Source organism: Rousettus aegyptiacus, unplaced genomic scaffold (assembly GCF_014176215.1).
Source record: "Rousettus aegyptiacus isolate mRouAeg1 unplaced genomic scaffold, mRouAeg1.p scaffold_m13_p_12, whole genome shotgun sequence".
Taxonomy (NCBI): domain Eukaryota; kingdom Metazoa; phylum Chordata; class Mammalia; order Chiroptera; family Pteropodidae; genus Rousettus; species Rousettus aegyptiacus.
In genome coordinates, this window is record NW_023416287.1 from 75,418,067 (window position 1) to 75,562,245 (window position 144,179).

General features: G+C 44.5%; 1 long non-coding RNA gene and 1 pseudogene across 2 annotated transcripts; both read right to left on the bottom strand.

Moving 5' to 3' along the window:
* Positions 1–25,357: 25,357 nt before the first annotated feature.
* Positions 25,358–116,853, bottom strand: LOC118610041. 2 transcript variants are annotated; one of them, XR_004953722.1, is made up of 5 exons: positions 116,685–116,853; positions 116,121–116,508; positions 107,889–108,000; positions 26,849–27,000; positions 25,358–26,176 (listed from the first exon to the last, which is right to left on the bottom strand). It is a non-coding gene; the product is annotated as an uncharacterized LOC118610041 (long non-coding RNA). The 2 variants fall into 2 exon arrangements; XR_004953721.1 differs by having other exon boundaries at positions 116,121–116,853.
* LOC118610536 lies at positions 63,381–63,499 on the bottom strand (annotated as a pseudogene).
* Positions 116,854–144,179: the final 27,326 nt, after the last annotated feature.

The following is a 144,179-nucleotide window of genomic DNA, read 5'->3' on the forward strand; positions in this document are numbered from 1 at the left end:
CCCTCTCACAATTTACTTAGACCAGACCTAATACCAACCATCTATTTAATGAATTAAAATCCTTTCTTCAGTCAATCAGTAAATGTTTATTGAGTACCTACTATGTGCCAAGCCCTGTGCTTGTCTGAAAAGAGGTGTAGATTAAGGGAACATAGCCTGTCCTCAGGATGAGCATTATCTTTGGAGGACACAGACTGGAAAATTAACTATTAAGACATAATGCGATGTTTTAAATTCCCAAGATGATGGGGGGAGGAGTCGAAAGAGGAGAGTCAGGAGGGAAAAAATGGCTCCCAGGAAAATATATCTCGTTATTACTATCCCTTGTTATGAATGTATATTTTTTTGAAAAAGGCATGGTATGATTTTATATGATGAGGCGAATATAAATTAAGACTAAAGTGAGCACAGGTGACAAGAAAGGACATAAATTTAAATTCTTTTGACTTACCTGCCTTGTGGCAGACACCATGCTGAGAACTTCACATTTATAATCTCACTTAAATGGTACAGAATTCTAGGAAGCTGATCCTGAAAGGGACTTTAAATGATACTGAGTGATGATTATAGGACAGGATAGGACAGGGCACCCTCTTAATCAAGATTCTGAGCTCTGGTGCCAGATTACGTGGATTCCAGTTCCATTTCACCCCTGGTTGGCTGTGTGATCACTGCGAAGTGACTTAACCTCTCCGTGTTCCCATTCCCTCATCTGTTAAATGGGGATAGCAATTGTACCTAACTCTTCGGGTTGTTGTGAGGTTCACACAAGTTATTTTAAGTTTAGCACACGGAAGAGTGCAGGACACAAAGCTAGCGCTAGCTATTATTACTGTTCTAAGTGCCTTAGATGTCTGAATTCATTTGCTCCTCACAGTAACCTTTTTAGGTAGTTATATTATATACCCGTTTCACAATGGTGAAACTGAGGGGCAGAGAGGTTAATTAGTCTTTCTAAGTTTATATAATTGATAAAAGGAGAAACTACATTGAACCCAGGAAGTCTAACTTCAAATGCCACTATTAAGTTCTCATCTGGGCAGGGGACATCTGTCAAGGTACCAGAGGTGCTGCCTGGGACGTGGGCACCACTAAGCTAGGAAGAAGACTCCTGGCTTAATCTTTGTCATATAATGGCTTTCTAAAAAAAAAAAAAAAATTAAAATTAAATTAAAAAATAGAGGTATTATTGAAATAATTTTGGAAGTGCGGCTAAAAAAGATTTGGAAATGATCAATCTCAGTCTATCTCACATTTCAGCAATGAAGAAATAGCGGTTGAGTGATAGGGAGTAGTCCACTCCAGGTGGCAGACTTAGTGCATGACCACAGTCCAGGTCTCCTGCAGTCACCTCTGGTCTTTCCTCTGGGCTCTCTCCACCCCTGATGGCTTCAAGAGCCTTCAGACAGATTAAAAATTCCCTAATGTCCAGGATGACCACACACAGATGCTGACAATTGGGAACCAGCCTCTCCCAGAGGAGTGAAGAAGGCGGCCAATGGATCTTAGGCTTGGAGGGAGGCTGCAAAGGCTGCCAAGGTGACGGGGCCTCCATTGGCTTGTCTGTGAAAATCCAGGGGAGCAATCTGCATAGGGAAAATGTAATTACCCAAGTCGGAACAGAGATAGAACCTCAAGGCCTGGGTTGGGGAAGTGCTAAAGGATTTTTCAGAATATAAGAGCAGCCTCCTTTCTCTTTCTCCACCCCCAACCATCCCTGGGCCAGGTCAGAACAACCTCTGAAATGAGAACATTCCTACTGAGACCCCGGCCAAAAGTGGTCCTGGACACCCCCTTCTTATATCCTCAGGGCTGGGAGGGAAGAAGCCCAGGAGTCTTTACTGTAGAGTGTGGGGAGCTCGATTTCTATGTCCTCACATTTCTGCCTGGGTTATTTGATAGTGACAATACTTGAGTTCTCAAGTTAAGTGCTTTGTTTTGTTTTATAAGTTGTCGGTAAACTGATAATTGTCTGCTGCCCTCACTAGCAAGAGCTGCAAAGCAACCAAAGTTTGACCAAAAGAGACAGTGCAGAGGTTGTACATCAATAAACCCCAATCCTGGTGATGCCAGATGGGACAAGTCTTCGCCCTCCCCAACCCCCACCCCACCCCCACCCCAGGACTTGAGCTCTACACCAAGAGAGGGTCTTTGGCTTCGCTCAGGAAAGAATTCAAAAGCAAGCTAGAGTTGAAGACAAAGGAAAGTTTATTGAAGAAGAAATAACGCCCCACAAATGGAGGTGTGGTCTCCTCTCAAAGTCAAAGAATAAGACCCCCAACATCTACAGAGCTGGGTTTGTATGTTTTCTAGTTCCTATGAAAAGTTACTGATTATAGGGAGTAAAGAACAGAATGAATGGTAGGGTTTATTTTTAACTTGTACAAGGTACAACTTAAAGTCTTTGTTTTCCTTTCATGGTGTGAGCAAACTGTTAGTGATATGGGTAAATCCTCAGTGACCTCTGGAGGAATCTTTTTTTGTTCTCAGGTTTCTTGTGGTCTGGTTGTATGGCTAGTCAGCAAGGTTCCATGTCTAACAGCATATAGCAAGCTCTGAATTCCACTTGGTTTAATGTTTAGTCAATTCGCGTAGTTCTCATGACTCTTTCCTAGATCACTGGAAGGCAAGCAGCCACCACCAATGAGAGAAATCTCTGGGAGAGGAACCACAGGCAACCTTGGATACAACCTTTCACCTTGATATTCCCATTCACAAACTAAAGGATTTGGACGAGCCTCAAGTTTCAAACCAGCTCTAATACTCCATCCTTCCATGACCTCCTAAATATCACCATGGGACTCATAAACAGATGACCTATGCAATCGTCTATATGGCGTGTAATGAAGACTTTCTCAGCCACACCAGAAGATGACCTAGACATTCTGAGAAGATGATCTAGACATTCTGAGAAGCCTGGAATACTCCAGTAATACAGTGGCAACACGGAAAGGCATTAATTCATCTCTCTGTCCATTTGTCCACTCAGTTGTCCTTTTATTCCATCCTTCAAGTAAGAGAGTCAATGAGTGAGCACACATTAGACTTAGTGGGAACTTGGTGAGGAGGTACTGGGCAGGAAGCTACAAATACAAAGGTAATTAATTAAGACCCATCTCTCCTTGGGTGCTCCCCTGGAGTGAGGCCAAGGTGATTTCCTACAGCTGCCATTAGCATAACATTCCTCTAAGTGTTGTCCCAAGGTAACCTAGCCCATAGTTATTCCTTTGCTGGTGAGGGATTGTTTTGTTTAAGGGCTCCTGTTTGATTTCCAAAGCCAGCACAGGCTCTTATGGGAAACAGTGGGGAACTCCTGAACACATGATGTGCTTTTGCTCAGGGCAAAATCTGCTGTTTGGTGAACTGCTCTGACTTCCTTTTGTGTCAGTATGATGTGAGGAAACCATTAAGCTTTAACAATGCAGAAAATAAATCCCCATTAAAATATATGCACTTTAAAAGAGCCAAGTTCCAACCATACCTGCCCTGTTTGACCCCATGTGTCATCAGCTTGACTATCCTTCAAGCCCAAATCAGGAGACTTCTTATTCCATGCTTCCCAGGTGGGAGTGATCTCTCAGTCATGCATAGACATTCATCTAACACCTCCACTAGAATTTGATTTGGATCATAACCAGGTTGGATGACAATGTGAGCTCCACAGGAATGGCTTTCCAATGGCCTTCAGCTTTGTATTCCCGTTTCATATTCTCCTTCCCCATTGGAGACATAGTGGGGAATCCTTAAATGTTCATTGAATGAATGACTGAATGAATGCACTTGGCTGTAGAGCCAGACACCTGCTTTCCCAGCCCCACTAACCGAAACCGGAAGCATTCAAGATCTCTAGCAAAGGCAGCCCCCACTGAGCTCCCAGGAAAACTTGGTTGTGCCCAGCTCCAGTCTGTCCTATTCCTTGAGGGTTCCAGCCCTCACAAATCCCTCTCTAGATTCCGATCACTTCCTTTTAACCCCCAACATCGTCTTGTTGACCTCTAATGTCATTTACTTCCAAATCTGCGACACACTCTTCACCTGGTTATAATCTGTCTCTCTAGCTGGGATATAAAGCTATTAAAGGCCAAGACTTCTTCTCACTCTCTCCTCTAGAGATTGGAATTATGCTTAGCATGGATGGGTGCTCAATATGCTAGTGGGTCAGCCATCTTGGGGCTCACATTTTGGTCTAAACATTTAAATAACACAGAGGCAAAAACTAAGTTTTGAAGCTGAGGCATTTCTTCAGTTGCCCAAAGAAAAGGGGGAATAGGACCAGGATTTGAGGAGAAATGCAAGGGAGACTTGGCCATGAAGCTGTTTGCTCTACCAAGATCTATTTTCCCCTAGATCACCTATAGTGGCAAGGCCAAATCATGGCTCCGGTCCCAGCAACCTCTAACCAGCCCTGGCTCTGTGGGAAAATTATTACCTCGCTTGCCCTATTTTCTCATTGGTCATCCCTTCTTTTTACAGTAAGTGCCAGGTCCTTTTGTTTCCTGGGGAAAGGAAAATAAATCAGAGACAAGCCCAACTCTAGTGAACAAATTACTAGTTAGTTAGTGGGAGAGATATAAAACCTGATAAATTATAATACGGTCTGGTGTTGTAAAGAGATATGCAAAAAAATGATATGATATGGGAATCCCTGGAGACTATGGACTCCCTCTGCCTATGAGAATTTAAGAAATTTTCCAGAAGAGGGGACATTAAATTGCACAAAGCAATTGAGAAAAGGTCCTCCCAGGCAGAGAGTAGGTGAGCATGTTAGTTTTTTATTACTGTTGTAACAAATTAGTATACATTAGGTGACTTACAATGACAGTGAATTCATTACCTTTTAGCTTTATAGGTCACGAGTCTGACAGGGGTCTCATTGGGCTAAAATCAAGGTGTTGGTATGGCCGTATTCTTTTCTGGAAGCTCTAGGAGAGAAGTTCTAGAAGCTACTGAAATTCCTTGGCTTATGGTCTCTCCATCTTCAAAGCCAGCAATAGCTGACTGAGTCCTTCTAACACTGCATCACTCTGACCTCCTCTTCTGCCTCCCTCTTCAAATTTTAAGGACCCTCGATAACATTGGGCCCACTCAGATAATCCAAAATGATTTCCCTATTGTGCAGCCAACTAATTAGTGACCTTAATTCCCCTTTGCCAAGTAAAATAACATATTCACAGATTCCAGGGATTAGAACATGAGCACCACTGGGGACCATTATTCTGCCCCCCACAGCAATGGGGAAGGTGCAGAGACACGGAATAACCTGTTCGATCTGGGAACAGAGAATAGTTTAGAGCTCAGTGAGTAGTGGCTGACCAGGAAAGAACCAGATTGTAAAGGCGCTGATATACCGAGCACAGCGTTTATTTATTCTTTTATCCACTATGGCTTTTAAGCAGGGAGTAACCTTGTCTCTCTCCTGCTTTCTGAACAATCATTCTAGCAACGGGATGGAAAGGAACTAGAAAGAAGAAAGGCACAGAGACTGGTTAGAAAACTACTGGAGCAGTCCATACGGGAGGAGACTGAACTAAGGCAGTGGAATGAGGATGAATAGAAGGCTATGGGTTTGAAGCTACTCTGGAGGAATGATTGCCAGGATTTGAAACTTGCTAGAATGTGGAATGTAGGGAAGGGGTTAGGAATTGCTGAAGTTTCTAGCTTAGGGGCCTGTGCGAGTGGTGGTTCAGTGAACTGAAATGAAGATTATAAAAAAGGACACACTGGGCATGGGGGATAATGTCGAATTTTATATGTCAATGGCATACCTGAGTGAAGAGATCCCATAGGCAAGTCATGAGCTTAGGGAATGGGGAACTTCCTGCCCACTTCACAAGGGCATTGTAAAGACTAAGAAACCATTCCTACTAGTTCAAGAACACAGGTAAATACATTGTCATTCACCAGTTCATCATAGGCAAGAAAACAGATAGTCTCTTTCGCTGAAGATACTGTTTGCAATTTATTAACAAATGTTTTGCTGGCCCCTTCTCTGTCTGTGTACCAGCCTAGGTTCTACAGGGAACCAAAGGAATCTTGAGTTTTCCCGCATTTGAGAGGTACCAGATATTACTGGGAAGCCAGGACACATAGTCAAGAGAAATGCAATAACTTAAGTGCCAGCAAGTGACCAATTGAGCCCAAGTCAGAAACCTGGGTGTGTTATAGATGTGTCCTTACCTCTTACCCCTCATGTCCAAAGATCATCAAGCTCTTTTGATTTTATCTTGTAAATATTTCTACAGTTGGCTTCCTCTCTTGCTTTAAGATAAAGCCTTTTATATTTCTCATTTGAATTAGTATAAAAAAACCCTCTGAACCGGGCCCCTTGTCTTTAGTCTTGCTACCCTCCCATTTGCTCTTTAATGACAGCCAGAGATGACATTTTCTAATTTTAATTCAATCTTAACACTACTCAACTTGATGTAATTTAATAAAATATAGAGTAAGAAATTTAAATATAAGAGTAGGAAAAGCCTTTCTAAACAAGACATAAAACAAGCAATTCATAAAATAAAAAATAATAAATTTGAATATGCAAAATTAAAATTTCCTGCTTGCAAAAAATGCAATAAGGAAAGTTAAAATGCAAAGAAAAAATATTTGCAGTAGAAATGACAAGGCACTGATCACCTAACTATGTAAATGGTGTCTGCAATCAATAAGAGGAAAACCTAACAATATAATACAAAAACTAGCAAGAGAACATGAATAGAAAATGAAATAGAGATGGCCTTTAAACATATGAAAAAAAGCTTAAAATCTCAGTAAGTAAAATGCCAATTTCTCTAAAATTAGACACCATCAGTTTGGCCACATTAAAAAGTTTGACAATGCACTGCATTGATCAGTTTGAGGAAATAGCTACTCTCAAATGCTATTGGTGGGAAAGTACTACCATTTGGAATCCTGTAAATATCTATCAGTTCTTCAAATGTATATATTCTTTGAAATTATGTCTCTATATAATTATTCTATAAGCTCAGATATAGTTATATATGTACATAAACACAAGACAATGTATAAGGATATTCACTAAGAATAGCCTAAATGTCTTCAACAAGAGATTGTTTAAATCATTGTGTGCACATAATACAGAATGCTACACAGCTGTTAAAAAGACTGAAGGAGGAGAATAAAGCAGTGCTACAGTTAGTATAGAATAATATCTAAGATATAATAATAGCAATAAAAGAAAACTTACATAACATCTATTATATGTCAGGCACTATTCTAGAAGCTTTATATCTTTATATGTAATTGTCTATTTATATATTTAACATTTAATCCTTACAACAACCCTATAACATAGTTATTATTATCATTATCATTATTATTATTACTTTCCTTTTACAACTGAGGAAACTGAGGCACATCAGAATCAAATAATTTGTCCATTATGAAGCTATAGATTTCTTTCTGTGATCTTTTTTCTCTGTGATTCAGTGCAGACATTTACATCTAATACATCTAAACTATTTTCCAGCTTACTATTTTTTCTCCTCAGTATGTATAATTCATTAAATTCTTAATTTCATTTAATGCGGGATGGGTTTTTTTTTTTTTCTTACAGTTTTTAGATTTCCATTTAGTTCTTTAGTTATCTACTAACAGTATAATCTTTTCTTTTAATTCTTCGAACATATTAGTCATAGAGATTTTAAAGTCCACGTCTGTACCCTCTGGATCTATTTCTACTATCTGTTGCTTATCTTGGTTTTTCAGTCATGTCTTGTCATCTTACATACCTGGTTATATTTGATGAGTGTCAGACTTGCATATGAGAAATAATGGAGATAATTTGGTCCTCTAAATCAGAGGTCCCCAATCCCTGCACAGCAGAAGGTGAGCGGCAGGCCAGAGAGCAAAGCTTCATCTGAATTTGCAGCCGCTCCCCAGTGCTACACACCCGATTCTGTCTGATCTCGGAAGCTAAACAGGGTCAGGCCTGGTTAGTACTTGGATGGGAAACCACCTAGGAAAACCAGGTGCTGTAGGCATAGAAAAATATATGAATGAATGAATGAATGAATGAATGAATGAATGTCTCCTTAAAAAAAAAAAGCGCTAGCTGTTCCAAAAAGTGAGACGATTCAATGTTGGCCTTCAGTCTCTGTGAAAATTGGTCTATTTGTGATTCATTTTTATGCCTGAGGTTTAGCCTTTTGGGGTTCCAACCCTGAGCCTGGGTGTAAACCAAACTCTCCCCTCCTTGATGGACTCTGAACTTTCATTTTTACTTCATAGCTCTATCGGTCTGTTGAAAGCTCTCTTCAGCTTCTTGGCCTCTTAGTCATCACTTTTGAAAGCATCATTAGCGTGAAGGGAGAAACTGGCTTTACTTGCTGGCCTTAGCCCTCTGGTTTTCCCTCCTCTCCTAAATCTTGGCCTTGGAATTCCTCAGAACCTTGAAAACACTCTAATATCTTCCAAGAGATTTCTTCTTTTTTTGCCTTTTTAAAACATTTAAAAAATATATTGTATGTGACTTTTCTAGTTATTCTCAGAGAAAGGGTCGGTTGAAAATAACTCAGTGTTTATCTACCAGATATATATATATATATTTTTTAAGTGCGGGAAAAAAAAAATGCACAGGCAGAATCTGGTCAGGAAAACTTTCCAGACCAAGCAGTTTAACAGAGGAAATTTAATATAGAAAGGTTATTTTTGAATGTATTGGATGAGCTGAAACAATGAGGTGATCCGAAGATTAAGAACATAAGAGCTGAAGGAACCGAAGGTGATGAAATTTTCAGAACTCAGGAGCCAGGACCACCTGTCCAGAGCTGGGACAGTGGCTTGCCCAGAGAAGCTGGTACCATAGAGTCACAGAGTGCCAGGGATGATGCTCGAAGGTGAGGGAAGGAATAAAAAAGCAGATTCCTGGATTATTTGCTCTTTCTGCCCTCTGATTGCTTTCCAGTGCCTCCTATTGGCCGAACGTCACAAAAGGCAGTGGCCAAAGCAGCCAGAAAAAGCAGAGAAGGCAGGGAATGATTCTGAGACCAAGTAGGCAAAGGACTGGATACCATGCACACTTGGAAAGACACCTAAGAGATTAGTAACGATGGCTGCTTCTAGAACGGGAGGAGGATGGAGGATTGGTGGGCAGGAAGACTGGGGTCGAAAGAGACCATGCGCATGTATTATATATTAACAATAAACACGTACCGATGAAAAGTCAAATTATACCCTTCAGTGGCTCTCATCTGTCACAGCAGCATTTCTCCAACTTCAGGGTGCATTAAAATTACCCATTAAACTGGAGAAAATGCAGGCCCTGCGCATCAGGGCTTCTGGGGTGTATCTCGGGAATCTGCATCTTAACAACTGTCTCATATGATTCTGATGTGGCTGGTCCATGTAGAGCACATTTGAATAATGGTCCCTAGGGGCAGAGGGGATGGTGGGGGGCAAAATTCAAGCTCCTACAGAATGACCACAAGTCCTTTCTTGACATGCACAACCAATTCCTCTTTGAATCCTTCCTTCCTTATCAACAAGGGCAGAGGTTGGTCCTCCCTCCTCCCCTGCCTCTGATCCTTTTACACAATGTCATCCAAATTCTCACCACATTTGGTTCTAATACTTTGTGTGTCAGCTTTCATCATTAGTACCTGAGGCAGAGGACTTTTTTTGTTTGTATTAAATCCTAGGAATGCCTATCATTGTACTTGGCACATAGGAGGTTCCAATAAATGTTGGTTAAATTGACTGACTGGTGGTTTTCAGAGAAAGGAGGAATCAGAGTCAGTTGAGGTGCCCAGGAAGGGCTTCCCAGAGGAGAGGTTGCCTCAGACAAACAGAGGGGAAGGGAAATGCATTCCAGACTGGGCAAAGGGAATACATCAAGGTACCAAAGGCAGGCAGGCTCATTTCTATTAGTGAGCAACTCTGGCAATGAATATAAAGTGCTTCTGGTGTTTTAAGACAAATTCCCTAAAATCACACTCGGTGGGTTGCGTATCCCCCCTATCTGGGGCCATAACTTCTCCGGATGTTAATGAGTATTTCCAGCATTGATCAAGAGGAGGGAGACCCCTACGGGTTTATAAAACATGCAGATGACTGGTTTTTAACGAATGCAAAATGTCAAACAAAAGCAGCATCTCAGGCCAGTTACTCATGCAGAGTAAAGTTCCCAGGGAAAAAGGAGCAAATAAATAGGAAAAAAAAATACCTTGGCTGGAACCGTTCCTAATAGGCAATGGACAATTGGGAACAGCAGGGGTATGTGGGGACACAGGAGCAAATAGCAAATACATTTGGAAGATGTCAGTGAGAGTGAGATAGTGTCAGATGGCCCTCTGGCTTTTGTTTCTGTGCGGATGCGGGGCCTGCGTAAAGCCTTCCCTGATATAAACGCACAGGGCACAACATTTGCTTGTTGGTTAGGTGGGTGGGTGGGGGAACTGATGAAAGAGTTGGGCATACTTACAGTGAGAAGAGAGCAATTCTAGAAACAGGAGTACTTAAATGAAACTTTCATGTGCCCCACTGTCACCTGGAAACCACGGACTTGGCCTTTGCTTTTATTGTATATGGGCAGGATTTGTCTTGACCCCGACCTTATATTTTCACACTAACTAAATTTGGGCTTTTCACAATATTTCCAAATGCGGTCATATATATACAAAGTCACATATTCGTGTAAGTAGGTGAGTGTATTAAAGAGAATAATCTGTTGCATGTTAACAGTTTTGCAACCTTTTTAATATACCCAGAGCTTTGAACCCTGAATGTAGCCTGGGCCTTGTCTGCTAGGCCAGCTTTCTGCTTGGGTGGTGCAGATGGTGCAATCTCAGAAGCACTGGGAGGGCACTCAGCCCCTTCATGCCCCTGCGATCCTCACACACCTGCTTAATGATGCTTAGAATCCCTTGTCGGGGAGCACTGTCTTTCCTTCCATACTGGGAAATGAGCCTTAAGTTGCAAACTCTCCAGGGAGAGGAGCCTCAAGGCCTCACATTTGCTTGGCAGTGTCAGTGGGTGTCTCCGAGTCCTTCTGGGGAGCGGGTTCCTTAGGGCAGAGCTCCTCCCGTGTTTCGGCACAGTGCCCCTCAGGTCGGCTGTGGGGAAGGCTGTTCAGCAGCGTCTGCAGGCTTCCACAGGGAGAATGCGATAGGTGGGAAATGTCTGTGAGGTCCCGTGTTTCATCTTAAGATTTCCCACAAATGTTGGACTCTACCTCGACACACACCCATGTTCATTTTAATACGAAATGGTGTTGCTAGTGGACACTTTGATACTGCTCCCAGATCCTCTTAACGAGACCGACATAGTCATTGTCCAGCTGTCAGGAAGATTAGTCGCCGACAGGTCGCAGTTGCGTCACTTACTGGGAGACACTACCGTTGTACGGTTGCCTGTCCTTCACACTTACTGTCTCAGCAGAGCATTCCCTGTGACCAGCTGATAGGGGATGAAAAAAGGCAAACTCAGTTCATAACAGCTACTGCCCTGCAGGAGGCCCTGAGATACAGCAGGGAGGGGAAATCCTCCCAAGAGGCAGAGCTCCAGGCAGTACACGCGGTCACAACTACGTGTGGGAAAAGAGGTGAACTGAGGTTATATATATATAATGGGCAGTGGTGAGCAGCCTGTCGGAAGCCTGGAAGGAGGTGAGGGATGGGGAGGTCTGGGGAAGAAGAATATAAATAGACTTATGAGAGTAGGCATAAGGGATGAAGATTTTCATATCACACGTTAATGCCCATCAGAGAGCATTCACCATGAAAGAGGCTTTAAACAGCCAACTATACAAAATTATTCTGCCCGTCGACAACAGCCAGTCTCTGTCCTCAGCTTCCCTAGTGCTCGCACCAGTGCATAATGGACTCATGATCGGAGTAACTATGGTGGCAAGGAGGAAGGCTAGGCATGGGCCCAACAGTGTGGGTCCCTCTCGACAAGGCTGATATAACTGCTGCTGCTGTTGAATGTTCTACAGGCTAATGATGGAGTGCAAAGCCACGTTCCTGATACTGAATCATCTATTGAGACCAATCGGTCCCTTGGTGGAAAGTTACTACCTTGGGCCTCTTTCTCTGGAAAGGACAGGATTCATCGTGACTGGGATTGACATATTTCCTGCCCACAAAGCCTTGGCCAGTATCACTATTAAAAAACTTGATCCACAGATCTAAAATCCCATATCACAGTGCCTCTGACCAAAAGACCCATTTCACAGCAAAGGAAGTGCATCCATGGGCACATGCCTGTGAGATCCATTGACACCATCAGTTACAGCATCACCCAAAGACTCTGTTCTGATAGAATGATGAAATGGCCTCTTAGAGATGACCTTCTGGTACCACCTTGGAGATCCTGCGAGAATGAGGTGCCATCCCCAGGAGAAGTATATATTCTAAATCAAAATCCATTATATGGTTCTATGTCCCCAGGAGATAGAATACCTGATTCCAGGAATTAAGAGGTGGAAACAGGAGTGACTCTACTTACCATCACTACCAGAGACCCACTTGGGGAGTTTGTGCTTCTTGTTCCCTTTAGGCTCTGTGAGCATAAAGGTGCTGGTTCCTAGAAGAGGCTACTTCCACCAGAGAAATTAATTGAATTGAATTTTAAGTTATAGCTAATAGCTGGTCACTTTGGGTTCCACATGTCAATGGACCAGAAGGGAAGGAAAAGATTCTGGAATGAGTAATTTAGTTGAAGCATCCAGAGGAGGCAAGGCTGCTGTTGCACACTAGAGGCAGGGAAGAATACATATGGTACCCAGATGGTCCACTGGAGCATCTCTTAATATTCTTCTGTCCAACTTTGAAAGTAAATGGACAAGCGCATCAAGCCATGGCCTGAGAAGCAGAACCAATGGTACTCAGCTCTGCTTAGGACTCAGATACCTCAGTGTTAATGGTCTGTGTCAATTTACCAGGTAAGGCTCCTGGATCAGCAGAGGTGCTAGATGAGGGTGAGGAGAAACTAGAATAGATAGATGATGAACATCAGTTGGAACTCTGAGACCAGATTCCGTTTGCCCCAGTTTGTCCTGTAAATCTTCTAAGTTTCTCCAGGAAACAAGACCAGGTGGAACAAACTTCCTGTAAGAAGCAAGTGCACCGGTGTGGCACAGGTGGTAGACTATAATAGATTTTGGGTGCTTATCCAGATCTCTTCTTCACGACCGTCACACCTAACCCCCAGCTGCTGGGTATATCAACTGCTGAGGGTTCACAGCTGTGCCCCTCATTGCGTATTGCTCTTGGTCAGTGCAAGAAATTACATTGTTCAAGGTTATAGCCTCTCCCAGGGCTCAGCAGGTGTTGCAAATACCCAATTCCCTTGTCTTAATGTGAAAGAAAGTTATAGGATCATCCCATGGAGAAGTCTACAACTTCTCCATGTCATCAGCTGAGAGTTCATTTGCAACCACATAGCTGGTCAACTTATCCCTCTCCCCAATCCTGCCTTCCTTATTTCCTTACCAGGATACTTCCTGAGAACATGCTCCCCTCCAAAACCTCTCTTTTTCAGAGTTTATTCTCAGGGAATCAATCGAAGACAGTGTTTGAAACACTTATTTGAATTCTTTACATCCCTCCTACCTCCTTTTATCTTGTCACTGTCTCAGAAGTCAGGATCCTGCAGTAAGCAGAAGAATCATCCAGCTGGGATTCTGAGGATAATTTAATGAAGAGACTATTTACATATGGCAAGGGTTAAAGCAATCACCAAGGAATGTTAAAGTAACAAGAGACTAGCAATATCAAGAAACAATTATCACATTCGGGTCAGGTGGGACAAGGGGTAGAAGTGGTTTAACTGGAGCCCAGTGAGGAGGTGGAGGTTGTTGTGAAAGGGCCACTTCCACAGGGCCAGAGCTGTAGAGGCCTGAAGCCACTGCTGAAATATGACCTTGAGGTGCATAAGGAGCAGGGGTGGGGAACTGCTTTAATCTCTCTCTCCTTCAACTCTCAATCTGCTCCTGACGCCTCCCATGGTCCAAACCCAACCGGAAACTGGGCAATGCCCTTTGATAAGGACAGCCCACCAGGACGCAGAAGAGCAGAAAATGGGTGGGGACTTTGAGGGAAGAAGGCAAAAGGAAAATGATAATAGGAACTCCAAGGAGACACGCATTTATCAATGACGTCACATACCCTCTGGCCTGCCGCTCTGTACCTCTAAAGAGCACTCCACTGTGGTTACAAGGGGAAGGACCTTGGGCATCTTCTGGCCATGTGTATGAGTTGGGGGGCAGCCATGTGGCTTAGGCATCGCTTACCAAGGCAAGGGGTTTGGAGGAAGGCCTTAGATGCCAAAAAACCCTCGTTGCCAAAGTAACGTCCTCCTGAGAGGAAATGCTGCTGCACACATGCTTCCATCCTTTTTCTCCCTTCTTTTGTTAGGCCAAGAGGGAAACAGACCAGAGGGGTGAGGCGGAAAAGCTACCTGGGAAGAAGGCAGTGTCCCTCCAGCATGAGGATGTTTGTTTTGGAGGCGCTAAATTAACAGGAAGAGGCAAAGTAAGGGTTGTGCTCAGGTAATTAGAGAAAGTGCAGCGTTAAAGGTTTTTAAAGCCCAAATGGGAGGGAGGTGAGCTCACCAAAGTAGCATTTTTCAATCAGAATTGTTACAACCTGGTCCAGGCTTATATAGAGGTTTCTGGTCTGGGCCTCATCATTTAGCTGTTATAAGCTCTGTGTGCCTGACGTTGATTTTTATCAAGCACTGTGCACTAAGCACTTGGTTGCCCTTATGTAGGTCTCTGCTTTCCAGAGGGCTCTGCTTTGTTTCACAAGGGCAGCCATTCCTCCTGTGGACATTCCTTCCACATCGGGAACTGAAGATAGAAGGGAGCTAGGCCAAGCATCGAGCACCTGCAGCTTATCTGGTCTTGCTGGAGGCTGGGGGTCTGCCCCGGGTCTGCTACCCAGGTCACATGTCACTCTGTTGCCTCAAGGCTGTCTGTGCCCAGTCTCTGTCAATCAACCACATTCCTTTCTTAGAGGTAGACAAGCTCCAGACACAACTGGCAGACAGCAGCTGAGAAGTCTGCGTAAGAACAGCAGGAAGTGGGGCAAGGCCCTGGCCCTCGCCGGTGTCCATATTCTCCTGGCCATCCTGGGCCTAGATCATGTTTTCTAGTCCCCAGTACAGTTGGGGGTGGCCACGCAGCTGTGACCAATGGAATGTGGAGGAAGGATGAGTTGCCACTTTCAGGACTGGCCCAGTGGAACTTCCACAGGATTCATAAACTATTTCTTCTGCAGGGAGCTGAAGAGAGGTCACAGATGGTCTGGAGTAGTCAGGAACCCCAAGATGGAGGGAGCAGAGTCCCGGGGGACTGTGCAGGGCAGAGAAATGGCCCCTCCCCAACATGCTGGCCCCTTGTGACCAGAACAACGAATGAACTTTTACTGTCTTAAGCCACCAAATTTTGTGCTTAAAAGAGCAGTGAGTTTATCCTAATAAGGTATAAAGCTAGAAAAGGAAGATGAGGCCAACGTGTTCAGAAAGATGAAATAGATGATTAAAAAACTTGATATTTTCCTGTAAAGAAAAAATGGGCTGTGAAGGTTTTCTAGCAAGAGAGGGGCCTATGTCCTATCAAAAGTATGTCCTAGTCTGTAGGAAGAGATCAGGAGCAAAGCTAGAGATAAGAGGTGCTGGAATGTCAGAAGCTGATATAGTCATGGGGAGGGAGGAGTGAACGCTGTATTGGGGATGTGGCAGGAAAAGCATGGAGGGGATCTTGGACGGGAAGCCAGTTTGGGAGAATAAGGATTACTTCATGTTTGAACATAAGAGTTTGAGCTGGTCAGAGCTATGGGGAGATGTCCAGCTACAGCTGGGAATGTCACCATGGAGCTTTGGAGAAGGTCGGCATCAAAAATGATACTGTCTGGAACAGAGGCATCTCCAAGACCACCTAGAAGGAGATACGTCCAGAACATTCTGATCCCAGGCCTCCGCTCGCACTCCAGTGAAAATCCAGCTACGTCTTTGTTCAGCAAACATCCTCAGAGATAGAAATGGAAGAAAAGTCAGAGTTGGTTTTACTAAGAAGGTATTCGATGGGGATGGAAGAGGTGGCTCTCATCCAGTAGTGAACCATATACCTGGTCTCTGTGTTCACACTTTAGACAAGAAGAAAGGGCTGGAGAAGAAACACATTCCAGCATATGGTTAGTACAGGGTGAAGAAGGGCAATTCAGCAACAAATTGAGGAGTGAGATCCTGGCCCTGGAGAGAAGAATGGTGGATATTCCTCAACTCTGGGTGAAGGAAGAAATGAAACAGAAACCATGTATAAATGGCATTATCATTTCACAGCGATTAAAAAAAAAACTTTTAAAATAAATGAGGTGCTACTAAATAAACGAATTACTTGAAAATGTTCATGTGGGATAGCCGAGATAAATTAAAAAACAGACTAAAGTAACATCTGTATATTAACAGCATCATAAAATGGAATGGTAATGGGGGGAGCGTGCAAGGTATTATAAAACAATAATCAGAAACATTATGTCAATTATTGAAAACCACATCACCGATTGAGATGTTTCTGCAGCATATTTTTTCCCCACCTGGTTCTATAAGAAAGAACTATTCAGTTCCTGATAAACACCCTTAAACTATATCACAATGTAACCCAACCTCAGGTATACCATGTGCTTAATTGATTCTTATTGTCACCAATAATAACAGATCACATGACCCGACAGCTAAATGCTTTCTCTCTGCCATAGAATGATTAAATACTGATGTTCAACATGGCCAAAACCATTAAGAGATAACATCCAATTTCTTACAGTATTAATAACAAAAATAGCAGTAATCAACTTTGCATCTGTAGACCATTTAAAAAAACTTTTAACCCATTTTCCTTCCTCATGGGAGACCTGTAAGGCTGTATCCCCATTTGAAGGGCGAGGAGACACAGCCCAGAGGGTTATGTGACTTGCCACATAGCAAGGTGTTGGTAGGTTCTTCACCCTAACCCAAGTCTCCTCCCTTACTGCCCCACCTCCTGGCACTTCTTTCCCTTTGCCCCTCCCGGCCCCTCCCTCCCCTCTGCCTCATTGATTGCCCCTATCAGTCCAGGCCCAAACAGTCAACTTCACCCTCATCACAGATTCCTTCTGCTGGCCTCAGCTCTTCCCTGAGGGCCAGTCAGCACTTTCTTTTTAATTGTCTTATTAGATGCCCACCCCAGAGCCAGTTTTTTTCTGGGTGCCAATTCAGCCACTGCTCCCCATCCTCACCAGAAAATGCCCTGCACGGAGTAAGGGAATACATCAGCTGTCAGAGAGGAGTCTCAGATCTTGACCTCAGATTTTCTCAGGGTCGTTTTCCCATCCACCCCATCTTCCCTCCAGTCTCAGACCAGCCCCTCCCCTCCTGCCCTCCCACAAGACTTCCTCTCAGTGCCCTTGCTGTTCCCCAGATCCAGACTGACACCGTCAGTGTCTTCTTCTCACCTCATTTCTCTCTGCTCCTTGATGGCTTTTTCCAATCCCAGAAGTCTCACTTATCCTGCAAAACCATTACTTTCAGCCCTATTTGTGCCCTTTCTTGAGCCGTTGTTCTCTTTCTACCACTGTTCATGGGCAAACTTCCATAAAGAGAAGGCAGTGCTAGTGGTCACATCTGAATCATTGGAAGAACTCGTCGAGAATACAGATTCCTAGCTCCCAGGTAAGATTTGGAACTCTCTTTTCTGAAAGGGAGCACTTTAAATAAAAAAGCATAAATAAGTTAAAGATAAGAGTATGTGGAAATCTATATCATGTAAATAATAATCAAAAGAAAGATGGAACAGCTATATCATTATCACATAAAGAAGACTTCAGAATAAGTAAAATTACTAGGGATAAAGAGGAACATTACATAATTACAAAAGGGCCATGTAAACATTACAAAAGGAGACATCACAGTCCTAAATGTGTAGGCACCAACCAGCAGAGCTTCAAAATACATGCAGCAAAGATCGACAGAACTGAAAAACAAGTAGACAAATTCACGACTATGCTTGAAGACATTAATATTCCTTTCACAGAAATCCATAGAACAAGTCCATAGAAAACCACCAAGGATATAGAAGAACTAAACAAATCTGTCAACCAACTTGACCTAATTGATATAAATGGAACAATTCATCAATTAAAAAAAAAAAAAAGAATGCACATTCTTTTGAAATGCTCTTGGAACATTCACCAAGATTGTTCGTTCCCTTTATAATGAAAGAAGCTTTAACACATGTAAAAGAATTGAAATCATACAGAGCATGTTCTTTGACCATAATGGAATTAAACTAGAAAGGAGTCATAGAAAGATATCTGGAAAATAACCATATATCTAAAAATTAAACAGCACACTCTGCAATAACTCATGGGTCAAATAGGAAGAGTCAAGCGAAATTAGAAAATGCAACATTTCAAAATTTGTGCAATGCAGTTAAGTAGTGCTTAGAGGATAATTTATAGCATTAAATGCTTAGAAAAAAACAAGGATCTCAAATCAATATTCTGAGCCAGAGTTGGGCCAATATTCTAAGTCATTATAGCCTGTAGACCCCATCCAATCTTCCATCTCTTTTTATAAATAAAGTTTTATTGGAATACAGCCATTCCATGTGTCTACTTATTGTCTATGGCTACTTTCCTCCTAAGAGGCCAGAATTATCCTAATACCCAAATCAACAAAGACATTGTAAGATAAAACTACAGGCCAATATCTCTCATAAACATATATGCCAAAATTCTGAACAAAACTTTTGCAAATCAAATCCAGCAATATATTAAAAGGATAATATGTCATGAATAAGTGGGGTTTATTCCTGGCATTAAAAGCTGAGTCAACATTTGAAAATCAACTAACTTAATTCATCATATTAACAGATGAAAGAAGAAAAATCATGTGATTGTCTTAACAGGTATAGGTGAAGCATTTGGCAAAATTCAACTACCACTCATGGTAAAACAAAAACAAAAACACAAAAACAAACAAAAAATCTTTCTACAAACTAGAAACAGAAGGAAACTTCCTTAACCTATTAAAGGGCTTCTACACAAGGTGATGCCACTACATATCAATTAGTGTGGCTAAAATCAAAGAAATGTACAATACTAGGCATTTGTGATGATGTGGAAAACCTGGAACTTGCAAACATTACTGATGGGAAGGCAAAATGATACATTCAGTTCAATGAACAGTTCGTTTTTTTTTTTTTTAATAAGTTAACCACACACTTACTATATGACCCAACGATCTCATTTTACTTATCCAAGAGAAATGAGAACTTTGGTTCACAAGAAGATCTATATGTGAATGTTGATAGTGGCTTTTTCATAATACACAAACCTAGAAATAAACCAGATATTCTTTAGAGAATGGATAAACAAATTGTAATACAGTTATATAATAAAATACTACTCAATAATAAAAAGAAATAATAATTGATATAAGAATCAACATGGATGTATCTAAAATGAATTATGCCAAGTGAGGGAAGAAAGATCCAAAAATATACATATTTTATGATTCCATTTATATGACATTCTGGAGAAAACAAACCTATAGAGACAGAACTCAGTGGTTGCCAATAGGGTGAATAAGGAGCAGTGGATTCCAAAGGGAATTTTGAGAGCTGAAACAGATGTGTTCTGTAACTTAATTGTGGTTACCTAACTCGAGGCATTTATAAAAACTCATAGAACTATACACCAAAGAAAGTAAATTTTACTTTATGTAAAGTAAAAATAAATAAAAGTTAAAATAACATGCAAACAGAATATCATCTAACATTATGGAACTGTACAAAATTAAAAACAAAAATCAAACAAAAAATTTGACTGTGGAAGGTCAATGTTTAAATGTAAATGGTACTTGAAAGAGCTATTTTTAACTTGTTTATAGCTATTATTTCATGAGTAGTTCATTATATTATTAGACAGAAGGGCAAGTAGTTAAGGAAAGGGGTCATTGTACAGATGAGGTTTGATGGGTGCAGAGTAAAGGCGAGGCAGTCTGCAATATAGTGTACTTCTAGTCAGGGAAGACCCGGAATATTTTCAAGGCTCCTGAGGATCTTGTATTTCATCTATTATTCTCCCCTAAACCCTAGGTTCACTCTTTTTTTAAAAGGAATTTGTCAAAAACAAAGAACCCCAATTCACATTTGTTGCTGATTCGAATAACATTCCCACAATTTACTGTTATTATTCCCACTTTACAGATGGGGAAACAGGCCAGAAAGACTAAGTGACGTATTTAAGGCCTCAATGCAAATAAGGGCTAACCTTCGATAAGAACCCAGTTTTCTAATGTTAAAGTCTATGCGGTTGGAACAGTCCATTGTTGGAGCATTTCCAACAGTCAAGGAGAGTTCTTCCATTTGTTTGTTTGCTTGTTGGTCAGGAAAGCTGCACGAAGCTGAACTTCTGGATTCAGCAAGGAGATGGATATAGATCGTAAGAGGAGATACCGGAGACAGAGAAACCATTTTGGCTTTCCCAGAGTTTCTGTAGAGAATCATTCAGCCTTGGGCAGGCAGGGATGAGAAATGAAGGATTAGATAAGATACAAGGGACAATTCACTCTTACCATTATATTGTCCCTATTCTCCCCTTTCCCAGTGCCCTTCCTTCCTTTGAAGGTTGAGGTGAGGGTTAATAAAAATGGCAAAACTTCAGTCTTTGGGATCGATGAGTGGCAATGTCATATGGCATCTCTAAAATAAACCATAGCAGTTAGAAGCAACTAGAACACAGGTATTCAGTCTCTGAAGACCCCGAGTAGACTGCATCTGACAAGGCTCTCAAAGCCCTCATTCACTCACTCATTTATTTACTCAGTCAGTATTCTAGTTGATCCATTAGCAAATTTATTAAGTGCCTACTATGTGCCAGACTCAGCCTAGAGGACCACAGAAACCAGACTTCACAATTATTATTGGAGAGAATCCACCAGCAGTGACTCTGGGCAGAAAAAGCCAAAAACTCAATAGTTTATTACCTACCTCCTTGGTTATTAATAAACTGGGTATTTCTTGAGAAGAAATTCTAATTCTTACCTACCTCACAGAAATGCCAGAAGGATCAATTAGCTGATGTTCATCTGAGACAGAATGAAGGCAAAATTAGAAAATGTGAAGCTCTATAAATGAGCCTCTTCTCTGTTATTATCATTGCTATCATCATCATCATCATCATCATCATCATCATCATCATTTCTGCTGAGTTACTGCTTTGTCAGACTATTTCTACATTTCAATCAGGGGAGAATAAACCTGAATGTAGTCTGAAAATTAAGGATTTAGGAGAGATACACATCTAAGTGCAAGAGAGAGCTTTTCTTGGTTAACCATCAAATCACCCCTTAAATTTTATTGCCGCTGAGTTATCTGACACTGAGGAAGGCCTAACACGAAAGTAGAATTTGAAATAAAAGTCCCCCTTTTCTTGTAGTTCAGTCCTTTCTCTACTCTAAGATTGCCAAGCACCTACATTGATGTTTTTTCTCCTTCTATTTCCACTTTAAACTTCCACTATCCTAGTCATTCATGGAATATTCCACCAAAGGACCATCTGCAGAGGCTGCAGCTGAAATGGTTAAGGATTAGGTGAGAGTATGTGTGTCACTCTACCCTGTTGCTACAACAGGTGTCAGAAGGCACCAAAGGCCTGGGCTAGGAAGATGCTGAGGGAAAGAAATGACCCAGGGTGAAGCAATGGCAATGGGGGTCCCTGAGAGTTGGGGGGGGGGCTGTCCAAGATAGCAGGACAGTGGTCCAGCTGGGAAAGTGCACTGGGTGGTGAAGTCTGGGAAGGCAGAAGAAAGATAGCCCTCAGGAGGAGGACTCAGCACATAAAGTTTGCCTCATTCCCCTTTTTGCCTGGGACATGGCACCCTATGACAGTCACAGTCACGATGTGTCAAGATAAGACCTTTAGTGAGCACAGAGTCCAATCCTAGAGTCTGAAGGTTAAATGCAGAGGCTGAGTGATTGCCCAAGGACATACAGGTCGGGACTCTGACAGTGTTTCCAGGCCCCTTCTCTCCCAAAAAGCTCTTCATGACCTGATTTCTTCTTAACACCTGTAATTACTCATTCAGGGACTATCTTCCCCTCAAGTCAGTAAGCTGCATAAGGATAGGTATGGTGTCTATTGGTTTAGTATTTATCCCTAGTGCCTAAGGTAGGGGGTGACTCCGCATGTATACATACATGAGTGTGTGCACATCTGTATAAGCTCATGTGTGTGAATAGGTGTGAATATGGAGCATGTACCATCAACTTCCATGTGTCCGTGGCTTGTGTCACCTCCTAGAAAACACAGAGCCTTTCTTCTACCTCTTTTCCTCCTTATTGTCCTCAGCAGAATATTTTGTTCAGAGTGAGCGTTTGCTCTACGTTCGATGACAATTTATTGATTTTAAAAGAATTTGCAACAAAGCAGTGATAATCCTACCTACACTGGTCTAGTTCTATTTAATTTTAAACGCCTTAGCATGAGTGAAAATTAATTGTTCATTTTTAGCATATTACACATTTCAAAGCTTTTAAAAATGCACAATAGTTAGCACATAAATTTAGTTGGTAGGCATTTTTGCCTCTTGTAAGGAAATGGGACATGATGCACTTAATAAAGAGGGGATTTTTCTGTCAGGTTTAATTTGAAGAAGTTCATGACTCCTCCTTCTAATAGGGCATAAGAGAAAGACGAGTAAAGATGAAATTGAAGCACGGTCACCTACTGAGTGTCTCCCGAACAACTTTTATAAATCCTCTGTCTCAGATTCCTCATCTGTAAAAGCAACATAATAATGCCTCATTCCTAGGGCTGGTTGTGAGAATCAGGGAGATAATCCGGACTGTGCCTAGCACATAGAAAGCATTTAATAATTGCCAGTTCGTGTCTCCTCTTTTCTCATTTAGGAAAGGTTTCCTGGAAAAGCCAAGATTTAAAACTCTTCTCAGTGATGGGAGAAGATCAGACATTGGCCTAGTGCTCATACCCCCTGATTTCCAGAATCGCTGTCCCCTACCTTCTACCCGCAGGAAAGTTGAAAAACACCAAAGCCGCCTTCCTGAAGTCTTTCTCTAGCACATGGTCTTATTTCCCCTCTGCCTCGCCCCATTTCTCCCATTTGAAACCCTTGAAAGAGAATCGCTCCATCTGTCTCTATTTATGTTTGTTTTTCTAAAACACCTCTTGTGAAAAGCAAGTTTTAATAACAGGGAAATGATCATTTGGTGGATTACAGAGCAGTAAAAAGCTAGGTGGGAAACGGCACAGACAGCAACGTACCAGGCCTGGTTGATGCTTAAAGTGAGGAAATGAAATATTTAATAAGCCAAAAAATGCAGGAAATGTGAATCAGGTTTCCTCTTCTCTTCTTTCTCCAGCAGAAATTAAACAACTTTTACACACCACATAGTCTTCAGTAGAGGATGCTAATGACATCTCGATGCCGTCTCCATCTGATCCAACTTCATTGTCTGTGTCAGGATGCCAATTAAGACAAGGCTCTCCTATCACACAAACTTCCCAAGCCACCATAAAGGTTAATTGAATCATGTACAGGTGACGCTCTGGTGGACAGGAGGTTTTAGAATTCCTTTTAGACAGTGGATTGGTTGGAAGAACAAGTTTAAAAATAGCATGATTGTTGTGCAGCCAAAGTGGCGGCTCCAGGAAGAGGAGAAATGACCCAACCATCTTCTCACTTCAGCCCTTCTGCCCCTTGTATTCAGCTTTTTCATGCCACTTTCAAGTTCGTGGGAGCCTCCTCCATTTCTGCTCTTCTCTATGCAATGCCATTTGCTAAGAAAGACAGAGTTGTCTGAGGCAGGCCCTGGATGGAGTCTGGGACTGACCCAGATGGCCAGCCGGAGCCTGGCTCCCAAAATAAGCCTTTGACCAAAGACCTGCGGCTTCCAATGCACTTTCTTAGAATGAGAATCATACTGATCAGAGGGTCCTCTCTAAGAGAATATATTTATGTGATTACGGGTCTCCTTCAGGCTAGAAACTATGACCCAGACACAGAATAAACTGCAGGTTTTAGGATTTGTTGAATGAGTAAGTAGGTCATAGAATCAGGGATTGTTCAACTGGGAAGGTTCTGAGAGATCCTTTTACTGGGTCCTCTTAGACTATCGATGAGGACCCTGGAGTTGGAGAGGAAGCATGACTTTCCCAATGGCACAGGCACATGGAGCAGAAGAAACTGGTAGAATTCTGATTTCCTGAGTTAGGAAAATCCCACAGGCAGAATTGGAGTTGTCTAAGCCTGTTAGAATATGCTCTATGCTCAACCACCTCAGGGACATCTATCTATATGCAAACACTAAAGGCGCAACAAAGGACTTTGTGAATTCATTAAGTGGAGGCCTCCACTTCATGGCATCCTTAGACCTCAGTATATCTTTGAAATCTATTTGCTTTTCTAAGCTTTGTTTAGATTGTTGTTTCCCACGACTCATCCAAGTGGATTAAGCACAATGGTTAACAGAACTGACTTCTTTTAATTTAGATGGGCCTTAGATTGTGACTTCTTTCAAGAAGACAACCCACAGTAGACTTTTCTGGGGGGTATGCTGAGAATATTGCAATAGGGAATCCTGATGTGGAGCCTATATTATAGGCTCAGAGTCAGAGCCTAATAGAATCTCGGGGATGGGTGGTCCTAAAATGCCACCTTACCCGATTAACACTTAGCACAGTTCCTGGGCTTCAATAATAATTGATAAATGCATGCAAACAAAAATGGGTGGATGGAAGGTTGGATGGATGGTTGAATTTCTCAACCCTCAACCTTCAGGGGTAAAAATGTGATCCTTTACTCTTCAAGGTGGTGAGAATACCACCTGGTAAGCAGGCCTGGACCACTTCAGTCAGCTCTGTTAAGATGCAAATGGTTAAACCCCAATTCCCCACCTGCCCTGAATTGTCTTATCAACAGAAGCCAGATTCTAAGAGAGATCATCATTGATACCAGTCTGATCTATTTTAATAAGCAGATATGTATAACTTGGGTGAGCTTAGCTGGAGGGCAGGCTGGGATGCTAGCAATTGGTGGTGGGCTTCATCGAAGTAACATTGCCGCACCCTTCATCTGATGGTAGAGACTCTTAAAGCCAATTCTGTTTCTGTTACAATTGGTTCATATGCCTTGAGGGTGGCTGAGGAAGGGGAACAGGAAGCATGGGTTTGTGGCAGGAAGAAGCCTTCAGAATAGCATGGTGACTAAGAAGATGGCCTTCAATGCCAGGCTGCTAAAGTTGAATTCTGGCTCTTAAACTTACTACCTATGTGAGTTGGACTTAACTTTTCTGTGCCTTAGTTTCTTCATCTATCAAATGAGAATTAAAATGGTGTGGGTGAAAATGAAATAAAATCATCTGAAGGCTTCCATGTCTGGCTTCTTTCACTCAGCAGAATATTTTTGAGACATATCCATGTTGTTGCTCACATCAGTCATTCATGCCTTTTTATTGTTGAGTAGTACTCCAGTGTATGAATATATCACAAATTGCTTATCTTACCATCTCTTGATAGACATATGGGTTATTTCTAATTTGGGGCTATTATCAACAAAGCTGCTATAAACCTTCACGTGCAAACTTTTATATGGAGATAAATTTTTCTTTATTTTGTGTCATATGGTAAGTGTATATTTAACTATGTAAGAAACTGCGAAAATGTTTTCCAAGGAAGCTGGACCCTTGTTTTCACTTCAACCAGCAGTGTATGAGAGTTCCGGTTGCTCCATATTTTCACCAACACTCAGTGTTATCAGTCTTTTGAATTTAGCCATGTATTGGGCTTATTATGGTATCCTATTATGGTTTTCATTTTCATTTCTAAATGAGCTCTATCTCTTTTGGAAAAATCACATCCACCTTAAAAGACAAGAAAACTGAAGATATTTGATGACTTGTGCCCAGATTCTGATGAGAATTCCCAAAGAAGATTCCAGTTATGCTAAGTAACACCCACATAGCGGGAACATGCATATAGCCCTCCAACAAGCCACATTGAAGAACAATGTCCATTTAAACAGTTATATTTTGGATTTATAATTTTTAAAACTCAGTTCTCTTACTTCATAACAGACTCTTTGGCAATTGAGCATGGTGATTAATAGCAGACTCCAGGATCAGTCAGCTTGGGTTCATGACACTCTTGGACCTCAGTTTCCTCACCTGTGAAGATTAGAGGAGTTAATACATGTAAAGGATGTAGAAAATGCCTGGCACATAGTACATGCTCAATAAAAATTAGTTTTCATTTTATCCCTTTGGCTTTTTTTTTTTTTTTTTTACTCTTTGCCATTAATACTCTTTGTGCCATTTTGCTCTTAACAATTCTAAACTTTCTAGCTGATTCTGATTCTAACGCTTAATAGAATTTGAGCAGTAATCCTGCAGCAATTTAACCAGGTTAGGTACTCTGGTCCTACCATAGAATAGAGGAGTGTCTAAACCTCCCACTGACCAGAGATACAGTAAAAGGATATTTGGAAATATGAGAGAATCAACTGGTTGCTGGTTCTAACAGCTTGAAACCAAAAAGGGGACTAACATGAATAGGGTACGCTGAGTATTTACAATGTATAGGATGACAATATAATTTATCCTCCAAATCAGGACACTTTTGAAATTCGAAGGGGGCCTTTTAAGACAGCAGGTGTAAATCAAGATTGTCCCAGATAAACCAGAATGTGTAATCTCCCTAAAAATGTGCCAGGCACTGTGCTAGGTTCTTAAAATATTTTATGTAATTACTGAACTAGCCACATTCGCATAAGAATAAATATCATCAATTCTTATTTTGCACCTGGGAAAATTCGGTTCATGAAAGGTTAATTAACTTACCCCTCAAATCGCACCACAGGTGGTGAGCGGGGAGCTGGGATCCCAATGCAGATCTCTGATTCTGAGGTTCCTGCCTTCAGCACTGACCTGTCTGCTGCCAGGCCCTCAGGATTTCTCCCTATATGAATCTCCTTTGCTTCTGCTTCTCTTTCCTTTAAAAACGATTAATAAAAACTTTCAGGAATACAAAATGTTATAGAGATCACGATGTTTTATATATCACCACCTTGAGAAATAAACATTATAAATCAACTTGCAGTTCCTTGTGGATCACTTTCTAATCCCATTTGCCTCCTTTCCTCAAAGAAGCAAGAACTATCCAAAACTTGGCTGTATGACTTCCATGTATATCTTTATACTATTAATACATGTGGATGTGCCTGCAAAGGACACACAGTCCAGTTTCGTAGATTTTAAAACTCACATAAATGGTGATATGTTGTGTCTAGTATCCTGAAAATCTCTTCTCATTCAAGAGTGGTAAAATATTGGCTTGTTCATGTTTAGCGCTGTGGAGTATTCCACTGTGTGAATACACAACAGTTTACTGATTTGTTCCCATCCATTACAACTATTAAAATAGTTCTGATTGTTCACTATTAAAAACAGTGCTTCTAGGAAGCTTCTTGTGCCTTTTTGCTCATGCACAAACCTGCAATAGATTTTGTAGAGTGTAGACCTAGGAGCAGGGTTGCTGGGTATAAGTGTTTGCATATCTTCAGTTTTACTAGATATTGCCAGATTGTTCTCCGAGGTGGTTTTGGCCATTTAACCTCTCAGTAGCAGTATATGTGAGTTAGGATAGTTTCATATCCTCGCCAAACATTGGTGTGATCAGACTTCTATCTTTTTGTAATAATATCTTGAATACATGTTGAAATAGTGTTATATTATGGTTTTAATTTTCATTTCCAGCATTTCTCTGATTACTCTGATTACTAGAGGAATTGACCTTTTCATAGGTTTACTGGCTCTTTGGGTTTCCTTCTCTAAGTAGTAGCAGTTCTCTCTTTCTTCTCACTCCTGCTCTGTCCCCTCGCTGGTCCTCTCTTAAGAAGGCTGCCTTTGCAAGAGGAGGTCATTATACTTTCTCACCACCCTGCTTCAAGAGCCAAGTCTCCTTGTGGCTTAAGGATTATGCCGCCAATTACTCTGGAGAAAGTGGCAAGAGATAATATAAATAACAAACAGAGGGATGTTATGAATGTCCCACAATCTTAGAGAATTTTTACTTTCAAAATCTGCACCTTCGGAGAAGTGTCTCCTCCTGGGGTCTTTGGGCCAAGACCATGGATATAGTCTTGTGAAGTTTTAAAGTTCTCAGGAGAAAATTTTTAATTCATGTTTTCATTTGGGTCAGGTTAAAGGAGAAGATGCAGGGGCAGGGGCTGAGGGGGCTGTGAGAGTGCTCGCCAGAAGGAAAAGAAGACGATTTTCCCTTAGACCCTTCTTTACACTCAAACGGGTCGCAAGGCCACTCCTCACTGCCAGGAAAGCCAGAAAAGCAAATATCTGGCATCTTTAACCTCTGTGGTTAGAAGACAAGCTCTACCAGCTTGAAAGAAAAAGAGGAGAATGTCTTCTGGGTACATAAATTATGCATTTCTGCCAAGTTAAAACTATGTGATGTCAATACATACTGTAAAACTGATAGTTTTGCAGTATAATAAGTAGAGAAAACTGAAAGAAATTCAGTCATCATCCGGGACATGTCGCCATAGGCAAGTCCAACTCAAAACGCTGGGCCTACATTTGGTAAAGCAGCATCTCCTCTTTTTTCCCTGACCCCTCCTCCCCAAAGCACCCACAGATACACCCTCTGTAGCATACGAGACCCTACTGCTCTTATGCAAGTTTGTGGCTCAACTACTGTAAGGAAACACACTGTTCCTGCTTCCTTCCTCCTGCCCTTCCTGAGGCTCCTCAGCTTAATTCTTTGGCCTCTTCATCCTGGTTCATTTTTTAACACACACATGAACTTCTTTCTAGCAAACCTGGCTCTTGTCTGGCTTTCAATTGCTGTTTAGGTATTTCTTCCTCAGGACTTCACATATGACAGATCGCTTTTCATTGTGAAATAGGATTGCATAAGAGAAAGAGCATAAACTTTGGAGTCAGGCAGAAATGTGTTAAAATCCTGGCTCCAATATTTTAGACATCAACAGAATAATAAAATATTAAGAGTAACTTAATGCCAATAAATTCAACAACTTAGATGAAATGGACAAATTGTTTGAAAGACAATTTGAAATGACAAAAACTGACTGAGAAGAGTAGAAAACCTAAAGAGTCCTATATCTATTGAAGAGATTGAAATGATAATAATAATAAAAACAATAATGACTTTCTCATACATACAAAAAAATCAGGAAGAAATACCAAGCTTCCATAAACATACACTTAAAATGTGTGCATTTTATTTTTTTCAAATTATACCTCGGTAAAGACCATTTTTGAAAATATTCTGTCCTCATCATTTACGGAGTGGCTTAGGCCAGCCAATTTCTCTCTTGGAGCCTGAGTTTCATAAAATGGTAATGATATTCACTTTACAGATTTGCTGTGATAATCTACACATTACAGTGATCTAAGTATAGTACTCGGAACAGAGTGAGATTTAATAAAAACTAACTTATTATTAATGTTATACCTGAGGACTGAAAGAGATGAATCTGCAATGATAAAATTTAAGCTATGACAAAAAGTGTGAAAGATTCTTTAAGGCAAGAACTCTTGGTCAATGCTCCTCAAAATGGCCTTTTCCCCTAATTCCTCCAAGCTAACCCTAGGTCTAGAATTTAAATTAACATATAAATTTTAATTTATATTTTAAAGTGACTTTATTTCATTTGGCTCTCAAAGCCATCTTTGGGAGTAGATAGATCATGAACCATATGACTCTTCAGAGTTTAGATAAGTAAACAGTCTTGCTCAAGATCACACAGCTCAACCAAGGCTAAAACCCCATGACTGAGAGTAGCCTAATATATTACTCAGAGAAGGTCAGGAAGAGAATGGGGAGAGGACGCCTGTTTTTGCAGAACAATCATGCTATTTGAAACACTTTACTTTAGAGATGAAAATGTCGTGCCCAAGGTCACAGAGACAATTAGTGGCAGAATGCGGCATCTCCTGAATCTCAGCCTGGGATGTTTTACTGCCCCTGTGGCCTCCCCCTTTCCCTTGAAAATGGTGATGGACCTTGTATTTGCTCTTGACCTCCAACAGGGCTTAGCAGCACACGACGTCCTCCTCCCATGTATTATTTCCTTGCCTTTTCTGGCAATGTGGTCCTCTGTTTCTCCTTCATACTCCTGCCAGGACAAACAGCTAGGGGGATGAAAGTCAGTGGTCTGTCAGCTGAGCTGTTTTGGCCGGGGAGGATGCCCCGCTCCTGGCTGCCAGGGAACAGGAAGGGTGGAGTAATTAATTTCTATGCATATCATTGCCAGGATCACTTACCCATCTGAAAAGGGAGATTAGAGATGTCACCCTGTAAATTGAGTCAGAGCTTTCACCTCAGTGCTCGGCTGGCAATTTTACACAGTGCCTGACACAGTAACAAACGTAGGGTACAAAAAGGCAGCAACTCCCCTGGGTGATGGACAGGGGGAATTGGCCCAATAAATTGTTCCCTGTAAAAAGCCATGTTTCCCTCATTAAAAGGCAGTGAATTCTCTATTGCTTTTCATTAGCTCTGGCCTTGCTAGACATGAGGTGTAATTGACAGTGTGGTTACAGGAGGTGGGGCCTGAGGTGAGGAAGACAAAGAAGCTGAAAAGAGATTCTTATTTATTAAGGTGGAGGTGACAGGCGGATGCTTAATAAGTTTTTGGCACGGGGGCTGGGAGGTGGGAGAGTCGTGGGATCCTCTGGGGGTTGCTCCAAGGGCGTTACAGCCAGAAGAGCAGAGAGCTGGACAGACTCGGGGGAAAAGATGGAGCAGTGGGTGGGTGGAGGCCACTCATGGGTGTCGCTTCCACCCAGCCTGGGGCAGTCATGAGTGCCGGACTGAGGTCAAAAGACCTGGGGTCTGGTCCTAGGTTCATCACTGACTAGACCACTGAGCAACCTTGGAAAAATCACTACATCTTTTTGGGTTTCAGTTTCTCCATCTGAAAAGTGAAAAGGATGGGATCAAGTGAGAGTTCCTCTCTGGGAAAGCGCTTAGGAGAAAAGTTTACAATATTACAGGTGCCCTTCCAATTCTTGTAACAGTTTCCTTTTCTTAGGATAAGCATGGACCCAAGAATTCTTTTTTTTTTTTTTTCTTTCATGGGTTATATTTCATTCCTTTCACTATTCACTGAGATGTTCACATGGTCCCAAGTTTGGCCTCTAGGTAGCCTTTGGGCTGGCTCCTGTGTCTTCTCGCCTGTCTTCTTTATTCTTGGAGTCTTTCCTTACCTTCTAGAACAACCATAAGCTCCAGGCCACCCATCTTACATATCTTACTCTCTCCAATCCCCAGCCCAGGTTCCCTACAGTGAGCTGAAAAGCAAAACAAATAAAATAGGAGCTATTCCGCCACATTGAAAAGTGAGGTGCAGACCACCTATGCAGTACTTGGCCTCACACACTTCAAGGGCATAATAAGGCTGAAGTCAAAGTGAGGAAAGATTTTTTTTTTTTTTTTTTTTTTTTTGCAGAGAGTGAGCTTTGGGTCCTATGAATCTTATATCTCATGGGAGAAGCAGCAGGTGTCTTCCTATTCACCTTAAGTCTAGTGAGAGGGTTTTCAAGAAAGACACCCGGAGAACCATGCTATGTTTCCACTGGGCTGGTATGTGACACATGCCTGAGGGATTTTAAAACAAAAAGCTCTGATTGACAGCCTGGATTAATCAAGGAGAGGCACCCACCTGCCTGCACTGGAGCCCAGTAACGAGTTGGACTGTGAGGACCTAGTGCCATGGGGAAGATGTAAATGGCCTACCGGAGCTAAGGCATCACCTCTCACAGGAAGAACAGTGAAGGGTTCCTTGTGGGAACTTCAAAGTGTCCCTGAGAAGAAGAATCAGTTCAGAACATTGGCCAACTCAGAGAAAGTTGGTATGAAACACCAGTTTCCAGGTGGGGAAAATCGAAGTCAGGTTATGTAAAACCTCCATCTTCCCTCTCCAACTTTTAGGGATCAGGAAATGCCTCTGCAGCCAGGTTGGGGGTGGGGGACAGAAGAAAAAAGAGAAGTAGCTGACTATAACCCACCTACTCCCAGCCCCTACCAATCAAGGCAGCCAGAGCAGCCTGGACTATGGGAAGGAAAAAGATGTGGAGTATTGAAACATTATTTTACCAGACATTTTAATTACTAATATGAGATTATTCTTCTGACTAAATGGGATACAAAGACCATTTGTTATCTAAGAGTCAGCAGGTCAGCCCTGGACCCCCAAGATTTCACCCAAGGGCATCAGAGGCTTCAGCTCCAAAGAGCAGGGTTAGACCTATAATCAGGTGAAGGCAGAGTGGAAAATGTAATTATTTCTTAATGGCACCCTACTGAATTAGTTTCCTGGGGCTGCTGCCTACAACAATAGAAATTTATTGTCTCACAGTTCTAGAAGTCCAAAATCAAGGTGTAGACAGGGCCATACTCCCATCGAAGGCACTAGGGAAGGATCTGCTTGAGGCCTCTTTCCCAGCTTCTGGTGGCCTCAGGAAGTCTCTGGCTTGTAGGTGGCCACCTTCCACCTGTATCTCTTCATGTTACTTCCCCACTGTGTGTGTCTGTTTCTGTGTCCAAATTTCTCCTTTTTCATAAGGATACCAGTTATTTTGGATTAGGGTCCACATCTATGACTTCAGTTTAACCCGATCATTTGCAAAGACCTTATTTCTAAATGAGGTCACATTTACTAGTTAGGATTTCGACATCTTTTTAGAGGACACAAGTCAACCCATAACACCTAGTAGTCCTGCTTGTTCAACAAATCCTCCCCTCCTGAGGACCTGCTTTATGTCAGATGCTGTGCCAGGCACTGGGGATCCTAAATGTGTGACCTGGAGAGACCCAGGGCATGGGGAGCACAGGAGAGCAGTGACTGGACTGGTAGATCGCCTACACCAGGGAGGAAGTGACTCTTGAGTTGAGCCTTTATTTCAGGTTGGCAGTAGGCTGGCAGAGACTTGGGGTGAGTAGGCCAAGCTGGAGGAAGGTTAAAGTACCCAACTGTCCTGGTTTGCGCGGGACCAAGAGGGTTCCTGAGATATAGGACTTTCGTTGCTAAAATTGGGAAGGTCCCAGGCAAACTGAGAATAGTCGGTCCCCCTAGACATGTGGCTTCAACAAGTAGAGGCAGTCGATCAGACAGAGTAAAATTAAGGGTACAATGCAGTAAAGATCTTGCAGAGACTGCATGGTTATAGAGGGGAGAGAGCACTGGTAGAGGGAGTATCTTGGGAAGACTTTGAGTGGGCCGTGGAGCTTAAGCTGAACCTTTGAGGATGGATTGCATATGGGTTAAGCCAGGCCAGCCAGCAGGGTCCCTAGGAAGCTAGCCATCCACAAGAAAATGCTGGAAATAGTAGATCACTGGGGAGAATGGTCCAAACTCTTCTAGACTCCTCCTAGGGAAAGCTCTTCTCTGCTCTTGTAAAATACCAGAAGCCAAGCTCCAGGATTCTGATGAATCAGGACCAGCCCAGATGCCTGGCACTCTACGCCTTGTTGTCCTCAAAAGAAATACTGGCAAAATGGGAGCCTTAAAATTAAATAGCATGGAGTGTCCAATAATTAATTTAATTTTATACCCATTGTTTATTTAATACAACTTTAAAACTACATTAAGAAGGCAGAATTACACAGCGTAGCGTGAAAATGAGCTGGAAGCTTTCCAAGTAGAGGCCAGGAATTAGCAAATTGGTCAGATGCGCAGGATGGCGCCAAGTAAGACATAATCAAGAAACCACACTTCTGATGTTTCGTCAGCGAGGATGCTACACCAAAGCCTTTGATTTCCTGATCCTTGGGCTGTTAATGCCCAGGGTCACCAGCCAGAGGGCAGTTAATATCAGCTATAGATCTCCAAGGAGACTGCTGGGCATCCCCAAGCCACAGGCGGAGTCTGTGCTCTTTGCCCCATGATGGTTAATTGTATGTCAACTTGACTGGGCCATGGAGCCCAGATATCTGGTTGAACATTATCTTGGGTATGTCTGTGAGAATGTTTCCAGTAGAGATTAGCATTTGAATCAGTAGACTAAGAGGACTACCCCCCCACCCCCACCCCCACCTCCCCCAACCCCCTGTGGGTGGTCCTCATCCAACCCCTTGAGGGCCTGAATTAAACAAAAATGGAGAGAAAGGAAGGATTTACTCTGGCTCTGACTGAGCTTGGACAAGTCTTTTCCTGTCAGCACTCCTGGTTCCCAGGCCCTTAGATTCAGGCTGGAATCTGAATGGTTTTCAAGCCTTCGAACTACACCACTGGCTTTCCTGGGCCTCCACTTTGCAGAAGGCAGATGGTGGGACTTCTCAGTCTATGTAACTGCATGAGACCATTCTTTATAATAAATCTCTCTATTGGTCTTGTTTCTCTTGAGAACCCTGATGAACACAGCCCCATCCAGATGCCATTTGCTCCAGATTGCTTGCTGAAATCTAAAAGGAGGACCTTTAAAAGCCCTTCTGGGCCTAGTCTCTGCTCCTCCAAAGGTAAATTAGGAGCTCAGAGCAGGAGGCAGAGATATGTCCAAGTGCCTGTACCTTGGTGCCTGTACCCAGCCCATGTCTATTTCTGCCCTACCACTTCAGTTTCTGGGGCTGCCCTGAATTTGACCATCCTCTGAGCTTCCTGACCACCTTCTTACCTGAATCCTAAACCCAGCCCTTGTCTACCTCTCCCTTGCCTCTAGTACGTCCTAAGAGCCTGACCATAGGCCTAGGTCTTAACTCTAACCTATGCAGTACCCTTCTGATGTCCAATCACCATCTATGACTCCTTGACACTTGATACCTCCTGGCACCTTGGACATGTAGGCTTAGTACCTGGCATGGCTGCCTGGAATCTGACTCACTGCCCACTCACCTGGTTCAAAGCCCTTAGCTCTACCTTAGCCACCAGGCTCAGCCTCTCCCCAGCCTTATTTCACCCCCATCTTGACCATATTCTGGGCTTTCAGCCTTCCCATATCTCATTCTTTCCTGGCTTCTCATTGGCTTTCACAACCTGCTGCCCCTTTGACCTGGTGTGGTCAGGGTCTTCCCAGGGTAAGCACGACCCTTTTGATCCTCTAGCTGGGCCACTTGGCACCACTCCTCCCTTTCCTGCTCAAGCCCTCTGTCCTTAGTCAGAAATGTGGCCCAGGTTAGCCTGATTGTTGGTCCCTATGACCTTGTGGTGCTGAACCACAACTTCTTCCTCAGGTCATGTTCCACTTTGTGCCCCAGTTCTGGTAGCTGGTTCCCGTCTTGTTCTCTTGGGCCTCAGTTCTAATAATTGGCCAGAACCTTAGCGTTTCCAGTCCTTGGGCCCTGCCTTCGTCCTGTGAGCCCCACTCTGGGATCTGGACCCTAGCTAAGCATTCAGGGCCTTGCCATTGGCCAGCAGAGCTTCCGGCGAGTGCTTGCTACAGCATCTTCTGTTGTTCAATTCCCAGGAAAGCCAGATTCAGCGTTCCAACCCCTCCCACTGCGTGGCCCTTATACAGACTGGCCTTCGGTATGAGTGCTTGGCGCTGCCTTCTTCCCATTTGCTGCAACTGGTGTCAACCCCAACTCTGAGTCCCTCCCCAGGGGAGCATATGTTTCAATGTTGCCAGGCTCCATCCAGTCTAGACCACCATCTGGACAGTAATATTTAGCAAAGTCTTTTCTAATGACTAATTCTTACACTATCAATTAACGAGGCCATAGTGTTGAACTAAACTGGTGGAAAATGTCATAGCAACTATTTGGCTAATTGCTTTTTCCACCTATGGCACAATTAGAGAGCATTAGAAGGCCACATGTTATCAAAGGCCAGATCATGTGCTAAGGACTCTGATTGCAAAAGAGTGTAGAGAAGGAAAGGAGAGATCGGTGTGGGCCTGATCAGACAGAGGTGGTTTTGGAGGCCTTTCGGGCTTTCACTTTTACTTGCTGTGCAATCAGGGGCAGAACGCTTAATCTGTATTTGTTCACACCTAGAATAGTGCTAACAATGATTCATACGAGGATGTGAAACCAGAAGAATTTTCATACAAATTCATTTGTTTACTAATTTATCAATCGTTTAAAAATTTGTTAAGTCCTTTCTATGTCTCAAGCAAGGTATTAGGCACTGAGGATATAAAAAGGAACACGACACAGTTGCTCCAAGAACTCGCAATCTGGAGCGGGCGACGGACACCTAAACAGAGTTATTTGTGTCCAGTGGGATGATAAAGATATGCAAATTGTTTTACAGGAGCAACAGGAGATGGGGAATGGGAGATTGAGGAGGGAGATTGAGAGACAGGAAGGCTTCCTGGAAGTGAGGGGGATGAGCCAAACCAACAAATGGGGCTCAGTCAGATAAATGGGGTAGAAGAACTTTCCAGGCAGAAGGAGCATAATGAACAGAGGCGTGTGGTAGGGGAACAATGTGGGGAGTGTGTGTGTGTGCACACGTGTGTGTGTGCAGGGACATGGGAGAATTAGAAGCCGATCATTGTTCTTAAAGCACAAGGTTAGAGACAGAGAATAACGCAAGATCAGCCCAGAGAGCTGTAAGCCTAAATTCCATATTAAGAAACTGGGAATTTACTTACCATAGGAAATTGAAAATCACTTGATGTTTTAAGCAGAGGAGTGGCATGGTCAGATTTGATGCTAGAAAGCTCATGAGGCCCAGCGGGTAGAGGAATGGGTTAAAAAGAGCAAGCCTAGAAGCAGGAAGACCCCTGAAGTGAAGTAGGGAAGTAGGAAGACTAGTGCAAAGGCTTAGCGAGCAGGGGTCCAAAGGAGGGGTCAGGAGGACCTGAATTGGGTAAGGGTTTGAGGGCCTGGTTATAGATCAGATGATGACATGGAAAAGCAAAAGGATGAAAAATACCGAGAGTCGCATAGGAGCCATCTGAGACGGTGACAAAATTAACTTTGCTGGAACTAGAGTATCAGAGCAGAGAAAATCTTTAACACAGTGAGAGAAAGAAGAAATATTACCATCAAAGAGCAAGAGTAAGACTTACAGCTGACTTAATTTCTCGACAGAAATCTCAAGCAAGAAGACAGGGAGCAATATATTCAAAGTCCTAAAGAAAACAACTACCAACATAAAATTCCTACAATGACTACATCCTTCAGAGCAAAGACGGAAAGGTTTTCTGCTTCCTAGTGGGATACAGTAGCTTGAGGCAGACCAGCATTCCTGCTGGAAACAAGTAAATTGGCCAGAGAAATAGGGAAAACATTTATTTGAAGGCACTGGATATCTGCTGAGGAAATGAGAATTGGAGGGGCTAAGATTTTGGATAAGAAGGAAATTTAGAGAGGTGAGCTGACTTCTGCAGCCAGCAGAGTCTGAGAATGGGGCTTTGAACCAATGAAAGGCTGCTGGTGGGGACCAGAGATACCAGAAGAGCTTCTGGTAGAAATCTGGGGGTTCCTGATCTCATGGCCTGTGTTTTTCTCAAGTATCACCCCCTAACCAAAGCTATCTGCTACACCGGCTCTGCAGGGGAGAAGGTGTGTGGCCTTGGCTCCCTCATCCTTATCCTCTTGGATCTTGCTAAATACTGTAGCCCAGGTAAGTTAGGGCTGGATTCTGCTCTCTGTCCTGGCCAGCTATTCCTGAATCCCAGGTGGGTGGCATCTTGGAAAGCCTTCATGGTAACAGAGGTTGGATGAGAGGGTGAAGGTAAGGGTCAAGGTTGGAAGCACAGGAGAAAAAACAGAAATAGGTCATGCCTGGGCCAGGTCTTAGAGGCTATGATTAACAGAAATCCAGAGTTCTGAAATCCTACCTCTTATCCCCAGACTGCACACCTCATGGCTTTTCTCATTGGCTTGAGAGTTTCCATTCTGCTTTTTTGCTTATGATTCTGTCCTTCCTGCCTACAATATCCTTCCAAACCATTCTACCCTCCTTCAGCCCCCCATCATTTCTCCTATAGGCTCTACCACCACCAAGAGGCCATCCACATCACAGGGAGCCTTCCCTCCTCAGCACCACTTAACAATGGTCACAAGCTCTCTGCAATATTGGTATCAAACCTTCCCTGGACTAGCCCAGCCTAGGGCTCTGCACAGAATACATGACATATGATGCTTTAAATGACAAGGAAGATAACAACCACAGCATTCTCAAGACACATTCTCAAGATACTCCATTCTTGAAGGCAGAGTCCTTGCCTTCTCTTTAATCTCCTTATTTTTGACTTCCTCACTCCCTAGAGCCTGCTAAGATAAGGTAAATGCTGAATGAATGAATAAATGAATGGACGAATGATATTTTCTAGGTATCTTTACAGATGACCTGTTCTGGTTTTTTCCCTCCTTCTTTTTCTTTTCTCTTTTTCTTTTTTTAAACGTCAAATTCAGAGAAGACCTGGGCCTTGATCTTAACTTTTGGGTTGTGGATCCCTTTAAAAATCTAGTGATACAAACCCTCTCTTTAAAAATGGACCTCCATATATATCAAAAAGCTTGCACACAATTTTCGAAGGTTCATAGAACACTCCCACACTGAAATTATATCACCCACGTAGTGACTCTTTTAATACTTTATGTCTTATGGAGTGGTGTGGAGATTGTCATCAAGGATTGGCTCCTGTCCAGGAGGGCACCTGAGCCCACAGACACTCCTCTCCGAGGAGCACTCAGAGGGATATGATCATTTACAGCCCATTCAGGTGCCACACATGATTTATGAATTGACTAGACATTTATAATATTAGACAAGTCACTGGACCTCAGGTTGCATATTGCAAAAAGAGAAAGACAATTAGATGGTCAAAAAATTTCCACTTGATTCCACGATGATTAATTCAAGTCAATAAGATCAATGCTATCTTTTGCCCCCATAGAGAAATCCCAACATTGGGCTCATTCCCTCTCCAGCCTTAGGTTCTTTGTGGCCCAGGTTCTGGTAGAGCCATCTCCTTCTTGTTATGGTAGACTGAATAATGTCCCCCAAAGACATCCAGGTCCTAATCCTTGGAACATACGAATTTTATCTTATATGGCAAAAATTGACTTTGCAGATGTAGTTAAGGGTCACTATCTTAACGGAGATTGAGATGTTGATTACCACAGACCTAGTGCGCATCAAACAACACAAACGTATTTCCTCACAGTTCTACAAGTCAGAAGTTCAACGCGAGTCTTTCTGGGTAAGGTCAAGGCATTGGCAGGGCCGAACTCCTTCTGGAGGCTCTAGGGGAGAATCTGTTGCCCCATCTTGTCCTTTCAGGTCCTAAAAACCACTTGCTTTCCTTGGCTCATGGCTCCATCCTTCAAAGTCAGCAATATTGGGCTGAGTCTTTCTCATGGGGCCATTTCTCTGATTTTCCCTTCCAATTCCCTCTTCTACTTTTAAGGATCCTTATGATTACAATGAGCCCAAAGAAATAATGCAGGATAATCTCCCTAGCTTAAGGTCAGCTGATTGGCAACTTTGATTTCCCTTTTCCACATAATTTGACACATTCACAAGTTCTGGGAATTAAACACAGACATCTTTGTAGGGGAGGACATCATTCTCTCTGCCACAGAAGGAGAAGGAAAGAACATTTCAGGAGTGATGAAAAAGTATAAGCCAATGTCTGGAAGAAGAAATGTATGATGTAGGTATAAGGGACAGTGAGGGGACTCATAAGCAAAGAAACTGAGGTCCAGAAGGAGACTCATGAGAATAGGACTAAAGAGGTATTTTAGAGCCAGATGGTGGGTAAATACCAGAATGGTGAAGAGCTTTGTTGTATAAACAAGAGGGAAGTTACCTGGTTGTGGTGAAAGGCAGGACCACGGAGAGCCTTTGGCATCCATTTCTTGGACTTTATTTCCATCGTGGCCCTGGGAAGTAAAAGGGTGATCTTAGGGATAATACAGGCGTTTGGGGATAGATGTAGAATTAATAGGACCAAAACAGCAGGACACTGAAAACCGAGAGAAGGTAAAAAGAGAGGAAGCAGAGAGAGGGTGGTGAACAGGGCAGAGTTTAACCCCTTCATAACCTGCTCCCTTCTTTTAATTCCCATTGAATAGGCCTGATTCTATTTTGATAGAAAACACGCCCAGCACATGGTTCAGAAGGCTATAGAATTGAGAGCTATTAAATACTAAAAAGACAAGGTGAGAAACAATTTGCAAAATCTCCTCTTTTTATAGACTGCAGCGATTGAGAAAAATTGAGTAAATTCCCCAGCTGCCTCAACTGCAGTCTGTTTCAAGATTCCATCAATTTTTTACGGTACAATCAATATTTATGAATCCCCAAAGAAATGTAGCAAAGAGAAACCCAGCACAACATTTTCTCAGTGGTTTGCAGAGATGTAACAGGGGGACCTAAATAACTTTTAAAATAATCTCAATGACAATCAAAGACTCTTCCATAGCCAATATGGTTTAATGTTGGTGTTTATATTAGCACTGTTCTACCCAACATGGGGGCGGGGAAAGGAAAATGCGTGGAGTTTAATCTGTCCAGAAGATGACATTTGGCTATAATAAGTATGCTGTAATATGGTACTTAAAAATTCAAAGGAAGTGCTGTATTAAAAAGTCCCTGGATTTTTTTTTTTAATGCATTAAAATATCCTCCATTGGTTAAGCAATGGATTTTTTCAGTCAGCTGGAAAAAAAAGATTTCTAGGAGAAAAAAACAGACAAACAAATCCACATTGCTTTAATGGCTACTTTAGGTTTAATATCTAAACTTATTTAAATAACTCTGAGCCCTCCTGCTGAGAAATATTGAAACTAATGGATTCCTTTGTGCGTAATCTCCATTTAAATGTAGAGTTTAATTTCCCTTTCGGCTAAACCTGTGTGAAACTAGTCTTGAAATGTCCCTCTTAAAAAAAAGAAAGCCCCATATAGAATATTTAGGGGGATTCCTTTATTTTATTTAAAATTGGTTTGGAGCATTAAAACTAAATAGCCAACCAACAGTGAGCCCACAGACCCCCTAAGTTTATACCTGGAGCCCAAGGTGGGTCCTGGGGGCCTGCAGGCACCCACAGGTGCAGATACCCAGGTGCATGTTTGGAGTACCCTGGCCTTGTGCAGACTGAGCACCACCTGGGGCACCTGGCAGACCTTTCTCTCTGCCCCCAATACTGTCCCCATCCTTCCCAAAATGCTAACACCGGAAATTCTACTACTGGAGCTTCATCTGTGAGGCTCATGGCTTTGATTTCTGTTTCATGCAAATTGCCTCAGGCAGGGTCATACTTCCCGTGTGGCTGAGAACCATTTTGTATACATGAATATGCATAGTGTCCTATGATGTCAGAATGGGAACCAAGACCTAGAAATTGATGGATGCTGCCCTTTTATTTGGCAGGTAATGAAATCAAGGCCCAGAGAGGATTAAGTCACGGGTCAGTGGCAAAGGAGGGATGAGAGCCCAGGTGTACGGTTCCTAGGCCACAGCGCTCCCTTTACCAGGGGTATATTCCATATCTACAGACTCTTAGTGCCCGTGTCTTTTACACTGAGGTGTTAATTCATGTGTTTTCTCATCCTTGCATGTAACTAGAATTTAAACTGCCCATGCAAAGACGCCTAAAACTCAGGTTATATATATGCAATTTGTATATAACTCTTTTCATGACACCTCACTGCATAAAACCAGGCACACCTGGGTATGCCCGCCTAATGATAAGCTTCTGCACTGGCCAGGATAATTCATGGGAAATGGTATGTACTAACAGTTAAAGCTGAGAGTGAGGGTGAGATGAAGGTCTTTAATACAATATTTCTATGTCAGAGAAAAGACCTGCAACAGAGTCAGGAGACCGAGGTTCTAGTCCCAATCCTTTCTCTTAAGATCTGTGGGAGCTGGGCAAGTTCTGCATCCCTTCTGAGCATCACTCGCTCCATCTTTAAAATGGAGAAGATGATAATAATAACTTTGTAGACCAAAGGCAGGCCCCAGGGCAGATGATTTGGGGGGATTTTTTTTCAGGCTATTAGATTTGATTATACTACATTATAACATGACAGCAAACCGATGACAAAGATAAAGTATCTGAGGTCCAGTTTTAGCATAAGTACACACACACACACACACACACACACGCACACACACGCACACACACGCACACACACACACACACCCCAGGTCTGAAGTCAAGATTCATTTCAATCTTGTTTATTATAAGTGACTTAGAAAACATGAGTGTCAAACATGAATCACAGCCTGAGGTGGTCCTGCTATTATAAGGCTGTGTGCCTGTCTGGTCTCTCAGCCTCGCCTCTCCAGGACCACTTGTAGAACAGCCTAATATGCCAAATGGCTTAGCAATGTGATCTGAGAGACATCATTAACTCCATGCTCTAAAAATTTTATCCCCAAGCAGCCTATCTCGGGGACACAAAGTCCAGTTATTCTCATGTATGAGAACATTGAAAATTTCAATTTGAATGCAGAATTAGCGCCCAGGGGAGACATTGCTGTTATTAGCCATTAACACTTTAGCTAGAATCAATTCTTTGATCACCTAACAGGGCCTTAAAGATTGCAGAAAGTTACACTAGAAGAAAGAGGGGCATAGGACAGATCCTAGCTGCCATCTAGGACAGGAAGGGCCAGTCCGGACAACAGCTGGAGTAAGTAGAAGCCTGGGCAGTGGAGAGCGTTCTCAAGAGGGTGGAAGGGAAGCCTGAAACCAGCTGCTTACTGCAGAGAGTTCTGAGGGCTGGCACTGCCACCACATTGCCCAGGGGCTGTGCCCAGCTGCTGTGTTGTGCTCGGGGCTGCAAAGGCCACTGAGAAATGGAAGAAAAGGCTCCTGCTTTCAAAGCGCTTATAGTCCAGTGGGGAAGACCAGACACTACTGAATTCAGTACTAAACTAGAAGGGCATGGAGACTCGGAGCAGCACGGAGGCTTAAATGAGAGACCAAGCTGATTGGGCAGATGGGAAAGGCTTCAGAAAAGGCTTCAGACAGAAGGCGATACATGGAAGAGCCCATTAAGGCCTGATTGGACAGAGGCAGACAGAGGGACAAGCAAGGGAAACGATGGAGAGGGCACAGAGCTCACAGGCACAGCTCCAGAGTGTCGCACTCGTAACAGGGCCTCATTTTGAGATGCTGTCATCTCACTGACCAAAACTACATGGGTGAGCACAGTGTTGAGCGGTGGAGCAATTCACTCGTCCATGGTGAGCGGGCACTGCCAATTACGGGGGTCAGGGCGTGGCCACAGGGAAGGGGGAAGAATTGGGAACATTGTTGTGATCTACCATTCTTGGCTTATCGCCCTCCAATATATTATGTGTTACCCCAGAACCAGTGCTGTATCTCATTCATTTCTGTAACCTAGCACAGTGTTAACTGCTGGGTTGCATAATATGTGTGCTCAGCATAATCAGCCCAACCCCACTGAACTGCAGGCAGAGGAAGCCCAGGTTTCTATGTGTTTCAGCCTTTCCACCAGCTGACCATGGGCAATGAATCAAGGGCCTTGGCCCATGGGGGAGTGGGGGCGGAAATAGACCTAAATTTCAAGAAGATAAGCTTAATTGTGGCATCTTTCCATCTCGTGTCCTTTTAGCCTTCTGGTGGTGCTGCTTGATCCCCTCGTACAGGATGCTCCCACTGCACCTTACCTGTGGAAACTCCCTCGCTGCAGTATCCTGCTCTAGCCAGCTAGTTCTCTCAGACCCAACATGACCTGCTTCCTTACTACAGAACTGCCAGTTCTCCCAGTGCCGGGCATTAGGAGGAAAGCAGCCTGATTAACCAGCATTTATACATGATCTCTAAATTATATTTATGTCTTGGCAGCTTCATATTTACCATCCTACCATTCCACCTACTGAACCGTTAACACACATCCACGCACACACATACACGTACGCATGATTTCCTGCCTTTTCGCCCCTGCAATAGCCATTTCTGACCATTTGTAGGTAGACTTTTCTATTTCTGCTTAGCTGTTAAAAGAGAAATGTTCTTATGATTCCCAACGATCTTCTTGCTTTCCCCAGGGGATGGCGCCGGGATTTTTCCAGGACAGGCTAAAGGAGGGGTTTTTGTCCACTACACACATAAGCAAGGAAGGTGGCCTGCTAGCCAGTTCTTTCTCACAAAATAGGATGCTGAACTTCTGCAGTACACTTTGTTGGTTAAATCTTCCTTGCTCCCCTAGCCATAGCAAATCTGGTTCAGGTCCAGTGTATAATCTGAAGCAACCACAAACGGCCTAGGCATCAGAGTGCCCCTCAGGTAGCCTGGCTTATATTCTGCCACACAGAGGCATTTCACAGTGAATGCTACAAATTGGCCCACTCAAATCCCTTCTTTGGGGAGATTGGCTATTGGTTGAACAAAGAGAAGACAGATTCTAGAATTTGTGGTTGTTTTCCTGAGTGATACCGAACTTCTTCATTTCTCTGAGAAGTATGACGCACATCTTAGTCTTGGAAGAGCCGTGTCTTGAGAGAACTTTATGACTAATGAGGACATATCTTAAGTAACTTCATGTTCTAGTGTGTCTTTCGACTTACCTACAACACCAAGAGCACACATCTCTTCCCTAGCAATACTTAAAAACCTATCAGTAAGAGACAGAAGGGTCACAAACTGTTGTTTCTAGCCTAGACCTATGCCACTCACAGGTGATTCCATACATGCTTGCTTTGATTATGTTTTTTTTAAAAGTAATTTATTATATTGATGTCACTGGCTAGCTTACCACTGGTTCTTGATTCCCTGCTGTTTAATAAAAGTATCATCTATTCAACTGGAATTGTGTTTTATGTAATTACAACACCAAACTCCTCTCTTTCATCTTTTGCCTTTCCAGTCTGTTGGCTGCAGAGCCTAGTCATCGCCCACAACACAAAACACTCAGAGGGCACTCAGAATGAGGGTGAGTGGCTCATTATTCTTGTCGATCTGGCCCAGAGTGAGAATCCCTGCTGGCGACATTACTTTCCAATATATGGGGCCTGTGTTCACGCTGTTGGAATGTCTCTTAATTAAGAATCTTTTTTTGTCTTATGCATAAATTAATCAAGGTAATTATTGCAGCATTATTATTATTACATGTACTTATAGAGCACTTACCTCCGAGGTGTTCAAAGTAGTTTATAGATTTTTTTTTAATCTAATGAACTCTAGTAGCCTCTAGGCAAGATGGAGAGCAGAGCGGGGATTATTAGAGCCACATCGCAGTTGGAGAAAATGGGTCAGGCCAGAAGCAGGGGTGGCTGCGGGTGGCTGAAAAATAACTCACTCAGGTTTGCTTATATACTCATACACATGCTCTCCGCTGCCTGTGGGGGTGTGAGGGCAGGAGAAGGCCTGCCTTTGGGGTGTGGTAGAAAGTGTTCCTTTTCTCCAGCAACTACATTCAGATAGTATCTTTGGAGCCCAGAGAGCCCCTCTGGCAGGATTTGGAGTTAGAAAGCATACCAGAAATATCAGTTTCTCCTCCCCCTTTTTCCCTTTTTTTTTTCCCACCTGCCCTTCAGTATAACCAAGTCCCTGAGTCAGCTGCTACTTTGCGAAACCAGAAACAAGGAGTGTAAGGGGAGAGAAGGAAACTCCGTCAGCACTCGTCATCAGCACTGCTCAATTTACTCTGACCCCGACTCACATTGTCATGGTTTCACATGTTTTCCTCCGATGCTCTAAGTAGTAGCAGAGCACGGAAATGGGCTCAGAGCAGGTACCATAGTGGTCTGGGGCAAATCCAAGTGCGGACAGGGATGGGTAGGGGAGCTTCAGCCCATTTTAATTCAACTCGCAGGGGAGGGTCAACTGAAGGCAGCACCATCATGTGAGAGCCTTGGGCTCAAAGTTTCTGTATTTCATACTGGTAACAATAATGACAACAATATCAAGGTGGCGGTCGTGTGGGTCTATTTCTAGATTCAGATAAAACACTTCCTCCTCTCTCACAAGACTGCTGGGCAATGTTTGGCTATCGGCATCCACATTGTTATGACTCAGCAGATTCCAGTGGTCTCGTCAGCACATGGGTAAATCACAGTGCTTGCCAGGGCAACGAGTGGTAACTGACAGAGAGCAAAGAAAATCTAGTAACACATTAGGTAATCGTGGGGTCTCTGCCTCCAGGAGATGCACAACCATTTCATTAAGCAAATCCACTTGATAGCAATCCACATGTTCCCTCCACGTAGAAAACCTCTTTCCTCCCCTCTCCGCCCTGCTTAGTTTAACTCATTCTTTAAGAGCCAGCTCAGACATCATTCATTCATTTCAAAATGGTTTTTGTCAATGGTGCCTTTACCTTAAGAATCAGGTACTAACAGTGGGGTAGTGGGGTAGAGCAGTGAGAAAATAGATTTTAAAAAAATTCTTGTCCTTCCAAAGTGAGAAAGAGGGGAGGGCAGGTAATAAAGAAATAACAAATTATTCAGTAATGTAGAAAGCTGTAGAAGCCATGGATAAACATTAAAGCAGGGAAAAGGTGATAGGGCATCCTGGTAAGAGAGGTGCAGTTTTAATAGGGTGCCTAGGGAAGACCTCTGAGCAAGGACTTACAGCAGGTGGGAGAAAGAGACGTGCAGCTGGATGGGAGAAGAATATTCCAAGTAATGAGAATAGGAAGTGCACATCACCAAGACCAGAGGTTGGCTGAGCCCTTTAAGGAAAAACAAAAAGCATAGTGACTCTCAAAACACACACAAAATAAAAAGTATTGGCAAGGATGTGGAGAACTTGGAACACGCGAGCATTGTTGGTGGGAATGTAAAATGGTGCAGCTGCTATGGAAAACAGCTTGGCAATTCCTCAAAAAGTTAAACATAAAATTACTACACGACCTAAAAATTGCATTCCTAGGATATACACAAAGGAATTGAAAGCAGGGATTTAAACAGATACCTGTATGCTAATGTTTATAGCAGTATTATTCTCAATAACCAAAAGGTGGAAACAATCCAAGTACTCATCTATAGATGAACGTACAAACCAAATGTGATCTGTCCTTACAAAGGATTATTATTTAGCAGACTACTGTTAGGACTTTGGCTTGGACTCTGGGACGAGAGTAAGTGGGGGAAGGAAAAGGAGCTGGGGAGTGGAATGATATGGCTGTCTTTTAATAGGCTTCTATGTTAAGAGTCAATAAAAAATGGGGCAAGGATGGAAGCAGAGAGACTAACGAAGAGGAGGCTATTGCAATATTATGGGTGAGACATGACAGTGGATTGGCAGTGGCAAGTGGAGGTGTTAAGAAGTCATGTTCCAGATGTAATTTTCAGGTAAGGATAAACGTAGTTGTGGATGAATGTGGGGAATGAGAGGAAGAGAAGAGTTGAGGATACTCAAAAGCTTTTTCGACCTGAGCAACTGGAAAGATGATGTTAGTAATCTCCAAATAAACAGGAAGATGGCAGATTTGGGGATCAGGAGATGCATACCTTGTATGGGACACTGAATGCTTAAAATGATCAAACATCCAAGTAGAGATGTTCTAGAAGGTAGTTGAATATATGAATCTTGAATTGGGGAGCAATTTAGACTAGAGTTACATTTTTTTAGAGTTTTCAGCATACAGTTGAGATAGAATGAGCCCACCAAAGGAGTGAGTATAGATAGAGAAGGAGATACCATGAACTGAGCCCTGGAGGACCCAAAATCAAGTGGTCAGGTTGATGAGGGGGCTGAGAAGCAGCAGCCAATAAAAAAACAAACAAACAAACAAACAAACAGGAGTGTAGGGTGTAGGGTATCCTGAAGCCAAGTGAAGACAGCATTTTTTTTTTTAGAGTTTATGTTACTTTTTAAAAATAAATTTACTTAAGTTAGTTTCAAGTATACAATACATTGGTTGGACATCTATAATGTTCACAAAACGATCCCCCCAATTTTCCCTCCCTCCCCCGGCCCTCCACTTAACCATCATATTAATGCTAACTGCATTCCCTCAGCGATGCTCCCCGTGCCCAACTACCAACTACTAATTTGTATTTCTTTAACCCTTCACTCCATTCTTCCAACCTCCCAAATCCCCTCCCCAATGTCTGTCACCAAATTGTCCACTATATTTGTGAGTATGTTTTTGATTAGCTTGTTCTTTTTGTTCCTTAGATACTGCATGTAAGTGAAATCGTATGGTATTTATCTTTCTCTGTCTGACTTATTTCACACAGCATAATAACCTCTAGGTCCAACCGTGTCATTGCAAATGGTAGGATTTCATTTTTTTTAATCGCTGAATAATATTCCATTGTATATATGAACCGTAATTTCTTTATTCAATCGGAAGACAGCGTTTTTAAGAGAAAAGATGATCAACTGCATTCGATGCTGCTGAGAGTTTGAATAAATGAGGACTGAGAACTGGTTATTAGGTCTAGAAATATGGTGACTGACAAGAAAGGTCTCAGTGGCAAAGAGAGGGCAAAAGTCTAAATGAGGTGAGTCCAAGTAGGGATGGAATGACAGAAATTGGAGACAGCAAGTAGAGAGTAGCCTTCTGAAGTTTTGATAAAAAGAGAAACAAAGAAATGGGTAGATGAAGAGGTAAATGGAAGGGATTAGGGGCTAAGAAAGCTCTTTCATCCCTTCCGGCCGGTTAGATGCCCCTCTTCTGGATTCACACCCCCACCTATGCATGTCTACCACCCCAAACAAATTGGGGGCTCCTTGAGGCAGGAAGTGTATCTCAGGCATCTGAGTCACCGAGTTCCAGCAACGTGTCTCGGTCAATGTTTGCTAAACTGAACTGAGTATAGACTTGAACATAGTCAAATTGATTTACAGAGGAGTAAAACTTGGTGGGGGGAAAATAAGACTATTCGGCAAGTTGTCTGGTTGGAATTCAAATTAAACTCTGAATTCTGGGACCTGCTTTAGATCCTGGAGGGGAGATTTTGTGCCTATAATCAATAGGATGTAGCTCTTAAGTCCATTTGCCCTCATCTGAAACTCGTCTTTCTGCCATGGTCAAGTGTAGACCAGCGTAGCCTGCAAACCCAGTGCTGCTAGCAAGGCTGCATCATGTGTTAAGAGGACACAGCTCTGGAGGCAAAGCATGATGTCCTCAAAGGCACTATTCATCTACCAAAGTCAGTTGTCTTGAATGTGAATTTGAATTCAAATCAATAACAGAGGGCTGCTGGTTCTGCTTATTTCCTAACTTTCTGCTACTTGTATGGATATTTTGGATTGAAATGATCAATTTGCTCTTCTTTTTCCCTTGTAGTGAAAAGTGAAAGGGTACCATAGCGTGCATGGAAAAAATGAAACCTGTAACCCTTACACCCCTCTTAGCTAAGTGACAGCTTGACAGACAACGCTTAACTCTGTGCCAAGCACTGTATTAAAGCCTTTCACATGTGTTAACTCATTTAACTCTCTCAACACTTTTGTAAAGTAGATTCTCTAACTGGCCCCATTTTTCAGATGACAAGATTAAAGCACATAGCAGATAGATTAACTCGTAAGGATATATAGCTCGTGAGGGGCCATCTGCTCCAGCATCCATGCTTCGAACCCCATTCTGACGCTGCCTGCTCCTTCTCTGAAAGAGTCTTAAGCTCTTAGGGAAAGGCAACAAAACTTGCTTCTACATCCATTTGGTGCGCCGGTGTTCCCTCTGTAAGGGCCCACTCAGTTGGAAGGAAAGAACCAGATCTCGGTGCTGCCTCATTTCCTGCCTCTCCGGGAAGGGGCTGATCCATCGGGCTGTCATCGCAGATGAGCGCCAACACCTGCTTGGTGATAGCCGCGGAGATGAAAATCTTCCTAAGGCAGGTCAGCTTTCCCTGCCTCCTTTACAGAGTAAACTGAAGATGTGTTTGGCTTTTTATTTAGTGGCGCCTGCAAACAGACGCAAAGACAGCCAGCAGGCGCTTTCCCTGTGAATGCTCAGTAAATATTTGTACAACCATAGAGTCAGAACACCTTAGCTTTTACCCACAGTAGTGCCCCATTTCCTCATTGTTGGCACATGTTTGGCACTTAAATTTTCTTGGAATAAAAGAATGAATAAATGCATTTGTACTAAGCTGTAATGCACTAATTCCCTCAAAAGCTAATTAAGTATTTAGGGCTGTCTGCCCCCCTCTTCATAAACCTAAGTACCGTATATCTTAGAGTTCATGTTTGCTGTCTAAACATCCTGTCCCTTCCCTCTTTGGGGGCTTTCTCTGGCATGTTTTACTATGGTCAGTGCCTACCTGTGGCAGTAACTTCTCTTTTCACTTTGCCAGTTCAAATTTATGGATTATTCAGAAACCAGAAGACCCATCTTCCCTCAGTGGTAAAAAGTAAAAGTCTCCAGGCTCTGAGATAGGGCCAAAGAGGCTCTCCCATTGGCTAAGGGCTTGAATTCCTCTGCATCAATAAGCAAAACCTACTTTCACTGGGACCTATCATTGACTCATTCATTAATTCGATATACACTTGGGACAACTAGGTAACTGGGTTTCAAAAAAAAAAAAAAGTGAAATGTCACTCTAAAAGTAAAATAGGTGCTGGCCTAGTCCATAAAAACCAGTTTTATCTGACATACTTGATATGATATAAATGGATTTTAAAGGGCTCCCCGAATACAGGCCTTCATCATATTGTTAGCTCTAAAGTCCAAATGCAGAGAGAGGGGAAAAGGATGATAATGTATTTAAAATTTTTCTGGTCTCGAACTGTATTTTATTAAAGTTTGATGTCCTTGGAATTTCTTTAATGCTAATTGCTTCCAAGGAATAACTTGAACCTAAACTTCACTTGCTTGGTACATCAAGGCAGGATGGAGGTTTAACTAACATTTGTTAGTATTGATACTTCTAATCAAGGTACACTGCATTACTCAGGCCAATAGTGTATGTTCTCCATAAAAGAATTGCTGACAAGGCCTTGGTTCATTCCCAGGCTTTTCTTCCCAGGGTCTTTCAGCATAACATACTGATAGTATGGGCCCCTAAGTTACTGAGGAAGTCTGTCTCATTACTTTAAAGTCAACTGTCCTCTACTTAAATGCTTGCTGGCTCATTGTGACTGCTGCAGAGTCACACTCTGATGTCTAAATATATAAATGTGCAAAGACAGTTAACTAGGACTTATTTGTGCCTTGGGAATTAAAAAAAAAGTAATTAACTGGTATTTTTAACGCATTTTCCCTTTACAGGATGATCTAGTTAAATGGTTCAGTTATAAGATCAGGGAATTTGATACCTTTTGAAATAGCCCATCTTAAGTGGTTCCAAAGTTATCTTAATGGGCTGGTAGCTTGTGCTTTGTCACCTGGAGAAGCTAAAGGAGAAGGCAAAGTTGATCTGAGGGGCAGGTAGGGAAAGATTCAGGTCTACAGGACACAAGAGGGTCATAGTCAACACTCACCATGATCAAGTCAGAAGTAAGCAATTCACTTCTTGGTTTCAATAACGTATTTAAAATATTGTTTCACATTTAGAAATTTTTTCCTTCTAATTACCAAAGCAATTAAAATACCAACTTTGCAATATTTAAGAAATGCAAATATCTCTAATTTCTTCAGACATCAAGCTCCAAATTCTACATTTGGAACTACTGGTCAGCCCATACTCTTAGCTTAGGGGTCAAAAAATTTGGGTAAGATGTGCTGCCCACTAGTATTTGCAATGTATGAAATACGCATAATAACACCACCCTAGCAAAAACGATAAAGCACATGTGATAGCCAGTCTCCAAGATGGTCCCAAAGATCCCTCCTCCTGGTATCCACACCCCGGAGAGTCCCTCCTGGATTTCACCAGGGTTGGTCCATGTGACCAATGCTATATGGCAGAAGTGACGGTATGGCACCTTCGAGATTAGGATTTGAAAAACTCTACAGTCTCTCTCTCTCTCTCTCTCTCATCTGCTCTAGGGGAAGCCAGCTGGCATATGAGGCCCCATGTGCTGAAGAACCGAAGTCTCCTGCCGACACCATGTGAGCAAACCTAGAGGTGAATCTTCCAGCCCAGTCAGACCTTCAGGTGATGGCAGCCCTGGTCAACATCTCAACTACAACCACATGAGAGACCCTGAGCTAGAACTACCAGCTAAGCTGCTTCTATATTCCTCACCCTCAGAAACTATGTGCTATCATAAATGCTTGTTCTTGTAAGTCACTAAGTTTTAGAGTATGTTTAACACGGCAATATGTAATTCAGAATATGAAAATATGTCAAATATGTGTAGACATGTGATTAGGTATCACTGAACAGTCACTTGGGTCATTTCTGCCCTCTCCTATCAAAAAGTAACAATACCCTCAGACATCTATGTTCCTCCTTTCCCCGAAAATTCTGCTCAGGACACAGGCTTCCAGGAAGCTTGTCGAAGTGAGTCTCTTTGGTTTTCAGCAGCTTTTTTATCTAAGGACCCAGGCCATGAAGGCTTGTGGGGGCCCAGCCCTTTGGGTGGCTTTGGGCATGATGCTTAGGACATCAGCTCTCTGGACAGAAGGAACCTTAGGGCCTAGAGGTTGTCCTACTTCTACGCACACACTGCTGAGCTTTCAATTTTGTGTGCACACCTCCGAGTAATTATAACTGGTTGGGCTAAATCGGGGCAGAAACCCTATACTAAAGAAGCAATTGCAACCAAAATCCAAACTCTGCCCTTTCTTGCCATCTCCTGCTGCTATTTTGGGTTCAATATGTTGGTTCTGACATGTTCAAGTTGTTAAGGTCAAAGAGGGAAGTAACACCCCCATAGAAAGGGGAGGCAGTCCTGTGAAAATGACAAGCATTTCCTGGAGTGGATACCAGGAGGTAAGTGAGAGACTTGAGACAGGAAAGCAAGCTTTAGTCAAGTAAACCAGAGTATCAGCCAGAGTTCATGCAGGAAACAGAAATTATTCCATTTATATTAAGCAGAAATGACTTCGCATAAGAAATTAATGCTTACAGAATTGGTAGAAAGACTGAAGTTTGCTGCAGCCTGGCCTTCCAGGAATGACACCCTGAGCACTCAGTGATGCCAAACTGATGGGTGCTCCTGGGAATCACAATCCCCCAGGGGACTTACTGAATTAGAACCAAAGCATGAAAAGGGAAACAGGATGGTAGTGGCAGTGATTATAGCGAAGGCTTCTTAAAGGGAAGTGAACCTTGCCGAACAAGAGTCAGGCACATCCTCTACAGAGTGAGCCTTCCTCTACATTGGTGGGGCTCCCAGCAGCGGGAGACCACAGCTCAGACTCTGCCCCTCACCCCCTTTCAGGAGTACAAAACTGAACACACCTCTTGACATCACTGGGCCCTCGCTGCCTTATCCCCAAAGGTCATGGGCTGGTCCAGGCTGCTTTCAGGTTCCTCTCACTTGGGATCCACGAGTCCAGGCTCTGTGCTTGAAACAACCAGTAAGGGGCAGGTGGCACCAATGCCTCCGTCACCTCCCTCGAGGCTGTTAAAAAGCCAGGGCCAGGACTAGGGCGAGATGAGGGAGGCGCCTGGGGCACAGATTTAATGAGGCGCTCACTCTCAGGGTCTTACAAATGCCAATCCTGCACTTTCTAACATTTTCACCCCAGGTGCCTCACTTACCTCACCCTAGTTCCAGCCTATGAATGGATAACAGGAGACAGAGCGCTGCCCCTTGAATAAATAAAAGAAGACCCTAGAAAATGGTGTATGAGGCAGGCCCTCCTGTCCATGCAGCTTCCCCTCCACCACCCCTAGAACTCTGGCAGAGAGGAACTGGCCACCTCTAAAGCTTAATTTATTTGGCTAATGCCAGCTTTTGAATCTCTGGCTCCCTATGAAACTGTAAACACTTTAGACTGGCTTTAGCAGCCACCAGCTAGCACTTGGTGGAGAGTAGGCAACTGAGGGGTTTGAGCAGTAGGGCGCAGTCTTGGGCTCCTTAGGGAAGTCCCAGGGGATAAGAGAGAGGGAGTGGTATTGCAAAGACCCAATATGATGACTTAACAGTTGGGATCAGCTTTGGGGTCCATGTCAATGATCACCTCCCCTCAGTGCAGATTTCCCAAGAGAAATGTCCAATCTAGGAAGAGACAACTGAAGAAGGCAGATCTTCTGGGAATACATAGTCACTAGGGAGAATGTCTAGCCCCACACCACAGGCCAAGGTCCCTGCAACAGCCATTGTTCCTACCACACCCAGTGGAGGTTAAGCTCTCTAGGGGGAGACACTCGCTCTACCATTTCTGGGCATTATTTTTAGGAACTAACTCAGTCCTCTGCACATGGAGCATTAGAGAGCAAACCCCAGACTCCCTCTCTGCAAACACATCCACTGAAGTATATCAAGTTAAGATAAGGGAAAAGATAAGAAGAGAAAAGTTCATTTCAGGGGAAAATTATCTCTGTTCTCTGCTAATGGAACCTGTAAATTAGGGCATTTAATTACCAAAGACAATTTGTTCATTTTGGATGCTAATATTTACATTAGCAACCGCTTTGAAAGCATGAAATCTGATGAATTGGCAAAACACTTTTACTCCTTTTCCCCAAATTAATCAAACGAGCTGTGATCAGGCTATTTATAAGTCTAGTTAAGTATATCTCCCTAGTGAGAGATTTTTTTTCTCTCACCTCCTTCACATTTTGTGAGCTCTCACAGATACTTAGCTTTTCACCTAGATACTTGGTACCAGAGGATCTCAGTGGGAAGGTGTTTGATCTATTTCTATATTTAATGACACATTTCATCATAGCAGAACAGAGCATTGTGCCACCTTTGTTGAAATTATAGTTCAATGATAATTCCTCCATTTATACAACCCCTAGTGACTTCCAAGGGGCTCTTATGGAGATGAGCTCACCTCCAATGCCCACTGGCTGGTGAAAGCTCCAGCTTCAGAATCTGCTGCTGACGGCTGACAGGTTTATGTGGGTCCTCCCTATAAAAGAGCTTGGATCAGTAAGAAAGCATTAACCTGGAAGAGGAAGGGGCCAATAGATGGACCCAGTCTGCCAGAGACCATCTTTGGAGCAAGGACTTTGCAGGACCCATGACTTCTTCTGATACTAGCCATTCTAGTCTCAGATGATCCTCTTGCCCTGGTTATTGACCTTGATGCTAAGCTACCCTATTCTGGATATTGACTGTGATACTAACCTACCTCATTCTGGCTATTGTTTTTGATACTAATGTCCCTATTTTGACTTCTGCTCTTGTTCACTCAATTCTCAAACGATCTTCCTTCCTCAGCTCAGTGACATCAAAGGAAGTGGAAGAGCTACACCCCCCCTACACACACACACATACACACTAGTTATTTTGCTACTAAACACAGAGCCTGGACTCACAGATCTTTAGAGCTGGGAGGAATCTGGAGGGATCATCTGGCTGAGCCCACTGACATTTGATGATGAAGCAGCTAGTGCCCAAGATGTTAGAGCCAAGTATAGACCTGGATGGGGTATCATAGAGGAACAGTAAGAGAACTTAAGGATGGGCTTGATGGTTGAGCTCTTTGACCTTTAATATCCCCTCCCCCGGTCCTGAGAAGACCCACTCTGAGGCCAAACTGCCCACTGTTCTCCCAGGTCCCCAGAACGTGGGTAAAGGAAGAAGAGCACAGATGTTGTTTTGGAGAAGAGACTGGATATTAAGAGAGGTGAAGACAGGTGGAAATAAGGTCACCAGAGCCCTGGCCTGGCCACATGGGATCTCAATAAAATGTCTTAATTGATTTTGAAAAACCAACAATCAAAAAACTCAACAGATGTTCATGTACTGAGAACCTACATGTGTCTAGACTATTCTAGGGGTGAGTAAGGGGGTGGAGGAAGCAGATGAGTCCTAGATACATGGCTTGCCCTTAAGGTATTGACAGTCCTGTTAAGGAGAAAGAGAGAAGTGTGGCAAGTTAGCTCATCATGTCAGTCCAGGAGGCACAAAGTGCTGGGCAAGAGGGGTGGGGACAGGGAGAGAGTCCTTAGGGGCATGTGAACAGGTGTGTCAGTCAGAATAGGCTCAGTTATGCTGGGGTAACAAACGACCCTGCACTACCCATGGTTTACAATAGCAATGGTTTATATCTATTCCTAACCTGTTCTGCACGGGTCAGCTGCACTTTGCTCCATGTCCTCTTGATTCTGGAACCCAGGCAGATGCAGCAGTTCCTATCTAGGACATTTCTTTTTGTCATAGTAACCAGAATAGAGAGCCACCTGGTAAAACTGCTGCTTGGATGTGATACTTGTCATTTTCATTCATATTTCATTGAGTAAGTTCAACATGGAGTGTCATTCCACTCATGTTATGACCAGAGCAAGCCACACAACTAAGACCACCAGCAGATGGAACAGGGAGATATAATCATCCCCAGGGAAGGGTAGAAAGTACTTGTAAATAATAATATAATCTCCTACAGCAGAGAAAGCTTCCTAGAGAAGAAATGATATGATGCGGGCCTTGAAAAACAAATACAATATAAGGAAGAAAGGAAAGAAATTAATTCAGAGAGGCAGCATATTCTCAAAGTTAAAAGAGTAGGCTCTGGAGGCAGACTGCCCTGAATTAAGCTCTCTATACTTCAGTTTTCTCGTATGTTACATGAGAATACTAAAACACATACTTGATAAAGTTGCTATGAAGCTAAATGAATTCATACAAATAAATTTTTTTTGAATGGTACCCGGAATATAATAAATAAATACCAATAAAAATATACTAACTAAATACCAGCTCTTATTATTATTTCAGATTTTGTATAAGCCCAAAAGAATAAAGATTCAAGGTGTGTTTAGAAGATAATGCAGTAGAAAACATTTGTATAGAAGTAAAGGAGTTATGATAGACAAGACTAGCAGATAAGCCTAAAAAGCAGGTAGAAGGTAATCTAATTGTGGAGGACTCTGGCGGCCAAGCTGGAGGCACCTGGACTTGATTCTGACCCATGAATGTGTGGATCAAAGAACCCCGTCTCGGTTGTCACTTAGAGACATGGTGGTTCTCATTAAGGTCAGACCAACCCTTTCGCTGTCACAGGGAAATGGCGGTCCCAGGTCACAGGGGATATGATGCTGTGTCCCAGCTCTTTCTCATTCTGGCTGGGTAAACTTGGACTTCTTTCTTTACCTCTCTGGGTCCTAAATTTCCTCATTGATAAAAGGAGAGTTGGGTCTACAGGGGCCCTTCCAGCTCGGCCATCCCTATCGGATATTTGATTACTTCTTCTTCTAATCCATGTTGGGCCTGGAGTTTTCAAATGCTCCTTGACATCCCCCCCTAGCAACCTTTAACTACTCCCTCCCACCCCCATCCCCAACAACTCAAGCTTCTTGTTTCTCAGGAAACCCCTTTATGCCAATGGCTCCCAAAGTACCAAGATGCAACCCAAGCAGTCCAACCGAGCCTCATCCTCCCTCTCCAAAGAGCAGGCCGGTATTTAATTAGTTTGTAATATCACATATCTTTTAAATCTTTTAATCCTTTGAATAAAAAAAAAAAAGTTAAAACACATACATACAACTAACCAACAATGGCCTCAATTTGTGTTTTGTCTGATAGGGAGTAATATTCATGTCTACATGAGGATGGCATGTAATTAACATGTCATAATCAAAATGACTAAGTTTGACACATTATAATCACTGCATGGAGATTATAGCATAGCCAGGGGCGATCCACACAGCCTATCTTAATATCATTTGCATAATGAAAGCATGGTGGCAGTAATAGCTTTTTTCTCTTGTTATCATAATTTCACCCAGGGCTGCAAGGGGCTCCCATACTGTCAGATGTTGCCTGTTAAAAGTCATTGTGACTGGAAGAAAGCAGTAAAACTGACCCAGAGCCTTCCCTTTGGAACAATAGCTCGATGGTTGGCCCCCGGCAAATAGAGTGAGGCAATACAGGGGATGAGCCCTCAGAAAAACTGCCTAAGAACATATATCTAGCAGACATTTGAATATTCTGCTCTCCCCAGGCCCCTTATTTACAAGCAGCTGGTGTGAGGTTCCCTTCTGATGAATGGCAAGTGCTGACCTTCTTAGACCCCAGGCAAACTTAGCCAGATATTAAAAGTTCCAAAAGCAGACTCTTTTTGGTTTGACAGTTGCCTGAATGGGGCTGCTGGCCATCTAGGGCTGCGAAGCGGATCACGAGGTCAACATCATGGGTCTGAGAGCCATACAGGCCAGTCAGCCAGCCTCCGTCCTTCATGGTCACAGACTATTTCTTAACCAGGGTGAGTGCCACCTGCAACCAATTGGGTGGGAGCATGTAGGAGAACACCTATTTACCTCGTGTTCTCTCTTCCCCTGATTTGCCACAGGTCCCATTTAAACCTGCCTAATGGCTCCTTGCTTATTCTGCTCCCGCAACCCAGCCAGGAACGCTTGCTTTGTATCAATCGCCCACCCTGCTCTCCCACTGCTTCTCCCCACCTCCTGCTGCCCCAGCCCACTCGGACCTCTCCAAAACCTCATCTCGAGGCCCGCCTTTATTTACACTGCCGGCACCTCCTAAGACCCATTTGTCCCAAAGCACTGTGTACAATGATTACATTTTAATCTCAGAGAATCACATTCCTTAGGACAGGAGGAAGTTTTTAGATCAGGATCTGGATTTGGAAATCACATCTGAATTTAAACCGTAAAAAATATTCACACTCACCTCTAACAATGAAGAAACCCGGCAAACATCGCCCTAACTAAGTGATAAAGGTTGATACCACCAGTGAAAGCCCACGTTGCTTTCAGGTACCCCTGGTATCACACAATGAAAAGGGCATTTCACGCCTGTGATATTCTCCCCTAAACCTCAGTCTAATCATGAGAAAACATCAGACGAGGGACTTTCTTCAAAATATGTGACCAGATTTATTCCAAAGTGTTAAGGTAATGGAGGAGGAGGGGGAGGAAAGACAGGAACTGTCACAGTTCGGAGGACACTAAGGGGTCAGGATGATGACATGTTTCATGGTATCCTGGTCGGATCCCAGAACCGAGAAAGGTCATTTGTAGAAATATTAGGGGAATCAAAACAAAGCCTGTAGTTTAGTTAATGGTGTTGTATAAATGTTGATGTCTTAGTTTTGATAAATGTGTCATAGCTAGGTAAGATGTCACCGTTACATAAAGTCAGGGGAAGGGCATAAGGGAACTCTCTGTGCTCTCTTTGCAACATTTTAAATTATTTAGACTTTTTTAAAATAAAGTTTTAAAAATGCATTCTCAAAACTTCACACACACACACACACACAAATTTCCTGAAACTGCAGCAATCTCACAAGTTTTTAGCAAACTGTCAGAATCCAGACTGAGAAAAAGTCTTTCTTCTCAACTACAGTGGTTGGTGGTTTGGCAAATTCTGCCCACCTGGCTGAGAAGATGCCTGAGATGCCAAGCTCTGAGTACGTTTTGGTGGGAAGGAGAGTCTGAATCTATGTTCATAAACCACCCCAGAATGTGGAGGCTTCACACTCCATGGAAGCCTTTTCTCCAAATAGCAAAAATTTCCCAACCTTTTATGTGACATCACAAAGACACAGATGAAGATGAGTCAATAGTGGTTAAAATGCATAAGAAGAAAGAGCCTGCAATCAGATATCACAGTGGAGCAGGGAGAAACCTTTGACCCTCCAGTTCTCTTAGAGGAGACTGAGGCTTAGAGACCTTGGGCATTTGCCTGGTGTCTCCCAGTAGGTCAACACAGAGTTAGAGCTGGGACCCAGCTCTTCAAATTCCCAGCCCAGAGGTCAGAGCAAAATCACAGTTCCTCATGTCCAGAGGGGGCTTCGAGGTAGCATCCTGGCCATCCACCTGACTCCTGAGAGACAGGGCACCGGCAACCCACACTTGGAAGCCATCCAGGACACCCTTGCCAGTCTTACTCTCCCTCATACTTCATCTGAGCCCCTCTCTGCACCGAAGGCCTTTCCCACTGGCTCTATTTTCCCTGGGACCTGCAAACAGTTTTCCTGCACCCACCTAGAGATATACTTCGCAGATACACTTTCTAGATGTGGCTAGGTGCTACTGATATGGCCCCAGAGCTAAGAGCTTTTGTTGCCAAACCAGGGTTGTTTTCTCCTGTCAAACTCCCCCCTCCCTTATTTTAGAGGCTTGTCATTCACAGCTGCCTGCCAGTCATTGTCATCCGGGTCCTGGGGAGGAAATGAGAACAAGGAACTCAGGCACAGAGCTCCCCACTGTGAGGGAAATGTTGTCTCACAGCCAATGCATTTTAACGCAGGGAAACTCCCAGGAACGCCAGAGGGCTGTGCCTGGGGTCCTGGGAGCACTGCTTTCCTATCCTTCCGCAGGCCTGGAATTAATCCCATCATTCCCTCCTGGGCCAGGAAACTGCAGGAACCTCTCCACCAGCAGGGCAGCTCTCCTGCCAACCAAGGGGCCACTGCTCTGCGGCTCAAATTTCACAACCATCTCCTGACTCAGGAAAGGCCTTAAAGTTGGCAATATTATTCAAAAAGAAATGAAAAGGCTCCCTCCCCTCAAAAATATCCCCTTTCCTAGTGCCTGGAATACCTTCATTTAATGTGGATTATTTTAAATTCAAAAGAGGTGGGTTTTTTTTGTTGTTGTCGTTTTGTTTTGTTTTGTTTTTATCTTATCTCTAGGGTTGGTTGCAAGGGACAGAATCTTCTCAAATTGGGGGTGTGGTGGTCATCTCTAGATGGACAATAAAAGTTGTCTGGACCCACAAGGACCACCACTTCCTCTGTAAGCTTTGCCGAACCCTTAGACGAAGCTGATGCCCCCTTTACTCTCTCCAGGCTTTATTGAACCTTCTTCCACAGCACTGATTCTCCCCTCACAACACTGACTCTTGGGAATATTTGATTCTTTTCCTCTCTTCCATGAGAACGTGGGCTCCCAAAGGTCAGGGGCTGTATGCGCTTCGTCTCATCAACACATCCCGGGCACTAGCACGGTGCCCAACGCAGAATAAGCCCGGTGGATATTATGGAAAGAAGGAGTGAATAAACGAGAGGTCGCCCTGGCTTAAACTGAGTCAACAGCCCAGGGAGGAGGAAGGGGATGTGGCCAGGACCCAATCCCAACTCCATTGCCTCCCAGGACACAGACAGCTAACATGACACAGGGCCATGCAGCCCAGTATGGCCATCTGCCCTGTCCTCTAAGAGCAGTTCCCATAGGTCACTCCATTCCCAACATTGTGAGATGAAAATCAATATACCTGAATAGCAAATTGAATTCTTCCATATTAGAATTCTGTTTTTAACTTTAATCATCATAGAGATCGACTTCCCCACAAAGAAATCTTTCCTCCAATTAATAATATTTGCCATCTGCAAAGGCAAATTAAACAGAAGATGAGCACGTACAGCCATCCCCCAACCACAGAGAGCCCATGTGCCCTGACCTGCTATGGGACACATTCGCATGAAATCTAAGTTCTGGTAAAGTAAAGTCATTTAATGGGTTCTATTTTTGTGCTCTTGTTTCCCAAGACCTATATAGTACCACCCATGAACGCAAGAAGCATGGGCTTTAGTTCACTCACGAGTAATGGAATGAATACCTGTTTAATACGGCTTAAATTCTGTGTATTTATCTCACGAGGAGTCCAGAGCAATTGCCTCCCTAGCATATGTGACGATTGTGATAGATCATTTTCTAAAACTCCCCTTCATGACAAAATTTTTTTCAGCAATACATTTCAAATTGGCATATGTTATTACATATTTTTAAAGAATATCACACTCGGCACGGAAGTTAAATCACAGAACCCTCCGCAAGTTCATAACAGTCAGAACCGTCTTGTTTTGCCTTGAGAGCTATTCCTGTCTTCAAGCCTCATCCAGACCCTCGTGTTTACACAGTAGATTTGAAATAAACAATGATAGCACAGTGATTATAAAAGAAGACAATCTGAAATTGAGTTACTACAATTCCATCATCCTATATGACCACTCAGAGTTTCGAATAGTGTGTTTAAAATTTGAAAGATTGAAACAAAGTGGCTGGAGTGATCACTTAAAAACCATGCCCAAATGAATCTGAATCTAGAGGAAACCTTTCTAGTTTACTCTCAAAACAAACAAATGTAGTTCAGTCCATATGTGCCTGTAGGTGACCACCTGGAACTTACATACATGTTATTAAAACTCCACAGTAACCAGAGCAATTGTTCAAAAGTTAGACTAATGATAGGTTTATTTGAGCAAGGAGGAGTATTTTATTGTTGGAATTGTTTAGAACTGCTGGCACACACACAAAAATCTTTCAGTTGCTTTTATTATTGTTTTAAATTCTCTACAGACAATGCAGCCCTGTATTGCCTGCATGCAGTATGGACACTTCCACCCCTGGGAAGAGACTAGTCAGGAGGAATATGGTCCAGGGTTCAGCAGTACAGGAAGAGACCCCAGTTCTGTCCACATCTTCTCTCCACCAGCCAGGCCTGATGGCTTTTATCATTGGCTCCTCCCCTTGGTCACTACCTGGCAGCCTCACCTCCATCCAGGATGAGAGGGAGGAACAAAGGGACAAGGGCAGAGGACAGTAACAGTCAAATCAGCCCCCGTAACTTGCTTTTTTTTTTACTTACAAATAGAAAATAACGTTTTTATAGTTGGTGTTATACAGTTTAGTGGATTTTGACAAATGCATAGAATTGTACAACCACCATCACAATCAGAATACAGTTCACTCACTCCCCAAAATTCCCCTGTGCTGCGTCCTTTGTCATCAAACCTTCCCCAGAGGCCTAAGCCTTGGCAACCACTGATTAGTTCTCCTTCTCTAGAGTTCTGCCTTTTCCTGAGTATCATATAAGTGGAATCAAACAGTGGGTACCACTCTGAGTCTGGTTCCTGCCATCCAGTATAACGTCTCTAAGATCCGTTCAGGTTGGTGCACATATTAGCAGACCATTCCTGTCCATGCCACACAGTTTTCCACAGTATGGATATGCCGTGGCTTGTTTATTCATGCACCTGCTAAAGGACGTTTGGGGTGTTTCCAGTTTGGGGCAATTAGAAATAATTTTGCTGTAACATTCACACACAGATGTTTATGTGAACAAAAGTTTTCTTTTCTCTAGGATAAATACTTAGGATGGAATTGTTGAGTCATATGATTAGAGTATGTTCAACTTAATAAAAAACTGCCAAACTGTTTTCTAGAGTGGCCGTGCCATTTTGCACTCCCAGCACCAATGCATGAGAATTCCGGATGTCCTGTATGCTCGTCAGCACTTAGTATTGTCAGTTTTTTTTGTGTTGTGCGTGCGCGCGTGTGTGTGTGTGTGTGTTTACTTTAGCCATCCTAATAGATTCGTAATTTTATCTCATTGTGGTTTTTTAATTTTCATTTGCTTAATAGCAAATGATGTTTAGCATATTTTCATGTGTTTATTAGTCATCTTAGTCAGATCTAGAGGTGCCCAATATTTTTCTATTTTTTTATTTTTTTATTTTTAGGTGAGGCAACCCTTGGTTGATCTCACAGATTGCAAGAACCTTGTCAGCTTACAATCCTTTATTTTTTATTTTTTACGCCTACAGCACCTGGTCTTCCTAGGTGGTTCCCCATCCAAGTAGTAACCATGCCCGACCCTGCTTAGCTTCCGAAATCAGATGAGATCAGGCTTGTTCAGGGTACCATGGCTGTAAACCCAATGTTTTTCTAAAGGGAGAAGCAAGGGCTTTTCTGGAAACCCAAGACAACAAACAAAATCCCTTTAACCATGATTATGCCCCTTACCCTTGGCCTGGATGCAGGTGGATAGAGACAGAAAAGTTGGGGTTGGATCAGCCAACAACAGTGTCGGCTCCACACAATAATGCCTGGTCCAAGTGCTCGGGCACAATGACACTAAAAATTCTTGTTTCGGTTGATTATCTGCCTCTACTATCTGAGTCCCCCTGCCAGAAAACAGGTCAGATCATTGATTCATATTATTTTCGACGACAAAATTTATCAGTTCTGTGCATCTCCAATGGCTGGGCTATCTATAGAATGGCGGGGGACTAAGATGGGGGAGAGGAGGATGTGGGAAAGAATTCTTAATTGTAATTTGTTCATATTATGGACCTAAAGCCTCTTTTAATTTTAATCTTTGGTGTTGAAATATTTCTAAAGCATTGCGTTCACTTCTTGGCTTGGGTAATCGCAAACAAATTGTCTGTCATGGCATGTCTCCTGTCTGAAAAGAGTGAGGCCTATGCTAGTTAATTTTATGTGTCAGCTCGGCTAGGCTATGGTGCCAGCTGTTTGGTCAAAGACCAATCTAGATGTTACTGCGAATGGGGCTTTTAAAATGTAATTAACATTTAAATCAATAAATTTTGTTCATAGACTAAAGTATATTACCTTCTAGAACGTGGGTGGGTCTCACCCAATCAGTTGAAGGACTTAAGAGAAAAGACTGAGTTCCTTGAGAAGGAAGAAATTTTGCCTCCAGACTGTCTTTGGACCCAAGATTGCAACATCAATAGACTCCTGTCCACCTCCCTTGCATGTTTCAGCCTGGCTAGACTTCACATTCATATGAGCCAATTTCTTAAAATCTCTCTCTATATAGCGTGTGTGTGTGTGTGTTGCGCATGCGCGTGTGTTGGGAGGAGGGAGTAATATCCTATTGTTTCTGTTTCTGTGAAGAAACCTGACTAATATAAAACCTAGAGATCCATGTCACGTTTCAATGTCCAGGCTACAGATGGAGGTAGAGATTAGCATGAACAGGTATTGTTCCTGACGAGCCTGGAAAATTGTTGGGTTATTTTCTATTTGTGATCAGCATCTCATTAGTTTCTATTTTGTGGTTGGATTTGTCTATTTCTCTCCAAAATGATATGCTCTTAGAGATAAAGACTAACTTCAATCTGGTTACTTGAAGGTTCTGTTTAGTAAAGTTTTATTGGTAAAATTCTGTCCAGTATTGCAGATACTTTGATTAGTTGGTTGGTTATGGGTATTTCCTGGAAGAAAGAGACTTTTGCCCTTAAATAATTGAAGAGTTCCTCCTCTGCAAATACTCAGAACTTCCTTGCTTTAGATGAAGAGGGGGTAAGGAGGAAAATATTTAGTGATGGATATTTGGGCCCAAATTGCTCGTCCATGGCCCTGTGAAGCCTTGAATGGCAGTGAGCAGAGGGCTCGGGGCTTTAGCTCACAAGACATGGGGAGCCCAGGAACCCTCAACTCCATCCATAGCCTAGGGCCAGGGGTAAGTTTGCTATTAGATACACCAGTAGTGGCCAACACTGTAGCACATTTCTGAAACACTTCCAGTTGTTGGTGTGTGAATCTTAGACACCATTGTTATGTTGTTAAAGTTGATTGAGAGGACAGAACAGAGGGTGTGCACGTGTGAGCGTGCACACACACACGCACACACACGGAGTTGATGCTGATTAAAGGTTTATGGAAAGCAAGAAGATCTGATAGGATTTGGGCAGAATCCGACTAGTTTTAAGTTTTCCATCCCTAAGCCTTTAAGTCCTCACAAGCCGTTATTTTTGTCCTGGATGTATAAGGGAAACTAAGTTGGGGAATGTAAATGGCAAGGCCTAGAGTTTTTTGAGACGATTATCAGATTTGTATAAGATTTACTCCGCTCTTTAGAAAAGATCACTCATGCGCACACACACGCACATGCATAAACTGATTTTCTGCAATCCCAACACACAGATTGCATCAGCAAATTTGACTTTCGAGTGAGAATCATAAGCAGGAGTGCTGGTAGAACTCCAAGCCCAGGCAGATGAGCCCGATGCTCAGAGAAGAAGCTTCCAGGAGCCTCCAAGACCTCCCGAGGTAGCCCATCCACGGGAAACTGAACACTCCATCCTTCCAAAGAAAATCCTTCCAGTTCACCCTGAGTTTTACCTCTAGCATGTCATTCCTTTGTGTCTGGGGCCTTTGGGTCTGGTAGAGCTCCCTGAAAGGCTAATCTCCAAGTGGGTGTATTTCTGAGGACTAGCAGACAGCCTGAAAGTCAGGTAATTATAATAGCTGCTACATTTTAGCACTCAATGTGGCCCAACTGCCAAGCACTCTCTTCTGTCATTCGGCCCCTCCGGCTACAGCTCTGGGCTTGTCAATTCCCTTTTTCAGCAAACTGATGGACAAGTTGACTCATGGTATCTACTGCCACCCCCTCACCTCACACTTTCTCCACAGTCCACTCTAGTAGGGCACCAGCTCCACATAACCACAACCAACGCTCATCAGTGACACTGAAAGCTTCACAGGTCATGTCTCTTGTGCTTAACTGCCCTTCTAGAAGCATTGCAGTCTCTGGGCTTCCATAGTAATCCCCACCCCCTAGGATCTCCTCCTTCTTGCTGGCCACGCTATTCACAAGTCCATGCACTCCAACCACCACCCCCCACCCCCCCTCCCGCCCACTGTTAAGTAGTGGTGTAGCCCATGGCTCAGACCTGGGCCTCATTTATTTTCCATCTATTATTCTTCTGAGGTGAGACTATACAATTCCATGGTTTCCATACCAACCATTTACTGATGCCCTCGTTTATTTCTCCCATCCTAACTTCTCCCTGGACCTTTATCCAGTTTCATGCGTCCAGCTACCAGCCTGACCTCCCCACCTGGATATGTTACAGGCCTAAGTGACTTGGCCCAGGTCACACAGCTGGCAAATGGCCAAGGCAGGACATGAACTTGAGTAGATCTGACCTCAAGGCCTTCATTCTTAACCATTCCTAGACCAGAACCCAAGCAGGAAAGGGAACACTTAGCCCTGTTCTGGTCCACATTGGGCCCTGGGTTTATTTTAGCATTGAATACCAGCCAACATGGGCTATACCTTGTTAGAAGCAGGATTCTTACACTAGATCCTCCTGTATTTGAGTTCTAGCTCCACTACTTACTAGCTGAGCTACCCTGGGAAAGTTATTTGATCTCTCTCGGCCCTAGCTCTCTTATCTGTAAAATGGTGATAATAGTACCTACCTGATAAGGCTACTGAGAGGCCGAACTGAGATAGAGCCAGAAATTATTAGCACAGTGTCTGGGACATAGTAAGCGTTCAATAAACAGAAGTTGTCATTATTATTGGAGGTGTCTTGGTCAGAGGTATCCGACCAGTCAGTTATTTCTTAATCCATGGTGTTTTGTTCATGCCTTATATACACAAAGTATTGGCCTGGAAATATTGAATGATGTAAGGAAATCTGCATTAACATGCTCTTAGATTGCTGGTATCCCTACCTCCTCTGAATTCCTGCTCAGGGAATTCCTCTAAAGGCTGAGGAATGGTGACACCTTCAAAAAACCCAGAGCTAGAAAGTGGGGATCTGATTCTAGACCAGGCACTGGTGAACTATGGCCCAGAGGCCGAATCCCTCCAGCACCCATTTCTGTAAATAAAGCTTCATTGGAACATAGCCCTCTCGTTCATTTACCTAGAGTCACGTATGGCTGTTTTCATGCCACTGGGGCAGAGCTGAATAGCTGCTTCAGACACTGTTTGACCACGAAGCCTAAACCCTTTATTATCTGGCCCTTTATGAAAAACGTTTGTCACCTCCTGCTCTAGACCCTCCTTCTGAGTCATAGCTTCGCACTTCTTGTGGAAGGCCTCCACCTATTGTCTTCTGGTGAAGAAGCTGCTGTTGAGAAGGGCTGTTGCCTTCGGTTTAAAGACATGATGTAGCAGTGACAAAAACAAATGTATTTGTTCCTCTCCCATCTGCCCTATTTCTTGAATAGACTAGTTAGACTTATAAGACTGACCAGTGATGATCTTAACTGATCTTCTCAATGTGCCATCTTGGACCTCTTTCACCAGAATCATCTGGGAAGCTTATTATAAATGCAGATTCCTGTACTCGTCTCAGATTTTCAGAATCCGTACCCCTGAAATGACCCAGGAAACTCCATTAAATAAAACAATAATACTACTCCCCCAGGTGGATCTTAAATCCATTAAGGTTTGAGAATCTTCATTCTTGAGTTCTTGCTTATAGCTTATTCAGAAATTTCTTTCCAGCAAATCAATATCATTTATCGTGTAACACTTACGTTGTTAATTTAAGTGTTAGTTTCATATTTTGTTTGTATTTTATTGGTAAATACATTGTTTACACTAACACAAAACTGATGCTTCATTTATATTTGTCCATATATGAGTAACATTAAACAAAAATAATTGAAGTGACTTTGAGGGAGGGGGACCATAGGAAATTGTTTTTTCTTTTAAAAGAGGTTTACCCATGATTTAAGTTTGAGAATGACTCGCCTACAAGATACGATTTCTATGCCATGAACACAGGCTTCCATCACCTGGTCCCTGCTTACCTCTCTGTCTACACTCCTCCCTGGCTTCCTCCTACTCCCACATCCTAACTCAATGCACCCACACTGTAGTAGTTTTCCTAACACAACAGGTCCCACCACCCAGGTTCAGGATTAGGGGAAGACAAGAGAGGCACTCACCTCAAGCACAAACTCTAAGAGAGCACCAAAAAGCCCGGTAATCAAGATAAATAATATTTTATATTTTTAAAAATCAAACAATAAAAACCAATTCATGATGAACTATCGAAATATTAAGCAAAGATGGGATCAGCACCTGTGCTTTGAGCTGTGTGTATAATATTGCCACTTCATGGAATCCTCTCCCCGACCTTATCAGCCTAATGAAATACCTGACTTTATTACGTACTTGCCAAGTAGCCTTGAGAAAGGCACTTTACTTCTTTGATCCTTACTTTTGCAATCTGTAGATGAGGATAATAATCTCTTACATGGTTCTAAGGATTAAATGAGATGATGACTGAAAAATGCTTACTTAGCACAGGCCGCATAGTATGACCACTGTTGGCAGCACTGTTGTTATTGTTATGATTATCTCAGCATTGTTTTCCCTATAACAACCTCCTAAGAGCCCTGACATCCCCGGGAAATTTTAGGAGAGCTTTTCTCATGTTCCCATTGTGTATTTTACACATCCTAATTACGGCAAAAAATTATATCACTTCATATTCTATATTATAATTGCTTTCGTAGTTTTTACTCACTAAGGGAGCAACTATTTAAAATCTGAGACTATTTTTATTTTTGTCGACTTCTGACATATAGTAGATGTTAAATATTTATTGAATAAAAAAATAAATAAAATGAAATATAGTCCAAGAACGAATGAATCTGCCAAAAAAATACCTTACGTAAGGACAAACCCTTATCTACTGACAGATTTGACAAATATTTGTTAGGCATCAACCACACTCCAAGCTTCCCATTAGGAGCTGGAGCTACAACAATGAATGAAATAAACACAGCCCTATCTCCGTGGCATTACAGTCTCCCAGAGGGGATGGACAATTAAAAGCAATTGTGAGAACGTGCTAAAGTGTGTTCGGGGAGCTGCAAGAAGCTCCATCGAGCTGGAACATCAAGAGTGAGGCAGACAGCGATGAGAAAAGAGGCCGTAAAGAAAACGAAGCCAAGCAACAGAGGACGTCGTAAGCCTTGCTAAGGAATCTCGACTTTATCCCAAATGCAATGGAGAATCAATGAGTGTGTATCAATAGTAAATGGGAGAAATTCCAATTCCACCGGCTTAAGCAAAAAGAGGATTATTGGCACCTACAACAGAAACTCAGGAGTTGCTCTGGCTGTATGAAGAGCCAGAATCCGGGGTCAGACCAGCCATGATGACCTGGCTTTTCCATCTCTCAGCATAGTTCCACTCTTGTTCATGAGTCGGTTTCTGTCTTGGGTTCCACGTGGAGGCCACAGCTGCTCCAGCCTCACAGCCTCTCAGGCTTAGGACCAGCCAAATCTTTTTTAGGTAATTCAAGCTGAAGACCTGGGCCTGGCTTGGCCTGAGATGACCTGTTTATGGTGAAATGACATGTTACATCCACTTACCCTCCACCAGATGTGGGCTGATATGGGGGTTGGTGTTGGGGCGCTTCCTAAAGGAAAATTGGAGATATGCTACCATTAGAATGGTAAATGGATGGGTACCGAGTGGCAAAAACAAAACCACAAAAACAGAAGTCCATTACAGAAAGATCTTTCACGAGGAGCGACTTTGCTATTAGATTTATAACCAAAGACAAGCCATGACAGAATTCCACACTATTGTGGCAATGTGGAGAATGGGTGAGTGGGACAATACTATGAACAGGAAGGACAATATGAGGCCCCTGCGATGGACGAAATGAGAAACAATGGTTGCCAGAAGACGGTAGGGACGGTAGGATGGAGAGAAGTGATACTTAGAGTAGCGCTAATAGAGCGCAGACATCAATGTAGAGGCTTAGACATCAATGTAGAGTGCCAATCCGGTGGAGGAGAGACGAGCTCTCTTTAGATAATGTGGAATTCATAAAGCTCAAGGAATCTGCTTGTGGAAAGATCCAGAAATTGATTGTGTAAATGGGTCTGGAGCTCAGGGGAGTGACATGAGATGAAGATACAGATTTGGGGGTCACCGAGACATAAAAGGCAACTAAAGTGACAGAGGCACATGGGATTTCCCAGGCAGAGAACGTGGAGAACAGAGGAAAGGGCTGACTCAGGGCCGTGGTCAGGACCCACGCCCAAGGAGTGAGCGAAGGAAAAGGAGCCAACGCGGAAGAGAGGACTGAGCCATAGGAAATGAAGGGAAATGAGGTCACGGAAGCCCGGGGAAGGGAGGACTGCAGGAAGGGGGCGAGATCAACAGGACCAGATGCTACCAGGAAGGCAAGCAAGATGGATTGCAAATGGGCCCGTTGGACTTCCCACAAGGAGGTCGCCGCATCCTTGGGAAGAGCAGTTCCAGTCAAGGCGGTAGGTGAGGTAAAGAGCGAGTGGGAAGTGGGATTGTTTTTCTCCGAGTTGAGCTCTGAAGAGAAGAGAAGCAAGGCGGTCTGGTGAGGGAGGCGGTGGCCTGGTGGTGTGGACGCGAGGCCGGGCGCTGACTCGCATGCATTTCTCCAGTGCACAGCTGCGAAATCCCACAGGCTTTTCATGCTGCGCCCCAACCTATCCGCAACATCATCATCTTATTCCTTTACTGTAATGGGAAAATGAAGACCAAAGTAGGAAAAAAAAGTTTAGAGGCCATTCTAATTCAATGCTTCGTTTCTACGGATGAGAAAACTGAGTCCAGAATGATTAAACAACTTGTCCGAGGTTTGATAACAAATTAGTTGTAGAAACAGTACTCTGAATTCCAGGCCAGAGCTTGTTTATTCCCTCCCCCTCCTCCTTGTGTACCCAAGACGCCCTAATCCAGGACCTCCTCAAGACCCACCTGGGCCTTTGGCTTGACAATGTTGTTCTAGTGGGCTCACTCGAGACTCTCATTCTACATCCTGGCCCTCCAAGGCCCTACTCACTACGAAGTGAATGTATAGGGTCTCCAACCCCAGGTCACAGACCAGTAGCTGTCTGTAGATCCTGGTGTCCACTTACATTCTAACGGCATCTCCCATGGTTTAACCAGTAACCCGAGGGTGGGAACCTCAGCCCTGGGGGAAGCAGACATTTGAGGGAAAGTCAGTCACCTTTTAGTTCTTCTTAAATCCTGCTGGGAGACTCTGTGTGTGTGTGTGTGTGTGTGTGTGTGCGCGCGCGCGAGCATGCACATGCACGCGTCTGCGTGTTGCTGTTGTAGTGTGTTTAGAAAGAACAAGGGCGTTCAAAGCCATGCCCCAACTGGAGTGTGTATTTCCTCACTCAGAGGGCTGCCCTACCTGCGGAATGCTTAAGCACTCGCCACGCCAGCTTTCCAAGCAGATGGGTATTTACTGCGCACAAATGTTACATTGACTTTGGAATGTTCTCACATGTGCTCTTGTGGATTAATGAGCTCCTAATATTGTGATAATCATCATTTTCTATAAATATGCATAGTCAGCTTTTAAAAGTGTCACATGGGGTAATTATTAGCTATCTGGGTGCTAATCGCTTGGGGAAAATATTTACTTGCATGTGAAATGGAACCTGTGTTTATTTTGTTAAATGCACTGCCTTGTAGCAAGCCCAGAGCAATTACCAGTCTGATTTAAAGAGACTTGGATGCCAGGGAACCAGGACTGAGGGATGAGTCTCTGCCAGTTCTTCCAGGCCTTATCTAGCTTCAAAACCTCACTCATGAGGGCTTGTGAAATGTTTGATGGGATTTGGTTCAATAAAAGTATTCTGAGAACCTGCTACATGCAAGGTGTTCTGGAAAGATGACTATCTTTGAAGTTAGATAGAGGGAGATTGGGCCTTGGCACTGTCTGACTTTAGGTAGATTACATAACTTCTCTGTACCTCAGTTTTCTCATCTGGAAAATGGGATAACATGCACCTCCTAAGGTTGTTAGAAGGATTAAATAACATACTTAAGACACCTAACACAACGCCTAAAGTATGTTAGACCTTCAGCAAATGTTAGACCCTGTTCTCATACATACACACTATGGGGGACACAGGATACCAAACTCATAGCCTCCACCTTCCTCGATGCTTCCAAGTCAAAAGCCCACACTGAATCCAAGGAGAGCTTGATAAAAGATGTTCTACTAATCAGTGGAGGGTGCAGAGGTAGAAAGGATATCATCTACTTGGGGGGAAATTAAGAATGGGTTCAAATCTGTAAGGGGTCCTGGCCTTGCCCACCGACAGAGAATATGGCATGGCTGAGCGGGGCACAACCATCATACATTTGCATTACTGACCTCACCGCTGCCTGAAATGTTCTCCTTCATCAACTCATTTATGTGACACCTTACATTTTCCTTGCATACCCCCAGGGCGGTGAGACAATAAGGCCCTAACACTTCAAGGTGAATAAATGCTTTCCGGTTATAGGGTAACAGGATAAAGTGGGCTGGGATTGAAGAAAGGGGGATTTAAAAAGGCATTAAAGGGGAAGATGAGGGGGAGGAAGTCCATCTTTTTTATCTTAGGCTGCCCCCACTTTCCCTTTTCCTTCTTTTCTAGACTGGAGTGGGAAGTCTCTGTATAGGGTCTCCAACCCCAGGTCATAGACCAGTAGCTGTCTGTAGCCTGTTAGGAACCAGGCCATAAAGCAGGAGGTGAGCGGCAGGCCAGCCAGCAAAGCTTCATCTGTATTTGCAGCCACTCCCCAATGCTAGCATCACCACCTCAGCTCCACCTCAGATCATCAGGCATTAGATTCTCACAGGCGCACCAGTCAGTCCCTGGTGCCAAAAAGTTTGGGAACCACTGCTGTAGACTAAAGCAAAGCCATGGCCTCTTCTTGCCTTGCTAACCTTGGGCCTTGACAAATAGGTTAAAGTAACACATGTCGACACCCACCCATTGGAAGTCTGTGACTGATAGACAGTGATAAGATAACCTATGTTCAAGCATGCTCAGGAAGAGGCACAAGAAGGATTGCATGGGGTAGGTTTAATTGACCCGCTCCCCAAATGAAGTACTTTAAAGGGTATTAAAAGCCTCCATTTAACTGGAAAAACATGCATAGATAATCATTCTGGTTTTCAGAGGTTTTCACAATAGCAAATTCCCCAAAGATCTGAACACTTTATTAGTTTAGTTGAACTAATATGTACTTGAAAATAGTCCTGCAGCATTTTCTTCAAACTTATTTTCTAATTCAAATGTTCCCGTATCCAGACCATGTCACGCACAGTCCACGAGCCCCAGGCCCTAGAGATCAGGATTCCAGACAGAGCTGAGAGGCGCGACCTCAGCATTTCACTTCTTTGGCCTCTGTTTTCTTGTCTGTAAAGCAAGGGGTTTGGTGCATTACTTAGGCTCTCTTGATTGCAAGAAAAAAAAACCCACTCATTAACATTAAAAAAATGTTTATTTCTGATGCAGTATGGTAGCCTGAGCACATATTTATTTCCCTGTCCTCCTGGAATCTCACTGAAATTAAAGTGTAGAAAAATAAAAAGAAATACGCTGACAAGAGAGAATAAACTGGTAGCAGGGTAGAGTGACAAATAAATGAGAAAGTTCAGTAGATTGGACTTGAGATTCAACAGGTTCCATAGAGCGTGGATATTGCTGGAGGAAAGAGGCCAAGAAAGCTACAGGTCACCATGCACCACAAAGAGGCTGCAGGAGCCAACTCCAGTTGGCCTAGGGAAACATCTTCCTTGCCTTTCCATGTCCCTCTGACTGACCATGACAGCAAGAGTGAGAACTGGGACTGAAAACAAGGAGATTCATTGAAGGCTTCTATCTAGAACAACGTACCACTTGGCACCCCATCTCCTCATATTCCCACCCACCTCTACTTTACCTCCTGAGTGTGGGTGCCCAGCAAGTACCTCTGTGCTAAAACAATACAGTGGCTCTTTTCTAGAAACACTGAATGAACTGACGAGAGACAACTAAGGTTTCAGGTATGCCTGTGGGTAAGACCATTCTGCCATCATGTGCGTGTTATGTGTTGGGGACAGAGTGGCCTGATCGATGTGTTCCAGTGCATGCATTTTAAATTAAAATGTGCCAGCCAAGCAGACACACCAAGAAACTCCAAGTTGCACATCATACTCAAGAGACACTTGGGGGTGAGGAGCAAAGACCTACTCCCAGCAGAGGAAAATTCATACCAGCCTTCCTTCTGTATGAACAAAGTACCCAGGAGTACCAGGCCATGAGGATGACCGGCAGCGTGGAAGAGGAAAACAAGCAGAAACACTGATTCCCTGAGGAAATTGAGATGATTCAGAAAACTTTTAACTTTTTAAAACTGCAAAATCATTGGAGAGATGTGAGAGCACATTTTATCCATTTAACAAGAACAGAGTGCAATGAAAAAGGAAGGATTTCTAAAATTCATAAAGGAGCTCTTAGAAATGTAAGTAGTGTCATTTCTGTTTTTAAAAAATAGAAAGACACACACACAAAATAAGTCGAGGAAACTTCTCAGACTGTAGACCCCTCCACACAGACTCCAAATGAAATGATAAGAGACTCGGAGGACTAATCCAGGATACAATATTTGACTAGTAAATATACCAGAAAATAAAAATGGAGAACATGGAAAAGAGGAAATTATCAGGGAAATAATACAAAGACAATTTCCCAGAGCTGAAGCAGGACCTCAGCATTCAGATCACAGGCTCTGCATAATGAACGAAAAGACTCCCAACTAGACACACCCTTGTGGAATTCTAGAAGACAAAACACAAAACGAAACTAAATAACACAAAATGAAACAAAACAAAAAACTGATCCTGAAAGCATAAAGAAAAGAACAAACAAGGGAAGAAGGCTCAAACACTACTGTGCACTGAGAGACAACAGAACAATGTGGAAAAGTTCTGAAGGAAAATTAATCAGAATCTAGAGTTTTGTACTCAAACAACTATCAATCCATAGTAATGGTAGAATGAAGCCATTTTCAGACAAGGACTCAGAAAGTCTGCCTTCCCAATATTCTTTCTAAAAAAGGTTACTTGAAACCTAGGAAGCACTGAAGAGATAGATTGCAATAGATTATAAAATTAAGAATATTTTTTAAAGTTGAGAGTATGATAAAGCCATATTGCACAAGAAAAATTAAACTTCAGGAGGTGAAAGAAAGCTACACAGTAAACTAATGATACAAATGAAAAGTAAGCTAACACGTAGCACAATTTTAATGTACTAATGGAGAATCCATGTGACTTCAACGATAGCCAGGAGAAAGGCAATCCTGATCCTTCTTTGGTGCAGCTGAGTCCATGGTCATAATAATGTAAACACTGTTTGCTGCTTTAGTATCGGCTTTCAGTCACATGAATGGCTGGTTGGGTCTACAGTGCAGAATGGAAATGTTAACACCCCTGATTTTGTGTATTAGTCAGGATAGCCTAACCATTTCAGTGACTTATCATCAGACTTGATTTCTTGCTCATATCACAGTGAACGAGGGAAACTCTATTATGGCAGCCCAGAGTTGGGGGTGAGCTCATAAGAATGGAAAGCTCCTAGCTTAGATGGAGCAGGATAGCGTCTTTGTTGGGGTCTTCGAAAAAAGTAATTAGATGGAGAAGAGGTGGCTGGCCATGATAGAATTCGAATTTTATCTTGCTTGCAGTGTGGAACCACCCAGAGTCTCTTCTCAAAGCGGACCTGGTATTTACCATAGCTCACTGCTCTCCCATGTGACCACATGAGTTCCCCCACCTGATCTTGACAATGAAAGAGGTCTTGACATTAAAGTCTTAAAGAGATAAGAGTTGACTTCTTCTCTGGCATTCAACCGTCAGCATTGCTAACTTTTAGAAAATAGAGGAGCCCCAGGGAAATCTAATAACAGCCCTACTTAAGAGCACACGACAATTATTACCTCCAACTGTGAGGGAGGCTGAGTAATTAAAAAGGGTTCTTTATTTTGATTAAAAAGATTCCTTTTAGTGTTTCTGAATCTTTAGTGAAAACCCAGAACTCTATTTTTAGACACAAAACAAGATACGTGGCCGGGGGCAGGGGTGTAATTTAAAACATGGAATGAGCATTTGTAACCTGAAAAATGAGCACGCGCCCCCAGTGGCCCCAAATAGAGCCCAACCCTACCCAGTGGCTTTCAGAAGTCACAGCAGCATGGCAGCCCCAACCCTGCTGCCTGGATTAATAGGAGGCCCAAATTAATTGGTTTTAATCACTATAAATTTCCTTCCCAATAAAATTTCAAGAATTTCCAATCATGCTGATTTATATGTGTAATTAGAAATCCATTCACAGATGTCACACTGCTAGGTGGTGGGTAGTATAAGCCCTGGCTTAACTCCAGCGTGAGGCCTGAGCTATGAAAAATGACAAAAAAGAACTTGGCAGGAAGCTGGGGCATGGAGCACAACACTAACCTTGGAAGCTCTACACCCAAGGTCACATGGGGCTATTGACCACCAAGCACAGATTTCGCCTTCTCCATATCCTGACCCTTCCCTGCCCAGACATCTCTAGCCTAAATAGGAGCAGATCGGAGGGGCTTTGCTGGGATAGTCTTACTGAGATAACTATGCTGGGTGAAACTACTTTGCAGCATCCAGGCCTTTGCAGCATCTGTCCAGAGCAGCAGTGAGCATAATGACTGTGGGAAGATAGAGCCACAGGACGAAGGAAGTCAGCCTGCCAGCTCCCCACTTCCACCAGGCAGATTATTGCCTTTGCAAGTTGTCCACATTTCAGATTATCCAACTACAAGCTTGTCTGCAGAAGAGGCCAGCATGCTGGCTGGACTTTCAACCCCTGCTCATTTTCTTTCCTCCTCTGCTCCTGTACTTCCTCTGCAGATGGCCCAGTGTCACAGTGGGAAATGGTGGCAAAAAAACACAAGACAGTAAAGACTGGATTTTAGGCCCTAAAAGAATTTCAAACCAGCAACTGAAGGATTCACCCTTTCCCTACAGTGACAAAGAAGAACAGGAAAGTCTACAGATGAAGAAAGATGCACCAAGAGCTTTATGCCAAGACTTTAACAATATCAAGACTGGCATGTGGGAAGAAGAAAGGAAAAGGAGATGGAGGGCCAGAGGACCGGCAGTCAGCACAGGGTGTGTGGACCGCAGGTCTCCGGGAGCTGCAGAAAGAAGCAGGCAAAGCTAGGTCCCAGTGGAAAAGATTAATTCCAACAGGTCAGGCAGCAAGTCTAGAGTCCGAGTGTCGAAGAGGTGAGGAAACCAGAGTCGGGAGCACCAGCCAAGGAGTGTAGGCGCCCGGCCGAAAGCAAGGGTGGAGCTCGGTCCTGAGCCAAGTGCTCTCGGTGCCGGGCTACCCAGGCATCCTTTCTTGGACCCCATAGCTAGCATCAGATTGAAACCAAAGGTGAAAGAGCAGAATGCAGTCAAGGTGTCTGGGGTTGAGCCCAGCTCCAGCCCCGTTGGCCCTGCGGCCTTGGATGAGCCAGCCAACTTCCCCTGTGTATTGCAGCTCATGATTCTGCTCTTCCATCTTCATAAAACCATGACCGTTGCAGTGAACTTTGCTTTATCTCATTAATGCCAATTTATAGAGATGGAAACTGAGTCATTCAGTGGCCATGTCACTTTTCAAGGTCACTTAGAAAAGAGGGGTGAAGGGCAGGAAATGAACATTTATAAATGTCTACTATGTGACATACGCATTCTGTGAATTATCTCCACTAGAATATTAAAAGGACAAAAAAAAAAATGAGCTGAATATTAAAACTACTGCTGACAGCCACACAGCGGGTTGGAGGTGGAGCCATGGACACTCACCCCAAACAGAGTATCAGCTCCAGTCCCAGTTCCTGCCTCCCCACCGCCCAGATGCAAGAGAGGCATCAAAAGTGCTCAGTAAGCTGAGGGGAGCTTGTAAATGTGAGGGCAATGTAAATTACTGTTCAGGTTGCAGAAGTCTGCCTCCCAGCCAGACCATAAGCTGCCAAGAGCCGGGTCAGCATCTTGGGCTTCTCTTCTCCCTGCCCACTGCCCAGGAAAGGGCAAAACCTGAACTCACTTTATCAGCTGAACTCGTTCAGAGTTCAGGGTCCAGGGTAGGGGTGATGCAGGGCTGGGTTTTGAGGGTATAAAAAGACTTGTGGTCCTAGGAGGTGCTCAATGAGGGAAGATGCGAGAGGCCACTTGGTGGGGAGCTGGAAGGTGTTAGACCCTAAGAAGACATGGCAAGGCCAGGGAGTCAATAGAAAAACCTTTTCCTCCCTTCAATTTCTGCATTAACCGAGAAATAAGACAAGAGAGTCAGATAGTGCGAGTCTAAAACAACAGTGTTCCTGGCAAAGCTGGTTTGGAAATCTGACCTGAACCCCCAGCTCCCCGATACTTGCATTCTGAATTAGACACGTATTCATCCTCTCGTCCCAGGCACAGTGGTGAGTGTCCTCCCCCACCAAGCTGGAGCTGCCTTATATAAATTGACCATGCGGAGGAGAAGGTGAGATTACACCCATCAAGGTGGTGGCAGAGCCGAAGAGAGCACTGACCCACACCACTTCCACCTGTAGAAGCAGCCACTCTCTCCAATCCTTCCAGACAGAGGACACTCCTATTCTAGGGGTCCAGGTGGGATCTCTGGAATGGCTCCCCCCATAAGGTGGACAGTACACTGACAAAAGGGAAGAGGACATCGGAGGCACTGAGCTCACACTCCACCTACTGTCTGGACCTAACTCTGTCCGCTACCCATGAAGACCTCCCAGCCTCCCTGTAGGCTACAGAAACCACTATCTGGACACCATAACACTACCTCTGCAATATGCCCCACCCCCGCTCCACTCCAAACGAACAGACACAGTCAGAATTATTTTCAATCGGGCTCTGCCCTCCAAAGTGATTGGTTGGTTTGCCCACTCAGCCCACCTCCCCATGAAGAGAGATCATCTTTGCCTCAGCCTGATCCTTTAATGCGCCTGAAAGCTGTTGCTCTGTTCTAAAGCAGACCCCAGGCCCCGAGCAGGGAATAGGGGGAGAGGTCTTAATGGGGAGATTAGTGTCTGCCTGGGCAATGCCAGAGCAGGATCCTAAGAGGAGATTTTAGAGGTTGGGCAATTTTTAAGGGCTTAAATGTTTGATAATGCAGGCTCAGTTGCGTTTATGTATGTTGGGGCCTCAGCAGCCATGTACCATCCAGGGCATAATGGATGTTGTAAGATTTGATTTTAGTAGTTTAAAATATCCAAGTAGTCTGCAGGCTAATGGCCGTTGGACAGACTCATTAGTATATCAATAATCATTCAGCATTCTGAAATCCTTTTAATGCTCTGGAACAGCAAGGAATGGAACTAAAGGAGGGGAAGAAGGTCGTGGGTGAACTTGTGGGGTCAGTTAAACAAACGAAGACAATAAATGGCCTGGGTGTGTTCTCTGCTACCACCCGCAGCCTGGTTTAAACAGTGTGTCAGGTGGGGCCTCATTGTAATTGATCAGGGAAGGGAGATTTCGGGAAAAGCTTAAATAAAGCATCATGCAGCCCCTCAGAGACAAGCAGTTGAAATAGATTTTGCTAAACCTTGGTCTAACCAACGCATTCTCCACAGCCTCATGGCTTATACATTCTCTCCTCCTCGTCTTGGCTCACAACCTTACCTGGTGGAATAATTACCTCCAGATAGCCAACTTTCCATCCATTGTTCATGTTCCCACCTCTGCCATCCCCTACTCTCCAGACCACAGGGCCCAAACATGAGCTCTTTACTATTAGTCGTATCCAGGAGGCATCACCCCCACTGAACTTTGAGCCCCTGGCGAGTCATAGTACCTGACTCATGGTAGTCACTCTTTTAGGCTTGAGATGACAGTGCCATTTAGGTAAGGACTGAATAAGGCCAGCATTTTATGATCCCCTTTCCTCTGATGACAAGAGGCAATTTAAAGTCAATAAAAGGTGTCCTGCACCAAGGGTGTTTTATGCCTCATCACATCATAAAGTCACATGGCCATGTGACCAAGATGCCAGAAAGAGGCCATGGAGTAGGATCGTCAACCCTCTGTCCAGGAGGGCTTCCAAATTAGGATGGTGATTGACCAGTTACAGGAGGAAAGGCAGGTCTATGAAGAAGGCTCCCTGAGCATGCTGGCTGCTGGCCCCGAGCTTTGAAAGGCCCCCGATAACATATGGAGCCCTCTGGGTATGATTACTAAAGCCCCTGGGAACCCCCCACATACTCCTACCCTGGGGAGGTTTAAAATCCCTTCCCACTGGCCTAGCTTTCCAAACTCCAGGCCTGTGGCCTAATGCAGTAGCTGCTTTTCGGTCTGAAACTCACTCCCACCACCAACTGACTCTATGACCTTGAGCTAATCTCCCATCTCCCACAACTCAGTTGTCTCCTTTTTAAAACAGGGATAATGATGCCTGATGGCTGGCTTGTTTAAAGATGATGGCACTGAAAAAATGTCAAGACTTGGAATTTGTTGGGGGAGTGGAGGCACAACCTTCCCTGAGAAAGAGAACTCAAGATCTTACATCCACACCCAATGTCACCAACAGCCCTTGGGTCATTTTCTGAGAACATCCATCCATGCGCCCACTCCGCAATATACGCTGGGCACCCTCTCTACACCAGGCGCTGTACAGGGGAATGACACTAAGCCAACGCTAAGCCCCTGTCTGATAGAGGTTGCGTTCCAGTGAGCAGAAAGGTAATCCATATATATGGTGGGAATGAGTGCTATAAGGAAAGATACAGCAGAGTCAGAATATTAAGATGAAGAAAACCTACTTCAAAGGATTCGTATGCTAATGACAGGAAACGGATAGTAAACTAGGAGCAGATCAAATGTGTGTATGTGTGTGTATGTGTGTGTCTATAAATAAGGTGCCTTGACAGAGAATAACAGAAATGTCACTTAGATGGCAGTGCCATTTAGGTAAGGACTGAATATTGAGAAAAAGCTAAACATGCAAATAGACGAAGGAGAGATGATCTAGACAATGACAGCCCCTGCTGTGGGCAGAGTTCTCCAGGTCAGGGACACTGGAGAGGGTTCCTGATGTCTGGAGATGATGGGAAATGGTCTGAGGTGATGGTTAGAGGTGGGAAGGCACCAGCATGACCTTCTATATACAAACAGCACTGTGCTCTCACCTGACCTTTGCTATTGTATTAGTTTCTTGTTGCTGCTATAACATATTATCATGAATTTAGTGTTTAAAACAACACTAATTTATTCTCTTACAGTTCTAGAGACCAGAAGTCCAAAATGAGTCTTAAGGAGCTAAAATCAAAGTCTTAAGGGACTGGTTCCTTCCAGAAGCTCTAAGGAGACTTCATTTCAGCTTCCAGAGTCTACAGTATTCCTTAGCTCCTGATCACATCACTCTAGTCCCTGCCTCCTCCATCACATTATTCTCTGGCTTTGGCCTTTCCGCCTCTGATAAGGACCCTTGTGATGACATTGGGCCCCCTGGATAATACAGAATAACATCCCTTCTAAAGAGCCTTAACTTAATCACATCAGCAAAGTCCCTTTCTCCAGGTAAGGTAACATATTCACAGGTTCTGGGGATTAAGACATGGGCATTTTTAGAGGACCATTATCCTTTACACCACAGTGGTACATTGTGGCCTGTGTATGGCTGACAGGGGCTGAGAAGGGCCTGCACGTTCCAAAGCCCCCTGGGGTAAAGTTATAGCTTCCTAACCGAGCCACAGCTACCTCTCTTTGACCAGGGGGTGTCATTTCCACCCTTATTATAGGTCCCCACTCCACCACCACCATGGCCCAGGCTTCTTCTCCCACATGGCCTCCACCTCTACCTCATGACCAGCACCAGCAGCTCAGAAGAGCGAGTCTCCTTCACGCTGTCTGACCTGGCTGTGTCTTTCCTCTGGCCTGCAGGAGATGCCCCCTTCCTGACTCTCCAGGGAACGCGTCTGGCCCTGGCTTGGGGCAGCAGCCACCACAGGTACATCTCTCCCCAGGCCTCACTGAGCCACATTGCCCTCTGCCCTTCACTCAAGTCTCACTTCCTCTAGGCACCCTTCCCCATCGTTTACTCATTTAGTCAATAAAGATGTGCAGTAGAAGGATGCAGGGACTCTGGGCTCAAAGCCAAGGACCTTCCATCGCAGGTGGGAGGAGCAGGTCAGTATTGGGTAATTTTTCAGGGACGGTTCAGGAGGCTGGATATGGGACTTTAGAGGAGGTTCACACAGCTGGACCAGCACACTCAGGACATTTCAGGGGGAGAGGCGATTGGGCCGAGTCTGGGAGGTGCCTAACTCCAACCCTGAGTGACTTCCCTGCTAACCATACAGCCTGAACATGAGGAGACACATCCAGTGCTTGTTCTCGAAATCCATGCAGGTGAACATTTTGAAGGAAGGTCCTGGGTGTCGCTTCTACCACACAGGACACAGTGCAGAGCAGGTACCCACACAACCTCAGACCTGCTTGCTCAGAGCCAGAAAGGTCTGGAAAGATGGAAGCAGAAAGTCAGAGAAGCCGTGGGCAAAGGGCAAGTCAGGCCTCTCCCTTGGCTGCCCCTGGATAAATCTGACCCACCTCCCACTCTGTCCTCATTGATTTTGTAATCACCAGTGCCCCTGGCTCCTTTTCATCTGACCTACGTAAGCCAGGGCCAGGAGGCCTGGGCGGCTGCTCCATCAGGCATTAGGTACAGGCATTAGCCAGCCTGTGGCTCCATGGGGAATGCTAATGTACCTGTTCTTTCTGGAAGCCAGTTCCCCCTGGCCCTCCCCTATCACCTCCCTGACTCCACGCCCTGCGGCCTTTAGCCAAGGAGTGAATTTCCTAAAATGATAGGTCATTCCATTTCTCCTGCTCCTCACCTTGCAAAGGCTAGGACCTATGTCCTGCTGCCTCAGCCTTACCCAGGCATGGGTCAGAATCGGCAGTGGGTAGGTAGACATTTAACAAGTGGCTCTCCTGGAGGAAAACCTTGATTTGTAGTGTTTGCCAATTCCATGGTAGAAATACCTCACGGTGGCCGATTTCGAGTTTCTCACGGACGAATCAGAGTTGGGAAGAGATGCCTCCCGAACTCCAGCAAACCCTGACCAGACAGTATTTACGTGGCCCACCAGCCTCCACATCCAGGTGCTTTTCTCTCCTGTAGTCACGCCTGTCCATGAAGGCAGGGTACTCCGCGAAGCCAGGGCGAAGTGTTAGGAGAATGACATTTTGAATCGATCTGATCCAGGGTGAAACCACAGCTCTACTACTTACTAAGGTAGATGGATTGTGGCGAATTGCTGAATCTTGTCAGACCTCAGTTACCTTATCGGTAAATAAGATTAATAGCACTCATATCCAAAACATGTGAGGATTACAGGAGCTCCCGTATATAAGTAACTTGGCACAGAGTCTACATAGTAAGCGCTCAATAAACGTGTCCACACAGCATGCTGCTGTTCGAGGATTCCACAAACAAGTGCAGAAGGAGACCCAGTGCCTGGCACGTCCCGAGCGTAGCGTCCCTGTACGCACCGCATGAGAATCTGGCCAGGATTGGTTCTTTGTTTTAAGATTGTAAAGATGTTATTGCTATGTCAGTTTCAAACAAAGGTCAGTCAGTCCTAAATATAGACTATTTTGTGATTTCAAGGGCACCAGCAAGACCTCCTGTCCTAAATAATACTTTTCCCACCTGCTTGATGGGACCTGAAAGTCTACCATTGCAACTTCATTTAATGCTGCACTGTCATCATGAACTATTCCTCAGAGGATCAAGATAAAAATTTTAGACGAAAGAGCCTGGGGTCACCTGAGGCTCACTAGCCAAAGGAAGGTACTGGGTATAGGGGACAGTGCACACAGAAAGGTGAGATGGTGGGGGACAGGGCTCTAGACCAGTATAATGTCCCAGTTTTGCTCATACAAGCCCCAGTCCAGAGTGAAAGGGATGGCAGCAGTTCCCAGAGCTTTTGCTATTTGGGGATATACTCACTCAGTCCGGGGCAGTTAAGGACAGGGACTCCAAGGGCAGCGACCCACTCAGCTGAGAGCCAGGCCAAGGCCAGTATGTGCTGTGCGGGAGTCCAGGTTGACATGATCCCTAGGCTCCAGAGAGGCTGAGAATTTGCTAAGAATACAAAAGTTTAGTGTGAAGTCCTTAAACTCAATTCATCACTTCCAAGATTGTTTTAATGATATCTGTGGGGCGGGGAGAGACAAGACAAGGGGAGTAATGACTGGGACTAAAAGCATCACTTAAATAGTTTGAAATGAAATAAAAATTTTACCCACACAACATATGGACCAGGCGAGGCCAGGGGGATGACAGGAGACAGGCCCTGAATTAGAGCAAATACAAGACAGAAGGAAGGAAGATAGGGAGGAAGAAAAGGAGGGGGGGAAGGAAAAAGGAAGACGGAGGAAGTGATAGAATCAAAGAAAGGAAAGAGAAGAGGAGGCAGGAAAGGAGGCAGAGAGGTAAAGGAGGAAGAGAATAGCACCAAGGTAAAGGGAGGAAGGAGAGCTCGGAGGGCGAGGGGCAGCAGGAGGAGGAGAAGGAGAGAGAAGACGGAAGACCTCGAGAGTCTTACATCTTGATCAAGGCATGACTGATAACATTCCGGCGGACCATCTTTCAGCCCCCTTGTTTGATGACAAAGCTCATCCCCCTTCCGCCATCCATTATCAGCTCTCCCTCCCCGAGGCGAGAGCATCAATAATGCTCCCTCTTCGAGATGCCGCGCCTCCCCCACCCCGCACTGCAGGCCTGGCCATCGCTGGTGGGCATTCTCGGCCGCACATCATTACCGCCCTCCAATCCTTCCCCCACCTGCCGGGCAGCTGACCACCCTCCCCAGTCTCACTCCCACAGAGAGCCCCTCTTCCCAGGGCTGGACCAAGCCCCCAACAGGCGGCCAGTCTCCACCACTGCTGGTGGGTGATCCCTGACATCTTGGTACCAGGGCTTGATTTTTAAAAATGATTGTTTAGTTTTGCATTGTTTTAATTAAGAGGGAGACCGAACTTCCCCATTCTGGTTGGCTCTTCCAAGAGACCTAACAGTTTGAATTTGAATGCAAACATCTTCAAACATCTGTTGCTGTAATTTGGTTGGATTAACTGTCTAGTGTGCTGGGCCATCTGCTCTTCTCCCCAAACCCCATCACCGCCTCTTCCAGTGTCTGGGCCAGTCATGTCACCTGGCTACCCTATTACAGGCAGAAGAAGGGTCCCAGAAGGTCATCCCACATCAAAGCCACAGGTCTTCTCCCAGAAAAACTTAAAGACAGGCTAGCCATGCCCATTGGACGACAAATGCCAACAAGGGGAACCTGAGGAGAGAGGGTTGTATCCGGGCAACTGGCGAGGTTGCCCCTCAGAGCTGCATGCCCAGATAGAGGCCTTTCCTTCTAGACTAACTGAGGCCTCCTCTCCCTGGCAGGGCTGCCATGCGAGGATGCAGGGGTTGCACCCTGAATGGCTCCGGAGGCGCAGTTCTACGTGAAAGGCATCCCCGGAGCTGTACAGGAGACAAGCTGTGCAGCTGTGTGAGGCAACCCTGCTCCCAGTCCCTGCGGGAACTTCCCTCCCTTGGCTGGTCACCCTTCTACAGGACAAAGGCAAGCAAGTCGAGGAAAACCCAGATTCTTTCTCTGGTCTCAGTGTCAAGACAATGTGACAAGAGCCTCCACCCGAAAGAGGCTCTCCCAGCTCCTCCCTGAACACATCCACCCTGCCACCGGAGATGTTCTTCCCAGGCTGAGTTGACATCAGGCTCCTGCAGCTCCCAAGCCCTGCTCTGGCTTTGCAGGGTGACACTTCAGGACAGAGTTCTCTGCCACCCACAGCCAGAGGGCTGCCTGCAACCAGCGTTGCAAAGGTACTGGTATGGAGAGTCCTGAAATCGGCCTCAGAGGCCATGCCGGGGCATTCTGTGCGCTCCCTTGGGGCCCAGCCAGAACCCATTGCTTGGCCGTGCTCAAATAGGACGAGGCAGCAAGACAAGCAGAAGGAAACAGGTATTCAGATCTTTGGGTCTGCTCTTCCTCCACGGCTTCCCCACCACACCTGTCTTCCTCTCCCCTACTTGTCCCTTCACCCAGATTGCTGTCTCCTCATCGTCCCCTGCGCTGGGTCTATGCTTTTGCACCTCTGTTTTCTGACCCCCACATGCCCCACTCCATCTCTGCCCATTTTCCAAGGTCCAGCTCAGGTGTCTCTTTCCCGAGGGAACCCCCAGAAACAACCCTTCTGTTTCAAACTCCCATAACATATGTCAGTGCCACATAAGTGACAGTTATTTACTTCCTTGTATTACTTAATTATCTGTTTTCATCTGCATACAGTACTTGTAAGCAGGCATGGCTGATGGATGGATGAATGAATGAATGAATGAATGATGAATGAAACCATCTGATATCAGCGTTATAACTAAGGCCCCAGTACCCTTGCAAAAACCATGTGTATACTCAACATATGGACGTAAGACCTACAACCCCTAAACTCACGAAACCGAGTCCAGGGTGTGCAGGTATTGGTAGAAGCCGCTAGGAAAGCGGTCCATTTCGCTGTTAGCTGTGAACAAAGTCAGCCAGTTAATAGAAACCCATTTCTAATTGCTTGACGAATAATAGATAGGCCTCCAACCAGCTGAGACCGCCAGATCCCATTCAAAGCTCTGTTTCCTGGCTCACACCTAAGCCTTTCATGTTTTATTAGAGTTCTGCACATTTCATTTCCTTTTATGTGGGGGAAGAAAACAGCCCCTTGGTTCTAGGAGGAGACATTCACTGCTGTACTTTTGCTTCTGGAAGGGTAGAAAGCAAAGCCCCTGCCTCAGGTTTGTGAATTTGGGTTCAGCAAAGGTAGAGAAAACAGGGCCACTGTCTACCCCCAATATCATCCAAAGGAAAGAAGATCCCAACCTCATGTAGCCCGGGGCCAGACACGAACATAACCCCTACTCCCAGGCTGGCACATGTGCACTCCCCAAGAGCATGGCAGCACCCCGACATATTCCAAGTTAGTAACCATGGCTAATATCTCAGCAGGGAGGGAAAACTGGCAAATTCAGTCACAAACGAGGGCTCCTATAGCACTCCTATGCGCCCCCGCCTCCCCCAACCTCTCCCAACCTGGACACCGAGCTCCCCCACAGCTACACTGGCAAAATACCAGCAACCTCGACCCCATCAGCTGCAGTGGCCTGGAACTCATTGTCCTGTTGAAGCTGGGGCATTTGCTGGGAGTGAAGAGCCCTTGAGGGACCCAAGGGTGGCAGGGTTCCCAGCCTATGCCTGTCCTCCTCTAGTCAGAGCAGCATGACAGGCTTATGTCCCCCACTTCCCACCACGTCCTCCCATTTCTGTTCCCCTAGAGCCCAGCCGTGGTGCACAGCACCCCTGTTCTGCCTCCCCAAACCACACCCCGGGTCACAACCACCATCCAGGTTCCTGCCTTCTCATTGGACTGGGCTCCTCAGGGGAGAACCACGGGGACACTGGGACGCCCTCTGGGTGCCCCTCTGTAGGAAAGCAAGGGCCCTCAGCCTCCCCATGCCCTGTGCCTAGACCAGCGATGACAAAGCTCTTGATTAAATGTCCACATGTCAGTGGCAATGACACTGTTTAAGCTTTATAAAGCCATTGGAGGTGCCTGAGGTTCTGCCTTTTCTGCATCATCTCTATCAGTTTCAAGAGCCTCCGAAGAGCACCCTTGAGTCTCCTGCACAGTAAGTCTCCTGTCCCAATCGCACAGCTACCACGTGGCTGAGGGGAGATGTGAACCCCAGTGTCTAAAGCCCGGACTCTTTCCATGCCACCATGTTGCCTCAAACGCAAGGAAACAAGTCCTGAAAGGACTGTGTCATCAGCCCCACGAATCTCCCCGGGGCCCTCCCAGCCTCGCCATGTCAGTGCCTCCAGAAACTACAAGGGTGGACAAGGCAATGACCTCCCCACTTGAACAGGGTCATGTTTCCAACAAGGGTAAAGGAAGGACCGGGCTTGTCTGTAAGAGCCTCCAAAAATAACAACCGCAGCTGAGGCGTTTTCGAGAGAGGGGACGAGGATAAGTGTGGAACTGGACCCAGATCAAAGGCGGCAGCTCCACTGGTTCTGCGTCCAGACAGAGAAGCAGGAGAGAGCAGGAAGCTCTCTCCCCCTCACTTCAGCTAGAAAGAGCTTCCTGGAGGCGAAGTTGATTCATCGTCTGCCTGCTTAGATCCTTCAGTGGAGCCACAGGGCTCTGACGATAAAGACCGAAGCCCCTGTTCAGCCTGGTCCTTCCCACCCCAGCCTCCTCAAGCACCATGGACCCCTCGCTCAGTGTATCCCAGTCCCACCCACTATCCTTTAGCTCCTCCTACCCTAGCTCTATCCTGCTGCCCTTACCCCTGCCCCGTTCCTAGACGACACCTTAACTTTCACCCTTCACATCGCGGCTCTGTTCTATGTGCCTGGAGGAAGCCTTCTCTGCACCCCAGAACAGATCAGATCCCTCCTCTGTACACTCCCGTAGCGCCTCCTGCTTCTCCCTTGTAACTGTCACCACCTCGTAATCTTCCTTTAGTTGTTTGACTATTTGGCTGGATCTGCCTTCCTGTAGACTGTAAACCCCATGGGGACAAGCACTGTGTGCGCTTCACTCTCAGCATCGATCACAATGCCTGACACGTGACAAACGCTCAAACTCTGTTGCATGAGTGAAGGAATCCGAGGATGCTTAACCCAAAAGCGAAGGTTTAGGAACTGGTTAAACGATGGGGTGGGATAGACCCTTCCCGGCAAACGAGAGAGCAGAGGCATGCCATGGCCTTAAAAATGCTCGAAATCTCTGATCTACTCCAACCCCTCCCCAAACCCAGGACCTCGTTCCACTCCTGTGACTATTTGTATAGCCCACAGCCCTCGCATCTGACAAAGCACTTTCAGGTACACCCTAACTTCAGTCCTATGGAGGCAGACAGCATCAAGTAGTCCTATTTTTCACACAAGAAAATTGCCAATGTATGAGAACAAACTAAGTGTTTATCGACAGATAAAGAGAAGGTGGTATATATACACAATGGAATATTATTCAGCTATAAAAAAGAAGGGATTCTGCCATTTAGAAAACATGGATAGACCTTGAAGGCATTGTTTTAACTAAGATAAGTCAGACAGAGAAAAACAAATACCATGCGATCTTACTTACACGTGTAATCTAAGGTCGGTAAGTACAAATCAAGACCCTTGAGTAGCTTAGGATTTAGTCATAGCTAAAAGAAATATATGGAAATGGCCCAAGAACAAAGCTTCTGTATTAAGACCCTACCAGGGACAAACCACTTGTTCGGGAGCTCAGAGAACAGGGGAGTCCTTCTGGGAAGAGAGTCAGGTCTGGAAAGGAGGGAGACTTAACAGAGATCTATAAAAAATGGAATTGATTTTGCTGAGTAAAGCTGAGAAGGGCATTCTACATAAATGCAGAAGTGTTACACTGTAGGAGTATTTGGGGAATGACCGGGCTGTCTAGGATGGAGAAGAGCAGCAGAGAAGGCTGGACAAATAGACTGAGGCTGGATCACAAAGCACTCAAGTGCTAAGCTAAGGGTTAAGGCTGGCTCCTGTGGGTTGAGGAGGTGGAGAAGGGTGCTGGAAGGTTTTTCTTTCATTCCACAAGGCCTCTCCATATGGGATGACAACATGCAAACCGTGCTTTAGGGTATTGACCAAGCGGCAGTTATTATTGATGTCTTAAAGTTTGTTGAAAGAACCAATAGAAATGGCTGTAATTGCATGTTAGAGACATAATCCTCCACTTTGTCCTTGGAGTAACCAGGCACAAAGTCCACTCAGCTGTTTATTTCCAGACAATTCTTGCCCTGGCTCTCAGGAAGCGAGTTGGGAAAAGGTTGGGCAGGAGATAGGGCTCTGTGAATCGCTGAGGCCTGGGGCCCTGTTGGAAAGCAAACAGAAAGAAGAGAAAATAGCTCTGTACCACTGCACAAAGGGGATTTCAGTGACCAAAATTCAATGTGTACCTCACTTTTATCTAGTCCTTGGCTCCAGGGGAGCCTAAATGATGGGCTTTGGAGAACCCTGTCTTCCCAGACTCCAGGACAAACCCTGGGCAGCCCAAACCCTCTCATTTGGCCTTTGCACAAGTTCAGCACTGGTGTTTAACTTTTTTCCTCTTTTTTTTTTTTCTTCCTCCCTGTTATTTAAATGGTTTTAAACATGAAACTAGGCCAGGAAAAGGGGGTAGCATTGTTTTAATAATTAGCAATTATGATCGCTGCAATATTAATTGCATATTTCCATAGCAAACACTTCCCCAGAGGGCCGAAGGGAGTGGTGGTTAGAGACTGCCAGAGCCTAAAACTGGAATTCCTGAGAACAGAAAAAGGAGAGAAAATCAACTTCTTCCATTTAAGCAAATTACCACGGGGACTGCAAGGCCCCTCTAATTAGCCCAGCTCGCAGTAGCTGGTGAGCAGGTTGGTGTAAAGTCTCACTCGATACCACTGGGCCTGCCTGTACTGGCCCTTTTCCCCTATTTCTTTTATTTTTGTCACTTGGGCAAGACATCAGCTTATTTCCAGGGGGCAGCTGGGCTGGGCTGGAAGATGACATACCAGAGCTCGGTGCCCCAGGCCCCCAAGCTGGGGCCTGCGGTTCATTCGTGCAAATCCTGACCACAGAAGGGCAAAATGGGACAGGACCGCAGGCAATTCCACGTGGTGGCGCTTGGGGGAGGCCGCGGAGGGAGAGGCCACCAAGCCTGCCTCCCCAACTCTGTGACACAGATTGAAAGGTTCGGGTGGAACTGGAGGAATGAACAAGCAGGGGGTGGGGAGAAACAGGAAGGGGGAGGGGAAAAAGGAGGATTAAAAGAGAAGGTCGGTTAGCGGAGTAGAAGAAGCATTGAATGAGGACAAGCAAGAGGGAAGGTGGGAAATGAACTAGAAGGCACAGGAAGGAAATGAGGGGGAAGAGGATAAGGACTAAAAAGAAAAGGCAATAGCACCACCTGGGCGAAGGTGCAATTAATCAGAGAAGACTTCCCGGAAGCGAGGGCCTCCGTGATGCTTTGCATTCACTGCAGTGACTGCAAAGAATTTTACAAGAACAAGGCACTCCTGCTGCAGCTCCCAGTTTCAAGGATGATGACAAGCTCATGGGGATGGCCGAGCACACAACACAGGATTAGGCTGGAGAAACAGGACAGTGGCCAAACCGACTGACATTTCCCTGGGTCCTCTATGTCTGGGGAGGGAAGAGATGAAAAACAGTGAACTCAGAGCCTGAACGGTGCCTTGTGTGTTCAAATCTCATGCATGGCACATATGTTATCTCATTTCATCTTCAAAACAACAATAAAGGCAGGAATTACTAGCCCCATTTTACTGGTGGGGAGACTGAAAAATGCCCAAGATCACTCACTTACAAAGAGGCGAAGGCTGAGGTCCTTTCCAACACATCGCACCATCTCCCCAGCATCACCTTTTCTTAGCCTCTGAATCCTTAAAAGCAAACTTCCTATCAGAAGCAAGCCCTGTCTGGCCACATCCCTGGCCAGGACCAAGATTTAGAAGTCTTATCCACCCTGCTCCTCGTCTGTTTTGCCCAGGATACAGTCTCCATTTTAAAGTAACTTGCTAGCAAAACTCCAAATTCACAAAAAGAGACATTACAGGGCAATAATTCTCATTGTAAAGGGGTTCCCCCTAAGGTGCCTTTAAATGGGGGAGCTCCCCTGTGCATGGAAGCGTTTGTTTACAGATCATCGACTCCTCAATGGAGAAGCTGGGAGGCTTGACAGAGAAACTTACAAACAAAATGTCTCTAGCTGCTTTCACTGGGAAAAGATAAACAATGAAAATGAAGTGAATGTGCTTCGAGAGAAGGGAATCCAATTGTGCAATGATAATGATGATGATAATACCTTATGCGCACAAGCGCCTGTCATTTCTCAGTGCTCTCTATGGCTCCTGTTCCCTGCCCTCCTCACTCCCCCCCCACCACCACCCCCTAGGGTCAGAACAGCAGTAATGCCATTACCTTGTACACTGGTCATCTCATAAGGAAGGACAGAAATTATTATTCCCAATGGGAAGGTAAAGAAAATGAGGCCCAGAAGGTTTCAGTGGCTGCCAAAGGTCATGCAGCTTGTGTGTGTAGACTTTGAACCTCTCTCCACCCTTGGTGTCTCTGAGACTCTTTTAATCCCTTCCTGCTCCCCACATTGAAGAGAAAGGGAATCCCGCGCTAGCATTATGGGGATGGCTGACCACACAACACAGGACAGGTGAGATGGACGGCAGTTTCTTAGTCATGCATGCTAAATGCCCAGGGGAGAAGGATGGCACAGGCCCCACAGAGCCACAAGGGGGATGCACTGGGGAACAGGGTGATCATCCAGGGGCTGTGGGAGGCAGGCTTTGTAGGAGCAAGACAGTAAGATGACCTCTGGTTCTCATGGGAAGATGGTTTGTTTAAATAATTCTGGGAACTGAGAATGGTTCCTCAGGGGTAAGCAGGAACTGTGCCTGGTCCCCTCAATAAGGTGGATTGTTTGGTTGGGAACCTTATCTGTGAGAGCAGAATGGGGAAGGGAACATTCATTTAGGTCATTCGGGGCCCTCCTAGGTTCACCAGATGTCAAGGCAGCACCTAATACCAGACCTCAGTCTCAGGCCTCACACCACAGAGGTCCCCTTGGTGATGAGGCCCAGCTTCCCACAGCACCCTAGAGCACCCATTTTTCAGTAACATGGCCATGGGCTTTAGAGAAGCAATACCAGCCAACCTCGGACAAGGTCAGGAAACGATGTGTCCTAAAGGAGGCCCAGGGCCGGCTCCATCCTAGAGCAGTTCCCCACCAACCCAGGCTGGGGTCATGGGTTTTCCTAGCCCCGGATGATAAAATGCACTCCCCTTCCCATCTTCCCCTGTTGAGGAGTCTGTCAGGCTTTGCTCACTCTGTGTGTGTACAAACATTACCTGGTGTATTTCTGATCTGACTTATCCCCGGGAATCTGTCTCAAAGCCGCCTTTGGAAACTCCTAAGTAGCATGTAATGTGTGGATTTCGGCCTCAGCTTGATAATGCAGTTATTCCCCAAGCCTTAGCATGTGAGAACAAATAACCGAAGCAGAAACATGTTTAACCAAACAGTAGCTTGTCGGGGGAGAGACTGGGGAGGAAGGGAGGGAAAAACGGAGGTCGGGAGAGAGAGACCCAGTGCAGCCCACGTGCCTGCTTCTTCCGAGAGTTTGCTGGACGAGTTCCAGCCACACATCCCTAGCAGGAGCTGCCCTCTCCCCATTAACTACACTTACCTTGGCCAAGCATGCCAGCCATTGTTGGGGGAGGGAAGTATGGAGGGAAGTCTAGAGGTGACCATTGTGAGACAACGAGGAAAGATGCTCTTGGCATAACCTGTAAAGGGTATTTCAAAGCTTAAGGAGAAGAATGGCAACAAACTTCCTCAACCTGAGGTACAGGGAGAGGAGAAATTTGACTCAAGTGAAGTTTGCAAACCAGGGAAACACAGGCTGTAGAAGAAACCAAAAGTGTGCTCCCCTGACACAAAGGGGAGGCGGCCTTTTAGAGAAAGCTTCCACCTTGGTTCCCAATTGGTCCATTTTTATGCAAATGAAGAATCCAAATTGCACTGTTCTGATTGATCCAAATAGCATGGTCCTGCTTGGTCAGAATCATGCATGCTAATTGGTCGTTATGGAACCATTCCAATTGGTCAGTATAGGTGTAAATGAGGATATAGTTGCACAGTTCTGATTGGACAGGGCAGGTCTCAGCCCATTGGTTGAAAGACGATTCCAGGAACTCCTCTATAAGATCAGCTCAGACAGCAGAAACACAGTGCAGGAGGGTTTGGTAGCTTAGTATATGATTTTTCCCTGAAATGCAGTATATGTGAGAGGTCTCCATAAGCAATGGCTGCTAGACTCTGGTTATGAATTTGGGCCCAATTAACCATGAAGTGTCCTTCTTGACAGATATATCTCTTCCCTTCTCGGGGTCCACAAGAACATAAACATGATTTCACTGTAGTTAAAAATATAAAAGGTAAGCATGAATAGGACAAAAATTAAATGACCAACCTAGAAAAATGAAAGCACCTAGTAATAATTGTGTGGTGAGACCGTTTGTTTTCCTTTTGAAAAATCTGTTATATAATAATTGTTTTTGGATAGTTATAATATTTTGGTATAATTATGAATAGTTTGGGGGTAACTGGTTAGAATCTGGAAGGAAAAAAGAATGTGCTGTCACCCTTGAGAACTAACTATCCAGCTAAGATACAACTTGAAGCCATCACGCAAATATCTCTTAATTAAAAGAAGGCAAAGAGAATGCTGGGTAGACTTGAAATTAAGGACTGGCCTAGAAGTAGAGGTGGCTGCCTGAAGGAGAACGTGCTGGAAATAAAGAAACGGCCATGCAGATTCTCCTCTCACTCAATTTCTAACCAGGCAAGTCTCCAAAGGTGACAGGCTTGTCCCAGTGACTTTTCTTCCTTTTTGGAAGACCAGAGCCCCCAAATCACTAAAGAACCAGAGCTTGCATCACTGGGTCCAAACTATCCCAGGACAGGACCCTGCAGGAGGACAGGCAAACATGAGGAGGCCCAACCAGCTGCAAGCAAAGGCCTCCTACATGGCTCTGCAAAACTTGAGGGAAGAGAAGAGGGCTCATACTGCTCTCTCCTGAGCCCTGCTTTCTTGGTACATTTCTCCAAAACATATCCACACCTTATCATCACGCATCAAGATTTCCAGAGGACCCCAGTGCAGAGGTTCTGGGAAGGATGGTGACCACAGGAAGCTCCAGTATTTTTTTCATCACTGTTCTCATTGTCTCAAATTGATGCCATATAGAGATCAGTAAATGTTTATCAAACAGAACTGGGAGTGAGGAAGGCCATGAGGGGGTGGGTCTGTCCACTCCTCCTTATTGCCCCCGGCATGGCCTAAGGGCCAATGGCATGATATGTTTTCCATCTGTCTCCTCCGCAGGAATGAGCCCTACAAGAGCAGTCACTGTGTCAGTTTTGTCCCTCAGTCTTGAGAACACTTCCTGGCACATAGTAGTTGCTCACCCGACGGAATGGAAGAGAATACGTGAAATGAATGAAACAGAGAGAATGGAGTAGAATGAATGGAATGAAACACAATGAAACAGAACAGAGTTAGCAGGGCTGGGACTAGGATTCTGGAGTCCTAGTTCCCATTTATTGGGGCAGACAAAAGAGAACCCCAAACTCTCTCTCCTTTCCTCCCGCCTGTGGGATGCTCCACCTCTGGCTCCACTTCCCACGTGGACAACTAACTTACTTGCTTCACCCAAAGCAAGTCAGGGCAGCATCTCTGGCGCAGACTGGGGTGCCGGGAAACAGAAACCAGCCCTTTATCTTGCGAATGGAGGACTGAGAACTGAGGTCCACATCCCTCACGAGAGCAGCTTTGGGAAGTAAAGGGCAGTTTGTTAGCCACAGGTGGAGAGGCAGACCCTAATCCAAGTTGTCGCTTACAGTCAAAGGAGCCAAGAGAGCAGAAGAAAGGCACGTAGCAGACTCAAGGGCCATTCCCGGAGCGCACGCTACACAGACTTTCAGAGAGGGTCCCAGACATGCCGTAGGTGCAGAGAGAACTGCGAAGGTCCTGGGCAGATTTGGGTGCCATCGCTCCTGTTCACTAACTTATCTTTTCAGACACACATTGGGATCATGGCCAATCCGCCAATCCCACAGTATTTACTGGATGGCTTGAAGAAACTGGATCCTTGGACTTCAAAGGAGTTGAGTGATGAATAGGGATGTTTTATAGCAACCATAGGAATAAGCCCTGGTAATTCCCTCGCACTGGTGTAGCAAGACACATTTCTCAGCACTCTGTCCTCCTTGACGTTGGAGGTCTGGATCTCTGTCCAGGTCCATTCCTGCTCCCATTACAATCTGCCCTGACCCCAAACCCGCATTCACAAGCTGTTAACTCTTTATTGTCTTAAATCTGCTCTCACTGCAGAGCCCAGGTTAACCAAGTTCTCAGAATGACTCTTGCCAGTAACATAATTCAGAAAGAGCCTTTGAGACTGAGGTAGGCGTGACCCCGTGCCCAGTCTCCCTGTCACTGCTACCTCAGGTCAGTTGTTTGGATGTCTGCCTGGTTTGGGAGCCATACCCTGACTTCGGGAATCCGTGTGCTCCCTGGTTGTTTCTATCATGTGCCTTGCCTCACATTGTCCCCCAGATCTCTGTCCCATTCATCTTTTTCTGCTGTTCATCTTAACCAGTACCCACCACCACCACATCAGCCCTGCGAAACCCTGCTCAGCAACTGCTCAGCACCTGCTGCTGGCCCCATCGGCCCTGCTGCACTGCTCAGCACCTGCTCGTGTCTTGACTGACGGCTTCCCAGGCCTAGGCCCTCCAGCCTTGCTCCCAGCCTTGCCTCAACTCACCAGCTCTGACTCCCCGACCAGTTGCCCACACAACCTACCATCCAACATGGCACCCCCTGGCGCCCCATTCCTCACCTAGCCTGGGAACCCGAGACTGGCAGGCCATTCCCCACTGCTCAGGCAGGGGTAGGGGGGAAGCGAGTCAGCAGAACAATGGGCTGTTGACTATGAATTCCATTTCTCTTCCCACCTCTGGCTATTTAAACAGTCAGGAGACAGGCTTTGTTCCCTGTGTGTGTGTACACGTATCGGCCGTATGATCACCTATCCTGCTTATCCTCAGGAATTTGTTTCAAAGCTGCCTTTTGGAAACTCCTAAGTAAGATGTAATTCAGTGGATTTTATGTTCTGCTCACTGCCCAGCAAAGTAGTTTATTCCACAAACCTCTGGCATATCAGAGAGAAAGAAGCTGCATGAAAAACGGTACTGCTCTGGGCCCACAGCCCCTGTCCCCAACGGTGTCCCAGCCCAGGCCGGGAGAGGCATCTCCTTGCCTAGACAGAGTCTGTGTAAAGTTTCTCAGCGTCGAAACTTTTACATTCCCAACTTCAATAACTTGGGTTGTTAGTATGAAAGAAACAGTCTGTAAATGGCATTTAAAAGCAAATTGGATTTTCTTCCCCCAGCTGATCCAGCCCTCAGTTCTGCTTGCCAGAGGACGCAGTTTACTTCTCATCTGAAGCAGCCATTTGTCATGTGTCAGAGGATCTGAAATAAAATTCCTTTGTGTACGACTGTCTAATAAAGAGAATCTTAACTTTAATAATTTACTCTAAATGCCATTCACACATTGTTCCTCGCATACCTTCAATCTAAGGTATCAAAGTTGAAAGGTATATGAGGATTTGCGAAGATCCGAAATGTGTGTTCTGGAATAACATTGACACCAAACGCCGCCTTCTTTATATGCGAAGCCAGTGGCTCCGCTCGTAGGTGTTAGTGTGTATCAGGGACACCATCTGCTTGGCAGGGAGGAAGCTTAAATCTGTGGCTCCCAGGGAAGCAGAGGACAGGAGGACAGGTTTGCAACAGCGGAAGGAAGACAACAAGAAAGGGGCGCTCAGTCCCTCGATATTCAACAATATTTGTTGAGAGACTTAATGCGCCGGGCTCTCTGCTCGGCAGTAGTAGGGCCAAGAGCACAAACCCAAAGCCTTGTCACCTTCAAGGCCTTTCTGGAATGAAGTAGGGCACAAATCAATAAACGAACTGACAAACACAGACAGACACATTCAACTGTATCGACAAGGTTGACGCGTCAGCTGCCCTGGCTCTCCTCCTGCCCAGCAGACGTGGGTGTCCTTCCTTGGGCTGCCTTTGCCCCTCAGGCACATTTCTTTTTAAAACCCCTGTCTTCGTCATTTATGCAGGTGTCTTAGCTTAGGCAGCTGTAACAAATTTTCATGGACTGGGCAATAGACAACAAACACTTACTTCTTACTTCTCAGAGTTTGGAGGCTGGGAAGTCCAGGATCAAAGTGCTGGCAGATCTGGTGCCGGGCGAGGGCCCACTTCCTGGTTCATAGATGGCTGCCTTCTCATCATATCCTCAAATGGTAAGAACAGAGAGATCGAACTAAGCGCTCGGATCTCTCCTTGGGAGTAGGCACTAATCCCATTTACGAGTGCTCTATCCTCAGGACCTAATCACCTCCCACCTTTTAATACCATCACATTTCAACAGGTGAATTTTGGAGAGCCACAGACCTTCAGTCCATAACAGACTGACAATTCATGGTCAAGGACTAATCTTTTCATCTTTGCATCCCCGGGATCTAGCACAGCACTCGTCATAGAGAGAGCACCGAAGCAGTTACTGAATACAGAGACCCGGTCCCTGTTCTCAAGTCTAGTGCGGGAGATAGAAACAGATGGAAGATCAAGCGTGGTGCCGTGTGCTCTGCCAGCTCAGGCTGAGGACGATGCAGTGACAAGTGACCTCAGTGGCTTCCGACAGCAAAGTCCACTTCCTGCCTCCATGGGTGAGCATCCGAGGTTGATTTTGACGCTTTGCCCCATGCCTTTTCACTTCAGGACCAAGGTGGACGGAGCAGCAGCATCCCAGCCACGCAGGTCCCATGGCAGGGGGCAAGAGAGATAATAGAGCAACATGATGCTTCTAGAAGTACCTGCTCCAAAGAGGCACATGTCACTTCCACCCACGTTTCATTGTCCAAAACACATAACCCAGCACAGTCTGCATCGGACAGCCAGGACATGTCCTCCCTCAGGATGGCTCAGTTGGGAAGGGCAGCAAACGCTGAACCACGGTGTAGATGACCCCAAACACTATGACAGCAGAACACTGTGAGCCTCCGTGATCAGTTAGGGACACAGCACTTCAACTAAGTGAAGCATTAAGGGTGACTTGTTTCAGAGCCCAGAAGTGAGGTCTTAGGTGACAGCTGCCTGTGCTGGGTCCTAACCACAGGGAGGTGTCCCCAGAGGCCTTGTGGAAGCCTATGCATTTTCCATGTTTCCAGGATGGAAAAAGCAGCAGCTGTGCCCAGAGCTTCTGGAAACTGTCCAAACAAAGGCCAGTTAGATGCTCGGAGTCACTGGCTCCATCCCAGCCCAAGGATGCCGAGTCTCAGAGGATGTGGCAGGCCCTTTGGCTCTTCCATTGCCTCCTGATATGATACTGACATTCTGAGAGGTTCAGAGCTCACTGTCCCTCACCCTGGGGTCGAGAGGGAGACAGAGACACAGACCCTCTGAATGACCTGCCAGGGAGACAGTAGTCATGCCCTCTTGCAAGTGTGCCAGCCTATGCCAGAGACGTCAGTCGTCTCCACGTGCCCTCCCAAGGGAAAACGGCCAGAGCAGAGCCCCTGCTGCCCACCATGCACGTTCTATGCCATGGACCCCCGGTGCCCCTGAACCCCGTCCAAGGCCAGACACACCTTGGGAGGAACAGCAACCTGTTAAAGCCTGTTGTGAAGAAATGAGATGAGCCCTCTCTTACGGTTTTGAACCAGAGACCAGTGAAAGACGGGGCCCATCAGGCAGAAGGTAGAGTAAGTCAGAACCACATACAGCTGGCACGATGAGGGAACACACGTGACAAGGGCAGCTGCTGGTGGAGGCAGAGCACCGAGAGGACTCGTGGAGAGGCAGGAGGGGGTGGGGCTTGGCTGGCTCCTGCCTGGGCCGACAGATTTATTTCTCCAATCCAAGTCAAAAGTGACTTGATGGAGACCTTTGTTCTCGAGGACGGTCTCTGTCCTATACAACCGAAAGAGTCTAGTGTGAATACACCCAGCAAACAAATACCCTTGGTATGAGGCTCTCCCATGGGAGGTGGCACAGAGCAGTAGAAGAGGCCCAACATAAGATGTGCAAGCTGATATGTGACATTTCCAGAATGGGTGAAATCGCGGGAGAGTGGGAATCTTTAAAAGAAGAATGAAAACTTTGAAATACATACAAAATACAATGATATCCTTTAGAAATCTAAAGCTACATAAGAATATTAAAGTGAACCTTTAAATATTACTAATAAAGTCATCACTTTATTAATTCATTTATAGTACACTTGCAGACATGAAAAGCTGAGAGTAGAAGTGAAAATTTTAATGTGAATATTTTTTCCAAATCATGATTTATTTTTCCATTTTCCTTTAGTTGTAATTAGGTCCATTTTTAGTTCCTACTGTCGTTCATTTGTATCAATGTTGTTTTTCATAAATATTGGCAAAAGATGATCTGTTATAGTGGCCTTTAAAAAACAAAATAAGCTTTTGTTTTTATGAATTAATACTACTTTTGTTTTCTATTCAATTCATTTGAGCTTTCATCTCTATTAATTCCTTTTGTTTATCATGTTTGGTTTTCTATTATTGCTCCTTATCTAATTTCTTGAGTTGAAATCTCAAGTTATTTATTTTCAGACTTGGTGTTTTCTAATTAATAGATCTAAGGCTTTTAGTTACTTTCTAAATACCCACACTCCATATGTTTTGATATATTGTGTTCTTGTATTTATTCTAATAATGTGTAATTCTATTGTGATTGACTTTAATCCAGTAATTAGAGAATTATATTATTTAAATGACAGATGCACAGATTTCATTTTTGCTATTATTTTGTTGATGATATCTCATTTTATTGCATTATGATTAGTGACACTAGGTATAATAGTCATCTTTAAAAATGAATTGATATTTTATTTGTGACCGAGCACATGGACAATCGTGTGGATATTCCACATGTGTTTGAAAGGGATTTGTATTATCTATTTGCTCAGTATATGTCATATATTTCATAGTTCATCGACCTTGTTAATCATGTTATTTGTATCCTCAATATCTTTACTCGATTGTCCTGTTGGTCTATCTTGTTAATCTGTTGAAAAGTAAGTTAAGGTCTCTTACTATGATATTGTATTTATTTCTCCAATTAGTATACTATTATCAATATTTGCTTTACATATTTTCAAGACTTCATTATGTGCATAACGATTCATGATTGTTACATATCATCTTAACAGGGAGTTCCTCTCAATACAAAATATTTCTCTTTATTTTATTCTATTTGCTATTAATGTTACTATTCCTGTTTCCATCTTATTAGCCTACCCTGACACACATCTTTCCTTTTGTTTTCAATTTTTCTATTAGCTTTTTATGTACATCTTGCTAGAAAACTTCATGAAAGTTGGCGTTTTAAAAATTCAACCTGAGAAGTACTTAACCCACTCTCAAGTATTGCTGATAGGTTTAGAGTTATTCAGCAAGGTCATGTGTGTATGTCTCTGTGTGTATTATATTTATTATGCTTTCTGACTTGGTTTTTACCCACTTTTCTGCCTTCAGTAATTTTTTGAGCTGTCTTTATTTGATTCCATTTTTTCTAATATTTTGAAAGTTGTACCCTTTATTTCTATTTTTCTAGGGTTTACCTTAAAATATTGTCTGCAATCCTTTACATTTCCAGCATGTCTACCAATGTTCAGTATCTATATTAACCCCTAGTGGAAACTAAGAACAAACTAACTGGCTATCACTCCCTCCCTCCCTTACCATACGTAACCTGTTACCTCTCATATTTGGTAGTATCTGAAATTTTTGTCCTGGTTTTTACTTTTTAAATACTTTTACAATAAATTATTTATAAAATACTTTACAAGTTTCTCTTCATTTTATTATGCCTTCCTTGTAGATTTATTATTTGTTATTTGGTTGCATGTAAGATACTCAGTTGTATGAGGCCCATCTCAACTTTATTCAGATATAATTTGGGGTAAAGAATTACATGCTTTTATCCTAATGCATTGAGAATTATTTGAAAGTGTTTTAAAAGTGTTTCATGAAGGAAAATATATTATTTTTCCTCAATTATTATTTAGGAATACGTTTGGCTTTGTCTAACAAAAAGCCTGTAAAATAGTAGCTTTAAAACATCAATATGTCTTTTTCTCTCAAGTAAAAGAAAGCCCAGAGGGAATCAGCCCAGGTCTAGTGTGGTCACCGCATGGTCTGAGGAATTCAAACTTCTTCTATTTTGTTGCTTCACAGAACATGGCTTCTGTTCCCAAAGTCACCTCGTGGTTCAAAAGGGCTGCTGGGATTCCGGCCATTACATCTCCATCAAGCCAGCAGGAAGGGGGAAAGGATAAAAAGCAGGGCATCTCATCCTTTCAAGGAGACTTCCCAGAGCAGTAATTTTACTTATATTTATAAGCTATACCCCGCTGCAAAGTAGCTTAAGAAAAGAGGGCTGTTTTTTTAAAAAAAAAAAAAAAACTGGAGAGCACATCATAGTAAATTTTAAGGCCAGCAGGAATCAATAGAAGATCTTCAATGCTTCCAGAGAGTTAAAAAAAAATCACATTAAAAAACAAAAGATCACATTCAAATGATTCAGAATTAGACTATCTACAGCAAAACCGGAAACTAAAAGACAATGGAACAATGTCTTCAAAAGTCTGTGGGAAAAGTTCTCCAACTGACGATTCTGTATTCAACCACTCCCTCCAGTGAGATGGTTTTTATCTTTCACAGAAGGCTACTGAATGATGCAACTCACCAACACTAAGAAATAACAAGAAAAACAAAGACATGGGATCCAGGAAATGGGAGCCCAACCAAGAGAAGAAGTAGAAAAAAAAATCCCAGGGTACTGGCTGATGGAAAAGTTAACACATTTGAACATATTGAGAAGAGATTTTCATGTCTGCAGGAGAATTTTAGAATCAATTAGCAATGATGTACAAACAGGTATATAAACTAAGCAAATAAAATGAAAACAAGTATTAATCCAGAGGGAACAAAAAAGGATTATAATTATAACACTCTACATGGCCATACTAATACAAGCACCCAACAACGATTTCAACCACAACTTTTGATAGCACTCTATTGGATGACAAGGGAAAGATAAGTGTATGTGTTTGATGAGAAAAAAAAATGGGCAGAAAGAGCTAAAAATCTAATTTTCCATAGTTGAAAGGCGACATATAATTCTTAAAACTGATAGATCAAGAAATAGCTACATATTCAAGAAACTGAGAAATACAGAAGCAAATAGCAGCAGAAATAGGCAGAACGAGAGTCGTTGCTTTGGGAAGGAAGAACTCAGGATGGAGAGAGCCGAGGTGGCAAACTGCTCTTTCACAGTGTATCCCTAGCATTACTTTCTGTCTACATAAATGTAGCAGTTTGCTTAACAATATAGATAAATATATTTAAAGAAGAACATTAATGCCAGATATTTGGGGGTTACTTTTTCTTTGTTGGCAGGGGAGGTGATGGGGAAAGAAAGAAGGCATCTCACACACCCGCCAAATACAATAATTCTTCCAAAGAAGAATTGGAAAGCTGGTAAATGTTCTGAGTCCGTACTTGTCTGAGATGGCTTCATTTTGCCATCACACTTGAATGATAATTTATGTTCAAAGCCATTTCCCCTCAGAGCTTTGAAAATATTGCTTCATTATTTTCTTGTATCCAATTTTGCTGATGAGGAGTACGATGTCAATCGAGTTCTTGTCCTTATGTCTTGTGGGTTGAATAGTGTCCCCCAAAATATGTCCAAGTCCTGACTCTCAGTACCTGTGAGTGTGACCTTATTTGTAAAGAGGGTGAGTGTAGACATAATTAAGCGTGTCGAGATGAGGTCGTTCAGGCTGGGCCCTAGATCCGAAGTCGAGTGTCCTTATAATAAGGGCGAACAGAGATGAATGCTCCGTGAAGGCGGAAGCAGAAGGTACAGTGATGCGGCCGCCAGCCAGGAACGCCAGGGGCTGCCCGGAGCCACGGAGCCAGGGGACCGGCATGGAAGTCTCCTCCCTCTTCCCTCCACCCTCGGCACCTCCGGAAGGAACCCACACTGCCAACACCTTGATTTCACACTTCCGGTCTCCAAAACTGTGATAATTGCATTTCTGTTGTTTTCAGCCGCTCAGTTTGTGGTACTTCGCTATACCAGACCTAGGAAACTCATATACCTGTAGATAATTTTTTTTCTCTCTCTAAGGTTTTTAGGATTTTCCCCTGCATGTTTAGTATTCTAAAAATCCCACTCTGACATGTCTATGTTTGTGGGATTCTTTACATTTTGCTGGTCATGCACGGGTCCTTCAGGTCTGAGGGCTTAGGTCTTCCTTGGATTCTGGAAACTTCTATTAATTCTTAAAGTCCTGCCTCTCCTCCCGTTTTGGTACTCTATTTATTCTCTGTTAACTGGCTTTTCTTTCCCGCTTGCTGTCTCCTTACCCTTGCACTGCGTTCCCGGAGAAAGTCTTACCTGATCTTTCAGCAAATGTCCCTCCTCCATCTGTGCTCATTTTGCAATTCAGCCCACCAATTGGCAGATTTTTCCTTAATTTCAACCAACAAAATTTGAATTTCCATTATCCCTAGTTGATTCTGGTTATATGGCTCCCAAAGCCTCCTCGTCTTTTAGAGGACATTTTTTGGTTGAAAGAAAGTCGCAGTGTGTCCTCAGAGTGCCGTCATCTGGCACCTTCTTCAGACCTTCATATCTCTGATACGAGGAATCCAGAACTCATCTAATCCTAATAGTCACAGTTGTAAATTGCTCCCTTGTGAGGTGCCAGGCAATTTGCTGAGCCCTTAATATGTACCATCGTATTTAATATTCATTGCAACCCATAAGGACGGTGATATTAATATCCCCATTTAATAGCTAGGCAAATTAAGGCAGGTAGAGCTTACTGGCCTCTGATCACAGTAGAGCTAGTCAGTAGTAGAGACGGGATCCGAATCTAGGCATCTGCTCCAGAATCCAACCAAGCACTGGGTCACTCTATAATTTTGCCTTAAATTATGTTGCATATTTCACATCCCATTTCTAGATGTCGCTGTGTGCATCCGTTAAAGGATTTCAGTGAAGAGTACTGGTTTCGACCAGAGGGACTTTTTTCCCCAGGGGACATGTGACACTGTCTGGGGACATTATTGTTTGTCACAATGAGGGGGAGGGAAAGGTGCTACCGGCATCTCGTGTGTAAAGGCCGAAGATGCTGCTACATACCCTACAATGCACGGGACAGCCCCTCTGCAAAGAACGATCTGGCGCCAAGTGGCAGTGGCAGCGACATGGGGACGCTGGCGCGGAGCATCCAAAACCTCTTCCAACCCCATGAGCCCGAGGATGACTGGTCAGTAACATGAGCGGTAAGTATAGGAGTGCATCCTCAGAAGACCTGCTGGGCCCAGGCTTCACACTGCCATACAATAGACTTTAAAGGTGACGGACATACGTCCCTGCATGCCAGAGAGCTGCGGTGGCACACCTATTTGCCCCAAGGTTCCCCAGCTTCACCGACTCCAGAATCCATACAAGCCCTTAGCACCCAGTTAACATTCGCTGTGTGAAGCCTTGTGAGACAAGACACGTAGGCTGACGTGCAAACGTTGGGCTTTCTCTCTTTGTTTCTTCTTTCTCTCCATTTCAAACAGGGAGCCATGCTCTGTTCTGCTTCTTAGCCCCAGGGTTCTTGAAAGGTAGAGAGCAGAAAAAGGTTCAGGGAGAGGAGGCCAGAAGTGGCAGTTCCTAAGGGAGGAGGCCAGATCTTGGGGCATCGGGCTGTAAGATGCACTGCTGAGGCCAACCCCTAGGCTGGGGCCTCCGGCCTTACCAAGAACGCACACCTCAAACCGGCCTCCACAGCAGGGGCCCAGGGGATGCTCCAGGCAACCACGGCAACCTGGAGCATGATGCACAGAACGCACAGCCCCGGGTCCCTGGGAGGCTAGGGGTTCCTCCCAGCTGTGTTCAGGGTAAGAGGCAGGAGCCCGTCTGAATCACTATGCTAGGCAGTCACTTGAGAAAGGGCGAAGGAAAGAAGGAAGCATATAAGCAGAATGAGGGGTGTCTGAGCCTGCCTCCCCGCCCCTTCCCCCCACCTCCCATTGAAGCCACTGCGGCCAGGGCAATTCCAGAGCCACTGAACACCTGGAGCCACCGGGCCAAGCGCTGAGGCATCTTCTAGCCATTCCTTGCCCTGTGACACCCATGGACTTATTTCACACTGCTTGCCTGCCTCCCCTTCCAGCCCCACTGGAGAAACTTGACCTTGTCCCAAAGAATGAGGCACAGACAGAGGGGCGGGAAGCAGGGAGGGCCTCCTTGAAGTGTGTCCTGGGCCCAGTTTGACCAGTTGCATAGCGGTGGTGAGGTAAACCACTCTGACTTTCTCCTCCCCGCTCCACCAAGGCCAGGAGGAGGAGACGCCAAGGCTGACGGGGTCCCCAGCCTCAGCCCCAGCCCTGAACCCCTGGAGCATGCCACCCCCCCACCCCAGCCCAGCCTTCATCCAGGTGGGTCTCGCTCTGGGCGAGGAGGACAAATGCGGGGAGGAAATCTTGGCTCATGAGATCCTGTTTTTCGAACTTGAATCCCATTTCCCTATTGACCTACAGGAACATTTTGGAGATTGTTAATCTTCATTTCCGATTGATTTTCTGTCAATAGTTTCCCGCTTTGCCCCAACCCCAGTCTTTCCATCAAGTAGTGAATGGGCTGTAACCAAACATGAGGGTAGGGCGGTTTTCTAAGAAGCCTTTCGAAGAGTGACTCAACCCTGGGTGACACACACTAGACCCTCTGGTTCTGCTTCGAGTTTGTCTCCCTTGGGGTCCCCAGGACTGGTGAAGCCAGGAAGACCCCTCCCCTCCCCAAGGCAAAGTGAGGCATAAGTAAGTAAGCCGGTATGAAAGCCGTGCCTGAGTAAACCCGAAATCTCCCTGAGCTTCTTCTCCAGGTTATGGGGTCCAGAGGGAGCGACTACGCAGGAGGTGGCCCGGTCCAGGGCGCGAGGTAGGCATCAGTTCGTCCCCAGGCAGCGCCCCGGTTTAGCTGAGACCGAAGCTTGCCTTGCTGTGGGAGTAGAGGTTTGGGCTGCGGGCCTGGGGTGAGGGGGGGGGGGCACCTCAGGGGTGTCCCCACTGCGATAGGGGCCTAAGGGTTTGGAAGCTCTCAAAGATGGCAGTGGGCTGGCGAAGGCAAGTGTGACTCCACAATCCAGTCTTATGTCAGCCCTAGGGATGCCACCGGGCACGCCTCGCCTAGCCGCGGGGGTTTCAGCTTCCTCATCCATCGATGGGGTGAGTGAGTCCCTCCCTGCCCACCTTCTCGGAGCATTGGAAGGATCTGGGCACACGAGGTTTGGGGACAGTCTAGCGGCGTTAGAGATGTCAGAGAGGTGACCTCCCCGCCCGCTCCCAGTCGCTCTGGACCCAACACCCCGGGGTCCGCATCTGTCCTTCTCACCCGCCAATGCCCAGGAGTTTTTCCGCAGCCCGCCTGAATGTTAACACGCAGCGAAAACTTCAAGGAAAACATACAGCTGATGAAAATTTAATGCTATATGTAACAAAGCAAAATGAATATTTAATCCGTGCTTTTATGCGAAACCACATAACCAACTGGCCCCACGCGGCGGCGAGCGTGGCGCGGCCCCTCCCTGCTCGCAGCGCCTGCGCCCGGCAGCGAAGCAGTTAAGCTGCTGGCAACAAGCAGCTCCTAATAAACACTCGGCTAATTCTGTAGGAAAAGCACTAATTAGAAAAGCAATAATAATCGGTGTAATTGCTCTAAATTACCCTCCTAACAGAGAACGGCGCTCGGAGCCGGATCGCAGCTGCCGCCGCCCAGTCCCGCGTCCCGCGCTCGCGGCCCCGCACTCTGCTGCCCCCTGGCGGCCGCAGCGCTCCGCGCCCACCAGGCCGCAAGCAGCCGCCGCGCGAACCCCAACGCACGGGTGTCCCCTAGTGTCCGCCCAGCTGTACTGACCTGCGAACCTGCAGGAGGCTCCCGAGAATCCAAGACTGTTCCTTTGGACTTTCTCCTTTGCCTGTCGCCTTTCTCCCAGTGGACTGTTGACCAGGAACCAACATCACATTAACTGGAAGAGAAAACGAGGTCAAAAAATAATGAAATAAGTAGACCTCTAAAGAGTCCTAGGGATTTGGCGTGGCGTGGATTTGGGGGATTGCCTAGGGAACAAGATTGGAACAGATGAACCCAAAGAAGGGGCAAGGAGATTTCCTCAAACGTGCGCGCTCAGGATGGAGAGGAACGCATCTCCATCTCCGGCAGTGCTCTGGGGAGGGGGCCAGGAAGCTTCTGACCTCCCAGCCTCGCAAGGCCTCAAATGACCAAGGGTGCAGTGTCATTCTGGTGGGTTTATGCAGCAGGGACAGGATTTCTACAGACTCATGCCCATCTCTGCCTAAAGTGTTCCTTCCCAGGGTTGGCCAGTTTTTAGAGCAAGTTGGGCCCCCAGCCCTCCCTGACTTATCTGTAAGACCCTGGGTAATGTTTGAAAGGGGACAGGACTATAGGGTTCCTACATGCTCAGACCCCAACCTCATCCTCTCCCATTCTCCTCCCCACTCACTTTGTTCCAGACACACTGGCCCACTTGGTATTTACAGACACCAAGCACACCACCTAGGCCCTTCCCTCTGCCTGCAATGCCCTTCCTCCAGACAGCCATATGGCTAACTCCGTTGCTGCTCAAATGGTCCTCCTTAGAGAAGCCTAGCCTGACCACTATATCTAAAAGAACTCTTTAGCACCCCCTTACCCATCCTAGTTTTTTATTTTTATTTTTGCGTGCCTTCTTCATGTGACATAACGTGTACCTATTTCCTTATTTTTATCTCTCCCACTGGACTGGAGGCTCCATAAAAGCAGACACTGCCTTATGTTCACTTACGTATCCTCACATCTGAAATAGTACCTGCCACAGTAAATGTTTGGTAAATGCTAAATTAATTAAACAGTCACAAATCACAAAGAAATGACCTTCTAAGGGTGGGATTTCCGGCACTATTTACACTGCTAGTGAGCATGACAGAGCATGGGGCAGGTGGTGAGTGCTAGAAACCACCTGTAGAAGGATGCAGGGCACGTGGTGAGTGCTAGAAACCACCTGTAGAACGAGGGGCCCCCTTGATGTCTCTGCAAGTGTCCGTGGTCTCCATCTTAGGCATGTGCTTACCTAACCCCGTCACCAGGAAAGCATTCAATGCACAATTACCATTTTGGTGGTGGTGGTTGGGTTGTGGTTTGGCTGATTTTCAGACGATGAGGTCCCTGTTTATTTCACGGTGGGAGGGTCACCGAGGGATACACAGTTGACAACGTCCCCTTCCCATGGTTTCTCCTAACTGTAGGTCCCAAGCTCCAATGGTTTCTGGCCCAGCCGAATGGAAAATTTAATCTCCAGCTAATTTAGTCCGGAATTTGGTGACCCTCATCAAGTTACGGGGCTGTCCCTCTCTTAAGAGAGGGGAGTTCCCCACCCACACATGGCCAACATTTGACACTGCCTCTGTGAGAAGGGAGACAAAGGCCCCAGCCCAACCATTGTGTCTACTTGGAGTTCATGGGCAGGCAGACACAAAAGCCCGATGAATTCTTCATGACCCTCTGAGAGGGTGGCTCCTCCAGGCCCCTCCTGTGGTTGGCCAGGCCTTTGAAGGGGGAATAAAGACATTGTTTTCTCAACCAACCGGTTTCCTTTCTTGAGTCTTTGAACAGGGCTCTCTGAGTCTCCTTCCCCTAGCCTCCTCCCCTTGAAGATAGATGCCAACCCTGCAGTTTAGCAGAAAACAGAATCCCCACCACCAGGTTAAGGCAAGGTCACCCCAGCATCCAGAGAAACTCCCCTTCCTTCCACCACAGCACTTGCTGCTGGGGATCCCCAGGCAAGACCCTGGTTCTTGGCAGGGTTGTCCCCTTCCTGCCCCAGAAAGGGTCTCCAAGGAGAGACCTACTCCTCCATCTGCATGGGAAGGCCTGAGGAGGAAGCACCCACCCCCAAGTTTCCACTGCATCTCTCCGGAGGCGGGAGGCGGGGAGTCCGGAGGCAGGACTAGGCTGGAGCCCTGGTAAAGGCCACGCTCTGCCACAGCGCCCTCTGCTGGCGGATTTCAGGCAATGTGAGGACTGCAGATTTCACGCCCTGTCCTGACTCCCTGAGTGTACAAACCATGTTCCTTGCCCTCAAGTCCCTCCCTCACCCAAGAAGTTCTCGAAGGGAAGGGGCGGCCGGCCTTCTCTGGCCAAGTCCCTTCTCCAGAAATAAGTGGAGAGGGAGGAGAGAGGCTCAGGCCTGGGGGAGGGGCTGGGTTTGAGTTAATGAGCTATGTATTTTCCTTCTATAATCTACGGCATTGGATGCAGCAGCCAATTTAACTTCACTGAGGAATAATTTGTCATGGGGTCGTTAGGATGAAGAAGCTGGGTGGGGTGAGAAAGGGTGGGCAAGGCGGGACCAGACAGAACAGCGTCCGTCCCAAGCTCTTTCTAGAAGTCGTCCCAGGGAGCCACGTACCAGGAGCCCAAGGAGAAAAAAGGACAATGGGCTATGGGCTCCTCAGTGGCAGAGCTTGGATAGAGTCAGGGAGTGAGGGGGAGTCCTGGGCTGGACAGTACAGGAGCCTCACCTCTCCCCTGAGGACAGGGGTGTGTCTGTGTCACTCTTCAGGGCCTGGGACCTGGGGTGCTTCATGTGGATTAATGGGACCTATATAATCCAGAGATCAATAAATGAAGTGATTGATTAGATCCATGGCTCCACATACAGCTTCTATGATCTCAGCATGTGATGGAACCATGACATCCTGGCCTCATTTCTATGCCCTTGCCTCTTGCTTCCCTTAGCCAAAAATCACAGGATGAAAGAGTGAGATGGTTTGACCACGCTCTGGTCCCTCTACCACGGAGTCGACACATTTTTCTGATGGCCTGCTTTCTAGGAGGCAGCATCAGGCACCAGCTGGGGCAGCAGATTCTCTCTCCTCCCTTTTCTTCTCAGGAAGTGTGGATTCCTGCTCCTTCACCGCCGCAGGCTTCTCACTTCTGGATATACCATGCTCCTTTCTCAGTGCCAGGAGCTGCTCAAGCCAGCCTCTTGCAGGCTTTACGGCCAGTTGCCCTCCACTCTCTGGAATATAGCACCACCTAGTGGCAGCCTGCAGCCTGACAGTGCCACAGTGAAATTTCAATGAGTCAACAAATCTGTACGGATCAAGCAAGTACAAAGCATTATTCCAGGCCATCATGCCTGGGAAGAAGACCAAAAAGGAAAACAAACAAAAAACCTGACACATGCTCCCTGAACCTGAAGATGCTTGCTTTTGAGCGTAAGCTTCTGAGTTAGACCACGTAGGGGTCAAATCCTGGCTCCAGCATTTACCAGTCGTGCTATCCAGGGCATGTCATTTAACCCCTGTAAACTCCAATTTCCTCTTCTGTAACATGGGAATAGTAAAAGTATCTCTCTTAAAAGGATATTGTGACGATGAACTGAGCTGAAAGATTAAAACACTTAGTACATTGCTTGGCAGACAGTAAATGATTTTTAAATGGATGCTATTATTATTGAGATAATAAAATTATTAATTCAGGCTAAGTGTTAGAAGAATCCAAGGAAAGGTCAACCCAGTTATGAATTGGAATTATGACAGAGAGCCTAACAGAATTGGTAAAGAACTGAGAAGGGCCTTACAGATAACGTAGGGTCTGTGACCATGAGCAAGTCAGTAAACCTCTTTAGGCTCATCGTGAAGAGGGGATAAGACAAGTACCTTGGGATAACATCTTTTAGTGGTTAACATCTCCTATGTACCCACTATGTGCCAGGCTTTGGGATTCAGAGATGAAAACATTTCATCGTTGACCTCGAAATTGCAATCTGGCCCACAGCAGAGAAAAGAGGTGGTGGGCTTTCTCATACCATTCCTTGATTCCCACCCCAGTCCCCACGCCAAATGCAGAAGGCGAAGGCGAGGGTCGTTTGTTAGTATTGTGTCCTCCGGCAAGCAGAATCTCCAGGAGCCCGCCCCACGAAAAGGGCCAGGGGTTGGGGGGAAATGGCAGACCATCACCAGGTCTCAGGACCCATCCCATTCCTCCCAGGATGCTCCTCTTCAAGGCCTCCCCCAGCCTTGCTCCCTCCAGAACCTCGAGTATCTAGAATGTACAGTTCATGAGAGCAGGGACCCGGTCCACCTTGTTCACCAGTGGAGCCAGCACAACATTCAGCGCCCGGAAAGAGGGACATTCAACATTATGTGTTGAGTGGATTAATGAATGAAAGAAAGTTTTAAGAAAGTAATTCATCGTAGGGCCCTTCCTCTTAGGCCTGGCGTCAGCACGAGACTTTTCGCAACTATTTCAGCCCTCATATTGTCTCCACCTAAAAAGTAAGTATACTCAGAACCCACACTGAAAAATTTTAATATGTCCTACTAACCATTTAATCTGTGTCCTTTTTGTCCCCTGGTTAAGTGATAAGTTCTTTGATAGGCAGGGACTTTCTCTTATATGCCGAATTTATAGCTCATGGATTTCTCACCATGGCTGCACCATCCCTGAACTCATGCTGAACTTATTTTTCAGAGGCCTTTGGGCATGAAAAGTTTGTGTCAGAAGAGAATAAAGTTGGTTGTTCTTTGAGTCAGGGTCCTCTATCTAGACCTCCTGACCTCATAAAACAATGAAGCAAGACAAGATTGGAAAAGGTCTGGAAATTTTAGAATAATGAGCAGAAACTAATACTATAAATGTAAAACACTGAATATACGTTTAATATACTTCATGTTCAGAACAATAATGGTAAAAATGTAAAGGTAAAGAACACAGTTGCCAGTAATTCATAGGAAAAGACGAGTAAGTATTTAAGAAAAAGACAAGATTTAGAATTTCAGGAAAGATCCAGAAAAATATTTTTTAAATTTTAAATGAGAATTCTAGAACTGAAAAGTAAAATAACCCAAATTAGAAATGTAAGGGATAGGTTTAACAACTGATTAGACAAAGGTAAAAATAGTATTAGTAAAAGAAAAAAAAATGGTCAGAAAAAAATAATGAGGATAAATCATGGAGAGACAAAGACAGAAAACAGATAAAGAATGTAAGAGAAATAAGGGATAGAATGAGAAAGTCAACCATATGTGCAACTGGAATCCCAGGGGAGAAAAGGATGGAGCAGAAGCAATATTTGAAGAGAAAATGGTTGAGACTTTTCAAAAATCAATGAAAGATTTAAAGCCACATGGTAAAACTGGTGAAAACAAAAACAAGGATAAAATATTTAAAAAGAGCCACAAAGAAAAGATTAGCTTTAAAAGACCTCTTCATAGAAAAATCAAAGGTCCCGTCAGAAATTGGCAAAAGACACGATGAAGAAAATGTCACTGAAGAGAACATGCAGATAGCAAATAAGCACCTGAAAAGGTGTGTGACATCACTAGGGAAATGGACATTAAAACCACAATAAGTTATCATCACATACCTAACAGAAGCGCTAAAGTAACAAATTGTGGCAGCACCAAATGATGAAGGATGCCGAGATACTGGATCCCTCATACAGTGCTGAAGGTGTAAAATGGTACAGCCACTATGGGAAACAGTGTCAGTTTCTTAAAAATCTAAAGATGCCACTGTCGTACAATTCACTAGTTGCACTCATGGCCATTTACGCCAGAGAAATGAATATTTATGTCCACACAAAAGCATGTGCATGAATGTTTGCAGCAGGTTTACCTAAACTAGCCAAAAACTGGAAACGCAAATGTCCTTCCATAAGGAAATGGTTAATCAAACTGTGGTACATCCATACCTTGGAATACTACTCAGTAATAGGGAGGAATGAGCAATTGATAACACACAACTTGAATGCATCACAAAGGAATTATGCATTGCAGGAAAAAAAAATGTCTATCTCAAAATGTTACATATTCTAAGCATATATGTGTGTGTGTGTGTGTGTGTGTACACACATATATACATACTAATATATATAATTCCATTTATATAACATTCCCCAAATAGCAAAATTATACAGAACAGATTAGCAGTTGTTAGGGGGTTAGGGATGTGGGGAACGGGAGTAAGTGTGATTATAAAGGGCTGGCACAAGGGAAATCTTTGAGGCAATGGGACAATTCTATATATTGATTGTGGTGGCAGATACATAAATCTATGTGTATGATAAAGTTACATAAAATTACATACACAATACACAAACTGGTTCATGGAAACCAGATGAAATGGGAATAAGTTCTGTGGATTATACCAATGTCAATTTTAAGCTTTTGATAGTGTATGATAGTTACATACTATATTTACCATTAGGAAAAATTGGGTGAAGGGTAACTGACACTTCTCTACTATTTTTTGCAACTTTCTGTGAATATATAGTTATTTCAAAATAAAAAGTTAAAATTTTAAAAATAGGCAAAAGTCTTGAAGAAACACTTCACACACACACAAAGAGACATGAATGGCATATGAACACATGAAAAGAAAATCAATGTCATTAGTCATCAGGGAAATGCAAATTAAAACTACCATGAGATTAAAAAAAAAAAAGACCACAAGATAATACCTCATACCACTAAAATAACTAAAATTAAATAGACTGACATGTGGACAAAATATGTAGCCACAGAAGCTCTTTAACCTATTTAGTGAGCATGTAAGATGATGCAACTATTTTGTTTTCCAAAATAAACAGTTCGGCAGTTTTTTATAAAGTCGAATATACACATATTTTATGACCCAGAGATTCCACTCATAGGTCTATACCCGAGAGACATGGAAGCATGCATCTACAAAAGGACTTGTACAAGAATGTTCATTTGGCTATAGTAGCCAAAAATAGAAACAATCTGAATGTCTATCAAAGGAGAAAGGATAGAAAACGTTGTAACTCATGCAATGAAATACTACTCAACAATAAAAAAGAAACAAACACATAATAGCATGGGTGAATCTCAAAACTGTTAGGCTGTGTGAAAGAAGCCAGAGGCAAAAGAATATGTACTGTATGATATCATTTATATACAATTATAGAACAGACAAAATTAAGCTCTGGCAAGAGATACCCAACCGTAGTTGCCTTGAGTAAAAGAGGAGAAAGATGGAGGTGGACTGGTTGGAAAGGGACATGAAAACCTCACTGAAGTGATGTAAATGTGCTATATGTTAATTATCAGTCGTATGGATGCATACTTTTGTGCAACTACACTCATCACACTATGCTGAAAGTCTGTATAATTTATCGTATGTAAACTATAGCTCAATTTTAAAAATTAAACCAAATTATGCTGTGTATGTTTCTAACCACAATTAAATTAAGCTAGGAATTAATAATAAAGATATAACTGAAAAGTCCCCATGTGCACGGAAATTAAAGAAATACATTTCTAAAACACCCGTGAGTCAAAAAAAATAATTACAATGGAAATTTGGCAATATTTTGAACTCAGTGATAATAAAATGCTAAACACCAGAACTTGATGGATGCTTCTAAAACACCAGAGGGAAATTTGATGGGTTTAAGCGCATATATTACAAAAAAAAAAAAAAAAGTTTTTAAAAATTCATCTCAAGAATTTAGAAAAGAAATAAAAAAGAAAATCCAAAAACAAGATTTAGAGTTTAATAATAAAAGAGCAGAAATTAATTTAATAAAATATGTACAAAATAAATGATAAACCTAAAAACTGGTTCTTTACAAATAAAAACCGAGTTGACAACCCTCAGGACTAGTCAAGACTAATCAAGAACAAAGAGAGAAGGAACAAATAACCAATATAAAGAATAAATAGAGGGTCATCACTACAGATTCTACCTGTATTAAAAAGGTCAAGAGTATAATGTGAACAGTTTTATGCCAATGTATTTTAAAGTTTAGAGGAAATAAATTTCTAGTAGCATGCAACTATTAAAACTATCTCAAGGAGAAATAGGAAATCTGAATGGTCCTATGGCTGTTGCAACAATTAAATCTATCATTTAAAACCTTCACACAAAGGAACTACCAGGTTCGAGTGGCTTTGCCAGAAAATTTAACCAAAACCTCGGAAAAAGTATTACAAAATGTATTATTTTTCTACTGTTGTGAAACAAATTGCCACAAATATAGCAACTTAAAACAACACACATTGATTATCTCGCACTGTCCATGGCTGCGGAGTCCTGCTCAGCTTGGGGGTCTATGCTCACCATTTCACAAGGCTGTCATCCGGGAGTCAGCAGGGCTGTGGGCCCATAGATGGTCAGCTGGGGGAGGATCTGCTTCTGGGTTCCTTCAGGTTATCGACAGAATTCATCTTCTTACAGGTGTGGGGCTGAGGTCGCCGTTTTCCTTCTGTGTTTCCCACAGTTCCCGGACACATGGCCCTCTCCATAGACAGTTTGCTTCTTCAACACTAGCAGGAAAGCCTTTCTCTTCTGTATGCTAAGAGAGAGCCCTATATAAACATAATCATGAGCAAGGCTGTCTCCACAACTGTCTAGCTGTGTGGTCTTGGGCAAGTCACGTCACTTCTCTGGTCCTCAGTTTCCTCGTCTGTGAATTGGGCGCAAGCAGTGCCTGCCTCCAGGATGGAAGCTAGGTGAAGAAAGTGATTCGAAGGAAGCCCTCTGAGATACACAAAGCTCAGTCTTTATTCTTAAGTCTGGCCAGGGTTCCTCAGCTTTTCCATCCACATCTAAGCCAGAAACCCCATCCTCCCTACCCCAGGCCACCCTTGGCATACCTTCCACCCAGACCAGACCCAGGCTTACTTAGTTCCTGACTCTGGATACACTTTCGGCCTCCCACAGTGGCTCAGAGGAAGCTGAGTGTAGAGCGGGTGAAGAGGATGGGATCCAACCAGCCAGTCCCTCCCTCCCAACTTTAGACCAGCACTATTCTAACCCCGTTGGGAGAGAAGGCAGCTGCACCCAGATTCCAGAACCTCCTTCCAAACCCTTTCCTAGGAATTGTCCAAACAGGAAGTTGGCCCCGGGTTCTTCCTATTGCCCAAAGGATGCTATGCACCCCAGCACCACCAGGTGGCCCCAAGGAATCAGCTGTCTGTATCTCCACGCCTGAGGCTCCTGAGACAACATATTATTTCAGAAGTACAGAAGCCTGAAGCAGAGGGATCTCACTAGCGATAATTTAGTCCCGCCTCCTTAACCTTCTGGAGGCCACAGACCTCTTTAAGAGTTTGATGAAAACTACTGACCCTCTCCCCAGAAAAAAAGCCCCAGCACATATACTCAATATTGCCATACAGCTACAGAGCATCTTGGACAGCCCCTCCATCCCACACATCAAGGGAGTCTGTTGACTTTTTTGTAACTCAGCACAGGAATAACTGCCCTAATCTCAGCCACCTCCCTTCTTGTCTAGATAAACAAGTCCTACTGGCTCCTCTCTCTGTGATCAGACCCATGCCCATGTTCATTCTGGTGAAATTTGGGTAAACTCCACCAAAGGAGCCAAAGAAGAAAGTCACCAAAGATTAGCTTATTTAAAAGGAGGGGCTTATAAAAGTGTGAAGGACTTTGAGGTTTTGGGGATTGTAGACTGATTGTCTGTGAACCCCAGATCTGGATTTTTTTTTTTTTTTAATCAATAACTGATGCTGCTTTTCCCAAGAGAAATCATGGCCCCACTACCACTTGCATATTAGGGCACAGAGATGCTAATGCATTGGAGAGGGATGGAGAAAGAAAGAGGCAGAGCTTAGGACATAAGAGACTTCCCTCTTCTTGGTACCCAGGGGGTCACTCTGTCTTCTTAAAAAGGAGGGCACTGAACAGAGTTAACACTTGAGTTTCCAAACATTTCAGGATCATTTATTCTGCATTTGTTTACTGGGTGACAGCTATGTGCCAGGCACTGTTGTCCTAGGCACTGGGGATATGACAATGGCCATCGAGATGGACATGGTCCCAGGCTTAAGCCTTAGTGAGCCAAATACTATAGGACATAATTACACCATAATTAATCACAGTTGGGACACAGAGGTCAAGGAATATCATGCTCTGAGAATATATAAGGGGGTGAGGTCTGAAGGAGAGAAGATGGAAGAAAGTCTCCTCTGATGAAGTGATGTTTAAACAGATCAGACAGGTGAGCAGGAGGTAGCCAGGTGAAGAAAAAGGAAAGGAGAGAGCATTCGGGCAGAGGGAACACAAGTATGAAGGTGAGAGAAGGTAAAGGCGTCTGGCTGGTAGAAGCCAGTATGGCTGAAGCAGCGGTCCCCAAAACAGTGTCACTGGTCTGCACTGTTTCGGAGCTCACCTCAAGGCTACGTCAGGGGTCAGGAGCCAGGTAGAAACACTGCCAGCCAGTCTTGGAAAGGACGGGCAGATATACCCTCCCAAATCAGAGAGATACCAGCTACTTGAGGAATGCTCTCCAGTGTGGGTACCTGGCAACGGAACTCATCTGGGTTAAGAGACCCACATGCTGTCAGGTTCCTGCTATTCGGAACTACTACTACTAGAATAACAGTCTTGGAAAGCCCCCAAAGAGACCATCTAGAACAGGGGTTATCATCCTGGCGGCACCATAGAAACACCTGAGACACGTGGAAAAATGCTTGTGCTCAGACCCTGCCGCAGACCAATTAAATCAGAAGGTCCAAGCACAGGACTGTGTCATGGATAATTCCTTTTAACAGGCCCTTCTACACAAGTATTTATCATATTCACATTATACACAAATAGAGAGTAAAGAAGGAGTTGTGGTCACAGAAATTTCATGTTTAAAATATGGTTGGACTTAGGGGAAAGCAGATCCCACTTTCTCTTGCTTAGTCCAGAAGAGCAGTATTTAAAAGGTAGATTTATGTGCTCTTATTTAGAAGAAAATAGTGTTATGGGTAGCCACATGCAAAAGAATGAGCTGGACCCCTTCCTTACTCATACACAAAAATTAACTCGAATGGATCAAAGACTTTAAATGTAAGAGCTAAAACAATAAAAATCTTAAAGAAAATAGCAGACTAAATTTTCATGGCCTTGGGTTAAGCAAAATCTCCTTATATATGACATTGAAAGCACAAGTAACAAAAGAAAAACTAGATTTAGTAGACTTCATCAAAATGACAAAATTTTGTGATGCAAACAATACCATTAAGAAAATGGGTGGGGAACCCTAAAAAATGGGATAATATATTTGCAAATCATATGTCTGATAAGGGACTTGTATCCAGAACATATGAAGAACTCAAGCTCAGTGATAAAAGGACAAGTAATCCAATTAAAAAAATGGTCAACGGATCTGAATAGTCATTCCTTGGAAGATTTATAAATGGTCGATAAGCATATGAAAAGATTCTCGGTATTATCAACCATCAGGGAAATGCAAATCACCACAATGAGATACCACTTCGCACATACCAGAATGGCTAGAATCAAAAAGACAAAGGATCTGGCGAAGATGTGGAGGAATTAACAGCTTCATACAATGCTAGTAGGAATGTAAAATGGCTCAGACACTTTGGAAAACAACTTATCGGCTCCTCAAAATGTTAAACATACAGTTACTATCTGACCCATATCAGAATAAACATAGTTAATACATTCCACTCTTAGGTATATATCCATGAGAAATAAAAATATATATGCCCACATAAAAACCTATAAATGAATATTTATATCAACATTAGTCATGATGGCCAAAAAATAGAAATGACCCAAATGTCCATCAAGTAATGAATGGATAACTAAAATGTGGTTTATGAATATAATAAATTATTCAGCCATAAAAAGGAATGAAGTACTGATAAATGCTCCAACATGAATGAATCTTGAAATCATTATGCTAAATGAAAGACAGCAGTCATGAAATACCACATACTGTATGATTTCATTTATATGAAATGTTTAGAAGAGGCAAATCTATAGAGATAGAAAGTGGATTAGTAGTTGTCCAGGGCCGGGAGGGTGAAGGGGGATGGGAATGACTGCTAATGGATACAGATTTCTTTTGGAAAAGAAGAGAATGTTCCAAAATCGATTGTGGAGATAGTTGCTGAACTCTGTGAACATACTAAAAACTGTTAAATTGCACAATTTAAATGAGTGAACTGTGTGGAATGTGAATTATATCTCAATAAAGCTATTTTTAAAACACAGAATTACACCCCGCTTCTTCATTCTGGGCAAGATTAAGTCATCGCTTTCTTACATTTTATGTTTTCCGCTCTTCTTTTTTCCATGTTTCGATCCCACTCCTCTATCTGGATTTATTTCTTATCTCTGATCTAGTGTGTTGCTTGCTCATACACTCTCTCTCCCCGCCCTATATATATGTGTGTGTATATATATATAACACACACACATATATATGTCATTCCTCTCTTATTTGTCCCCTACTTCATTTCTCTAAGAAAAAATTTCAAAAACAAAAAAACATCCCAGAAATGCTGCCTTTGCAGCCTTGCTCAGGCAGACTGCTAATAAGTCATCAAGCGAGCGGTTTTCCAGGGAGTTAATGGGCTTCAGGGCTTTCCCCCTTGTCACAGTTACGTCACCAAAGTATATTTTGCAAATCACACAGATATGTCTTCAAAGAAAAAAAAGACGAGTTGGAGGGAAGATCTCCCAAGGCAGATAGAGCCTATGGCCAAGTCGATTCCCTGGGAAACGAAAGAGTTTAGGAAAACATACTTCTGAAATCTTCTCTTACCCAGGTTCGCTATTCTATTATGAGGGCCGACTAGAGTAAAGTGACTAATGACAGAGAGGACACCTGACAAAATCAGAAAGACCGAGTTCCCGGAGTATGGCAGGTTATATTTTCCAAAAATGGCTACAGCAATATTTCTGATCTAACATGCTCTTCCAAATTTTTGGATAATCCTCTTACAAAAGGTAGAATCTAATTCCCTTCTCTTTGAATATTGCTCAGCCTTGGGGTCTTTCTTCCAATGAACAGAATCTAGCAGATGTAATGTGATTCCTAATGCTAGGTCTTCCATCTGCCTTCTCCCTCCCTCCCTTCCTTCCTCCCTCCTCTTCTTCCCCCTTAACCCCTGCCCCCCACTTAGGAAGCCCAGGCTTCATGCAGAGGTCACACACGTGTGTTCCAGCCAACGACAAGCTGAGGTCTCAGCCCATGGCCGGCATTAACCACCAGACAAGTGAAGGGGGGAGGGAGGGGAGTGAGAGGAAAGAGGGAGCCTTCCCACGACTTCAGTTCTCCACTTCCACACCCACCCTGCTGACAAGAGAGAAGAGCTATCCCTACTGAATCCTCCCCAAACTGCAGATTTCTGAGATGTTTGTCACCTATTACTACATAAGAAATTACTCTATAGCTCTGTGGCTGGAAACATTTATTTTCCCACAGCCTATGCAGATCAGGAATTTGGGCATGACTTAGCTGGGTCCTCAGTGTCAGGGCCTTTCAAGGTCTGTGATCAAGGTCTTGGCTGGGGCTTTAATTGTCTCAAGGTGCCACTGGGGAAGGATACATGTCCAAGCTCTCTCACATGGGTACTGGCAGGTTTCAATTCCTTAAAGCCTGTTGAGTTATCACCTCCAATTTCTTGTCATGTGGGCTTCACATCACGTGCAAGCCAAGAAGTCAATAGAGTGAAACCGATAGCAAGATGGAAGTCACCGTCTAACCACCTCATCACAGAAGCGACATCTCGTCACTGTTGCCACATTCCAGTTCATTAGAAGCAAGTCATTAGGTCTAGCCACACACAAGGAGGGAGGATTACACAAGGGAGAGAATACCGGGAGCCATATCAGAAGTTGCTGCCACACTGAGCAAAATTAACGTCATTATTTTAATCCATTAAGTTTGGGATGGTTTGTTATGCAGTATTAGAAAACACCAAAACACAGGTGGAGGAGCTGGGTAGGAAAACTATATTTGTTGAATATTTACTATGTGCCAGGATCAGTTTACAGATGGCAAAATTGAGTCTCAGAGAGGTCTAGTGACTTGCCACAGCTATTAGTGGCAAAGTGATGAAAACCAGTTCTATTAGATTCCACAGCCCATGACCTTTTCACTTTTCCATTCTACTTCCTGTCTTTTGACCATCGCAAACCATTTGAATAGCCAATATTGTGTTGCTGAAGGTCCCCTCCCCCGCCCCCCCCGCCCCGTATTCCTAAATTTAACCAGCAGAAATTATTTCTAGGTACACCACCTCTCCCCATACCCCCTTCAACTCTGTTATGAAGAACTTCCCTCTTCATGCATTCTGTATTTTATGAAGCTGGCAGGACCAGTACAACATGCTTAGCTGGATTTTCCTCCATAAAAACGAGCTTTCTGGACTACTACTGCTTGCTCATGGTGAGGACATAGATTCCAGGAAATTGGCTTAAAACCCTGAGGCAAACGTCTGTCTGAGTAGAGAAGAATGTAAAACCAAACTGCTCATGCTGCTGGTGTCCCTACCCACCCCACCCCCATCGATCCTTCAGGAGAGGCTTGAGGCTCATTGATGCAAGGATCCAGGATGAAGGGAAGCTGACATTTCACTGTAAATCTTTTTGTACAGTATTTTAACCCTTTTCCTGCTTAGGGAGGAAAAAAAAGTGCCAGCCTAACTTAACATCACGATAGGAATGCTACATTTTCTAGGATGGGACACTTTCATTAATCAAGAATTACTATGTTTTGTAAATGGAAATGCCACTACTACCAAAACAGAATACTATAAATAGAATAATGTCATTTGTTTCCAAAAACTATTGATATACTACAGCAATGCAAAAATAATAATAAAAGCAAGATATTCCATGGCAAACTTTGGGGGTAAGGTTAGGACTATAATCTGCTACTTATCTTGAGGTAAACACTGCAGCCCCAAGCATCACCAGTAAGTATCTTCAGGGAAAACAGGAAATGGGTTAATATATGTAGTGTGCATGTTAATTGACCTTTTAAAGATCTATTTGAAAACTAATCTCGGATTAGAGATTTCTATTAAGGGAAACTGCGGCACTTGTCAGGGTAGATCACAGTACACTCTCTGGTGCTGATTCTGCTTGGCGATACAGATGGTCTCTTTAGGAGAACCCTGCCTGCTGGGAAGACCAGGAAAGTTCTCCCAGAAGCTAAATGCTCAGGGGTTGACTGATATTCTAAAATATGAATCAGATCAGGATGACCTCACTCTTTCTGCTGTCTACAGTGATAATGATGATAATAATAAGAATTGCTATAACAACATTTGATTATTGACATGATCGGAATGAGGTCTACCATTTTACTATTTGTCTGTTTGTCTCTGCTGATTGTTCCTTTATTCCTCCTTTCCTTCCACTTTGGACTACTTAAATATGTTTTAGAATTCTATTTTAATGCATCTATTGGCTTTTTAATTGGAACTATATGTATTATTTTTTTAGAGGTTGCGCTAGGGATTATAGTATATACCTTTGCTTCTTCCGAGTTAACATCATACCTTTTAACATAAGATATAAAAACTTTACAGCTGGTAGATTTCCATTTATCTCTAAAGTTACCCCATCCACAGCGCTCTTTATGTTGTAGTCATTTGGCATGTGTATTACATTTGTATGTACTGTAACCTGCAAGAAATGTTTCTTTTTTAAATAATCATGTGTATTCTAAAGAACTTGAGAGGAAAAACTAGTTTTACATATTTACTTAGATTTACCATTACTGATGTTCTTTATTTCTTCCTAGAGGTCTAAGTTTCCCTTGGGTATAATTTCCATTTGGCCTGAAGAACTTGCTTTGCCTTTTTGCCAGTGAAGATATGCTAGCAATGTAAAAAAAAAAAAAAAATCTACTTTGCTTTCTTTTTTTGAAGGACATATTTGCTGAATATAGATTTCTGGGTTGACATTTGTTTTTTTTTGGAACTTCAAAGATGTTGTCCTACTATTTTCTGGCCTCTATATTTCCTTATAAGAAGTTGGTGGATATGAAAATTACTGTTGCTTGGTATGTCGTGAGTAATTTTTCTCTGGCTGCGTCCAAATATCCCCTTTACATCTAGTTTTCTGTGTTTGGACTATAATGTGCTTAGATGTGTTTGTTTTGGTTTGATTTGGTCTTTTTTGCATTTATCCTACTTGGATAAATTTCAGGTTTCCTGAATCTGAAAATGTATGTCTTTCACCAGATTTGGGAAATTTTCTGTCATTAGTTCTTCAAGTATTTTTTCTGCCCCATTTTTCCCCTCCTCTTTCTCTGAGACCTCTATTACATGTATATGAGATCTTTTGGTATTGTCCTACAGGTCCCGGAGGCTTTGTTCATTTTTTTTCCAATCTTTTTTTCTCTTTCTTCTTCATATTGGATAATTTCCATTGATGTACCTTTACATTCACTGTTTCTTTTTCTGTCATATTTATTTTGTGAGTTTGGCTTTTCGCTATTGGAAAAGAAAGTTACAAATAAGCAAAGAATAAAGGCTAATATTGGAGATATCACTAGAAACTCATTTATTATCATGATGAAAGAAAGAGAGAGAACTAGATGGGTTCACATGAGTTAGTATGTATACATACATTCCTAACTCTATTCACTGAGAGGATTTACAAAGTGATTCTCCCACCCAATAGTGCCTGGATCTTGGTTTCTAAATACCATCCTCCAATGAAAGGACCCTGGGTCCCCGGAAAAAATGGTTTATTCCAGGGCTGAACATGGAAAATAGAAGATGAACTTCAAGAATTCAGAAAGTAAAGAAGTGCTCAAAAAAATTATGGGGTATGTTAAAGGGTGCAAGCCACTTTGAAAGGTTTCCTAATATATTAGTGTTGAATTATATCCCAAATAATAAAACAAATATCTATTGGTCCATACCAATTAAATAAATGGGGGAGATGCAACAACTCCTCTAACTCCAACTAATAAATGTACAACAAATGAGGGAAATAGGAAACCACCATTGGAGAAATTACAGTAACAATGGCTGCAGGTAATATCTGCCAATGAATGAGAAAATTAGTGAATAAAAGTTTAAGAAAAAGCAGGATATAGTTTCAAAATACCTTCCTCAAAACATTTATTAATTACTGTGATGGAACAGGTTCACAAATTCTTTTACACTCCTTTCTCCAGGAGGTGATCCTTAATTTCTTGCCCCATAAGTATAAGCTGGGTTTAGACTCTCATCTAACAAATAGAGTATAAAAAGAGAAAAATATTAACCATCTAGCTGAGAAAACTGGCAGGCACCACCCGAACCACGTGCTCAAGGTAAACATCACCAGTAATAAGACACATTGATACCTTGCACTCGCCGATACAATGTAATGAGGAGGCCCTGCCACCTCTGTGGAATTCCTCCCCTAAATCTGTAACATCACTCTAATTGGGAGAAAGCATTAGATTAATCCAAATTAGAGAATTCTACATAATATCAGACCAACAGGTGTCAAGGTCACAAAAGACAAAGAAAGTCTGGGGAACTGTCACAGGTTGGAGGTAACTAAGGTAAAAGTGAAGATTAATGCAACGTGGTGTCTTGGATTGGATCCTGGACCAGAACAAGATCATTAGCAGAAAATCTAGGAAAGACGTGAAACTTCTTGAGCACTGTGACAGAGTTATTTTACTCCCAAGGGCTTAGCATCAAACTTTCAACGCTGACTTCTTGATGTGCTCATGTCAGATATAATGAAGATAATAACAGGTGCCATTTATTGCATACTTAATGTATGCCAGACACATTTACATACATTGTGTCACTTAATCCTCCCAACATCATCAACTTCATTTTATAAATGAGACATTGAGCAAAGAGAAGAGTAGTCATTTGATGAAGGTCACACAGCTAGCAATTGCAGGAGCCAAGAACTGAACCCAGGGAGTTTGGCTTCAGCACTCACACTCTTTAACTACCATGCTTGATCTCTGGGAATATTTATTGAATTATTGCCATGAAAATTTAGTAAGCTCCATTACAAGAATACTTCAAACCATCAAAAATGAGAACCATAAAACATTGGAGGAAGAAACATTTAGATAATTCTTTCCGAAGCAGCACACTCTATCCCCTTGTTTCCCAAGCTTTAGTCATCCTTCAGCTACCTCCTTGATTTCTGTCATGGCTGACATAACCTGTACTCTTAACTACTTAATATCTTCTAAACCGACTCAATTGTTTTTCCTTAAGTAAATTAGCTACAAAGGAAAGTGACCTCATGTCACTATTGTAAATGGAAAAGCAGTATCATTTACCTTAAGTAAATGGTAACCTAAAAATAAATACCATAGAAACAAAACAATGTCAATAAATTACAGTTACATGTTGGTGCCTGCCAAAAGCTCCGAGCCTGAGTGAGCTCTTATCTCTTTGCTAAAAATGGGGGAAATTAGCAAATGTTAAAGGAGTGTTCATGACAGACCAGCATGAAAAGGTAATCAGAATTACCAAAAGGTTGAAAAAAGGAATATTCTTCTCTGTAAGTTGAGATTAGGTGACAGAAACCCCACAGGAATAGTGGCTTAAATAGAAACTTATTTCTATGGCACACAGATGTCCAGAAGTAGGTAGATTAGGGCTGGCATGGCGCCCCATGGTGTTGGGAAGAGGCACTTTATAACTTGTGGTCCCGTTGGGTGTGGCTTCCAAGGTTATGTAGAAGCCCAAAGTTGCTGCTCCAAGACCGGCCATCATGTCTGCTTTCCAGAGAGCAGCAAGAAAGGAAGAGGAAGAAAAAGGAACACCTCTTCTCTTTAGAACATGACCTCACTTTTGCTTGCATCCCATTGGCTAGAACTTAGTCACATATCCAGGAAAACAGGGAAATGTACTTTTTATGTTGGGCAGCCAAGAGCTGAACTTATTAAAAATAAACAAAACAAACAAACAGACAAAGAATTATAGTATTTAAAAAAAAAAAGGAAAATGGCTGGACAGTAGCAATCTCTGATTTTATGTTTCCCCATGCTGTACCAGTCAGCCTCCATAACTCACCTTAAGAGGACCATCGAAGTCAGTCCAAGCCCAGACTTTGAGCAGGCCTCTCTAACTGCCCCTGGACTTGGCCTGGACTCCACTGCTCCTCTGAACATCTTCCAAGCTGAGAAAAGCAATACTCTTTCACCACTAAGGTTACACTTTGTTATCGGGCCCCTTAAACCCTACCCTGCCCCGTGAATCCATCTCTTACAGGTGCCCTGAGCTAAGTGGACTGTGGTGAGGCACAACACTATTATACAGGAGGGAATGCTGTCTGGGGAGTTGGTCAGTCCTGGGTTAGCTTCCAAACTCTGCCCCTCACCAGCTATGTAGGCTCTCATTGGTTTACTCCAAGACTCTTCCTCATTGACCCTGGCACCTCGGTGCCAGAAGCAGAGGTCCTGGCATGGGCTGGAAGAACCTCTGGATGGCAGTAACGGTGTCCCGATGCTTGAGGAGTTCCACATATTAAAGGGAAGGCATGCCGCCTCTGACACAAAGACATAAACAAAAGTCATTCGCAATGTGAAGATAAAGACAAAAATTGCCATGGACGATCTTGGCAACTCCTAGCAAGCTAGAGACAGAAACCCTCTTGTATCGGATGGCCTTAAATTATATTCTGAAAAGGAGAGATGTGACATGCCCAGGGGAGGGAGGGATGTTATGGAGCACGGCCATTGACAATCTTAGAGATGGGTCACAGATGCTGGGATGCCTACCCACCTAGATCACTGAGTTGGGGGGTAGGCCACCCCTCCAGGGTAGGGCTCGTAGCATAGGCTTTTAGGACAGGTGGCAGTCTGGAGAACCCTTTACCCAGTGGTCTCCACATCTTCATAATCACAGACAGCTTTTAATAAGTATCCCTCCAATGGATTTCTGTTTTAATAATTGCTTGCCAATTAAATTGTACAAATTAAGAATGGATTCATATTTCCTGTATTTTTCACCTAAGATGCATAGCTCTGGTTATGAGCATAGGCAAAATAACAGGACCAAGCTGAGCTGATAGATGCTTGACACCTGCCTCCTGTTCAGGTTCACACTTGAGAGAAAAAAAAAAAAACCCATTTTAGAGGAGAGTTTAAAAACACCACGAATAGCTGGTAAGCCGGCCCCGCTCTTGGCCTCTGTTACCATCTTTGCCAGTCTCAAGTCTCTTCCCGGGTTGGAAAATGCTAACCTTTCTGCCCAGTCTCCTCAATTTTATGGTGGGAAAACTGGGGCCCAGGAGGAGCAATGGCTTGGCCAAGGCCACACAGCTAAGGATGGAGAGATGGAGCGAGACCCGTGTCTCAGACCTCCTGACTGGTGGACGCCGTCCTTCTCACTTCTACACACTCCCCATTGCTCAACTTCAAAACTCCAACCCAAGCCTGACAACACAGTGTGGGAACCAGCCTGGCGGAGTCACGGGGAGGAGAGGAATGCTCCCCCTCCAAAAGAGAAAAGAGTTTAGAATCATCCCCACCCAAGGATATAAAGCAGAAAGGACGCCTGGATCAGAAGGCCGAGGCTATGCCAAAATGCCATAGGTGCCATAAATTAAGCAGCCAAACATGCCAGACTCGTTATAATTACCCAGCATGCTGACAGTGTGTCTGAAGGCTGCAGTCTTCATGACGGGTCCCATGACATTAATCTGGCTTGTTATATGATCTTGTACAGGTGATAAGGGAAAGTATTGTTTTTCCCAAACACCATCTAGATCAAGCTCAGAAACAGACCACCCAGAAAGCAGTTGCAACCTGTCACGCTTAATGGAAGAATAAATTGAAATATGTTTTTATTCTCAGCCCTTATGAAATCACTGACTCCCTCATATAAAGTGTCAAACCAGCCTGGGATGCTGTCAGAGAAACCAAGTGTTAGCTCAGTTTTCTTGCTAGCTGCGTGACCTTAAGCAAGACACGGCTCTTAGGGGGCTTCAGTTCCTGAGTCATAAAGTGGTAATATTAGTCCCTGGATTAGTGCGCTAGGACTGCCGTAGCAGGGCACCACAAGCTAAGGGACTTAGCAGAAATGTATTGTCTCTCAGTTCTGGAGGCTGGAAGCCCAAGATTAAGGGTCAACAGAGTTGGTTCCTTTTAAGGGTTGTTACATCTTTGTATCTACATTAATTACATGTGGCTCTAGTTCGTTCATTTTAACCGCTAGATGGGTAGGTCATAATTTTTTAAAATTTATCTTGTTTCCTTTTTTTGTGTGTTATGAATGTTCTTGAAAGAAGATTCTTGTACTGCTGAGGCTCCTGTGGTCCTCTACAGTGTAGACGTAGATGTTGGTGCCTGGGTTAGGGGACAGGAGCATCTTCACCTCTTCTGGCTATTGCCAAGCTTTCCTCAAAATGCTTCTATCAATTTATACTCCCACCTGTAGACATCTGAACTCACCACATCCTTCCCTACACTTGGTATGATCAGACTTTTAAATTCTTGCCAAGCTAATGGGTGCGAAATGGCATCTCACTGGGATTTTAATTTGCAATTTCCCTCATTAGCAGTGAGATTGAGCATTTTTTCATGACATTATTTTAATGGTTGGAATCTTTAGGAACCTCCCCCACTGAGACTCAAGGGGAAGTAAAGAATGGCCAGGGCGTAAATTTTTCTCCTGGCTCTCAGTAGCTCCATAAACTCCTAACTCACGGGTAAGAAATTCACAGTGGCTGAAGAGTACAGAGGAATTGATCTTGTGGAGGCAGAAGGGGGAGAGTAAAGGGAAAAGAGTGGTGTTCTACCCCATCCATTCCCTGAATGTTTGGGGTCTAACAGCACCCCCAGTGGGGACCTATGGCGTGCCCCCTGCACATCTAGTCAGGGATGGCACAGGGGCCCACTGCTGTGCAAAACCTTCTGGAGAGAATGCGAACAAGAGAAACGGTACGAGCAGGTGGTTCCTTCCCTCTGGAGCAAAAGCCACAGGAAAATTCGATGTGATGTATTTTCAGTAAACGCTATTGTTGAAATATAACATATAGAACAGCACACAGATTATAAGTGCCTGGCCCAAAGAATTTTCACAAAGTGAAGGTATTTATGTAACCACCACCAACCAAATCTAGAATAGAATATTACCAATACCCCAAAATTTCCCCTCATATCCCCTCCCAATCACTAACTCCTCCTCCTCTCCTCCAACATAAGATGACATATTTTTTTTTTCAACAATATATTATTCTTGATTTTGGAAGGTATGAGAGAATGTGTTCTCTGGATTTTTCCTTGAATATGACTAGTGAAGTTATCTGAAGTCTTTGGGCATCAGAATACCATATTTATTTTTAAAATTTTCAGCACAAAGACACAAATGAAAGCAAGGTCTCTGAGGTCCTATCTATTTGGGAGGTTGGTGGTGGGCGTGGGGGTGGAGCCTTGGTTGGGCATTGGCTCAGGGCAGTGGTTATTTACTGATAGGAAGGAAAGTATTCTGATATTTTAATACCCAGCACGGACTAGCTGTGTGCAAAGCTGAGTGTCAGCAGAGGGTGCAAGGGAGAGAAGCAAACCCACTGAGAGGCTTCCACAGCGCTGGCGTGAGAGGGCGGTGGTTTGGCATGGCTGTGGAGGTGGAAAGAAATAAATGGATTGTCAGTACATTCTAAGTATATTTTGGTGGGAGAAGTCACAGGACCTGGATCGGGTGAGGGGTGGGGGTAAAGAAAGTGTGGACTGCCCAGGCTTCTGGGGCAGGCGTCTGGACGGAGGCTGATGCCGTTTACCAAAATGGGTTTGCCCAGAGAAGCAGCGTTAGAATGAAAATCATGTGTTCTGTCTTGGACACGTTGAATCTGAGATGACTCTGAGCCCAGCCTGTGAAAATGTGAAGCAAAGGATTACAAATAAGATTTGGGAGCTGAAAAAAGTTCTGGATTGCAGACGCAAGCCTGGGAGGCCGTGGCCTGTGGAAGCGACTTAAGGCCGTGGATGTAAACAAGATTCCTAAGAGAGAACCAAAGGGACATAACCAGTTATTGTTAAACGATTTAAGTGTGTATGTTTTTAAGAGTCTTTGTCTTTTAGACAAATATACTGAAATGTTTACACGTAAAGTAGTATGAAGTGTGGGATTTGCCTGAAAATAAATGGGAAAGAACGACTATTGTAAATACTTAAGCCGTAAGTTGGTAATTGTTGAAGATGGGTGATAAGTACATAGGGATTCATTGTACTATTCTTTCTATTTTTATACACGTTGGAAATTTTCTATTCTAAAAAGATTTCAAGGAAAACAAGGGCGCAAACACAGAGCCTTGAAGACCACCAGCATTTAGCAGTCAGATAGAGGAGGTAGAGAAACACGCGGAGGAAATAGAAGTGGCCGGGCAGGCGGGGAGGGGCAGGGGGCGCAGGGAAGAAGGTCAACTAGCACTGTAGGGGTCCCCGCAGCTAACAGGAGGAAGATGGCAGCTCGATCGTGAGGGACTCAGAGAGCAAGTCAGATGGATGTTTAATTGTGCCCGATGGATTTAGCAACATGGAAGCCACTAGTGACCTCAGTCAGGCAGTTCCAAGAAAGGAGGTTCGGTGTCAGAAATCTGCCCAAAGGGAACTGAGGAAGACGGGAGAGAGAGAGCAGGAGGACGTGTAGCCACCTCTTTCGACGAGCTCGACTGTGAATGAGAGCAGAGGGGCAAGGGCTTGAAGGAAGGTTCCCTTTTGCAATGGACAAGATAGAGCATATTGATTCAAGAGACAAGAACAAAAGAAGGCACGGGGGCCGGGGAGAGGGATGCATTGTCCAGAGAAGTACAGAGCTACAATGTTGAAGATAAAAATAGCCACAAGGGCGTGTCTGCACAGTGCGCCGCACATTCTAATCCATGTCCTCAGCCTGGCTAGTTGGAGCTTCAAACAGACTTATGCTCCACGAGGCTGGCAGGACAGAGCAGTGGTTTTAAAAATTTTTTTCTTTTTAACCACTATTTAACCACCTTAGAAGGCAGGGGCACCAGGATGGGATGCTATTTGCAAAGACTCTCCAGCTCGTTAAAAGTAGAGTTTCCACTGGAAGCCCATCATCTCCGGCTCCCAGGTCAGGGCTCCGGAGTCAAGGGTCGGGGCCCAGGATTGAGCAGCTGGGGGCCTGGAGACGCAGGTGGTGGCAGGCAGGGCACTCGTGGGAGAGCTCTCCCAGGGCACAGCGGGGATTCCTGCGGCACCCTCTTCTGGCGTCGGCATTGTTAACTGGCCACAGTGGGGTAGAAACAGGAAGTCTTCTGCTCCTCCAGAGACAGTCGCTCGCTCAGGGCAGAAAGCTGTGAAAAGCAACCCCACTGCCAGGGAAAACCGGAGGCCTGCCAAGCGAGGGCCATCGCTTAGACGTGCTCCAGGCCAGAACAGAACTTTGCTTTTATCGAGCCCTGAGCAAAAGGCCAAAGAAAACAATAGCGGGACCCCCACCCCTAGGAGACAGCCTCCTGTCCCCAGCCCCTCACTGTGGCCCACCCCTCTGCAGAGAGACTGCGACTTTTCTCGTGACTCACTCCTCCCCAGGGAGTGGCCTGTGGGGGAAATGGCCAAGGAATACCCAGGAGCTCTCCATGGATGGACTTGGGGAAGGTCCTGGTCTCCAGGAAGGAAAAACAGAAGGATTGAAATCACCATGGTTGGCAACCGTCCTGATCTCCAGGACGCCTGGTGAGCAGAAACAGGAAGGACAGTGAGGGGAAGAAGCACGTGCTCGCCTGCACTCAAGAGCCAGTTTTCCAGCCAGGGCTGAGACGCCTCCTCCATGCTGGTACCAGGGACAAAGACGGAGCCGAACCCAAATGGGCCTCTCTGCTTCTACAAGCACAAGATCATGTGACCACCTAGCCAGGAGTGACTGACCAAATCACATCCACAGGAGTGGGTAGCTGTGTAGAGAATCATTTAGACGGCTCACATTTTTTAAAGACTTTTATGTGGGACTTCTTACCAAAAGAAAAGTCTGGCTCTCCTCTGGATCAGATCCCATCTTTGAGTAAAATAACACATAAGGCAACACTACAAACAAGGAAACAGTATTGGCATTCAAACCCCGGCTCTGCACTGCCGGAGCCCGGCCAGCCTCGGTCCCAGACCTGCGAAGGTTTTCTCTAAGCACACGTGTTGCCTCTCAGCGCGGGCGTGGTCAGGGGAGATGAATGCCGATGCTGGCAGTGTGGGCTCCCTCGAAGCTCCCGGGTGGTCAGTTCCTGGCTTGAGAGATGAGCGCCCCGGATTGCAGCTGTTGGGCAGCAGAGCACTGTGGCCGGAACTTAAGGCTGTGTCTACCTCTCCTAGGGCATAAGAGCATTAGGACATCTGGGGACAGACACTCTACAGAGTCTGGCACAAGCCCAGAAATCCATTCATTTCTTCCTTGGTTGATGCATGCATTCATTCATTCTGCCATTCTACAAGCATCTGACAATTGGTCTCTTGTACCTGGTACTGGACTGGCAATAGTGAGATTTCCACTGTCACTGGCTCTTTTACCTGGCCCCTCATTCAAACACTTGTTGAACACTAACTATGTGCCAAGCTGGGAGGGGGATCCAGAAACCAAGGTGTCCTGGTGACAGGGCTCCACCATCAAGGAGCTCCCTGAGGCCCCTCCTCTGTGATGGGCTAATCATCTCCACCCTTTGAGAACTGATTGAGTTTTTGGAAATGATAGTGTCTACATCCATCCACCCATCCATCCATTCATTCCATAGGCATTTACAGTGAGAACCAGCACTACTGCAAACATGGGAATACAAAAGTGAACGTAATACAAATGGCCCCTGCCCTCAGGTAGCTCCCATTCTGGTGGGAGGAGACAGACAATGATAAACAACCTTACCACAGCAGGCTTATTTGCTCCAACTAAGAGACTTAGAGAGAGAGAGAGAGAGAGAGAGAGAGAGAGAGAGAGAGAGAGAGAGAGACAGAGAGAGAGAGAGAGACAGAGAGACAGAGAGAATGAATTCCTTATATTCCTTATTATGGCGCTTGCTAGGCAGACAAAAGGAAGATGCTGCCGTGACGGGCAGCAACTGCTGAGCACGGAGAGCATCATGCAGGGAGTCGAGTCTGGGGTTGACACAAATAAGGAAGAACTGCGGAGTATCGGGAGCAGCTCAGTTCTGGAGCAGCCTGGGAAGCTACCACGCCAGAGAAGTGTTCTGGAATATTCTTAGATGAACTACAGGAGCATTCAGGGAGAGGGTTTTACACTCTCCCTAGATGGAAGGTGGGATAAATTGATTCTAAGATACTATCTAATGAATGATGCACTTATGTATAAAGTTCTTTAACTTTGTATTTAAAATAAGGGTTTTTTTTAAAGTCTCTTTTTAAAGCATGTATGTTTTCCCCCCTAATTGCTTAAAAATTCCTTGACTGCAAAAACCATATGCATTTTTCCTTCTTTCTCTACTCCCAACTGCTTGGCACAATTCCAGAAGTTCATTCATTTCTTCTTTGTTCATGTATAATTCATTCTGCTGTTCTACATACAGACACGTGCCAATTACCCTCTTTGCCAGATGCCGGGCTGGGCTCCAGGGCAGATTCAGAGAGTATGAGACAGTCCTTGCCCACAGTGGCTCCCGAGGCAAGAGGAGAGAGAAGCTTGAATAACTATAGTTGCGGCAAAACATGTTTAAAAAGCCCCAGAGCTGTCCCAGGCACTGGGCTGTGCTGTGGGACACAGTAATTCCCAGCCCTGGCCTGGGGCGGCTCCCTGGCTTCCTTCAGGTCTCTGCTCAAATTCCTTTGTCCTGGAGGCCTGCCCTGACCACGCCCCCATCATTCCCTGCCCCCGGACCTTGCTTTATGTTTCTTGTGGTACTTGTTGCCACCTGATCTTACATGTATTGATCATCTTGTCCACAAGGTCACCTTCGTGAAGGCAGAGACCTTGTCCTACTCACTTCAGAGTTCTCAGCTCCTATTTTAGGGCTTGGCAGAGATGCCACTCACTAAATATTTGTTGAGAGAAGGCAAGGGAGGCAGGGAGGGAAGACACTGTGACCCACCAACTCTAGCAGATCTGAGAAGGGCTTCCAGGTGGAGGTGGCCTAGGGCTGGTATAAATTCCCTGGGTAGAGAAGAGAGAACCAGGCCATCAGGCAAAGAGAAAGGTCCCGGCAGAGTTCAGCTGGAAGGAGCCGCGGGCGGGCGCTAAGTGGGCTAAGTGAGGCGGGAGGGGAAGCCAGAGGTAGGTAGGACAGCTGCGGGGCATTGATGCAGCAAAGGTGGTCAGGGCCTCGCCCTGGGGCTGCAGGGAATCGTCTAGAGGAGTGAAACGGAAGACAAGGGTGGGCGTGCTGGAGCAGGGAGTGTTGGAGCTGGAAGGGAAGCTTGTTGGCAGGGAACTACTTGATTTAGCAGCTTTCAGACAGAGCCATCAGAGCAGGGAGGCAAGCTCCAGGGGGCCAGAGGGTCCCTAAGCTCAGAAATGCAACCCAGGTAGAGCCTGGGAGGCTTCGTGGAGGAGGCAAGCCCTGTGTAGGCCTCTGAAAGCTCCCAGGCCACACCAGAAGGAAGGTGAGCTTAGGCTCAGGTGGGCCTTGGTGCCTCTGGATAGGCAGCAGGGTGAGAGGAAAAGGGCAAGAGAAGGCAAGGTGTCAGAGATGAGCTCCCAGCGGCTGAGAGGCACCTGGCGTTCCTCTGCCGTTGCCTCCCAGAGGTCACCCTGCAGTGTCTGCAAGGACCTGGGCTAATTATCTAGCCAGGAAATGACTGCTTAGATAGGGCCACGGCTCCCAGTGGCCCCCACCCGTGCCTGGGGCAGCCTTGAGCGTTCTCTGCCCACCCTACCTGTCCTTGCCCTGTGCCATCTCAAGGCCAGGGACTCGCCCCAGACACAACTCAGAGCCTCCACCCCGCTCTGGGGCCTCCTCGGCTCTGTCCCCGGGCCAGGCGCTGCTCCCCACCTCTGGCTTAAAGGGACTTGGGGTTTGGGTCTCAGGTCAAGCAGGGCCTGGGGGAAAGGGGCACAGGGGCTGTGTCTACCCCTGGCTTTTGGAGGCCCCCTTAGCTCTATTGCCCTCTCCTTTTCCTCCTTCCCACCCACACACAGGAGAGGACAGCTGGAGGCAGCCAACGCAGAGGCCTCCCTCTCAGCACCCACCAAGAGGCCCACATCAGGCTCCAGGCCTTGAGGAGGGACACAAACTCTCTGAAAATTAGCAAGTCCATAGATGCCGCCCTGTCCTACTTTTGGGCATAGGAGAGACATCGAACGTCAAATATTAAACATATACAGCACTGCTCCTTGTAGCTCTAAAGTCACTTTTTGGTGCAAAAACATTTTTTTAAAAAAGTATTATGTATGACTTGGTATTACATTTGATATATTTAGATAATTTTTCAGAAGAGAAAATCAACAAAATCTCTCTGGGAAAAGAAATTCCCTTTCCCCCCAATTTTCAAGTTATTTTCAGTGGCTCCCCGGCTCCCTGGAGAGGGACGAAGTGGAGCCCCCACCCCGCCCCAGGAGCCCTGCTCTGGGCAGAGGCGTGTGTGCAGCTCTTCGGGTGCACACGCCCCGCCGAGGGATGTCAAATTGATTAACTTCATCATGGTAGTGAGCTCCCTAATGTTTTTCTTTGCAATGTCTCGGCTCTAAACGATCGTGACCCAAGGCAATTTACAGTTACTTCCATTTTTTTTAATGAAGTCTGATTTAATAGTTGGAATGGTTAATGGCCTCGTCTGTCACACATAATAAAACAGAGCCTAATTGTGTTTTAAAAAGCCCCTTTTGGTATGAACAGAAGCAACAACTTGATTGCATTGTGAGACGGGGCTTTGGCGTATTTTAAGATGGCTTCCCAAGGGCGCCAGACACGTTTCCCCCTCCCCCCTCGGCCCTCCCCCATAGTCCTTTCTTCTAGAGGCATTTCCTAATTCCCCCAACGAATTAGAACCTGTGGCCATTCTGTCAGCTTTCTCAGGATGCCCCAGCCCCATTCCTCTGTCTCCTGGGGCTTTTTGCATCCTTCCATAATTATAGCCCTCCAGGCCCTCCCACGGAAACGAGTGGCCTGATACCCATTTTACACCTGGGAAAACTGAGGCTGGCTTTCCTGACTTGCCCAGAGCCCCAGGGCAGTGAGTCAGGGCCTCTTGCCAGTTCTAACTACTGACCCTCCCCACTCAGCCAGACATCTGACATGAGATCCTGCCCTGTGGCAGAATGAGGCCCCTCAGAAATGAGGCCGGGCCAGGTGTCCTGTCCTCTCAAAATTGTGTAGTTGACCACTGAATCTAAAACCCATGGAGAAACTGAGACAAAGAGAAGAGATTCATCCAAGAGCCTAGAATCTGTTCAAAGGGACCTGAGGTTAATGTTTAGTCATTGAGTAAATGACACGCTTGCCTTCTATAAAATACAAAAGCAGGGCCTACCCTTCAGGACAGCCCAGGAAACCCCAGAGAAGCCTCGCAGGGGCTGCCCCTCCCTCATACCCTCGCTTACTTGCTCTTTCTGCCTGTTCTCCACAGCAGCCTCTGTCCAGGGCCCTGCCTACCCCTGGTGTCCCAGAGCATGAGAGAGAGTACAGCCTGGAGCCTTCGGCGGGATTGACCAGGTCGCTAAGGCAGGTGTCAAAGAGAAAGGCCTGAAGATGTCGCGCCCTTCGGTGGAGCAGCCGAGCTAACTGAACGCAGGGGTGCCAATGTTGTGGACGCCACGGATTGGTTTGCTACCAAGCAGCCATGTGACCTTGGGCACATGTTCCGCTCTTTGAGTACCAGCTTTCCCTCTGTAAAACATACCGCTGCTCTGCATGCCTCAACTGAGCCACTGTGGGGGGTCACCTGACAAAGGCCGTTGGAAACTCAACATCAAATCAAGCCATCTCTGGAGAGTGACCTGCCCCACCATAACCCCTGGCTGTGGGGTCATCTCATCCATGCCCCTACTTTCAGTGGGAGCTTTGCCAAGGACAGAGGAGGGTACAGGAAGGCCCACAGATCCAGCCTGGAGTGAGACCAGATTCCTGTGGAAGAAGGGGGTGGGGGTGGCTTGGCCTAGCTGAGGCATGCACCCTGTGATCTTGGGAAATGGGGCCTGTCTGCACACTCCCACTCTTTGTCACAACATTTTTTAAGTGCTTGTGCCCAAGCGGGGGCCGAGGAAAAGTAAGGAGCATGTGAGCTCTTGTTCACTGTCTTGGGCCAGAGGAGTGGGTGGCTGGGACAGGCATCCAGGCAGGACTATAGCTATTCCCCTGAGCGTGGCTGGGCAGAGGGCCTGAGGCTGGTGCCAGAACTTACGGGTCATCTCTGGGGGCAGAGCCCATGGCTGTGCAAGCCCATCTGGCTTCCCTAATAAGGGAAAGGTGGTCGTGAGGACTAGTGCCTTCTAACTCCTTGCAGTAAGATACAGAGAAAAATGAGCCTAGAGTAGGACAGACCTGGTTGCAGCCTACTCAGCTTCCAAAATATGTGATTTGGACCCTGTCCCTGTCTGCAATGGGAAGCCAGTGATCAGGACATGGAGAGTGTGGGCAGACCTCACAGGATCATCCTCACCCAAGCACAGAGAGCGAGCCTATAAGAGGGAGAAATCCCTACCGGTCCAGTGGGCAGAGAACACGTGAGAAAAATGGTGAGATACCATTGTCAGAGTCCCTGCTGGAAAGAAAAATTAAAATAAGCTCTTGCAAAAAGAAAGTTTGATGACTCTCATTGTGACCAAGCATTCCAACTGGATGCAGGGGCACATTCTCCTCAGGGACACGAGGAGGAAACATTTAGTCCTAATTGTCTCCGGCAGCCCTCCTGTTACTATAAGTATACAGAGTAACTTCAGGATGAATCTAGCATCTTTTGCACTTCCCTTCTCACTCAGCTCAGCCCTCATTAAATACATCCTCGGTTTCCTTGTCCCTTGTCCCCTTTGTCATGACTCTCTAGCAAAACCTCAATACCGGTTATATCAAGAGTCCATCTTCTCTGCTCCTGCACATAGGCGAGGGAATGGAGCTGGAGAAAAGCACACAGGTTTCCCGTCAGCGTTGTATCAGTCAGCATAGGTTACGCCACAGTAACAAATGACCCCCAGATCTCAGGGGCTTACACTTTGAAGGCTCATTTTTCACCTATAGAGAACAGGTCCACTGCAGGTGGGTGTGTTGCCAGTGTCTTCATTCCTGCATCCGAGTTAATGGAACAGCCTCTGTCTGAGACACAGCCAGTCTCGAGACAGAGAGAAAAGAGGACACGGTGAAAACACCTTTCCTCATAAAAGTTTCTGCTTCGAAGTGGCACCCATCACTTCCCTTCATGTTTCGTTGATCAGCACAAGTCTTATGGCCAAGCCCAATGTCATTAGGGCAAGGAAATAGAGTTCTGCCCCAGGGAGGGCTGGTGAATATTTTCACAAAATAATACAGTCTACCGAATAAGCTCAGCATCTCACCTAAAAGGCATGCCACTCACCTTGAATGGCTCTTATTGTGCCCGGACAAGTCTTCGTTTACTTAGCCTATTCAATTCCCCACACTGCTAGACCACCGTTATGCCTTTCCCACTCTTCTCAAATGTCCAACCTTCATTCCACTCTAGTTAATTAATGACTATTCTTATTTCATAGAGGAAATAGAGGCAACCAGAAGAGGACTTTCAAATGCTTTCACCCCTAAGCGACCAACTTCGCTGTACCTGGGTGCATATCATCTGCCTTCTCGCTTCTCACCAGCCTGGACAATCCATGCTCCTATCCAAAGACCCTACCATTTGTGTACCAGATTTCATCTCTTTCATCTACTCCTGGACATCACCTCTATCTCCCTGACATGCCCCATTTTCCCTTCTCCGCTAGATCATTCTTTTTAGAATCAGACATACTGCCTCGTCTCCAGCTCTAAGAACACTCACTCTATCTCCTCTCCCTCTCCAACTCTTACTTCATTTACATCTGCGCCTATTTATAGTAAAACTCTTCCAAAAATGTTGTCTCTATACTCTGTCCCCAATTCCTCAATTTTCCTTATTACTTGGCCCACTCCACTCTGGATTTCTGTCCTCCACCCACAGAACCTGGTCTGACATAGGCACCCATGCCCTCCGCAGTGTTAATCCAATGGTCAGTCCATTCTCACCTTTCTTACCCACCAGTAGCATTTAACACAGTCACTCTGTCCTCCTTGAAACTTGGTCTCGACAACACTCTCTCTGTTCTCCTATTTCACTGGTCATTCTCACTCAGTCTCTTTACTAGTTTTAATTCATCTTTCCAACCCTTAAACTTTAGAGAATCTAGGGCTTTATTCTTACACTTCCTTTCTATCCATACTCACTTCTTCGGTGAGCTCATTGGATACACAACATTGAGTACCACTTGCACCCTGATGTCTCGACCCTTACGTCTCAAGCCCCATCATCATCCCTAAACCTCAGCTGGATTTGTATACCCAGCTGCTTCGTTGATAGCTCCACTTAGACAAATTAAACATGTCCAAAAATGAACTCTTGATTTTAACTCCCAAACTTACTACTCCTAACCCCGAGTCTTCTCAGTTATTGGCAACTCCATTCTTCAAGACACACAGGTCAAAAACTAGGAGTATTCCTTGACGCCACATCCTGTGACTGGGCTCCCCGCTTCTGCCCTTGGCCTCCTCCAAGATGGAGTGATCCTTTAAGACTAAGTCCAGGCACTCCTCAAAATCCTCCAAGGCTTCCATTGCACAGTAGAATTCGGTGTACACAAAGTCCTATGTGATCTGACCCAACGCTCCTACCTCTCTGCCCTCATCTCCCGCCACACCTGCACTTCGGCCATCCTGATGTCCCCAACCTCACTAAGCCACTCCCACATCAGGCCTTCGGACTTGCTCTTTTCGCATTGGAATGTCCTCCCAGATATCCCCCTGGCTTGCTTTCACAGGTTTCTGCTCAGAGGTCACCTTATCGGAGAGGTCTTCCCTGATCATTCTACATAAAATAGACTTCTCACAATTTCTGCCACTCTATATTCCCTTGCCCAGGTTGATTTATTTTCATGTTCTTTATCATCATGTGCCCTTTTTTAATTTGTCTCTCTCCCCAAAATAGAATGTAAATGCTAAGAGAGGTGATTTTGTTTTGTTCATCGATGTAGCTCCAGCCCCTGGAGCAGTGTCTAGGATGAAGTAGGCACTCAATAAATACTTGTTGAATGAATGAATGTGTTAATGAATTAATGGGGAAGACAGCAGAGCCCAGAGACAGGAAGTAACTCACTCCCTTGCAACACAGGACTTAGGCTATTTTGAGACTTCTATTTTTTGAGACATTAGCTCCTTGACTATTTAGGCTATTTTAAATTAGGTTTCTGCTCTTTTCAGCCAAGAGCATCCTAACTGAATCACTGCCATTTAGGCCAATGGGCGGGGAGGGAACAAGAGTGCACAGGCCCCAGGCAGGAGAGTACTGCCAGCATCCCCGCTGAGCAGAAGTCCGTCCATGACAGCATTGGGGCAGGGAGCTGCCACTTCTGATGTGACTTTATGCAGCCGTCCCCCAGGTTCACATCTAATACTGCAGGACAGTGCCCCGGTAGACACCACCATGCCAGCAGTGCACCACAAAACTCTGTAGTCACCCAGGGCCCTGGGTCCCTTGGAAAGGTGCTTGGAAATGGGGGAAAGGTCAGAATAGAACTCTGGCACTTTCCCCCTGAATCCCTCAGGGCACCCCCCTTGGCCCTGGGCCACTCTATCGCAGGTCAGAGCTAGCTTCCCTCTGGAGGGAGATGGAGAAAGAACTGGCAGGCCATTGCTATGATTCAATCATGCCACATGCGTTTTACCTAGAAAGAGATCTGGTATAGTGTGTGGGTCACCTCTTAACCTCTTAATATCTACCTCTTTTTTTTTTTTGCCATTGTTATACTTCTTTCAAACCCCGATCAGGCTTTCATTCCCATCACTCTACCACTTCCACCAGTGACCTCCAGGATGCTAAATTTGGCAATGATTTCTTAGTCCTCGCCTAACAGGATCTATCAGCTTCAGCAGTATTTGACAGGTTGGCCATTCCCCAAAACACCCCACTCACCTGACTTTCCTCTTTTCTCTCTGGAAGCTCCCCCAATCTCTGCTGTTCTTTCCTCCTTACTTTCCCAACCTCTTGATATAGGAGTACCCAGAAACTGAATCCTCGTAACTCTTCTCTCTATAGCCATTCCACTTCCTTGGAGAGCTCATCCCATGACATTATATTTACCCACTGCTATGGACTAAATGTATGAGCCCACCCCTCCAATTCACATATTAAAGCCTTAATCCCCAATATGATGGTATCAGGAGGTGGGGCCTTTGAGGGGTGATTAAGTCATGAGGGTGGAGCCCTCATAAGAGACTAGTGAACTTATAAAAAAAAAAAAAAGAGGGAGAGACTAGAGCCTTCTCTTTCTGCTAAGGACACAAAGTGGTCATCCGCGAACCAGGAAGACAGTCCTCACCACATTCTAGCCCTGCCGACACCTTGATCTTGGATTCACCAGCCCCTAGAACTGTGAGACATAACTTCCTGTCGTATAAGCCATCCAGACTGTGGTGCTTTGTCATGGCAGCTCGAGCAGACTAATACACCCTCATACTTACCAGTTCCAGTGTTCTTCATCTCGTTCTATCTGGTATCGTTTCCTTTCAACCTGAAGAATGTCCTTGACCTTCCTTTTCTGTGTTGGTCTGCTGGCAACAAATTCTCTCAGGTTTTATATGAAAATGTCTTTATTTCATTCACTTTTGAGATATATTTTTGCAGGATATATAATTCTATGTTGACGGATTTTTTTCTTTCATCACCACAAAGATTTATTCATTGTCTATTTTGTATGTTTTTTAAATTTTTCTAATTCATTAATTTCTCTGTTGTGCCCCTGTATGCAATGTTTAAATACTTTAGCTTTAGTGTGCTGGTTTAGCAATTTAATTATGTGTACTTCATACTAGCTTTTTTATATTTATCCTGCTTAGGATTTACTGATATTCCTGAATTGTGGGTTGCTGTTTTTGAGGAAACTTGGAACATTTTGGCTAATATTTCTTAAAATATCTTTCTGTCCTATTATCTCTTTTCCTTCTGGAATTCCGATTACATGCCGGTCATACTTTTTGATACAGGTCATTGAGCCTCTATTAATTTTTTCAATATCTTTTCCTCTGGGTGCTTCGTTTGGATGATGACTTATCTTCAGGTTTACTGATCCATTCTTTGGTTGTATTCAATCCTTTAAATTTTTGATCGCATATGTTGTGTGCTCCAGTTCTAGGTTTTTTTTTCATACAATTTGCAGATTTCTCCTGAAACTTTCTATCTCCTTACTAATCAATCCAGTATTGCTTTCGATTCTTCAATAGACTTTTCAAATTTATTTTAGAGTCCTTTTCTGGTGGTCCCAACATCTACGTTAGCTATGCATCTACTACTGTTGACCGATTTTTCCTTTGACTATGGCTCACATTTTTCTGTTTCTTTGAATTTCTTGTAATTTTTAACTGTATTTTGAAAATTATGAATGCTTTCTTATAGAGACTCTAGATTCTGTTAGAGACTCTGAAGAGTATTGTGTGCTGTCCTAATAAGCTGTTAAATTACTGGCAGATCATCTTAATCCTGATACGGCTTAATTTTAAGTTCTGTTATGGTGGGTCTATTTTAGTTTTGTCATTAGTTGTAGGGTGAATCCATCAGTCTTGTGATGTATCTTTACTCCTAAAATGTGGGCTTTCTGGAGTTTCGATGGAAAGTCTGAGACCACACGCATCTAACTTGGAAAGATTTGAGCTGCAATGAGAAGCCAAAATCTCTGCTGTTCTTTCAGCTTTCTGGCTGCTGCTTTCCTCCAGGCACCATGGAGTTTGGACACTCATGTGCACAATTAAGGAGTCAGGCAAGGATTCAAGGAGAGCTCATGTATAGGTTATGGGGCTCCTGATCTGACTCTTTGTTTCCCCCTCAATTTCCAGATTCTCTAGAAGCCTCAGCTCAGCAAGACTGCTACTTTCTCCTTGAGTTCTCACTGTGCATTGGAAAGGCTAGTAAGTAGCCTCAGGGAAAAAAAGCTTAATAAACATGAATCTGATCCAGTGTGGCTCCCTTCTCTCAAGAGTTGAAACTCCTCCAGCATATGTCTGTTTTAGGTCACTCTCCCATGCCTCCAGAATTTATAATTATTATCAGCACAAGAGTTAGTCTGATACAAGTTACTCTGTGATTATCAGAGGCTGAAAGTTCAGACTCTTGGCTGTAGATACCTTCTATAACCACAACTCCCAAATCTACAAAGCTCCCATCTGTCCCTGATATCCAGACTTGTATATCCAATTGCTTCTGGGATGTTAAACAGGCATTTCAAAATATATATAAATAGAAGTCGTCTCTTGATTATTTCCTTCCCCAAATTATCCCACCTA